The sequence below is a fragment of the Cavia porcellus genome, unplaced genomic scaffold (assembly GCF_034190915.1).
Source record: "Cavia porcellus strain 051 isolate PalLab524CR breed Dunkin Hartley unplaced genomic scaffold, mCavPor4.1 scaffold_20, whole genome shotgun sequence".
Taxonomy (NCBI): Eukaryota; Metazoa; Chordata; class Mammalia; order Rodentia; family Caviidae; genus Cavia; species Cavia porcellus.
Genome location: NW_026947503.1, coordinates 24,706,988 through 24,828,076, shown reverse-complemented (window position 1 = coordinate 24,828,076; position 121,089 = coordinate 24,706,988). Strand labels below are relative to the sequence as shown.

The 121,089-nt window shown below is 37.8% G+C and overlaps 1 protein-coding gene, 1 long non-coding RNA gene and 1 other non-coding gene across 5 annotated transcripts; all 3 read left to right on the top strand.

The window, feature by feature from the left end:
• The first annotated feature begins 35,371 nt into the window (after positions 1–35,371).
• On the top strand, positions 35,372–110,199 carry Malt1 (MALT1 paracaspase). Of its 3 annotated transcripts, XM_005005565.4 has the most exons (17): positions 35,372–35,795; positions 42,111–42,277; positions 50,811–50,932; positions 53,739–53,898; positions 54,435–54,613; positions 55,018–55,114; positions 65,277–65,309; positions 68,112–68,138; positions 71,266–71,298; positions 78,818–79,021; positions 94,266–94,443; positions 95,478–95,552; positions 96,166–96,293; positions 101,341–101,490; positions 103,217–103,374; positions 104,900–105,025; positions 106,327–110,199. In XM_005005565.4, the coding sequence occupies exons 1-17, from the start codon at positions 35,587–35,589 to the stop codon at positions 106,774–106,776; spliced, it is 2,496 nt and encodes an 831-aa protein (XP_005005622.2). In that variant the 5' UTR covers positions 35,372–35,586; the 3' UTR covers positions 106,777–110,199. The 3 variants fall into 3 exon arrangements, with proteins under 3 accessions (XP_005005622.2, XP_063087626.1, XP_063087627.1); XM_063231556.1 differs by lacking the exon at positions 65,277–65,309; XM_063231557.1 differs by lacking the exon at positions 35,372–35,795 and having other exon boundaries at positions 42,142–42,277; positions 50,759–50,932.
• On the top strand, positions 75,284–75,408 carry LOC111758107 (small Cajal body-specific RNA 23). The gene has a single exon (XR_002792340.1). It is a non-coding gene; the product is annotated as a small Cajal body-specific RNA 23 (non-coding RNA).
• An 8,132-nt stretch (positions 110,200–118,331) lies between the features above and the next one.
• LOC134471869 (uncharacterized) lies at positions 118,332–120,604 on the top strand. The gene is made up of 2 exons (XR_010041577.1): positions 118,332–118,540; positions 119,521–120,604. It is a non-coding gene; the product is annotated as an uncharacterized LOC134471869 (long non-coding RNA).
• Positions 120,605–121,089: the final 485 nt, after the last annotated feature.

Genomic DNA, 121,089 nt, shown 5'->3' with positions numbered 1-121,089 from the left:
CGTTATCTTCACAAAAGTTGTCCAGTCAATTAGGTATAGTGAAATCAAACCAAAAACAGAACATTATAAAACCAATTGAGAGTACTGAATAGAACAAAAGAAACATAACAAAACAGTGAAAAAAACCTTTGCCTTCAAACAGAAGATAGAAGGAAATCCCCCATATTTGCTAGATTGCGTATGGTCATCCTTCCAAGAGATGCTGAGACACTGATCCCCAGTAGGTAGGGGGGAAGGAGGGTGTTTCATTCTCAACCCGCGCACAGGTAAGCTCACAGGAGCCGCTGGTTCTCCTCCTGGCCCATGCCGGGGGCACTTACCAAGAGGGCAGAAGAATAAGCTGCTTAAGTCCCACCATGACTGGATCTTGGGAGCACTGGTTCTCCTCCTGGCCCACACCAGGGACACTTCGAGGACTTCAGTTTGAGAATTCTGGAGCATGTCTCTCATGAAAAATGAAACTAAATGAGAATTAAGATCTTTAGCCATGGCTAATTAAGAAGACTAGAATATTCTCTTCCCAAAATGCAACTATAAAATTACCTATTTAGCTATTTTAGTGCTCTGGAAGTCAGCCTTGTACACAATAACTTGAGAAGTGTTTTTTGGTTGACAGACTTCTCAGCTATGAGTAGCAGTGAATCTCCTTGGGGGTCTTGTATGGAGCTGCCCCTGTTGCCCTACTTTACCCTGATATCACAGAGGTTCTACCAGTGCAGGATCTGAGCACAAGCATTGCCATTGCCATAGCTGAAGAAGACTCACTGGATTTGGAGCAGCAGACAATGCCTATGCCCAACAGTGTTACTGAAGCATGAGCTCTTGGCAGCAGATGAGTGGAGGGCCACCAGCTCTAGCCCATGGATGGGACTGGAATTGAGGCAAGTGGCCTGTCATTGGAGGCTATATGCATGTACAATGAGGACGGGGGAGACCCAGCTATTTACATATTCTCAGCATACACAGAGAGCCCAAAAGAAGGTAAATATCAGGGCAGACTTGAAAATTGCTGGAACTTGAATGTACTCCCTAACTACACACTATCTATTGGCATAAGATGAAAACTTTGGTGACTCAAGGTATGTGGACACGATCTCTGCAGTCATTAGCTGGCCACTGATTGTTCAGACACTGGAGCCACAGTGGTAGAGTACCGGCCAAGCATGTGCAAAGACCTGGGTTTGATCCCCAGCATGGCCTCTACAAAAAAGCCAGGCACAGTGGTGTGCACCTATAGTCCCAATATCCTCACAGAGGTTGAAGCAAGAGGACTGCTTGAGTCCAAGAGCTTGAAATCAGCCTGGGCAACAGAGTGAGAAATCATTTTAAACTAAATTAAATTGAATTTTTAAACAATAAAGAGTAAGCAAAAATATCCCAGCCTACACACTTCTAGAAGGACAAATTTTAAATACCTGTGAAACAGCTCTCCAGGCAAGTTATAAACTTGGCAAACAAATAAACCAAACAGTGACAATAACCTTCAGTGGGGAAGGACTAATTCAGAGTTACTACAATACATTATGTAAAACGTCAAGTTTTCAGCAAAGCCCCTGTGAGGTATGCAGAGAAACAGGAAAGGATACTCATAGAGAAAAAAAAAGCAGTCAAAAGAAACTGTTACTGTGCTACTACAGCAGACAGATATTGCAAGAAAGTAAAACTAAAGATGAATGTCTTTCACAGACAGTCATGCAAAACTCCTTAACAAAATACTACCAAATTTAATTCAGAAACACATAAGAAGGATTATGCACCATGGCTGAGTGGGACTAATCAAGATACAGCTACACAGCCACTATGATAAACAAAATAAAAGGCCAGACAATAGCAAGTACTGTGAGGATGCAAAGAAAAGAGGACCTTTAATACACTGCTAGTAGGAAAATATATAGTGACTTTGGAAACAATTTGGTAATTCCTTAAAATATGAAGGATAAACTATAATACAAAAATTCATCCACAAGGAATCTACCTACGAGACATGAAAACGTATCTCCAAACAAAGATGTGTACGCCAAAACAAAACACAATCTGAATGTCAGTCAAATAGTGACAGGATAAAACAAACTATGGGGCAATAGAATACTACTCAACAATAAAATGCAAAGGACAACAGGTGCATACCACAACTTGCTAAAACACCATGCTAATTCAAAGAACCCAGACACAAAACACTGTAGATTGAATTTTTCCATTCATGTAGAAGTCTAAAATGAGAGAAACTTATAGAACAGAAATTTGATCAGTGGTCCTATGGCTGGGGGTGAAAGTGGGGATTAGCTGCATCATTGTAGCTCCATCTTTGTAGGTTGATGGAATAAAATTTGTAGGTTGATGGAACATGAGGCCTGAACATTTAAGAATGATGGAAGTTTTTCCAAACTGGATTGCAGCAGTGGCTACACAGCTTCATATGTACACTGAAAACTGTTAAATCACACACAAACCATAGGATAACTTTATTTTATAAAAATTATACCTCCATAAAGTGGAGTAAAATAATAGATGGATCCCTCAATAAAGCTGGTATGATAGCATATACCTGGGTGTAATCTCAGCACTTGGGAAGCTGAGGCAGGAAGGCTTGCCATGAGTTTGAGGCCAATCTGGGCTACCTAGTGAGTTTAAGTCCAGCTTAAACTACATAGTGAGACACTGTCTCAAAAACAAACAAATAAATAATAGATGGATTTGTTGCTTATCTTGCCAAAGAATAGGGCACTTCTTGAACTATTCTTGAGTCACATTACCATTCCATACAAATGTTAGGACTGTGGAGAATGTCACTGGCATTTTGATAAGGATTGCATTGAAACTTTAGACAGTTTTGGACAGCATGGACATTTTATAGAGTCATGTTTAAAAAACATTAGACCTGCTTGGTAAACCTGTGTCTCTGAATCATTACTTTAGATTTCAAGTTACATGAGCCTGTGAAGCATACACCTAGTGAGTAAATCCCCCTAACATGATACTACTCATGACATATGCCCAAGAGCCAAAAATCTAAGACAGGAATTATCACCAGGTACTTCTTTTTTTTTTTTTTATTTAAGGAGAAAAGAAAAAAAAACAGTGAAGGGGTACAAGTTATACAGATTTACAGAAGAAAAAAATGCGCAGTAGGAAATCACTAGTTAATGGATTACATATTGCCATCTTAGAAATAATTGTTCAAGTCACAAAATTAAAGCTTGTAGAGTGGACATTCCAACAATGATACTGCAAACAGTTCTGTTCAATGATCCAATAAAACTCTGTGATATCATTTTCTATCTTATACACTTAAATATACATGCAGTTATATAGTTTAGAGCACTTTCTTTTCCTCTCTTTTGTACAATGACTATTACACATTTTGGGTTTCATTGCTCCCACGGTTCTTATTGCTTTTTTGGAAGAGAGTAAAACCAAATGTGACATAACAGAACAGAATTGGTCAAGTCAAAAGGGTGGACATAATAGATAATATAAAAACATAATACAAGGTGATCAACAATGGTTACCATAATGCCTCCCGCTATCTCTAATAGAATTGCCTATATCATTAGTTGTAATACAATTGAACAAAACAGTAAAGAGCAAAACCGACAAAACCAAAACATTGGAGACATTGCAGGTCTTCAAAAGTAGATAAAAGTCAATGAGAATGGGCGTTATAATGAATCTCATTATCTTCTCAGCTGATGCCTAAACTTTCGAACCTGATACTATCCAGAAAAACAGAATAGAGGAACCTCAGTCAAAAACAAGATGGTGAGAGTAATACAGGGCCTCAAATCGAGACAATAGAAAGTCAAAGTGAGTTACTATATTATATCCTACTATTTTTTTCCCTTTAATTAAGCGGATAAAAATAAAAAAGTAAATAATGGAGTAGAGATTGAGAAAAAAGAGGGCATAACAGCAAAACAGCGCAGATCAAAACATAACCATTTAAGCAGAATAGTGTTTCACCACCAGATAATTCCGACCCAAAAGTAGTTACCATATTGACTCTTTCCTTGAAGTCCTTGAGTACAACTTCGTATACTGTAGCATTAAGTATATCAAAACAATGTAAAACCATTTAAGAGAATGACAGCATTATAGAGTATTTAGAATCGACTAACAGAAAATGAACAATGGTTTCTGTATAATCTCCTTGTCTTTAAAAGGTTTTTGCTTATACTATCGTACATAATAAAATCCAATAAGATACAACCTGTTTAGCCCATTGGAGACAGAAGAACAAAAGCTAGATGAGACTTCAAAACAAGATGGTACTAAATCAGTATTACCTATTAAGATGTCATTTTCTCCAAAATAGCTGTTCCTATCATCCAATCTTCTCTGTCTCATTTCTGTTGAGCTCTTTTTCTGTCGGTAGCTGTCAGTTTGTCTTCTTCATTTTGTTCTCTGCTCCATTCGTTGTGGCCTCCCCGCCACTATTTCTGGGTTCTTTGTATTTTTCTTTTTTTAGAATATCCTGCAATACTTTCTGTAGGGTTGAATTGGTGGTTGCAAATTCCCCCAGTTCCTCTTTATCCTGGAAGCACCTCGTTTTTCCATCAATTTCCAGGGACAGCTGTGCAGGATATCTCAATCTTGGCTGGAGATTATTATCTTTCAAAGCTTGAATTATTTCCCCCCATGCTCTTCATGATTTGATGGTTTGTGCAGAGAAATCTGCTGTAATTCTGATGGGTGTTCCCTTGTAAGTGGTCTGTTTCTTGTCTCTTACAGCTTTTAATATTCTGTTCTTGTATTGAATTTCTGGAATTTTTATTATTATATGCCTGGGTCTTTCTCTGTTAGGGTTGTAGGTAGCTGGGGTCCTGTATGCCTCATACATCTGAGTATCTTTACCTTTTGCTAAATTAGGAAAATTCTCCTGGATTATTTCTGTGAGTAGCTTTTGTAGTTCACTTGTTTGTGTCCCTACTTCTTCTTTTATGTTCTTAATCCTTAAGTTATGGATCCTCTTATCATCTTCTTGTCTTTGTATTATTGCTGTTTGTTTCTTTGTTATTTTTAAGAAGTTTTCCATTTCATTCTCCCATATTACAAGTCTGCCCTCCAGTTCAGATAGTCTGTCCTTAGTTTCTTTCAAGCTGTTATGCCAGTCTTGGATAGACTTCTTAATTTCTTGATAGTCCCTTTGAACCTGCTTCACATATTCAATGCTTTCTCTGTTTTCTCCATCAAGCAATTCTCCCCTCTTTTTCTGTTCTTCCATTCCACCATCTGTTTTTTCCTGGGTGGTGCTTAGCATTTCTCTAACTATTCTGCATACTTCTAGCTTCAGGTCGTCGATAACTTCATTCCTGAGTTGGTCTATGAGGCTCTCTATATGGCGCTTAATGTCTATTGGTGCAGTGTCCGCTATTGCCTGTTTCTCAGAATTGGGGGCCGAGGAGCCTTTCTTGTTGCTTCCCTTCCCCATATTTTCTGTTCCTTATAAAATGCAAGCTTACATTGGAGGCCCGGCTTCCCTGCCTGTCAGCCACAGCCTGATCAAATTGCGCTGGCTAGGTGTTCCCGCCCACCGCTGCGCACCAGGGAGTTACAGACTAGGCAGCCTACGCGGGAGTCGGTCGCTCCTCCGGGCCACCGTCAGGCTCTGGGATCTGGGTTAGGCCAGTCTACGGAATCCACCAGCAGCGTCACGCAGACCAGGCACTTTTCACCAATCCCATCCGAGAGGGGAATGTGTGGCTGGAGTCACCACCGCGCCCTGCTCTTACAGGACTGCCCGAGCCCAGAAAGTCCTCCGCTGGAGTCAAACTGTGGTAGGGGGTCAGTTTCTCTCACTCACCTCGCCACCAGTCAGTTTTCGTGTACGCCTCCTTGTCCATCTTGTTTTCGATTCCGTTCGTAGACTCCCGTTCCCAGAGCTTCTGCGCGTCTCTCCTTGCCGAGCCGCTTGTGGAGGCAGTCAGCCGCCGGGCGGCGGGAAACCCAAATCGCGGTTTCCAATGGCGCGGGGCCAAGCCTCCAGACCGAGTCTTTTCTGCTCCTATTTTAGCGCCAGGACTGTATTCTAAGCTGGTTTCTCTCAGCCCAGTTCGTTCCTGAGTCAGCAGAGCATATCTCTACCGGTTCATGTCTCCTTAGTCCGCATCATTCCTGGCCTCTGAGCCGAGCCTTTCAGAGAGCCTCCGGTAGTTGCTGTTGTCTGTCCGCCATGTTCTCCCGGAACCCCACCAGGTACTTCTTATCGCTTCTTATTACACTGCTACTTTATGTAAATAAGACAATGTTGGTGACTGTCCTCCAACTGATGTGAAGCTTGGGAGAGAAGAGCATTCTCCAGCAGCTCTGCAAAGGGCAGGGACAGTGCTCCTAACCTCCTCTGCCACCGGCTACCTGCTATCATGTAGCCCTGAAGAATCTAGTGTCAACATTCTGCATTAATAAAATTAAAGTTGAAAAGCAATGTGATATTTACATGGTCGTAAGTCAGAGTTTCTGGAAAAATATGCTTCCCATCCTGAGCATTTATACTCATACTTGCACAATCAGTTAAGAGACCCATCATTCTCACTTGACTGATGTGTCAGTAAGAAACGCCTAATGTCCTTGGAGCAGAATTTCTCAAGTGAAGTTCACCTAAGTCACAGCTTTCTGAGGCACAGTCTACCCATAATTGCCCTCTCTCTCTTTCATGAACTCTGAAGTCCTGTCCAAGCTTTGAATAATTTGGTCAAACTTCTTGGTGTAAACGATTCACAAAGTTGAGTTCTAAGCTAAATCTTGCCTGCCCTATGAACTCCCATCTTTGCCGACCCCCGCAAGGAATCTGTAGCTGTTTTCTTGGGAACATGTCCTTTCTCTTTATATTCCTCAGCCTTTTTTGCTCATAAGCTGTCCAAATCTATCTTCTTGACAGTAAAGAGAGAAATTTATTGCAGATGGATGTATACAAAGATGGTTGTATACAATAATGTCACCACTAATTATCAACTGCAAGTGATACACACATACACTTACTCATGTACCTTATGAGCTTCCAGTTACAATTCTTTTATGCTATCCAGCACTGTGGACCTACTAGAAATTGAGCCACAACATTTCCTCCCAATTTCTTTTCAAGCCCACAACCATCACTACCACCTCCGAGCATCACAGACACAACCAGCCAAGATGGCCCAGTACACAGCCATCAGAGCAGTCTTCTAAAAATACTGTTGTTCTTCATGTCTTTCCCTTGCTTAAAACTTCCATGATGCTTGGTCCTCTATTGTGCTATAATGCAACCACACCAGAAGTGAATGTTGAGCAAAATTCAAGTCCTTGTATTGACTGGGATTCTCCAGAGAAATAGAACAAAAAGCAAGTAGAAGAATCATTATGTGAGATTAACTCATAATTATGGAGGCTGCAAAGGCCTGTGATATTGTTCCTGAAAGCTGGAGACCTGGAAAAACCAGCAATGTAATTCCAGTCCAAGTTTGAAGGCCTAAAAGTTAGGGCAGTTGATGATATAAATCCTAAGCCAAGTGCAAAAGACAGGTGTCTCAGCTCAGGCAGGCAAGTCGAGAAAGAGTTCTTTTGTTCTGTTGGGACCCTCAATGGATTGTGGAATGCACACTCACACTGAGGAGGAGTCATCTGCTTTACTTAGTCCACTGATTCAAATGGAGGTCTCATCTGAAATACCCTCACAGATATATCCAGAAGAACATTCAGTGTGGACATCCCTAGGCCCAGTCAGATCAACACAGAATCAGGTAGTACTGAAGCCCAGTTTCAGGAATAATTTGCTCTTCTGGTGGGAGGTTGCAGGCATATTTTTTTTTGCCTTGTTTCCTTTCTTCCTTTCTTTTCTTTTCATTTTTATAAAGTTAATTTTATAGGATATATATATATATATATATATATATATTGTATTCATCATAGGAAATTTTTATCTGTACATAATATATCTTGATTCTTCTCTTTTTTTTCCCAATCCCCTCTCTTCCCTTCTACCCTTCTTCCCCTCATTTATAAAAGGTTTATTTCCATTGTTTCCTTCTATTCTTTTCTTTTCCTCCCTTTCTCTCACCCCACTCCCTAGTTCCCCTTCCCATTTGAACATTCTCTTCCTATATCCAAATATCTATTGTATATTTTAGGCTTTATTTACCCTCCTAGTTTTGCCCATCAGAAAAATAATGTGATACTTAAACATATACATGCAATATATTTCACTTAAGAGTATGGTATGAGACGCCAGCTCCTAACTGTGAGCTGGCATCCTGTGCAGGCCACAGGGAGAAGAATCCGATGCTAGTCCCTCCCTGTGAGTCAGTATCAGTCACAGGGGACTGGGAGGAGAACCAGATGCTAGTCCTTTGCTGCAAGTCAGCACCATGCATGGACCATGGGGAAGAGAACCAGACACCAGCCCCTTTTTGCGAGTCAGCACCAGATGCAGGCCATGGGGAAGAGAACCAGATGTCAGTGCCTCCCTGTGTGTCAGTGCCATTCACAGGCTGCTGGGACGATTCCCAGATGCCAGCTCTTTGCTGCAAGTTGGTGCCAGTTGCAGGCCATGGGGAGGAGGACCAGACACCAGCCCCTTCTGGCACATGGACAGGATATAAGAAGAGCCAACCTTCTCCCTGTCCTCATAAGTGACCAGCTAATCCAGAGAAAGACGCTGAGATGATAGCTATTGAAGTAAAATACAACTTAATGCTTGTAGTGTTTAACATCTCATTGGTTTTTCAGGCCTAAAACCAGTAGTCTGATTATCTATTTAGAAGATAACAATATGCACTATCGCATCTATAGGAGATGTCCTTCTAACTGTGGCCATTATTAATTCCCTACTATCTCGTTCTAAAGTCCTGTATCATTTCTATTGTTTTGTTTTGTTTGATTTTATTATGTTTTGTCTTGTTTGATTTTATTGTATCTGATGGCATGGGCAGTTATTTCAAAAATAAGGTATTTTATGTTAGTCATTTTGGATTTACTGTTATCTTTTTTTGAAGTCCTATATTGCATTCATTGTTTTGTTTTTATTGGTTCTATTCTGTTCTGTTTTGTTTGATTTTACTATGTCTGATGGTATGAGCAGCTATATTGAAGACAACAAGAGGCATTATGGTAGCCATTGTTCATTTCCTATTATCTTGTTTTGAAATCCTGTATCATATTGTTTCATTTTGATTGGCTTTATTCTGTTTTGTTTTGCTTGGTTTTATTCTCTTCAAAATAAAGAAATTATATATAAAAAATAGTATAGTCTTTTTTAAAATTTTTATTATTTTGAAGGTAGTAAAATACAACAGAACAAATCCAATTAAGACAGTGCAGTGAAATTGGTACAGAATTCCACAGCAGGTTACCAGGATAACAGTAATAGGTACCATAGTATATCTCGTTATCTTTACAATAGTTGTTCATTCAATCAGGTATAGCAAAATCAAATGAAATACAGAACATTATAAAACTTATCAAAATGGAATACTGAATAGAGCAATATCATTAATCAGAACAAAGCAAAACAGTGATAAAACATTTGCCTTCAAAGAGATGGTAGAAGGAAATCCCCCATATTTGCTATGTTGCATATGGTTAATAGATGCTCAGATCTCTGGCTCCCATTTGCTAACAGGCGGGGGTGGGGGGTCCAGGATGGGATGTTTGATTCTCAGCCCACACACTGGTAGCCTCATGGCTGCTTACCGGGGAGGTGTGCTGGTTGCTTGGTTTCCCAGTACCCTAAGTTCCAACATGATGTGGATCTCAGAGATGGTGGTTCTTGCCGTGGAGCAGCCCCAGCTTGCCTGAGCCACAGCTGCTTACCAGGAAAGCAAGCTGGTTGCTTCTAAAAAATACTATAGTTTTAAGTTACATCCACTTTCCTAGCAACATTTCAAGATTATCCTTCTTTATGGCAGAGTAGTATGCCATTGTATTAAAACAATCTCTTCTTTATCCATCTATCAGTTGAAGTACACTTGGGCTGTTTTGAAGATTTAGCTATTACAAATTGTGCTACTATTAAACATGGGTGTTCATACAACACTTTGATATGATGCTTTTATTTATTTCAGAAAGATACCAAGAAAAGGAATAGCTGGGCCAAATGGAAACTCCAGCTTTAGATTTTCAAGAAATCTCCACATCAATTTCCAGTCAATGCATCAGTATATACTACCAACAGTAAAGATCCTTTTCTCCCACAGCCTCTCTAGCAGTTGTTATTGGCTAACTTCTTGATAATAGTCATTCTTTCTGAGAGGAGATGGAATTTCAGTGCTGTTTTAATTTGCACTTCTCAAATGACCAATGATGTTGAGCACTTTTTTTCAGTGTTTTTTAAATATCTATTTGCTATTTGCACTTCTTCATCTGAAAAAGTCTATTCATTTCAAATGTTTATTTTTGAATAGTATCTTTAAATTTGGAGGGTCTGATTTTTTAAAATTATTTATATAGTTGTAGATATTAGTCTTAGATGAAGGACCACTGGCTAAGATTTTTTCCCACTCTTTGGATTGACTCTTCATTCTTCTGCTGGTTTCTTTTGTTGCACAAAAGCTTTTAATAAGAGGAGATCCCAGTTATTGATTCTTTGTGTTATTTCCTGAGCAGCTGGAATTTTATTCATAAAGTCTTTGCCTACACCTATGTTTTCAAGAGTTCTACCTACTCTATCTACCAGGAGATTTGGTTAAACTGTCTTAATATTTACAATTTTCATTCATTCCAATTTTAGTTTAGTGAATAGTGAGCAATATGAACCTAGTTTCAATCTTCAGCATGGGGAAAGCCAGTTTTTCCAGCACCATTTAATAAAAAGGATATCTGTCTTCCAGTGAGGGTGTCTGCTCCTTTATCAAAGATAATGTGACTAAATGTGCTTGGTTTCCTTTATGAATCTTATAATCTATTCCACTGATCTTCTGGTCTGTTTTTTCTTCCAGTACAATGCTGTTTTTATCATGGTAGCTTTGTAGTATAACTTCACATCAGGAATTGTGATGCACCTTGTCTTGCCTTTGTTGTCCAGAAGTACTTTTGCTAGTCAAGGTTTCTTCTGGTTCCAAGTAAATTCTAGGATTTTTTTCTCTAATTCTGTGTGGTGTGCTCTTGGAACTGCATAAATCTATATAACACTTTTGGAAATATGGTCCTTTTCACTATATTGGTTTTTCCTAATCAAAAACAATGGATATTTTTCCATTTGCTGATATTCTTTGATCTCCTTTTTAATAGTACTATAGTATTTGATACAAAGGTTCTTTACTTCCATTGTTAGTGTCATGATTTATGTTGGTGGCCCCCAAGTCCATTGCATTTTCATTGTGCATTTGTGATTGGTTCATTGTCTAATGCTTGGATTGATGATGTCGGTGCTACTTCCACCTAGGGGTGGGGCTAGCCTACAATGTAATGGCAGGAAGAAGGCATGTCTCTCTCTCTCTCTTTTGCTGGTTTCTGCTTGCTGTTTGCAGCCGCCATAAACTTCAGCCCCACCATGCCACCCTGCCTTTGAGCTGAATATGTACTAAAACCTTCAAAATCTGTAAGAAATAAACCTTTTCTTTCCCAATTTAGGACATCAGGTATAAAAGTAACTAAGACAAGAGTGGGGTTGTTGCTGTGACTATCCCTGATCATGTTTTTTGAAAGGCTTTGGACATGGCTTGTGGGCAGAGTTTGGAAAGGTTCAGACATGTCACCTAGATGCATACAGCTAGAGCAGCTTAGGCTGTTCTGTAGAGGAGATTCTGTTCAGAACTCAGGAGACCCAGAAGGCTGATAAAAAGCCTGATGGCCAAGACCAGACTTGGGAGGTTTCTGCTGGAAAGAAGGATTGCATTGGTTGTTGGACTCCCCACAACGTGCGTTATGGCTTGGCACAAAGTTTGTCTGAATTTTGCTCATGGGCAGAGACATTGCCTGAGACTGAGACTAAGGGCAATGGACTGATTAATCTGGCAAAAAATATTTTCAAGGCAGTCAAATGCTGAGGCTGTGGTATGGCTATTGTTGGGGGCTTTTAGCCAGCTTTATGTTGCAAATCAAGAGCAAAGAGCCCAGCAGGATAATTTACAAAGCTGTAGTTTGACCAGTAGAAAAACTCGAGTAAAGCTGTGGATTGTAAAGACAGAGTTGAGGCTTTGATTGCTAAAAAAAACAGAGAGAGAAAAAAATATGGCCATGGGACATCCCAGGAAGCAACAGGTTTCCACCCTCTGCAGCCTCAAAACTGCAAAAGTGAAAGAATTTGCTCAGAGGAGAAAGCTGCAGAGCACCATGCTCCAGAAATGGCAATGGAGGCCACATGGGGCTCCAGAATGGCAGCAGCCATACAAGGTTCCAGAATGGCAACAGAGGCCACATGAGGTTCCAGAATGGCAGCAACATAAAAAAGCTTTTCTTCACAATCAGGTTCACAGAGCCCAACAATCCAGGCAATCAACCCCCACAGCCAAGAGAGAGAAAAGCCTGGTTACTGCTCCAGCTGGCAGCAAACCTTGATGGCATCCACATGGCACTGATTTTAGGTGCAAGAAAAAATGCATTGATTTCCAGTTTTCCACCTGTTAGAAAATGGGATCCAGAGATCTGAGCATCTCTTGGGAGGCTGACCTTACGCAACATAGCAAATAAGGGGGATTTCCTTCTACCATCTCTTTGAAGGGAAATATTTTTATCACTTTTTGCTTTGTTGTGATTAATTTTATTGCTCTATTCAATATTATTTTTATAAGTTCTATAATGTTCTATATTTCATTTGATTTTGCTATACCTGATTGAAAGAACAACTATGGTGAAGATAATGAGATATATTATGGTACCTACTACTGTTATCCTGGTAACCTGCTGTGAAGTTCTGTACCAATTTCACTGCACTGTTTCAATTAGCTTTGTTCTGTCTTGTTCTGTTGTATTTTACTACCTTCAAAATAATTTAAAAAATTTTTTTAAAGTTAGTTCTTTGAGAGATTAAATAAAATGGATAAATTCTCAACCAACCTTATCAAAACAAAACAAGCAAAAGAAATAAAAGACTCAAACCCATCCAATTAGGAATGAAAAGGGTGAAATCACAACAGATCCTGCAGAAATCCAGATCATCAATACCTACTTTAAGAGTCTGTACCTGAATAAACTAGAAAACACAGAAGAAATTGACAGATTGCTAGACACATATGAATTACCTGAACTGAATCAAGGAGATGTCAAAATTCTAAATAAATCTATGTCAGTCAATAAAATTGAAGATGTAATTAAAAATCCTAACAACAAAAGCCCAAGTCCTGACAGATTCACTATTGAATTATAGAAGAAATTTAGAGAAGACTTAATCCCACTACTCCTCAAACTCTGTAATGAAATCAAAAAGAAACAATATTCCAAACTCATCCCTGCAAACAAGTGTTACCCTGATGCCAAGTCAGAGAAGGATCCAGCTGAAGAAAGAAAACTACAGGCCAATCTCTCTAAAGAACAAGACACAAAAATCCTCAAAAAGATACTGGCAAAAATAGTGCAGCAAATCATCAAATGGTTTATACACAATGGCTAAGTAGGATTCATCCCAGGGATGCGGTAATGTTTCAACATATGTGTAGCAATAAATGTGATACACCATACTAACAGAGCAAGGAAAGAAACTACATGATCATCTCAATAGATGAAGATAGAGAATTTGACAAAGTCCAACATCCATTAATGATAAAAATATTATAGAAAGTTGGAATAAATGGTCTTTATATCAATCTGATGAATGCCATCTGTGACAAATCAATGATCAGTATTAAAATGGTCAAAAGCTGAAAATTTTCCCTCTAAATTCAGGAATAAGACAAGGATGTTCGCTATCAAAACTCCTATTCAATATAATTCTGGAAATATTAGCCAAAACAATCATACAAGAAAAAGAAATAAAAAGAATATAGATAGCAAAAGAAGTTAAATTATCTTTATTTGCTGATGACATGACTACATAGAAGATCCCCAAAACACCAGCAAAAGACTTCTAGATTAATAACCGAATTTAGTAGCACATCTGGATACATAATCATCACTCAAAAATCAACAGTATTCTTCTAAACAAATAATAAGCTCACTGAGAGAGAAATTAGGAAAAGCACACCTTTCATAATAGCTTCTAAAAATGAAATAATTAGTAATCAATCTAACTGTCTTAGTTACTTTTTACTTGTTGCTGAGACAAAATACCTGACAGAGTTGAGACTTTGATTGCTGAGGAGAAACAAAGATTAAAAAAAAAAAAAAAAAAAAAAAAAGATGGCCATGGGGCATCTCAGGAAGCAGCGGATCTCCACCGTCTGAGCCTCAAAACTGAAAAAGTGAAAGAATTTGCTCAGAGAAAAAAAGCTACACCATGCTCCAGAATGGCGATGGAGGCCACATGAGGTTCCAAAATGGTGACAACATAGAAAAGCTTTTCCTCACAATCAGGTAAACAGAGCCCAGTGATCCAAGCACTGGACCCGTACAGCCAAAACAAAAAAAAGCCTGGCTACTGCTCCAGCTCACAGCAAACCTTGGTGGCATTCACATGGTGCTGGTTTTAGGTGCAAAAGAAATGCACAAATTCTGAGGGTAAGATGGTTTCCATTGCAAAGGCTGGGAGGCCAAGCAGTGTGCCCCTGAGAGGGAAATTTGTAAAGGTATAATGGTAAAGCCAAAGGTGCAGTAGAAATCCCAAAAGTTTAAAAAAGCCAAAAACAGATCATCCAAGAAAAGCTACAAAAACGAGCAGAGAGGGTTTAAGAAAAAAGCTGCAAGAGGTGAAATCCCTAAAAGTGCCATGGAGGTGAAATCACCCAAGCCTTTTGGAGCTTGCAACTAGATTGCTTCCAATACTGAGCATAAAACTCTAGGACTTAATGTTTGCCCTGCTGGATGTTGGACTTGCTTTGTTTCCAATGCTTTATATTCCCCTGTTTATAACTTTTAAAATGGTAATGTTTATCTTGTGCCTTTCCATTTCAGAAATGTTTAACCTTGTTTCATTTGTATAGGGGGTTACAGTTAAGAGTTTGCCATAAATCTTGGAGGAAACTTGGGACTTAGACTTTTCAGCAACGCTGAAACTGTTGGGACATTGGCAAATCTTAGAGATGGACTAAAGGTCTTTTATATAAAAGATGTACATGTGTCCTGGGGGCCAAGGGTGGAATTTCGTGGTTTATGTTGGTGGCCCCCAGGCCTCATGTGCTTGCATTATGCATTTATGATTGGTTCAGAGCTTGAATTGATGATGTCAGTGCTACACCCACATAGAGGTGGAGCCAGCATGCACTGTAGTGGCAGGAAGAAAGTGGGTCTCTCTCTCTCTTGTCGGTTTTTGCCTTGCTGTTTGCAGCCACCATGAACTGCAGCCCTGCCATGCCACCCTGCCACTCCAACTGAGTATGGAGTGAAACCTCCAAAAACTGTAAGAAATAAACCTTTCCTTTCCCAATTTTGGGCATCAGGTATTTTGTCTCAGTGACCAGTAAAACATAACTAAGACACAAGGATAAAAATATGATACCCCATAAGTTTTCTTTCTTCATTCCTCAAAGAGTTAAACAGATTTACCACATAATCCAAAAATTCCAGGGCTGGGTATACCCAAAGTGTTGGCATATACTCAAATGAATTGAAAGCAGGGGCTCAAACAGATTCTTATATATGAGGTGCAGTATTACTTACAGAAGTTCAAAAGGTGGAAATTATTCACATGTTCATTAACAGATGAATGGATAAATGAATTTGGAGTATTATTCAGCCTTAAAAAGAAAAACACATTCTGACACATGATACAATATGGATAAACTTAGAAAGCACTATGCTAACTGAATAAGCCAGACACAAAAGGACAAATATTGTATGATTTTATTTACATGAGATACCTAAAGTAGTCAAATTCACAGAGACATAACGATCAGTGGTTCCAGGGACTAAACTGAGGGATGACAAGCAGTTATTATTTAATGTATATACATTTCTCTCTATGATGATAAAAAATGTCTAAGAGTGGATAGAGACAATAGTTATGCAGTAATTTGTATACACTTTAAAATGGCGATACAGTAAATTTCATGTTATGCATATTTTATCACAATAAAAAAGAACAAGTCCTGGTAAAAGCATCCTCCTTACCACTATGATAAATTATGATCATGTGACTATGTTTACAAATCATATTAGCTCTCTAAGATCTAGATGTCACAGGACAGGCAACGTACTTTCTTACTCAAAACAATGCAAAATATTTTGGGAAACAAACTATAGAGCCTACATCTCCGGAAATCCCCTCCCAAGTGGCTAACCACAAAGGGAGGAAACATGACAGGTTGAAACCAAAAGTTTAAAGCCAAAGTTTAGAGCCCGTTATTGCATTTTGAATAAATTAACATCCAAGAAAGGTAACGTTTAAGCATGCTTTGCTTTAATCTGTTCTCCCCATTCTAGGAATAATCTATTGCCAAATGTCTTTGGAAGCAAGCAAACAGCTTTGAAGCTTTTAATTAAATAGAAGCCATTTAAAACTCATTATTAACTTACCAGAACTAGGTAGTGTCCATTGAAGGGCTCAGAAAATATCTAATCATGATTTTTTTTTTAATCGGTACCAGGGATTGAACTCATGACCATCCACTAGCAAGGCAGGCACTTAAGCCACTGAGCTAAATCCCCAGCAGCTAAATCCCCAGCTCAGAAAACATCGGAACAAAACTGAGTTATTCCTTGTCAAATTAATGTTATAAATGACCACTGAGCTAGAAATCTGTCATGCAACCAATACTAATTCTATGAAAAAAATATTTACTTTATCTCTTTCATGGGATCCGTCTTTAAGTGCAGGAAAATTTAAATGTATAAATAAACCACTCACAAAGTGGATAATAATATGGCATTCAGAAAAACAAAGGCATAATTAATACTGTGCAAATTGGGGGTTGTAAATTACTTATTATTTAGAAAAATATTTAGAAAAGTCACACAAAAAAAGCAAACTTGGCCATTGTTGATTTCCTATTATCTTGTTTTGAAGTTCTGTATCACTCTCATTGTTTTGTTTTGATTGGCTTTATTCTGTTTCCTTTTGTTTGGTTTTACTCTTTTTAAAATAAAAAAATTTTTAAAAAGCAACTTATGGACTGAGATATGTTGCTCGGTGATAAGAGTGCTTGTCTCGCATGAATGAAGCCTCAACGCCATTTGAAAAAGCACATTTTACTAAACACATAGTCATCATAGGATAAAACCATGCGCAAAGATTCAGGTGTTGGCTTGACGATAGCCAACCCCTGGAACAAAGGGGCATGCTTTTCATGGAAAGAAGGTAATGGTGTTCCAAGAGTCATTACTGTATATCATAAAGATATATTAACTTTAAAATTTACAGTTTGTACATTTCAGTAAACTCAGGGAAATGTCAAGTTAAGGAAGATAAAAGTAACAGGTGCTAAAATCAAACTTTCAGCTGAGTTCCCTGAAATCAACATCACACTCTAATCAGAACGAATCATCTGGTGCTATTTTTTCCCTTCTCAGTACTCAGTTCCCAGAAGGCTGCATCCTTCTCAATTTCTGAAGTAATGGTGGCCAAGTCTAGATTATCATTCCCACTATGTAGCATCTGACTTTCTCCCTGACTCTGTACTCCTTTGTTACAAATCTTAAAAACTAAGGTCCCACACACAAACTACACACTGTGCTCCCCTTTGGAGTGGATCTTGGATGATCCAATTGTCAAATAATGGTTACAGAATGAGGGCAAAGACCAATTTTGATTTTCCCATGTCCCCACCCAGCGCCAGCTCTGCCTTCATCTCCTCTTAGGCTGATTCTCCTGCTGAGGCCCTCCCTAGGTTGTTACCACAAAGGAGTAAGAAAAGTATCTTCACTTCTGAAGGCTGTGAGCTTCACCTTTCAAAGCGTTAGGGAGATAAATTTAGACATAAAACAGGAAGTAATCTCTAAGTAGTTGAGTGCACTCTAAAAGAAGTTGTTGCCCCAAGATATTTTGAAGCTGAAGTGTGGAGGAGTAGTTTTCAAACATTAGTGTGGGTCCCCACTATGCAGGGCTTGTGAAGATACATATTTTTGTACCTATCTCCAGATGTTCTGATACAGGTAGACTGGGTCAGGCCTGAGAATCTGCATTTCTAAAAATGATCTGATGATTCTTACACTGTTAAGCATTTTCTACCTGAATGTGCACTCCAGCAAAGATTGTCTCCATTAATGAGAAATTATTATGTTTTTCACATTTTAAAATAATAATAAATTTTATCATACTACACAATAAATCATCATGGAGGCCTTTAACTCTCTGTCTACCACTCCTAATCCTAGAAAGTTATTTTTCTTTGTTACTGGCTCATTTTTATGCCTTTTGGTAAAAGTCTCTGGAAAACTACTGAACTACATATGCTATTAAAATAGAAATCTGGAAGATCAAAACTGTGCTCTGCCACTTTTTATTTGTATAATTAATCTCCATTTGTATAATTAATCTCCATTTGTATAATTAATCTACATGCTCCTGTAAAACTTGAGTTCTGTTCTATACTTTGTGTCTCTTGTTCATTGTACTCAAATGGATAGCCAGGATCCAGATTTCCAAGTCCCTTTGCCAGTGTCCTCTTGGTTCTGATGGACACATATAAAACATGATAGAAACATAAAGTGTTTAAAATTAATAAATTTGTGCAATGAAAGACACATTGCCATTAATTCCCATCAAAATACTTCCTCTTCCTTCATACACAAAGTTCTTACCATTTTCTGAAGCAATTCTGGACGTCCTCTTTCATGAGTATCTTTAGTTGTACTGTTGTGCTAGGCTTAATGTCCTGAATTGAATCAAAACGTTTACCTTGGGTGATAATTTTTACTTTGAGGAAGAGCCTGAAGTCACATGGTGCCAAATCTGGTGGATGAGAAGGCACCCTAATGTTTTCATGAACATGCCTTTCTGTTGCATGGTACTTAGCATCAGCATTTACCATATTTTTTAATCATGCCTACAAAGACACTTCACAAAAGAACACTTCCACACCTGCTTCAGAAAACAGCAAGAAAGATAGGATAAGTGTGTTTGAAGCAAGGGGGAGGATTTGAGAGAGATTCATGGCAAGTGTCTCTCTCTTTTTTTTTTTAATCAGTATCGGGGATCGAACTCATGACCACCTGCTTGCAAGGCAGGTGCTTATGCATGGCAAGTGTCTACTGCAATAAATGGCAATGTATTTACTTCAATGAATTCACTTAAATTTAAACATTCATAGTATCATTCAATCAGCCTTTACATATGGAAGAAGAGCGTATTACACAGGGACAGTGCAGGAAAATGTACCTCTTTACCCGGGGACGGGTCATTAGCTGTGATAGTTAATACATTGTTTCAATTCGAGAAGTTGAGAAGCTTAATTAAGTAACTCAGCAGTTCTACATCCTAGGATGTAGAAGATATGTCCTGGGGAGGCCGTTTATGCTCTAGGATGTTGTAATGGTTGATTCATTGTGTCAACTTAAGAAGTTTAGAAGTTTAACTAATTTAGCAGTCCTCACTTTATAACTTCCCAAACTTGTGCAAGAGGAGGGCATCAAGATGGGGTGGGCTGGTAGCTTGCAAAAAATATAAGGGAGGAAAGAGGCTTTCTCTTCTCCCCTTTTTGCTCTTGTTGCTTTTCTTATCTTCTGCCACCTTGAACTGTTGCCCCTGTGCCATGCCACCCTGTTTGGAGCCAGCTGATTATGGACTGAAATCTCAACAAAGCGTGAGCTTTCAAATAAACCTTTTCTTCCTTAACTGGGTGTTGGGTATTTTGTCCCATCAAAAAAAAAGAAAAGCAACCAAGACATTAACCAAAAGCCTTATTGATAGATACTATGGTTTGAATATAGTTTGTCTTCTTCAAAATTCTTACTGAAATCTGATTGCCATTATAGAAGTGTGGGGGGTGAGGCCTTTAAAATGTGATGGAGTTTTTAAGAGGGATTGATGCTTTCTCATAGGAGTTAAGTTTTTATAAAGCCAGACAGTCCCTTGTGTCTTTTTCCTTTTACACATACATGCTTGCCTTTAGGTTTCCCATTATGAGTTTAAGCAACACCAGACCCTTTTCCAGAAGCTGTTCCTACATACTTAACTTCCAAACCCCAGAACCATAATCTTCTTTTCTCTATAAATTACTTGGTCTCAGTGTTATGGCTTGTGTCTTGATGTCCTCCCACAGCTTCATGCAGGGGATTTTCAGAGGGGCTGAATCTAGAGTGTGTGGTATTGGGATCAAAGGGTGCAATTACTAAATCATTGATTAGTTTGGCATAGTGCTGGCTAGAATTAAGAGTGTGAATGCTATGTCCACCTAAGGCAGATCATCTGCATAATATACAAAGGCAAAAAGAAGGCCTCTGCTTCCCATAGATTATTTCTGTTCTGCAATGCCGCTTTGACATGCCACCCTGCTTTGGAGGCAGCTAACAATGAACTGAAACCTCTACAAACTGTGAGCCAAATAAATACTTCCTCCTTTAATTGTTAGATGTTGGATATTTTCTTACAGCAATGAGAAAAGTGACTAAGACTCTCAGATACTCTGTCTCAGCAACACAACAGAACAAAGACAATGGTCTTTTTCTACCTTGATAAAATAGGATAGATCATGGGAACCCCTACTTCTCAAGACCCAGAGCGGGGGAGGAGGGTGGCTCATTTTCTCTCTCCATTTTTCCTCTCTTTTAGGGCCACAGTGACCCCACATCGCCTTTCAGTGCATTTAAATCCCCATTCTATCCCTTGTCTAGTTGGCCTCAGCTCCAGGGATCTAGAGCTAGAGTCTTCCTAAACAAGATAGCAGAAATAAAATTCAACCTAGTAAGTAGACTAAGCAGGTATCCATGCATAACAGAAATACAAATACCTGGAAGATAAGGAGGCAGTGTGTGTCTACCACCTCATTGATCTTGTAAGGGCAAACTGGCTCATTTTTCACACACATGCTCTGTGGTCCTTATTTTAGTCCATTTGGTTCTTGACAATTACAAACAATAGAAATGTATTTGGCTTACAGTTCTGGAGGTTAGAATGTTTATTTGGTGAGAGCCCTCTTGTTACACCACAAAATGGCAGAAAGTCTCCCTCCGTAAGAGAGTACATACAAGAGAAAAAGGAAGGGATGCAAATGTATCTTTCATCAGTAATCCACTCCAGAGATAACTAAGCCAGTCTCATAGTAAGCAACCTTATTCCATTCATGAGAGCAGAACCCTGATGATCCAGTCAGTTCTTAAAGTTGCATCTTGGGCCCATGCTTGTAATCCCAGACTTCTGGGATGCTGAGGCAGGAGAATCACAAATTTCATCCCAGTCTGGGCAGATTAGTGAGACCTTATCTCAAAACTTCAGGGTGAAGGCAGGCCCAGGGTTCAATCCTTAGTAATTCAAATTTTTCCACATAAAAAATTTTAAGAAATTCACATTTCTCAACACTGGTAAATTGAGGATTAAATTTCCAACGTATGAACTGTGTGCTAGAATCCATAGCAATTCCCTGTTGGGATACTCTCAACAGCTTTGGCTCTGAGACCCTGGCTTAACTCTGTCCTTCCTGGGTGAAGAGAGAAATTCAAATGAGAATTAAGGATGGGGTTGGAAACACAGGAGCATTCCCACTCTGGATGCTGAAAGGATCTGAATTCCTAGAAGAATATAAAGTCCTTCCCTCTTAAGAGTAATCCTAACACAATATTTATTCTTTTTCTCCTGGGCCCTCTCCTTCACTCTCCCATTTTTAACAATCTGAACCTATGAAGGAAAAAAACGAAGAATACTATGCACTTAGGCAAGTTTTCCCCTTTGACGTTCACCAGAAGCCCATCCCAGACTTTGCCCCTGATCTCATATTACTCACACATGTCAGTAGTTGTTTTCCAAAGGTGCCATGAAAGGCAGAGATTCTGGGGGCAGAGATCCCGGGGTCAGAGATCTTGGGGCTCTCCAGAACAATGTATTTCAACTTAGACTGCCTGTTACAATCATCCAAGAATTGAGAAAAAACTCAATTACCAGGCAGTGCTCTCAGGCCACTGAAGGATTTGGTGTATAAAGTCCAGACATAAGTGTATTTGAAATTCCCAAGGCTGAACAATGCTGCCCTGATAAACAGTACCTTTTCTTAGGCCTGGTAATACATTGGACTAACTTGTACAACTTTAAAAACCACCCCAACCCAGATCAATTAAAATCAGTCATTAACACAGATATAACTCAGCAGCAAAGTGCCTACCTGATAAGTGCAAGGTCTTGAGTTCAATTCTCAGTACCAAAAATAAATAAATAAAAATATAAATAAATAAAATCAGTCTGGGGTTTGTGACCCAGGTATCACTATTTTTTATGGTATTATACATAATTTTGTATGTGTATGCAGTATGTATCATGAAAGTTACAATTTTAAATATTTGTACATGTATAAATCAGTGCTAAGGATATTCATGATGATGTGTAGCCATCACCACTATCCATTGTCAGAATTTTTTCATCATCCCAAACAGAAATTCTGTACCCATTAAACAGTAACTCCCTTCTTCCCGGGCCCTGAGAATCATCATTCTTTCTTGTCTCTATGAATGTAACTATTCTAGGTACCTCACCTAAGCAAGCTCATAGAATACTTACTTGTTTTTGTGTGTGGCTTATTTCACATAGCACAAGCATTCTAGGATCATTCCTGCTATAGCATGCATCAAAATGTCCCTCCTCGTTAACGCTGAATACTACTCTAAATGTGTATACAAACACATTTTGTTTAATCATTCGTGGATTCACATTTGTAAATATGCTGCTATAAAAATGGGTCTGCACAGATCTCTATGAATCCTTGTTTTCAATTCTTTCAGATATATACTTAGCCATAGAATTTTTGGATTTTATGCATGTTTACCTTCTTTTTTTACAGTAGTGGGGAGTGAATGTAGGTCCTCATACATGCTAAGGAAGAGTTTTACCACTGTGCGACTACTTGAGGCATTTTTTGAGACAAAGTCTTGCTAAGTTGCCTAGACTGGCCATGAACACGTGATCCACCTGCTTTAAAACTTCCAGAGCAGCTGGGTTTTCAGATGTTCAATGAACACCTGGCCATGTTTAACTTCATGAAGAATTGCTGTACCCTCATGTTACCTTTATATGAAGCCAAGTGTGAGAAACACTAATATAGCCAACATTCCTCCTAAAACCAAAGAGAGTATCACTTAGTAACTGGTCCCCTTTAATGAATTCATTATTGAATTAATTTCTTCATAAATTTCATTGTAGTCCAATGTATGTTATTGTGACAAATTCAAAAACATGTTACATGGCTAATGTAGTTATTATCCCATCAAAAACCACAATAAGGTATCTCATTTCCTGTAGAAATAACACTTCAATTATATTTTCTACCTGCAGTTGTAATGTGTCTGTCTTGGTTGCTTTTCTCTCATTGCTGAGACAAAATAACTGATGCCCAAAATTAAGGAAAGAAAGGAATATTTAGCTCACAGTTTGTGAAAGTTTCAGTCCATACTTGGCTGGCTCCAAGCTAGTGTGGCACATGGCAGAGGGCAACAGTTCATGGCAGCCAGAAGACAGCAAAAGCAACAAAGGAGGAGCACAAGACCAAGCTTCTTTCTCTCCCTTATATTGTATGCGGGCTACCTGCCCCAGGGTGGGTGCAGTAATCACACCCATAATCCCAGCACTGGATCATGCATTAATCACAAACTCTAGAAGCCCACCTCCATGAGTGAATGAGGCTTTGGGACAACACTTATATACACACTGTAACATTCCACCCATGGCCTCCCAAAGACTCATGTACATCCTTTATGCAAAAGACATTTAGTCCATTTCTACAAATTGCCAAAATTCTAAGTTTCCCCATTGTTGAAAATTCCAAGTTCAAAGTCTCCTCTGAGATTTAGGCAAACTCTTAGCTGTGAACCCCCATTCAAATGAAAAGAAAGTTAAATACTTCCGACATTGAATGGCACAAGATAAACATTAGCATTCCAAAAGGTACAAACAGGGAGATACAAAGGATTGGAACCAAAGCAAGTCAAACATCCAGCAAGGAAAACATTAAGTCCTGTAGTTCCATATAGAATATCCAAAGCAAACTGGTTAAGTTTTGAGCTCCAAAAGGCTCATGTAACATGACCCATATGGCTCTTCCAGTGGTTGTAGCTCCTATGGCTTCTTTCTTAGGCCTGTACTGCTCAATCCTTTCAACTTCCCTTAGATGATCTGTGTTCCTGGCTTTTCCATACTTCTGGGGTCTCCACTGCACCTTTGGCTTCACTCTCACAACTGCACATGCTGCCTTCTCAGGAACACACTGTCTCAGCTCCCAGACCTTGTAAAATCAGAGTGAAAGCTTTTTAATCTCAGAACTCTTGCATTTTGCATGTACCTAAACCCAGCACCATGTGGATGACACCAAGATCTGCTGCCAGGTGCAGCAGTAGGAGGACTTACTTCTCTCTTGGCTGTAGAATCGAATGCCTCGATCACTGAGCACTCTTAACCTGATTCTGAGAAACAAATTCTCTATACTGTGTCCATTCTGGAAACTGGTGTGGTCACTGCCACCATTCTAGAACATAGTGTAGATGCCGCCATTCTGGAATATGGTACCAGTGGCTTCCTCCTCAAAGCAAAGTCTTTCACTTTTGCAGTTTTGAGGCTGAAAAGGGTGGAGAATTGTGATGCCCCCAGGCCGTCTTTTCTAGTCTCCTGTTCCTTCTCAGCAATCAAGATCTTCTCAGCTCTATCTTTGCAGTCCATAGCTTTATTGGACTTTCTGGCCAAACTCATAACCTTTTAAGTCATCCTGCTGGGCTCTTTGCCATTGAGTCACAACATAAATCTGGCTAAAAGCCCCAACAATAGCCATGCCACAGCCTCAACATTGGACAACCTTGAAATTTCTCCTGTCAGATTAATTAGTTTATCACCCTTAATCTCAGTCTCAGACAAAGTCTCTGCAAAATGCAGAGCAAAATGCAGAGAAACTTTTTGCCAAGACATCGTCTGGAGTCCAACAACTAATGTGGTCCTTCTTCCTAGCAGAAACCTCTGGAGCCTGGTCTTTACCAGCAGGATTTGTATCAGCCTTCTGGTCTTTTGAGCTCTGAACAAAATCTCCCATACAGAACTACTGAATTTGGTTATTAACTCTAGGAATTTTTCGTGGAGTTTTTGCCAACTTCTATATAGAGGATCATGTCATTGGCAAACAATGATAATTTAAATTTTTCATTTCTTATCAATATTCCTTTTATTTATTTATCTTGTCTAATTGCTGTGGCTAATGTTTTGAAAACATTATTGAACATGAGTGATTATATGGACATCTTTGTCTTATTCCTTTTTTTTACGTGAAATAGTCTGGTTTTTATTTATTTTTATAATAAGTTTATTGGTACAATTTCGATATATATATATAATGATAATATTCATCACAAAGAATATGTACCTGTATATATCTTGATTCCTTTTTGTTTTCTCATTCCTCTCCCATCTTGTTCCTGATTTTAGAGTGAAAGCTTTCACCTTTCTTCATTTAGTATAGTACTGGCCATTGGTTTATCATAAATGGCACTTGTCAGATAAAGATTTTTTTCAGGGTTTTTATCATGAATGGGTGCTGGATTCTATCAAATGCTTCTTCTGCATCTATTAAGATGACCATGTGATTTTTTTGTCCTCATTTCTGTTAATGTAGTGTGTTACATTTGTCAGTTTGCATATGTTGAACCATCCCTGCAATCCTGGGGTGAATCCTACTTTATCATAACGTGTAATTTTTTCAATGATCTGCTGTATTCTGCTTGCCAGTGTCTTTATGAGAATTTTTGTTTCTCTGTTCACTAAAGGGATTGGTCTGCAGTTCCTTTTTTTCATTGGGTTCTTTTCTGGTTTTGGAATCAGGGTAATACTCACTTGTTTGGGGAGTATTGTTTCCTTTTTCAATTTCATTAAAGAGTTTAAGAAATATTGGCATTTTCTCTTAAGTTCTTGCAGAATTTGGCAGTGAATCTGGGTTTTTCTTAGCTGGTAGGTTTTTTATTGCGTTTTCAATTTCAGCAACTGATATTGGATTATTCAGGACTTTTATATCTTCTTGATTCAGCTTTGATAGTTTATATGTGCCTTAATCTAGCCACATTTTTCTGAATTTTCATTTTATTAGAGTTCAGGTTCTCAAAGTAGTTACCAATGATCTTCAGGATTTTGGCAAAATTCACTGTGATTTTGGCTTTTTCATTTCTAATTGCACAGATTTGGGTCTTTCTATTCAATAAGATTAGCCATGGGTTTGTCTATTTTGTTTATTCTTTCAAAGACACAACTTATCAATTCATCGATTATAACTTTTTTAGCCCAAATTTCTGGTTTGATCTTTATAATTTTCTTCCTTATTCGGATTGGGTTGGTTTTCTAGGACCCTGAGGTGCATCCTGAGGTAATTTAGTTCAGCTCACTCTGTTTTTCTGATGTGGGAATTCACTACTATAAACTTCTCTCTTAGGACTGCTTTCATTTTTTCCCTTAAATTTTAGTATGTCATCCTGGTGTTATCATTTGACTGTCTAATGTCCTTAATTTCATCTATGACCCAGTGATTATTTAAGAAGGTACTATTTAATTTCCATGTGTAGGCATAATTTCTGTGATGTCTTTTGCCATTGACTTCTACTTTCATGGCACTATGATCTCATAATATATATGAGGTAATTTATATTCTTTTGCATTCACTTAAGAATGCTTTATGGTTATGTGGTCTATTTTGGAGATGTACCACTTGCTGCTAAGAATGTACATTCTGTTTTTGAGTGGGGGACTCTAGATATTTATTAAGTCCTTCTGTTTGAACATTTGGTTCAACTGATATTTCTATGTTGGTTTTTTGTCTAGTGTATCTGTCCATTTGTGATAGTTATTGAAGGTTCTGTTACAATTGTATTGTTTGTCTGGTTTATGTCCATTAATATTTATGAAGTTGAGTGCACCAGTATTTGTTGTCTGTATTTACAGTTGCTATCTCTTCCAGTTGAATTGTTCCCTTAACCAATATATAGTGATCTTCTAATCAATTCTGGCTTGAAAATCATTTTGTCTGAAATTAGGTTAGTAACTCCTGTTTTTACTGTCTTTCATCCTGTGATTTTTAATCCATAAATTTAATCCATAAATTTATCCATGAATTAAATGTTTCTTATAAATTGTATGTCATTGGGATTTCTTGATCCATCCTGATAACCTGTGTCTTTTGACTGGGGAATTGAGACCATTCACACTGACAGTTATTACTGAGAGATACTGATTCCTATTGTTGCATTATTTTTGTTGCCAATTTCCTTTTCGTTAGCTGCTCATGTTGCCATATTTGTTCATTCTTTTTGAGCTACCATCATTGTTGACTTCATTGTCTCTAAGATAGTAACTTCAAGAGTTTTGTTTTGAAGCAGGGTCTTGCTATGTAATTTGGGCTAAACTTGAGCTCAGAGTATAGCTTAAACTAGCAATCCTCCTGCCTCTGCCTCCTAAGTGCTGAGATTACAGGTGTGTGCCACCACACCTAGGTAAGAGATTTTTCTAATGTTGGTTTGGTGGTCATAAATTTATTGAGGTGCTCCTTGTCATGGAAATACCTTATTTCTCTATCAGTTTTGAAGAAACATTTTGCAGGATACTTAAATTGGGGTTGGAAATTATCTTTTAGGGATTGATACACTTTTAAGTACTCTGGTCTTTAAAGTTTGTATTGAGAAATCTGCTCTAATCCTAAAGGACTGACTTTTATTTGTGACTCATTGCCCTTCTCTAACAGCTTTTATGTCCCTGTAATAAACTTTTGGTACTTTTAACATACATGGCATTGAGAGGTTATCTTCTGGTCATGGCTATATTAGGGTTTTATATGCCTCAATTATCTGTATATTTACTTCTCCCACTACATTTGGAGAGTCTTCTGCCATTATTTCTGTGAATAGGCTTTTTATGCCTTTTGTATTGTCTTCTGATTTTTCACTTATGCCAATTAGTCTTCTTTCCATCATCTAACAGCTGTTGGACACATTTTTCATTTTCTTGTTCCTTTTGTCTTTGAGAAATTGGTCTTAGGCATATTGTCTTCTAGTTCTGAAATGCTGTCCTCATACTGGTCAATTCTGCTGCCTATGCTTTCAAGATAATTTTTAATCTCCTAGATTTCTGATTGAAACTTTTTTTTGAGGCAGGGTTTCACTATGTAGCCCAGCCTAGTCTTAAACTCATGGTAATCTTCCTGCCTCAGCCTCCCAACAGCTGAGATTACAGGGATGCACTACCAAGGCCCGTTGACTGAAATCTTTTTATGGACTTTTAAATTCTATACTAAACTGTTCACTCAAGTATCATTTTATTTAGCTCATCCAGCTTTTTATCAGTCTTCTGAAAGGTACTGGATCATTTTGATTATTTCCAGTAAGATCTATCAGTTATATCTTCTGTGGTGGCGCCAAGTATCTCTTTGATCTGTTTATTAACTTTGCTATCCTTTGGAGTAATTAGGTGTGTGGCTTATGCTATTCTCCCCTTTGTGATCCCTGAATTGGCTTCAGGGAAGTTGGGAGTTTTGGTAGACATTTTGTTGCCTTGTCTTCTCATGTTTCTAATGCTTTGACTGTTTGTTGTTTTGTTTTGTACTGAGGTTCATGGATGCTCATCTTGTAATGACTTTGTTGGTCATACAGAAACCTCTGTAGTTGCTTGTCAATGAAGTACTTTCAGTGTGGCTTACTATAGTCCTTTACCTCAGCCCTAAGATCCACCTTGGTTAATCTGGGAGGGTAAGATGGAGAGTAATGAGGCCAACACCAAATTCTCTTGGAATGTATTATAGTATTGTTAATGTTTCAAAGGTAATTTTACAGAGAAATAGCAACACTTACAGAAACACAGAAAACTTACAGAACACTTACAGAAAAATAGCAACAATTATAGATAATATCAGGCAAATCAGCTATATTAGTATCATCCAGGACATTAATATACCAATTTGTACCACTTTTAACCCTAGAGAAGAAATTCACAAGTATGGTGTAAACATGAAGACAACCCAGGTATTGACTTACGGTTACTATGTCTCCACTAATGGTAGAAAAGAATTCAACAGTTGCTTTATAATTAACTGTCAAAAGCCTCATAAAGGTTTATGGTTACACCATTAAAGATACAGGGTTTGGGAATGCGAACCCAAGAAGAAAAACTTAAAACCTTAAACTATATGATATGAGGAGAAGAAAGAAGTGGTGCAAAGGATCCTATTAAGGATTTTTATAGAATTAGGTAAAGGTAAGAGAAAAAAGTTTATAAAAAATAGAACATTTTAAAAGAGGGAGAAAAAAATTATATGAGGAGTAAACATCAGAGCAGAAAAATTTAAAAAGAGAGTGAAAAAATAAAGAAGGGAAATAAAAAGTGAGAAAGAAACATAAAGGAAAATTTCCCAAACTCTTTACAAACTGGTGAAGAAGAAGAAAAATGGAAAAAAAAACCCTAAAAACAACCCACACAACACAACTAAACAAATAAAATAAATTTCACCATGATTTCGATCTAACATACTGGGGCCATATCCAAATTAAGACGTGTCCCTGCTCACACTAGTAGATAAAGAAGTCAAGCTCCAGAAAGCAGTAGAATTAGGATGAGGGCACCAAGATCATGATTTTCAAATCCAGAACAACTCAGGCTGAGCCTGGTCTCTAGCCATGAGGTGAGGGCCTGAGTCCTTTAGCTTCAAATGTCTCTGGGGGTCTCTTTCCAGGCGGACCTTAGCTCCCTCACCATGGCTGTCCCCTATGACCTTCTCTCACCCAGTCATTGTCGGACTGTAACACTGGGAGCGCTCTGAAGTGATGCTGTCTCACGGCTGTTCTAAGTCCTGGGTTCAATCAACCCTTTTCCAGGATGACATCTGACTCTAACGAAGCTCTCTCAAGGAATATGGTGAGCCCTTGTACAGAAGTCACTCACCAGTTGTTTCCTGTTGAAGAATACATGTTGGAGCAGAAGCCTCACTCTCCCTGAAAATCACAGCAACTGCTGTTCTGCACTACCACCGTATTTGTCCCTGAAGCTCTCAAATCCTCGCTTGTACTTTTTCTCTTTAGATTTAGTCTGCCTTTCCTAAGAACCTCGAGTGAGGATCCAGGGAGAAAGTACAGATTGCTCCTTTCATTCTTTGTGTTGTCTTTTCAATTTCTCTGTAAGTTGTAATTTTCCTGTCAGATCCTTCTTGGTTCCCAAGGACCTATTTCTCTCTTTTATTTTCCAGATTTTACATTCTGAATGTTGGAAAGGCTGAGTTGCTGTTGCTTACTACTCTGTCATTTTCCTTTTTTCTAAAAACAATTTGAGGCAAAAACTAACCACAAATGGCATAATAATTACATGTCACATGGAACATAAAAAATGAAAACTTTCAAATTAAACAGTAAAAAATATGTACAGCAATACCTTGGTTCATAGACACCTCTGTTTACAAACAATTCAGTTCACAAACAAAAGCATTCAGCAAAATTTTGCTTCCATTTGCAAATTCCATATCGGGTGACAAGCCTAACCGCTGCTATCTTCTCTGCACAAACACAGATGCAGCCATCCTCCCCCAAAATCGTAAAACAAATTGTTTGTATACCAAGATACCACGTATCTGTATTATCATTTCATCAGCTTCCATATGCCAAAGGTGAAAGACCCAAGGATTCTTCATTAAATGATAAGATACACTTCTTCCCCACAGGGTGTCTAAGAAATCAAATTCCCAATGCTCATCTGGCTTTAGCCCCGAGTGTGCTGGGATTACAGGAGTGCATGAGCATGCCCACTGTCTTAGTTACTTTTTATTCATCGCTGAAACAAAATACCTGATGCCCAAAGTTGGAAAAGTTTATGTCTTACAGTTTTTGGAAGTTTTAGTCCATACTTGGTTGGCTCCAAGGCAGGATGGCATGGTGGGGCCACCGTTCATGGGTGGCTGCAAACAGCAAGGTAAAAACCAGCAAGAGGGCGAGACACCTTCTTCCTGCCATCACATCACATTCTGGTTCCACTCTGGGAGTATAGCACTCACACCCCCAATCCAAGCACTAGACAATAAACCAATCACAAATGCATAATGCAAAGGCATAAGGCTTGGGGGCCACCAACATAAACCATGACACTCACCAAGTAAACACAGTTTTTGCCATGGTCAATGTTATGGATTGAGAACTAGCGGTCAACTTAACGCCAGCTGGATTACATCAGCATGCATTGAGCGAAGATGCTCCACCTGAGGAGGGTTGCCAGGATAAATAGGTGGAGAAGGGAGGTGTTGAGGGTTAAGGCATTAAGGCATTGTGGGTTCGACAAGTTGCTGTCTGAGCTGTTGATTCTCCTGGAGAAGCCTTGGTCCTCACATCGAGCATTGCTTCCTGGCTCCGGGGGGGAAGACATGTGCTGCTTGGTCTCCAGGATGAACTTGTCATGCTGCTTCCTGGCAGGTACCCAACTGTGCTTGCCAGAGGAGCTCGGGGGCCTCTGTGTCGCTGAGGACAGCTGTGGTGCCTTTCGGGATAGCCCTGGTCTTTGTTGTGTGACTTCTCGGCTCCAGCATAGAACCCTCATCCCACTAGCACAGCTCCTTCATCCTGCTGGCATAGACTTTCTGGCTTCCACCGCTGATTCTTGGTTCTTCCCGGCACAGATCCGTAAAAGATACTGGTGTGAGTCCTTCTTATGGGCTCTGGACCTCCAGTTGGACTCGTGGGAGGCATCATCCTGAGCTCTGGATTTTTATCTGGACTCATATGGGACATTGCTGTGGGGTTTAGGCTCTTGACTAAATAATCTATGTCTTTGGTGTTGTGGATAGATTTCCTGCATTTTCCTGTGTTAACTCCCAGTGACCATTTTAAAAATATTATAAACTCCATGTCCTGAACCTAATTGTTCTCTGTGTACAACCCCTGACTACAACAGTCAATATCAAGTATTTAGATCTCAATGATTCATCCTTAAAGTAGGGTGTGGAATGTTAGTGTGATTTAGCGCCAGAAGTGAAAAAAGAAATTCCCCCTTTTCTTTAGATGTCAGCAAGAATGAACTATAGGGAATGTGGCAAGTCCTATATCTGAGTGTGGCCACCACAGGCGCTGAGTCACAAAGGTCACTAAGGGTTCCAGGCATGAAATAAGGGATGGGATACAGTGAATGCCTCTTTAAGTTACATCATCCCTACTTCCTTTCCCTCTGTTGTACATAGATACAAGGACTTGCAGGTACTCTGCACTGGACCTTTTAAAACCTTTCCAGCTCTGAAATATTATACACCATTCTGGCATCTTTAGTCATCATGTAAAAGAAAAAAAAACAACTATGAGTCAGTTTCCACATCAGTGAGTGTTTTGAAGATTGTATCAATAAGAGTTCCATACAATGAAGCCATGAGCTTCCTGCAAGTTTCTGAATTCATAAAGATCTATATCACTTCCAACTAATTAAGAAAAGCTCCCAAAGATATTATTTATAGATGTGCATGAACTTTTAAGGGATGTTTAAAAGACAGACCTCCATTCTGTTTTTCTCCTAGCTTTATATAAACATAATTATCGACACAGAAAAGGAAGTTGAATTACTACTTGGTTCTCAAAATTAATGTACCAATTTTGAGAGTACTAACATAGTCATATGCTGCATTAGAAAGTCTAGATCAAGGGCAGGTCATATATATGACCATGATCCCATAAAACTGCATTGCTGGACTGGGGGTTTAGCTCAGTGGCATAAGTGCCTGCGTGGCAAGCGTGAGGTCATGAGTTTGATCCCTGGTACAAAAAAAAAAAAAAAACCTACATTGCCTAGGAATCTGGTACCAGCTCAGTTTAATATTCTCTGAAGCTCACTTAAGAATACATTTCTCAGAATATACCCCTATTTTTAAGCAATGCATTACTATACTTGCTACCCTTGCTTCTCCAGAAATTATACTAGTGTACTGTACTCTTACCTTCCACTTGTTAGTGATATAGAAATTGAAGTTCAGAGAGTTTATGTAATTCACTTCATATTATATCAAGTGATAGTACCAAGACTCAAATTCATGGCTAAATTTAAAGGTCACATTCTTTCATTCTTTTAAACTTTGGGCCTGCGTTACCCAGGCTTTACTAGCCACACTGAAATTGCACGCAAATTTATTATTTTTTTCGTGAAGCTATAGCCCCAGCTCAGGTCATGTTCTTTCTAATACATCATTATACCCCAGAAGAGAACTAAAAATTTTATAGTAAAAATTCTAACGTTTCATTGAGAGAAAAAAGTCATAAAATGTAATGTCAGTCCAAGACACAGGATACAGGAGGATGGTGGGTAGCATGTCTAGACAGGTTATAAAATGGCTTAAGACTATAAAGTGAAGTGAAATAAATCAGTTACACAAGTTTAAACACTGAATGGTTTCTCCTACGAGAAAACCAAAATATAAAGAACAAAATAAAAGACAATAGGAAGTAAAGCAATAAGTCTTTCTCAAATGGGAAGGGGATCAAGAGATGGAAAGAGAGAGAAGGAAGAAAAGGGAATATGATTTAAAATGTGCTATGTAATGTACCAACTCCTCACAAAAAAGGTAGTCATGTACTGCAAACAGATGTATTAATAAAAATTTTTGGCAGAAAACAAGGCTGGGAGCAGGATGAAATGGGAAGCAGGGGTGCAGGATGTGGACGGGCAACACAGGACCTAGCTTAACTGTACAGAGTGAGGAAGCACAGAACCAAATTGGGAGAGATATTTAAAATAGGTATCACTTAACCCATCCTCTCATGTAAGAAGCTGCATAAGCAACACTTTATAAAGGTGGGTTTAGGAAAAAAGATGTCTGCTGAATTTAAAAGGTAGGATTCAAATAAAAATTTGACTTCCCTCACAGGCACATATAGGTAAGACATTGAGAAAATCTTTATCCAGTCACTGAGGCTAAAACAGGAAAGCACCAGAAGTGATTGGGAAAGGTTTGCCAAGTTAAATACACTGTGAAACAAGCACTTGCACTGGCAAAGGTAAGAACTCCTAGCACTTACTAGCACTCTGTCCCACAGGGTGAGTTAGGTGTTTTACGTGCACCAAATCTTTTAATCTGGCAAGAACTGATTATAGTTCAGTCCCATTTATCAGATGAGGCCCAGAAATTAACTTAAGGGCATAAAACTTGAATCCAACAGGTCTTTCTGAATCCAAAGATTATCTGCTTAGCCATTCATTAAACTGCATTCTCAACTCTGAGGTTACACTGAGTGCAAGTTTAGTTGATTGTGGGTTGTGCTAGAATGTGGTGGAGTCCATACAGAGCTCCCAGTTTTCCTATGGATATGAGAATCCAGGGATCCAAAGTAGTATTACCACAGAAAGTTTGGTCACACCTAGTGTGAACAAAAAGCTAATGGCACCAGAAACTGGACTAGGAAGGCTTGAATTACCTTACCTGATGTCTACTCATCCAGTCACAGCTGTCTTTTGTCAACTAAACCATAGTTTTCAATGGGAGAATGACCATGGCTAAGATCAAGAGAAAGCTTTCACTTCAGTTATTCTGAAGCATTCTAGAGAAATGCATCCTTAATGGGAGTTACCTTTTATTATGAAGATTGTGGGTGGCAGGCTGATCCGGAGGAAAGCAGGTAATTCCTTCTAAAATAAGCTTTTCCAAGATCTGATTATTTAAAATACACAACTCAATTTTGGATTTTTGGATTTTGCTTTGTTCTGGGTGCTGGACATTGAACTCAGCACATGCTAGGCTGGCGCTCTACTACTGAGCTACACCTTGACACCTTCAGCCTGACAGATCAGTTTTTAAAATAATACAGCAACTGTTTTAAAGTCTAGGCAAGAATTTGGGCCCATTCCTATGCTGAATGTCCAGGGCCACTACCTCCTTCCGCAACACCACGCACATCTAACCCTGAAAACGAGGAAGCGTCCACCGAGGTTGCCCAATGCAGGGGGCTGTCGGTGTCGCCCAGCACACGCAAGTGAAGTCCCGGGCTTCTGACAGCGGCCCCAAGAGCACGCGCCAGGGGGCCCCGTGACGGGGAGCTACGTTCCCCAGTACCGCGCGAGGCAAGCCTCCTCCCACGGCCCTGGGAAGCCCTGACGCCGCAGGCAGGCTTGCTCGCCCTGGAAGAGCCACCGGGGCGTAGTTCCTCCACCGCTTCCTCCAGCCGCAACACCCACCAGTCTCTTCCTGCTACAGCGCCCACACGCTGCGGCCCGACCGAGGCGGCGGGGGCGGTGCGCACGCACGCACGCGCACAGCGCAGGCCCCGCCCCCGCCCCGCCCCTCGCGCGGCCCTCGGGTCCCGATGTAGACCTGTCTCTTGGGGCGGGCGCAGAGCTTCCTCCCTTGAGGTTCTCTCATTGCCACCCTACTTCTCCTTCCGCTCCTGCTTCTGCGGCTCCGAGGCGGACTGGGGACGAGCGGAAGGTTCGCGGCAGCCGAGGACTGACGTGGCCAGGGGGAGCTGCGGCGGGGGTCGCCGGTGCGGGCCATGTCGCTGTGGGGGGAGCCGCTGCAGGCCCCACCGCCCCCGGCCGCGCCCTCGGGGCCGCCGCTCGCCGCTCAGGCCTGGACGACCGTCAACCACCTGCGGGAGCCGCTGCTGCGGAGGCTCAGCGAGTGCTTGGACCGCGCACCCGAGGGCCGGGGCTGGAGGCGACTGGCAGAGCTGGCGGGCAGCCGGGGGCGCCTCCGGCTCAGGTGAGTGAGTCCCGGAGGGGGCGCGGGGCGGAGAATGGGGCGAGGCGGAGACGGGGACGCCGCGGGGCTGCGGAGAGGGACCGAGACTGGGAGAGATGTGGTCTCATTTAAAGAGGTTGCACCTCGCAAAGTCCTGGGAATGCGAGAGGACTTGGGAAGGAAGAGGCCGACACACCGTTTTTCCTACCATCGCAGTCCCTGGGCTGAAGCAAGAAGTACGATGAGAGGACGAAAGTTTTCTGTAGGGCAGTACTTCCAAAGTGTTCAAGATGCAAAAGAAAAAGACGGGCACCCAACCCTCGGGGCCCTAAGGAGGGTCTGGTGGGAGCCGTGCTGGTGAAGAGGGAGAGAAAGGGAAAGACTGGGTGCGGGAATTCGTGAAGCTTTTTATGTAGAGAGAATGGAAGGACTAGAGCGAAACAGCATCTTTCCCACCAAGCCACATTGCCATGTTCTCTTGACTTCACCATGAACGTTAAACTCTTAAGTAAAACTATTTTCGGGATAAGGAGAGGAACCTGACAGGGGAAGGGCTGGCCATTCTTGACGTTTTCTGGTCTCGGGACTTTTACCATCTTAAGAGTTATTGACAATCACAGCTTTTGGTGGCCAGATTCATATTATATCCTGATATTTGCCACACTTGAAATTAAAACCGAGAAGCTTCTAAAATATTAACTCGTTTTAAAATAATGATTCCTTACATAATAATTGACATAACATTTTTGCAGAAAAAAACCTGTCCAAAACAAATAAAGAACTTAAAGAGTAACGTTGGTTTACAATTTGAAAAATCTCTAATATTATAGTCAGTGGAGAGCTGCTGGATTGTTCTATGTGCTTCTGTGCGTTTAACCTGTTGCAGTATTGCAGATCATAGAGCTTTGGAAACTTCAGAGTACAATGCTGAAGAACGAAAGATTTAAAAAAAAAAAAAAACAAAATCTTAGTATTACAGTAAAAAAATGTTTTAACATTGTGGACACCCTTCTCAAAGGGTCTCAGGAACTGCACTAAATGTTCCAAGACCAGAGTTAAAAAGCATCACTCTACACCATTGTCATGATTTTGGTCTACATTTGAACCGCTTAGCATTTTTCTAAACTTCTCAAATGATTAAACTTTATCTTGTACTATAATTATTTGTGCAAATGTTGATAAACTCCTTAAGAACAAGGTGCAGCTCTTAATATCTGTTATGCCTAGAATTTATATTAGACAGTAAGTACTTGTTGAATTAAGTCATTCACGCTTGTATTTATTGAGTACCTATACTAGCTAGAAGTTACAGAAGATAAAGTTAAATGTTTCACTCCTATTCATAAGGGATTGTCTGATAATCAGCTGGTATTTTGGGATGTTGACAGTAACAAAGTGCTATTTGGGGTGTGACTAATAATGGGTTTTTATCGTTTATTAAGTACACTATATATGCCAGATAATTTATTTATTATCTACTTTAGCTCTCCATCAACCCTGAATTTCAGAGTTTGGTGCTGAAACAAAGATTAATGATGATTTGGGATTATTGCCCAAGCATAATGAGGAAAGGAGGATAAACTCGAGACTCAAGCAGAGGGCCTAAGTTTTTTTCTGTTCTAGGAAAAACATTTGACTGTGTAAAGAATATCCAGTGTACTATCATTCTAGGTCAGTAAACTTCTGAGTGTCTAGAATTACCGTAATTAAAATACTGTCTTTAGGGACAAATCTCTATAGTAATGTGGTTGGCAGTGATATAGTTAGAAAAAACTCTGGGCCTTCTGGAGAGGGCCTCATAGTGGGGACTCCTATGTGATGTTTGAAAAAAAAAAAAAGTCTGTAAAGCTGTACCAAAAAGAAGCATAGTGGCTGGGATATAAAAGGAATAGATTCCTGAGGCTGGCTATTAAGTTTTCCTCTCCAATTCATCAGTCAAGTTTTGCTAAAAGCTGTAGAATGGCATTAGCTTTGTTTGGATGGATTCAGGAAATTTTTTGAGGGCACTTTTCTGTATAGTAGTACAGAGAGGATGATTGGTGTCTAGCCAAAAACGATAAGCATGAAAGGGCATGCCATTGTGGATTCTGAGAATTTAGGGTGATTCGTCTGACCTGAAATGGGTGTGTTGCACCAGTCTTCCTAGATGATGAAAGTTAGTTCTGAAGAGGTTAGTGGAAGGCACAAAGATTAGAAAATTGAGGACAGTTAAGCTCGTATCTATTAAAAGTAGAATTAAGCTGCCACGAAAAGAATTAATATTGTAAACTTGGGGACTAAAGAATTAACAGCAAAATGTCAAGGTCATTCTTACTCTGTTTTAAAGACAAAAGAATTATTTTAAATGATTAAAAACTAATGAAATAAGAGCACCTTGTTGTAGAAGATCATAAATAGATGTTTTTTCCTAGTGTCAGATGTAGGAACGGTAGAACGAGAATGGTCCAAGTGGATTATAAATCTGAGGAGGATGTAAAGTGCTTCCTGAGAGTCACTGATTCATGGCCCTAAAAACTCAAAAAATGTTGCTGCCTCTGGTTTCTTTCCCCTTCTTCCCACTTTTGTTCTGAGCTCATTATATCTTTCCTCAAACTAGATGAGAATTGACTTAAGACTATAAATAAATAAATCACAGAAGAGTCCACCTGGGGCCAGGTATGGTGGTACACACCTGTAATCCCAGCACTCAGAGGCTGAGGCAGGAGAATGACTGTGAGTTCGAGGCCAGCCTGAGCTGTATAGTGAGATCCTGTCTCAGAAAATAAAAACAGACAGACAAAACTATACACCAAGGAATAATTGTTTTCAAATGGTTACCATTGACTCAGTGATTGCTTGGAGATAGTTTCTGACAACTGTGTACATATGGAAATGCCCTACTTACAAACCCAGTTTGATTCCATTCCATTCATACAACATCAGTCAGACTTTGCCATCATTGGAGATAGGCACGTGTTCTGAATGTGTTGCCTAAGCTAAAGTCAGTTGTGGTTGGGACATCTGAACTTCAAGGATGACAGAGCCCTCGGGGGGCTCCAAAATGCCTAAATTCTCATAAATAGAAAGGTAAGAAATTGGGCCATGGAATATGGACCCTGAAAAAGTAATCAGTGATTGGATACCTGCTGCAGAGAAGGGGACTCTTTTAGCTACATTAATCTACCTTCAGACAGCTAATAATGAAAACGTGTGCCAAAGTGCCCACAGCAATTTCCCTCATCTTCTTGTCCTCTGTCCCTGAATTTTGGAGTGCTCTAAAGAACAGCCTTCATATCTCTTTATTTATGCTTTTTTGCATAGTCTCCCAATGTTAATTTTTTAGTCTCTTGGCTTTACATATTTACGTTGATGTTATAGTTTATATCTGAATATCCCCCAGAGCATCATGCATTTATAAATTGGGTCTTTAGGAGGTATGTGAAACTGGATGAGTCCACTGATGGGTTTGTAGCTAAATTGACGTTGGGAGGTGAAGCCTGATAGGAAGAGGTGTAGCCTCTGTGGGTGTAGCCTGGAAGACTGGAGATATATACTTCGTCTTCCCTTGATGGCTTACTGTTTCCTGCTGCCATCCAGCCAGCAGTCGTCGGCCCTGCCCCTCTACTATGCTGCATTAGAGCCAGCCGACTATGGCCGGACAACTCTACAGACTAAGCTAAAATACAGTAAACCTTCCCTCCTTTAAAATGTTCCCACCAGCTTGAACCACTGGTGCTATAGGTATGACTGCCCCACTGGGCAACTTGTACTACTGGTGGTACAAATGGATCTAATCATTTTTGCCCATCTTTTTACTAAAAATTAATAAACAGCCACCCAATGGGACAGTCACACATGTACCACTGGTCATTCCAGCCATCAGATAGCAAGACATGAATTACCACCTTGGTTATGAGCCTGTTAACTTGTGGGTGTTAGGTATTTTATCCCATCAAAGAGAAGGTAACTAAGAAATTGACAGCTCCCATAAATGACTTTTTGCCATCTCCTCAGTGCCTAGTAGACATGCTAAACATAAATGTCCAAATTCAATCTAACTCTTCCCACAAATGTTTTTCTTACAGTTTTTTTGTATCTTGGCAAATGGCTGCAACATTCTTCTACATAGGCCAGAATCTTCAATCATTCTTCATACTATATTTACATAATTTTGTGTCATCAAATCCTAACTACTATACTCTCACTGTATATCTAGGATTAGGATTGTGTTTAACTGGGCCAAGCCACCATTGTCTCTTACCTGTGTCACTGCAATATCTGCTGCTTCCTCCTCCTAGCTTGCCTCTACCCCCAGTCTGTTCTCAGTATAGCAATGAGTGATTTTTTGAAAACATTAAATTAGAACTTGACCTTCCTATATTAAATTCCTCTCATTGCCTTTTCGTTTCAGTAAAAAACTGTATTTGGCTACCAGTTCACCCTTGGGCCTGATATCCTGCTGTTACCTCCTTTCCTCTCTAGTCTCATTTACTCTGTTGCTCTCCCCTGAACACCACAGGATAGCTGTACTTGCTGCTTGCTGAGGCTGAGGTGCTCTCCATAGATAGCCACATGATTTATTCTTCTCTCTTTTCAAGTGTTTCCTTAAGGAACATCCTGCCAATGAGGACCTCACTGATTGCCATGTTTAAGTTACTTCCTACCTCTGCTTGAGCATTCCCTGTCTGCTGGCTTTTCTTTAGTTTTTTTTCCAAAGCAGTTAGGTCCACTAAGTGGATGGATACATAACACAGGAATGTGTGTGTGACAGATCTGTCCCTCAAATGAAAAATTCAGCTGGTTAGGGAATTTTGTTTGCTGCCGTCTCTTCAATACCTGGAAAAAGTAGCATATTTTAAGTTATATTAGTGAAATTCTAGAGAGTATATGTCCCAAGAAGAAAAGCAGGAGAACCTAAAAGTAGTTCTAAATGATTTATACCCAAAAGCCTGTATAATATGTTCCATTTGATTATTTCTAAAAGTAAAAATAAAAAATTTAAAAACAAAGACCATTTGTCTCAGTAATAAGGCAATTTTTAAACATAAATTAAAAGTTCCAAATTAGGGCTTGTAAAAACCACTTCAAAGCATACCCTTACAGGAATATAACTAAGGCAGGAAAGATAAAAGCTGGGTACATAGACGTATCGCTGCACCTGAAAGACAGTGCCCATGCAGAAAATAAGTCAAATGAAAGAGCATAAGTCATGTTTTTCTCTATCCTCTTGTATTGGAAAAGAAATAATCTTCAATTTGATCTTTGTTCTTTGTAGGAAAGAAAATTCAAATTGTTTTTAATGTTCTCTATCAGTGTAAACATCAATTAAAAAGTATCACTTGGCTGCATTTGATGAGATGGCTTCTTAATTTCACTTATTGTGTACTGATAAACTTTATGATAAAAATCATAAAGTATATTTAGCATAGAGCATCCTTATCTTTATAAATTGCATATTCTATATTTGAAAACAGTAATTCTTATATTATGTCTAGTATATGTTCTTTGACTTGGACATTTTAAATCTTTTTCAGTTGCTAGCTTTGTAATATTGATTATTCTATACAGTGTCATTTTTGAGCCATTGACTTCTCTTTCTCTGTATTTATGTAGTACTTGCTCAGTTTATATATGTGCATTTGCCATAATTTGGGCACTAATGGATAATGGCATATTCCTTTCAGACAGCAGTAGAATCTAGCCCCGTAATGCCTTCATTTTGATTTATCTTGTACTTTTATCTTCTTCAAAGAGAGAAAAAAGAAAACACTTTCCTCTTCTTATTCATCACTTTCAAATTAAAGACAAAAATTTTGATGACTGTTAAGGTTAAATTTTCTCTTACAGTCTTCTGATTTAATAATAATGGGAACTGATTGGGGGAAGCGAATAAAGAGAAGGAAGAGGAAATGATGAAGAAAAAGGGAAAGGCATTAATATAATGTAAATAATTTCTCATTACTCACCAACTTGTGCTTTACTCCTTATGGTACCTCCAGTGTTCCAGATCTATAATAAGCATGTCATTCTGAGGAAAATTACTGACTTGAAACTTGGCATGATGGCACATGTCTGAAATCTCAGCTACCCAGGAGACTAAAGCAGGAAAATCACAGATTTGAGGCCAGCCTTGGTAATTTAGAACCTATCGAGATATCCGTGTACAGATGTGCCAAGATTAAACTCATTAGTTTATTAACCAATATAAACTGATATAAAAAAGCAAAAATGGCTGGAGATAAAGCTGATGGTAGAGAACCCCTAGATTTGATCCCTACTACCGCACGCACACGCACACGCATGCATGCACGCATATACACAAAAGTTGTTGACCAAAATTAAATCTGTTTTTTTCAGTTGCTTGGACCTGGAGCAGTGTTCTCTTAAGGTTTTGGAGCCTGAAGGAAGCCCAAGCCTGTGTTTACTGAAACTAATGGGTGAAAAAGGTTGTACAGTCACAGAATTGAGCGACTTCTTGCAGGCTATGGAACACACTGAAGTTCTTCAGCTTCTCAGCCCCCCAGGTAGGTTTTCCCCATAGGAATATTATCTTGAAGTTCATGGAGTAAGTCTTAGAGAAAAGTACTTCGTTTGGCTAGATAAATTGAGTTAAATGTTTTTGAAAAATATAAATGAATAGAACCTTATTTTTTCCTGTCTTGAAACCAAACAAGTCATAAGAAAATAAAAATGCATAAATGCTGATTGGATTATAGTTTAAAAGCCAGCTATAGGTCCAAGGATATAGCTCAGCAGCATAGCACCTGTCTGGCAAACAAAAGGTTGTGAATTCAATTCCCTCTCGCCCTCCCGGCAAAACAGCCAGCTATATACTGAAGTACTTAGAGGTAAGATTGCTACAACGCTTATTGAAGTAGTCCCATCAATAAAATGAACACATTTGTTTATATGTGTGTGTGTGTGTGTGTGTGTGTGTGTGTGTGTGTGTGAATGAGATGACATAGAACAAAAATCTATTAAGTTTTTGTCAACATGATGCTGTTGAAATGTTAATTCAGCCATATGAATTTTTTCCTACTATAACAGTTTTGACAAAGGAATCAAAATTATCCTATGTGTATTTTCAGTTCACAATGCAATTAAACTAGAAATCAGTGATAAAGGTACCACAGAAACTGTGCAAACACAGGAGAACTAAATAATATCCTCTTGAATAATCAGGGAGTCACAGAGGAAATTAAAGAAGAAATTAGACAGTTCCTATAATCAAATGATAGTCACATTTTGACATACCAGAACGTATGGGACTCAATGAAAGCACCTAAGAGGGAAGTTTATGGCAATGAATTCCCGCATTAAAAAAAAAAAAACAGAACATGCACAAATTAATTATGCACCTCAGGGTTCTAGAGAAACAAGACCAATCTAAACCCCAGGCTAGTACAAGAAAGCAAATTATAAATATCAGAGAAATATCAAATTAATGCAACTGAAACAACAATAAAAAAAAAACAGTATACAAAGAATCAGTGAACGCAAGACTTGGTTCTTTGAAAGTTTAAACCTAACAGACTACTAACCTTATCAAAGCAAGGAAAGAAAAGACCCAAATTTGTGCAACTAGAAATGAAAAAACCAAAAACACAATGGATTCTACTGAAATTCTACAGATTATCAGTAAATACTTTAGAACCTATACTCTAATAAAATGGGAAATTCAAGAAGGGAATTTTAGCAGTCTTGCTAGGTACATACAGATTACCAAGACTGCATAAAGAAGATATAAAAATCCTGAATAATCCACTATCAGTCAATGAAACTGAAAAAGTAATTTTAAAGAACTATCACCTAAGAAAAGTCTAGGTCCCAAAGGATTCACTGCCAAATTCTGCAAGAACTTTAGAGAAGATCTAACCCTAGTAATCCTGAAACTCTTTAAAAATCAAAGAGCAAGCAAGCATTACTCCCTAACGTCATTTCTGAAAGGCAGCATTGCCCTCATATCAAAACAGAAAACAACCAACCAAGTGAAAGGAGAACTAAAGATCAGTCTCTTTAATGAATATCGCTTTAATGAATGAATATTGATGCAAAAATCATCAATAAAATACTAGCAAGTAAAATGCAACAAATCACCTAGTAAATTATACATCATGACCAAGTGTGATTCATTCCAAGGATACAGAGATGTTTCAACATATGCAAATCAATAAATGTAAAACACCACATTAATAGAACCAAGGGCAAAAATCACATGAGCATCTTAATAGATGCAGAAAAAATATTTGACAAAATTTAACATCCATCCATAATTAAAAACCCTGAAAAAAATATGTATAGAAGGTCTTTATTTCAACCCAATAAAAGCCATCAATGACAAAGCTTTCCCTCTGAAATCAGGAACAAGACAAGAATGTCCATGTTACCTCTCCTGCTCAATACTGTTCTTGAAACATTAGCCAGAGACTATTAAACGAGAAATAAAGGGATAGGAAAGAAAGAAGTTAAATTACTTGCTAATGACATGATTCTCTAGGTAGAAGACCCCCAAAACTCCAAGACTCCTAGAATTAATAATTAAATCCAATAAATAGCCGGATACAAAGTCAGTACTCAAAAATCAGTAGCATTCCTGTAAACTAATAACATCCTCATCCACAGAGAAATTAGGGAAATAACACCTTTAAAATAGCATCAAAAAATGAGATATTTAGGAATTAACCTAACCAAGGAAGTTATAACACCCTGCAAAACGAAATTGAAAAAAAAAGTAGAAATATATCCCCTGTTCCTAAATAGGCAGAGCCAGTATAATAAAAAATAACCATACTTCCAAAACTGTTATACAGATTTAATGCAGTCCCAACTAAAATGCTAACAGTATACCCCACAGAACTGGAGAAAGCAATTCTAAAATTCATGTGGAACAAGAAGAGACCTAGAATAGCAAAAGTAATTCTGGGCAACAGGGACAAGGCAGTGGGCATCACAATACTGGAACTCAAGTTATAAAGCTATAGTGATAAATATCAAGGTATGCAATGTGCATGTATAAATCCCCCATGGTGAATCTAGTCATTGTATACTACAGACGTACTAATACAAAGAATAAAATAAAATACCTATTCAGTGAGGCTTCTCATTTCCAAATTTAGATGAGAAACAGGAAGCAGTTCTTCCCCTCTTATACCTGCTGGTAAAGTTAGCTGTAGTGGACTCAGGTGGGAAGGACATGCCTTCAAGACTGCCCAATGGCATAGCCTTCCAAGTCCAGCGGTTCATTTGGACTGAAAGAGAAGAGGCCAGTGAAGCCTGGAAGGGCCGTAGACTAAGAGTTATTTTATATGATTTCAACATATGCCATTTCATTATATATCAAATTAGGATATATTTTTAAGATGACATGGAAATTAGGTAGGCACAGACGGTGAATTGATGAGCTGTCAATTATGTACATGTACCAGAAATCCCAATTCAAATTAATGTAATAAAGAATATAAAATTTCTTACTGAAAAGTCTGGAAGCACATTGGGCTTCATAAGGGGCAGAGAGCAACCCTGTTTCTAGGAAGTTGGTTGGTTTTTCGTCTTCGCTGTTCCTTTGTAGACACTGGCTTCCTTCCAAGACTGATGTTTCACACTGCCCAAGATGCTTTACTAACTTTTATGAACTCATTCATCTTTGTCCCAGCATTTCCAGCAAAAATCAGAGGGTTCACTCTAGTTAACTAGCTTTATTCACATGTCTGTCTGTAAACCAGTCAACGTAGCCAAGAACATAGAATGTGCTGATTTGTCTGGCAGATGGCCAGAATTAAAATTAGTTGAGTCAGCTTCCCAAGAACCACATTGCTTACCTCACAGAATTAGATTTGTCAGATCAAAGAAAGATATAACAGGTGCTCAGAGTGTACCCAAACATACATACTCCAGACGGAAAGTGCCTTGAATTGTCAAGGAGGAATGTTGGGCATCCCATGCTTTACCAGGTCTAATGTAGGTGGTAAAATAGACCTCCCGTACTCTGTAGTGAATACTTAGCTTTTCTTTGTCATTGCCTCTCTATACCAAGGGTATGGTCTAGGAGTAGCTAGCTCCTAATGAAGGTGTATCCCTGTGCAATTGTAGTATGTACCGAAACAGTAGATTTAAGGTGGTATTTATTAATTTTTTTCCTAGTGCCTCTCATAGTAAGTACCCAGTAATTGTGAGGATGAAAATTCACCAGCCCTGGGCACTAACTTCACTACTAAATTCTCATACTTTATGGAACACCAAAATCTCTGAAACTCAAGTCTCTCTGAGAAGTAAATATAATTTTTGTATCTCATTCTCTTTTTCAGGAAGTATACTTAATTACTCTGATCACTGGTTGCCAGCTCTAAAATGAATGGAGTATTCTGTACTTCAGAGTTGTAGAAGTTACATAAAGTAGTGGAGTGTTTAATTGTTTTGAGACAATCTGTCTTAAAATTTGTAGTGTGATCACTGTAGTGCCTGAGAACTAAGGTTCCCAATTTTTAGTTTCCCATATAGGAAACTATGCTTTACTGAAACTGAATCATATATTCATTTTTATATAAAAATTTACCTTAGATTTTTAAACAACATTTTATATTTTGTTTTTTGACAAGCCAGAAATTAAGAAAATCACCCTAATAAACATCACTAATCTTCTTTTGAAAACTCTGTTTTTCTCTCTAAATAATAGGATTACCACTTTCCTGTCAGTGTTTACCTGTACAGATCATTCTGATATGTGGCCCCAGGCTTTGTCAAGATCATACTATAGGACGTTTTTGTACTTTTGAAGGGAGGAGAGCAAAATGAAAACAGCTTCTATATCACCAGTTCAGCATAGTTTCTGTAAAGTTTTGTGTCATATTAGCCATCTAGTATCCATGAGACTTGATTGTTACTTCATTTAAAAGTATTTTGAGATTAATAAAGATCCTTACTTAGAAATAATTGTTAGCTTAACAATTACTTGAATGAGGATAATCTAAAACAGTCTACTTCTGAGTATTACAATAAGGAAATACAAAAATTTTAGATAAATTTAATGTTTTAATAATGAGATTAAAAATAAAAACTGTTGCAATTAGGAATGAAAGCTCTGACAGAATCAACTTAATTTGTGATTTTGGTTGGTCATTCAGGAAACATGCTATATTCTAATACTTTTGTTACCCCAGGCATTAAGTATTGTAAATTCAAAGATAAATGAAACAATCATTTGTGACTATTGAAATGCCATAGTTTAGCAGGGGATGCAAACATATCACATCCAGGACAATTGTAGAAACAAATATATATAAAGTAAATTTATTTGCTCTCCAGTTTTTCCTTTTTAGTATATGGTATTCTTGCATCTTAGTGAAAACACAAAATAGAGATATTCTATTAATACCATTTCACAGAAGGACATGTGTTCTTATTCCACAGAAAATCTGACATGTTTGTTGTGATTGTCTTTATGGAGGGGGCGCAGATAGGATTATTAAGATGAATTCTGTCAGAGAATTTGGAACAGGCTTTTCAGTTTCAAATACAAGAAAAGGGAAACTATAACCTCACTCTAAGAGCTTTTTTATTTTGCCATTATAATCCATTCCACTTGTTTTGATAGCGCTAAAAGATAACAGTCCTGTGGAGCTCACTGTCTTTTAAAAAGCTAAGTCCCACTGCCCTGGATCCTAGAGATTGAATGCAGGGCCTTTACATTGAGCTGTATCCTCAGCCCTTTTTTCTTTTTTCTTTTCTTTTTTTTTTACTGGAAATCAAACTTACTGTCTCACGCTTGCCAGGCAGACACTTAGGTTGCTGAGCTAAATCAATGGCCCTGTTTTCTATTTTTTATTTTGAGATAAAACTCTAACTTGTGATCCTTTACCTCAGTCTCCCAGAGTGCTGGGACTGCAGAGCGCACCACCATGCCCAGCCCAAGTTTCCTTTATACACAGTATTTATTTTGGTAGCTCAGAAGTAGTTAGGACCATAAATGTTCTCATCTCTAATTAAACAGTTCCTGTCATTAGGAGTCAGCTTCATTGGTCACTGAACATGAAGCCTTAGATGAGTATGAATTAGACTCTGGGATCTAATATGATACATATTCTAAAGAAACGTGTAAGCTTGAGGTTTCCCTTTTCTGCATTCTTTTTCTTTGGACTTTGCCATTAGCACATGGGTAGGCAAATCTGTGCTCAGTCTGATCCCTTTTTTTTTTTTTTTTTGGTGGGGGGAGTACTAGGAATCGAATTCAGGACTTTGCATTTGATGGGCAAGCATTGTGCCACTGAGCTATTTCCCCTCCCAGTCTGATCTCTCTTGGATTGTATGTTAAAGAAATTTTTTCTTGGGCGTGGTGGTTTATGCCTGTAATCCCAGCACTCAGGAGGCTGAGGCAGGAGGCTTGTTGTGAGTTTGAGACCAGCCTGGGCTACAAAGTGAGCTCAAGGCCAGCCTGAACTGCAAAGGGAGACACTGTCTCAAAAAGACCAAAAAAGAAAAAAGAAATTTTGTTTAGTTTTTATGTGTGACTGATACCCAACTCCATTTTCTAGCATTGATAAATTGTTTCCCTATTTTTGTCCTCCTTGGTTATCTCAATGAGAACTGAAAAAGGAATTAAAGTGAATCTGCTAAAATTAAAATTGTCTTGAGCCACAAGTCTATGATGATTCTCTTAGATTTTTATTACTTTATTTAAGCTTCAAAGACTCTGATCCTTAGCCAGGCTTGATGGTACATGCCTATTATCCTAACATTTGGGAGTCTGAAGCAGGAAGATCACTGTAAATTCCAAGGCAGCCTGGACTACATAATGAGTTCAAAGCCAGCCTACCCTACATAGTATGATCTTGTCTCAAAAAAAAGACCCTGATCCCAAGGCCACCAATATTGGGATTTTATTCTTGGCAAATGTATGTAAACTTAGAGGTACAATTTGATATTTTTGTGTCTTTGTTTAAAAGTGAAAACATTTTAAGTGCAGACTTAAGCCCAATTTTATATAGATGATGAAATGGGTGCCTCAAAAAGTAATGCTCTTACTTGGAATTGGCCAACCAGAAGCTAGAAAATGGATAGTACTTAAAAGTATTTAAATCCATGTGGATTTCATTAGGTTGCATCCTAAATTTCTTCCCAGCCTTGATTTTGTAATAGTGCCATGTTATTTCATTCTTCATACAAAAATTGCTTTGTTGAGGATCCTCATCAGATGACTGAGATAAGGTTATGTGGTTTCAGTGGCATCTTTCCCATTTGCCCCACCTCTTTATGTCACATTTGTTTGAATCCTGGGTAGCATACTAATTGTTACCTTTCTAATGCAAACTTTCATTACTTTTACTATCTCTAAGGTAAGTGAAAAGACTATTAAATGTTATTTTTTTATTTCCAGAATACCTTTTCTTCATATTTTATCTCCACTCTTTGTGCGTTGTAAATATCTACATTTTACTAGCAAAATTTATGTGGAAAATCAACTTTTCCAAAAATTATTTGGCCAAAATCACAGTTAATCACCAAGTTGGGATTAAAAGCCAGGTCTGGTCAAGGATGTTGATGCACTCCTATAGTTCCAACTACTCAAAAGGCTGAGCAGGAAGATGGAAAATTTGAAGTAGCCTATACAAATTAACCAGGCCTTACCTCAAAATGGTGATAGTGATGATGATGGTGGTGGTAATAATGGGTTAGGATGTAGCTCAGTGGTAGAGGCCTTGCTTAGTATGCACAAGATCCTGGGTTCTATCCTCAGTACTGCAAGACAAAAAATGATAGAAAATTTCTAGGTTGTTAAAATTATGAATTACTAAGTCAGCTGCCTTTTTGACCCATATATTTCAATGTTTTCCTTCTTTTTTTTTTTTTTTTTTTTTTTTTGGTACCAGAGATCGAACTCATGCCCTTGCGCTTGCCAGGCAGGTCCTTGTGCCACTGAGCTAAATCTCCAGGCTCAATGTTTTCCTTCTTGACAAGCTAAAACGTACTCAAATACAGTGTTGCTCATAAAGGACTTTTCTTGTTTTGTGGACATCAGAAAATTGACAGTTTAGCCTCTCCACAGCTACATACCCTTCCAAGATGTCAGTATGCTTCCTCAGGGTGAGACTGAGGGAGAGGAAGAATGGGTTGGGTGGTTCTGTTGTTGATACAGGATTGTCTTCCAAGCTCTTCTCAAAAATTTTCGGTTTGAATGCTGGTATTCATTCCTTAAATGAGAAGTGTTTGTGTCACAAATAACAAGTTAATATCCAAACTTTATCTGTCTTTTCTACTTCGAAAATGGGTTTCATTTCAGTACTAAATTTTAATACAGTCATTTGATGACATTTCAATGACACTGTCTTTGTTTTCTGTTGCTGTAACAGAATGCCCAACAGTGGGTAATTTATAAAGAACAGACATTTATTTCTCACAGTTCTCACAGCTCTTGGGGAGCCCAATCTCAGGACATTAATATGTGAAAAAAGGCCTTGTGCTATAACCTCACGTGGTGCAAGGTGAAAGGGCAAACAAGGATGAACATTCTCACATTCCACAAGAGAAAAGCAGAGGAGAGTAATCCTGCTCCCCTGAGCGCTTCTTATAATGGCATTAGTGTACGTATGAGTGCAGAACCTCCATGACTTACATACTTCCCAGTACTACTGTATAGGGGATTGAATTTCTAACACATGAATTTTGGACAACAGATTCAGACTATAATAGGCATTTAAATTTAATGCTTATATTACAAATAGTGCACTTAAATGAAGCACTAACCAAATGAATATTTATGGCCAGGTCTTTATATGAGCTTCCTAGAGCCATCTGTTATGAAGTGCACCCTAATTTCAGAAGCATTAGAATGCAGAAGCAAAGTATCTTAAGAATTGAAGAAACATGGCAAGTAATTCCACCCGCAGTCACATAGAAATAGATTAGATCAAAACCTTACAAACTCATAAACTGATACAGAAGGAACTGTAAGGAGATGATTTGTGACAAAGATAATTATGTAAGTTATTTCCAAAATATTTATTTTGTTTCAGATTTATAAATAAAAAAACCTCACTCTTACGACTTTACAACTTTTTTTAAAAGGAATAAAGATCACTAAAAACCCAGAATCAAAGGCAGTGTTGGCTGGACAGTTTGTGAAACTATGTTGCCGGGCAACTGGACATCCTTTTGTACAATATCAGTGGTTCAAAATGAATAAAGAGGTAATTTTCAATGTCTTTTAATTCCTCTGATACAAAAAGAGAGAAAGCTAGCAAATTAATGAAGGTTATTTTCCTAAGTGTGATTTTAGAAATTGGGTTAAAGGGTGTTAACATTGTTGGGTTATTAATTATTATGGTAACATAAGTCCAAAATTGTGTTACAAAAAAAATAAGCAATATGAAATCAATTTTCCACTCTAGACCGGGCATAGCAGCACACACCTGCAATCCCAGCACTCAGGAGGCTGAGGCCAGAGGATTGCCTTGAGTTCGAGGCCAACCTGGGCTGCGTAGTGAGACTCTGTATCAAAAAGAAAAACTTTTTCCACTCTAAAACTTGTGGAAAATAGGAGTCACCAGGGCAATCATGTTGGCAGATAGAACCATCACTGGTATAGTATAATATTCCTGTAAAATTCTTTATAGCAGATTATGTTCCTACTAAAATTTTTAGCTAAAACATTTTTAGGACTACATGTAATGCAGTGTTGTTATTTTAAGAGTTCCACATAACTGTATTATATTAAAAAATTTAACCATTCTTTTTTTTGCTGGGAGTCAAATCCAGAGCCTCACTCACACTAAGCAAAGCACTGGAAGAGCTATAACAAGTTGAGACCACGCTTATGTTTGGAGGTCTCTTTGGGGAGGTACAGTATTTGTCAAGCACCTGTTTTGTGCCAGGTCCTGTTCTAAGATGTAATGATGCAGCAGGGACTTGCAGGGTCCCTGCCCTCTGTACCCTGGTAAGGGGAGAGAGAAAATAAGAACATGAAATCACTTGTGGGAATTTAGAGTTAGGAAGAAAGTGAGCATGTTAATAATAGAAAGGGAGAGGCCACTAAAGTTTCTAAGTGAAGGAGATAACATAATAGGATTACATTTTTAACAATACTGGTACTTAAAGGAAGTGGAGAACAGCAAGAAGACCAGGTGTCTATTCTTACGAATACTGGAGCGACATCAAGTTAGGAGAAAATCAGGAGTTTGGTTTTTGACAACACTGAGAGTAACATAATGAAGAAAAGTATGGGAATAACAAAGAGATCAAGAAAAATAAAACTGTATTTAAAGAAGAGAGGAGTAGCCAGCTTCCTCAGTACAAGTGAGAGCAGGTGTGGGGTCAAAAGTGGATCATTTGGTTTATTTAAGATAAAAGTAGTAGAGTATAATTTTGACAGTGATAAAATAAGAGGGAAAAAAGTAGATGCTGAAACAGGAAGAAACTTGAAGGAGCAAGGTCAGAGAGGATGGCATTTCCTTCACTCTCTTATGTTCAGTGCTGGTGGCTGTGAATTAACTGAAGTGAGGTGGATTAACAGAAGAGAAGTATGTTCATATGACTGCACTACAAAAAAACTGACTTGCTGGATTATTACAGTTAGAGGCTAATGTGTCTCATAGTAGAAAAAAGAGGGAAGAGCTTCTGTGGGAATATCAGGTTGATCAGGATAGACAAATGGCTTTATAGAAGAACTAGGAGAGGATAGGGACAGTTCATGATAATCTTTGTTTATGTGGGTGCTAGGTTTTTTCCTCTTTTTTTATGACCATAAACTCTGTAGAAACTAGGTTTATGGTAAGTTTATTGTGATATCCTTTCTGGGAATAAGAGCCACTGCAATTGGGAATTTATGGTGGCTTTGTTCTCAGAAGTCCCTTTTAGTCAGGTGAGAGAAGTCTTAAGTCTCTGCATCTGCTGAATTCCAGATACCTTCGGTCTGGGCTTTCAGCAGATCCCCACAGCTCTTCAGCCCAAGTAGCCTTTGTTAGGAGATACATCTTCCATGTTAGCTAGAGGGGAAAAGGCAGTTATAAATAGATGTAGACACAGCTAGATTTGTGATTTGCTGACAGGAACAAGAGAAATTCTTATCTACAGCAAGTATCTGGCAGAAGCAGGATTGCAGGAGGTTTGAGGAGAAACTGGTTAAATATAAGGAAAGAAGACTTACCAGGATGACATAGTCTGACTGTCAAGCACTTCTGAGGGTACCCTTTTGTCCCACGTGTCTCATCTTCAGTGGAATACCCTTTTTATGCCCCTACTGAGAGGAGAGTTGAGTTTAGTTGCTCGGTGTTTGGAGATGGAGAGCTGCAAGCTTGCTGAAGTGTAGTACTTTGCAAGAGGCCATAATAATGAGACACTCGAGGAAGCCCCTTGGCAGGGAGCATTAAGTGAGTGGAGCCGATACATTGCCAGGAGTAGCAAACTGGAGAGAAGTCTTAACTGTGGTGACAGAAGCCCAGTGCGTAAATCTTGGGAGGTGTTAGATGGCTGTTCCCTCCCATCTCTTGCATGTTTTCACTATCCCATCTCCGGTCAGACCTTGAAAGAAGCTGGGTATGGTTTGGTTAAGGAGTCTATCCTTTTATAGAAACTTTATGATGAGAAAATGGAGTTTCTGGGTAAAATATATATTCATAGTTAATTTGGTTAGAATTCAAAGTAACACCAAAGGCCACTTCTGTGTGTTCTTTCCGCACTATAAAGGTGGCAGGCATAGATCCTTTCAACACCAAATGATCCAACTGTTTTAGTGGCAGAACTAATTTCTATTGTGAACTTCTAGAAAGTATATGAGGAATGGCTTACCTTTCTGGTTAAGAGTTTACAAAAGAACTAGATTTCTAATATTTCTAAGCAACTGAACTATTATTGTCTGTTTCTTTACTGATAATATTTTAGAACATGAAGAGAAGATACAAGGGAAGCTTTCAAAGCTCCACACTGATTTCATACACTTTTTGCAGCAAATTTTTTGATGGATCATTCATTTATATTCTTTTGTTGATTCTTTCACAGATTCCATATGGAAATGCATCAGAACTTATTTTTAACTCAGTGAGTGTAAAGGATGCAGGCTTTTACGTCTGTCGTGTTAATAATAATTCCACGTTTGAATTTAGCCAGTGGTCACAGCTAGATGTTTGTGAAGTTACAGAAGTAACAGAAACCTTCCAAAGTAAGTGACAAAAGAAATTTAATGTTGACTAGTACATTGCCTTATTTTAAGTGTTTACTTTAAAATAACTTCAAAGTATCAAATAAGTAAAAAATTTCATGTATGTATTTTACCCAGTACAGTATCACTAGTTATTAAGATTTGATCTTGTGCTTTGTCTTTCTCTGTGTGAGTGTTCAGGCAAATCCCTTAGATGACCCCAAACCTTCTCAGTCTGCTGCTGAGCTCCTCAAGCCTGCCAGCTTTCGTGGTCGGTTACCCTTTCTTAATGCACAAGCATTAAGATATTTTCCTCATTATTTCAGTTTTCTTGAATGGTCCTGTATGCTAACTTTGTTTATCTCAGAATTTTGTTAACTTGTCCACAGCATTCTTTTATCCACGAAACATCCCTTAATGTTTCTGGGAATGCTACAGTTTGCTGCAAGGTTGTAAAAATTGAGGGGTAAATTTGGACGCATCAATTTTTTTAATTATATGATAATTTGGTTTTTTTTTTTATTTTTAACCTAGAAATTTTACTCTTTTAATTTAAGAAAATGGGGATGGCATCCCTGAATCCAAATTACAAATCTGTGTTGAACCAAAGTCCCAGAAGCTAATGCCAGGAACCACATTGATTTTACAATGTGTTGCTATTGGAAGCCCTATTCCTCACTACCAGTGGTTTAAAAATGAATCTCCACTAACACATGAGACAAAAAAGATATACATGGTAAGTAGTTAGTTGGGGAATGGGGTATATTTTTGGATTAATATGTAAAATAAATGGTGTGATTAAAATGTAAAATGAACATTAAACAATGTTTTGGGGGTAGTTAATATTTTCAACATTTTTATTTCAATCCTCTTGTGATTTAAAATTGATTCTGGTATTTGCAAATATGCTAGAATTCAACATTGAAAATGTTGAACAATATTGCATCAGATAGACTCATACTAAAAATGTATCATTTGCTCGCTAATATTTAGTTTAATGAAAGGAGGTTATCTAAGACTGTGTAACCTCTTTTAAAATGTTATGTGTTGAAAAATTTTTAAACACAAGATGGTTTTTCTCTAGCCCAATTTAATTTAAAATTGAAGAGGAAATATGTATGTGTTCTGATTCTGTTATAGGTGCCTTATGTGGATTTGGAACATCAAGGAACCTATTGGTGTCATGTGTATAATGATCGAGATAGTCAAGACAGTGTGAAGGTAGAAATCATCATAGGTAAGCATTTTTACTTGGTATTCTTTAAAATGCTATTTATATAAACTGACATATATAAGCAAAAAAATTCTACTTTGTTGCCTAATATTGTTTGTGTGTTCAAGAGTTACATAGTTTACTTAGAAATTTGAGAGAGCATATTGTAAATTTATATCCTACCAGAAAGGGGGTGGGGAGCTGTTTTCAGATTCCTTCAGTTATTTTTGAATGTTTTTATTTTAAATATTTATGACAGAAACACAGTCTTTAAAGCTTTGGTTCCAAGACATTTAAAGTCTTAAGACATCACTTTTAGCCCTGAGATGGTGGTGCTGGTGAGTGGAATGTAAGTCCATGCTCTACACTTCCTACATTGTCCCCAGGATAGTGGCTGGGCCAGTGAGAGGAGTGTAAGCCTGTCCTCTGCTCTCCCTATTTCCCCAGGATAGTGGGGCCAGCTCGGGGAGACATCCTGAGGAATAGATGCCTCCCAAGAAAGCCTTGTCATCAATGATAACACTGTCTAACATCAAAAATCTAAAAGCATCAGCATAGACAGCATAGGCCTGGAGAAGCAGCAACCAGCTCCACCTCTGCATGTACATGAGCTACATTGGTACCCTCCCACAGGTAGCTAGCTGAGAGCAGGAGAATAAGCAGTCTTCCTTGGCCTTGTGAGCACGATGGCCACCATCAGGGACCTGTAGCTAGCATGGGCCAGGAGACCTAGTGTGTAGCTAGTGTGGGCCAAGAGAACCAGCCAGCCACACCTTAGAGAAGCCACATGTGTCTAGAGAAGCCTACCACACACCCCACCACTTCCCAGTGAACCTAAGTTAGGAGAAACTCAGTTGTATGAGCCATCCCCCTACACTGCAGACAGATAGCCAATGCCAGAAATACCTGGGACCCCACAACTAGCTTATCCAGAGGAAGCCAAGAAAATTTCAAGACAAAAGAACAAAAGGCAATCACTGGCCTCCAGCCACACAGAACAAGCCCAGGAGACATAGACATAGAATAAATTGGAAGCCACACACCTGAAATTTCTGGGATGATGGCAGCTGAAGTAAAGAAACTACTTCATGAGGCTGTAAAACAAATCAGATTAAAAATAACATCTTGGCTAAAAGAAGAAATGACAAACATAAGAAAGAGTTGCTGAGCATATTTAAAGAGGATATAGGGGCTGGGGATTTAGCTCAGCGGCATAAGCGCCTGCCTTGCAAGCAGGCAGTCGTGAGTTCGATCCCTGGTACCGATAAAAAGGAAAAAGACAAAAAAATAAATAAATAAATAAAGAGGATATAGATTTTAAAAAGAGCGTCGTGAGTTCGATCCCCGGTACCAATAAAAAGGAAAAAGACAAAAAACAAAACAAAACAAAAAAAAAAAAAAAAAGAGCATGGGAAATGGGGGGAAACTTTGAATGAGCAGTATAAGAGAGAATTGGAATACATGAAACAGATTCAAAGAGATATGCAGGAAATTAAAAACTCCATTAAAAGCTGGTAAAACTGCTTGAAAGAAACTGAAGATAGATTTTCAGATCTTGAAGACAGGATTGCAGCTAGCTATCACAAAAGGAAAGCTCTTAAAAATAACAAGGCACCAAGAAATAATAATTCAGCTGCAAGATGATGCCAAGAAAAAATAAGATGGATAGCTGTCAGCAAAAAAGCAGAAGTCAATCCAAATGACATAGAAAGACTATTACAGAAGTGATAGCAGAAAACGTCCCAAACAAGGGAAAAGGACCTGAGATACACAAATAAGTGAGGCATATAGAACCCCAGCTAGCCATAACCAAAATAAATCTGCATGCAGATACGTAATAATCAAGATCCCAGAAATTCAGCCCAAGAACCAAATATTAAAAACTATTAGAGAAAAGAAGCATCACCTCTAAAGGAAAATCCATCAGAATCATGACAGACTTATGAACACAAACTGTCAAGCCAGGAATAACTTGGAGTGAAGTATTTCAAATCCTGAAAGAAAAGAACTTCCAATACACATTGATATACTCTCAAAACTCTCAAAATTAGTAGAGAAACAAGATACTTCCATCACAAAGAACAACTGAAGGAATTCACAACCACCAAACCAACACTACAAAGGATGTTGAAGGACATTCTAGAGATAGAGAAAAATGACCACAGCTCCAGGAATAGCAGTAGAGGGAGACTGGCAAGCAGGGTAGGCAGTTGAATGCAGGGGGAAAGTAGGGAGCCAGTGGCAGGAAAATAGCAAGGCAGAGAAGAGCCAGTACATTTTGACCATAACCAATAAAAAGAAACACAGAGTGGATCAAAAAATAAGATCCATCTAATACTGTATACTAGAAACACATTTAACTCGACAGGAAATTCATAGACCAAAAGTCAAAGGAGAGAACAATCTTCCATATGACTAGGAACCAGAAAAAGCAGGGGTAGCTTGCCCATCAATTGCAGAATGGATAAGAAAGATAAGGCGTTTTTGTACAATAGAAAGCTATTCAGCTATAAAGTGGGATAATCTTAAGCCTTCTGTAGATAAGTGGATAGAATTTGAGATCATGCTCATGGGTGAAATGGTTGGGACTCACATAAGTAAACTTAGTATTGTCTCTCCTCAGTATAAAAAACTGAGTCAGTAGGATCCAAAATGTTTAACAGACACTGTGAAAGTGAATGGGAGGAAATGTCTAAAAAGGGAAGGCAGTGGCCATTGTTAATGTTCTATTATCTTGTTTTGAAACCCTGGATTGTTTTAATTGTTCTGTTTTGTTTGATTTTATTCTGTTTCATTTTGTTTGACTTTATTATATCTGATGGTATGGGCAGATTACGAGATATATTATGGTAGCCATTGTTGGTTTCCTATTAGCTTGTTTTGAAGCCCTATATTGCTTTTTGTTGCTTTGTTTTGATTGATTTTGTGCTGTTTTGTTTTGTTTGATTCTATTACATCTAGTGGTATAGGTAGCTACTTTGAAGCTAACCAGAGACATTATGGTAGCCATTGTTGATTTCCTATTATCTTGTTTTGAAGTCCTGTTTTGTGTTCACTGTTTTGTTTTAATTGGCTCTATTCAGCTTTATTTTGTTTGGTTTTATTCCCTTTAAAATAAAAAAAAACTTAAAGCTTCAACACAGAAAACAAAATAAAATAGAAAATAGAAAAGGACAAGATGAAAAAGCAAAATACAGTCCCAAACATCCAGCCCACCTAAAACAAATCCTGATCACAAATAGAGGAAATTAGAAGCCAACAAACAGAACTCTCTGAAATGATAGCAGAAGTGAAAAAACAAGTGGAAATGGCCGAAAAAAAAAATCTCTAAGATCCAAAAAATAAATGTCTGTCAAAATAAAAGATGTTAAAGCTAACACAGATAAATAAATAGAGGAGCTCAGAAAAACAATGGAGACCATGAAAGCCAAACATAGACAAGAAATGGAATCAGTGAAACAGACCCAAACAAATGCAGGAGATTAGAAATGCCATTGAAAGTGTATGCAGCAGACGGAATGAAGGCCAGGATAACATCAGATCTGAAAGACACAAATGCAGCTAGCAACCATGAAAGGAAAGTATCTTGAAAATCTCAAGAAACCACAAAAAAAAGTCAATCCAACAGCTACAAGATGAAGCAAAAAAAAACAAGTTGATTGGACTCAGTGAGAAAGCAGGAGATAGCACAAAAGCCATTAAAAACCTTTTCACAGAAATAATGGCAGAAAACTTCCCAAGCATAGATAAAGAATTTGACATACAAATAAATGAAGCATATAGAACTCCAAATAGCCATGACCAAGATAAATCTACACCAAGGCATATAATAATCAAGACTCTAGAAATTGAGCACAAGAACAAAATAGTAAAAGCACATAGAGAAAAGAAACATATCACCTATAAAGGAAATCCATCAGAATCACAGTAGATTTCTCAATGCAAACTGTAAAATCATGACCTTATATCCAACACTAAAGGAGAATAATCTTCAACCCAGATTCATGTACCCCACAAAACTGTCTTTCTTTTTTTTTTTTTCTTTGTCTTTTTCCTTTTTTTTATTGGTACCAGGGATCGAACTCACGACTGCCTGCTTTCAAGGCAGGCACTTATGCCACTGAGCTAAATCCCCAGCCCCAAAACTGTCTTTCAAAATTGAAGAAATAAGATACTTCATTGACAAAGAACAACTCTACAGAATGCTCTGAAAGACATATTAGCAAGAGATAATGAAGACCACAAACACATGAACACCAACAGAAAGAAGCTGCCAGGCAGGGCAAGCATTTAAACAGAGCCAAAAGACAGGGAACAAACAACAGGGAAGCAACATGAAAAAGAAAAGACAGTACATACAAGTTGTAACCATCAATGTAAATGGACTCAACTCACCAAACAAAAGAAACCAACTGGCAGAATGGATCAAGAAGCGAGATCTAACAATATACTTCATTCAAGAAACATATTTAAACCAAAAAGAAATTCATAAACTAAAAGTCAAAGGATGGAAAACAATTTTATATACCACAGGAACCCTGAAAAAAGCTCAAGTAGCTATTTTGTTTGCAAACGATGCAAACTTTAAGCCACAACTGATCAAAGGAGACAAAAAAAGTCACTACATACTTGTTAAAGGAAAACTCCAAGAAGAGATAACAGTCATAAATATGAATGCACCAAACACAAGTTCACCCAACTACATAAAGCAAATATGACATGAAAAACCAAATAAGCACTAACACAGTTGTATTCAGGGACCTTAATACCCCACTCCCTCAATGGATAGATCAGGGGCCGGGGATGTAACTCAACAGTACAGAGCCTGCCTGGCAAGCATGAGGTCCTGAGTTAGATTCCCCATTCACCCCTTCCCCCAAAATCCAAATGAAACAAATAGGTAGATTAGCTAGACAAAAAAGTCAACAAAGAAATAGTAGAATGAAACCAAGCCTTTGAGCGTATGGACTTGGTAAATGTCTACAGAGTATCCACCTCAAAACATCTGAGTACACATTTTTCTCAGCTGCACATGGGACGTTCTCCAAAACAGAATATATATTAGCTGACAAAACGTGCTCAAGTAAATGTAAAAGAGTCAAAATCATCCCATGCATACTGTCTGACCATGGCACAATGAAATTGGAAATCAGTGGCAAACCACAAAAACTATGTTAACACATGGAAATTAAACAACACCCTTCTAAACAATCAGTGGGTCACAGTGGAAATTAAAGATGAAATTAAGCAGTATATATGTTGATACAACATGAAAGCAGTCCTATGAGGAGAATTTATAGCAGTACATGCATACATTAGAAAAATAGAATAAGCTCAAATAACCTAATGCTGAACATCACACTTTTAGAAAAATAAAAACAAATCAAACCCAACTCATATGAGGGAGGGAATTATAGGAATAGAAATTAATGCAGTAGAGACTAAGCAAATAATACAAAGAATCAGTAAACCAAAAAGTTGCTTCTTTGAAAGAATAATAAAATTGAAAAGCCATCAGCTGCCCTCATCAAAAAGAGGAAAGAAAAAAATACAAATTCAAGCAATTAGAAGTGAAAAGGGGGAAATCACAACAGATCACACAGAAATCCAGGAGGTCATCAGGACGTACTATGAGAACTTACTATATTCTAGTAAGCTGGGAAACAGAAGAAATGGACAGATTCCTAGATAAAATCAAATTACCAAAACTAACTCAAGAAGATAAAAATTCTAACTATACCAGTATCAGCAAATGTATTTAAAAATTTGCCAACAAAAGCCCAAGCCTGACAGAGTCACTGTGGAATTCTATAAGAAATATAGAGAACAATTAATGCCACTAATGCTGAAATTCTTTAAAAGAAAATGAAAGAGAAACAGGATTCCCAAAGTCATTACTTTTAAGCAAGTAAAGTTACTCTGATTCCAAAACCAGAGAAGAACCCAACCAAGAAAGAAAACTACAGGCCATTCTCCCTAATGAACATTGCTGCAAAAATCCTTATAAGATTCAGGGAAACAGAATGCAACAGACCATCAAGATTATACATCATGACCAAGTAGGATTCATCCTAGGGATACAGGAATGGTTCAGCATACACAAATCATTAAATGTAATGCACTCTATTAACAGAACCAAAGACAAAAATCATATCATGTCATGTCACAGCCATATATGTGCACCCATGTTTATAGCAGCAAAATTTGTAAGAGATAAATCTTGGAGACAACCAAAATGTCCCATCAGCTGCAGAATTGGTTTAAAAAGATGTATTTTTATACAATGGAATATTATTCAGCAATAAAAAAGGATAATCTTGAGGTTTGTATAGGTAAATGGAGACTTGAGACTATATTCATAAGTGAAATAAATCATATTCACATGTGTAAATATTGTATTGTCTCCCTAGTGTAAAAAAAATAATAATAATATACTGAAAGAGTAATAAGATCCAAAATGTACAATAGATATTGTAATAATGAAAGGGAAAGAAAGAGCTCAAAAGGAAAGAGCAACTGTGATAGGAAAAAGGAGAAATAGAAGAAAGGAAAAAATTATATGTATATAGGTATACACATATAAGTGTATGTATGTTTAAGTATGCAAGATAACTATATGACTAATTTTCTATTAGCTCATCAAAAAGAACAGTTTGTACTGTCATTGTTTGTTTGATTGATTATTTTTAATGCCTAGATCTTGTAATCTGAACAACTACTTCTAAGATAACAATATCCAATATATTAACTAGTGTTGATTTCTTACTGTTTTTTGTTTTGTTTCAATCCTTTTTTCTGTTTGCTTTTTTAAAATCAAAAAAATCATATGATCATCTCAACAAATGTAGAAAAAGTATTGTGACAGAGTCCAACACCGATTCATGATTAAAAAAAACCCCACAGAAAATTGGAAAGATGGCCTTTACCTCAATCTTATAAAAACCATCTAAGACAAACCAACAACTAATATCATATTAAATGGTCAAAAGCTGAAAGCTTTCACTCTAAAATTAGGTACAAAATGAGAATGTCCATTCAATATAGTTCTGGAAAGATCAGCTGAAACAATTAGACAACAGAAAAAATAAAAGGAATAAAAATAGGAAAAGGAAAAGTTAAATTATTTTTATTTGCAGATGACATGATACTCTCCATAGTAGACCCCAAAAACTCCATCAAAAAATTTGTAGATTAACATCCAAATTCAGTGGTGTAGTGGGATACAAAGTCAATACTCAAAAGTCAGTAGCATTCCTGTACTCAAGCAACAAACTCACAAGACAGAAATTAGGGAAAACACACCCTTCACAGTAACATCTAAAAACGTGAAATACTTAAGAATTGATCCAACAGAGGATGTAAAAGATCTGTAAGTGAAAATTACAGTATCCTAAAGAAAAGGAACTTGAAGAGGATATCAGAAGATAGAAAGATATCCTTGCTCTTAGGAAGAACCAACATAGTGAAAATGGCCATACTCCCTAAACTACTGTACAGATTTGATGCAATCCCAATCAGAATACCATTAACATACCTCATAGATCTAGAGAAAATATTCCTAAAATTCATTCGCAACCAGAAAAGGGCTAGGATAGCAAAAGCAATTCTGGGCAACAAAGGCAAGTCAAAGGCATCAGAATCTCAGACTTGAAATTTTACTACAAAGCTAACTGTGATAAAATCAGCATGGTATTGGGGAAAAAAAAAAACAGCACTGAGGATCAGCGGAAAAGAACAGAAGATGCAGACACATTCTCAAATACACTCAGCCACCTTATCTTTGACAAAGGACTGAACATGTTCACTGGAAGAAAGATAGTTTCTTTAATAAATGGTGTAGAAAAACTGGCTTTCCACATGCCAAAGTCTAATGCTAGAACCATTTCAATTACCATGTACTAAATGAAAGTCAAAGTGGGTCAAAGTTCTAAATATTAAAATAGAAACTCTAAATTTACTGGAAGAGAAAATAGGCAGAAATCTTGAAGACAATAGGTATAAGTAGAGACTCTATGAACAAAACCCAGACTGCAAGGTTTTGAAATAGTACAAAGAATCAATGAATAGAATCTCACTTTAGTGAAAAGCTTTTGCACAGCAAAAGAGATCACCAGTAGAATAAAAAGACAACCCCCAGAGTGGGAAAAAATTATAGCCAATTGTGCCACAAACGACTTATATCTAGAACATACGCAAAATTGAAAAAAAATCAGACCTTCCAAATTCAAAGACCCAATCCAAAAACGGGCATCTCAGATGAATACACACTTCTCAGATGAAGAAATACAAATGGCAAGTAAATATATGAAAAAATGGTCAGCATCATTGGTCATTTGAGAGATAAAAATTAAAGCAACACTGAGATTCCATCTCACCCCAGAAAGAACAGCTATCATCAAGAAGTTAACCAATAACAAATGCTAGAGGGGCTGTGGGGAAAAAGGAACCCTTTTCCACTGTTGGTAGGAATGTAGACTGGTGCAGCCACTGTGGAAATCAGTGTGGAGGTTCCTTTAAAAACTAGGATTAGACATCTTGTTCAACTCAGCTATTTCCCTCCTGGATATCTTCCCAGAAGAATTAAAAACATCATACTATGGCAATACATGTGCACCCATGTTTTTAGGAGCATAATTTGTAATAACTAAATCCTGGAGACAACCCAAAGGTCCATCAACTGAGGCACAGTTTTTTTTTTATAATGGAGTACTAAGCCATAAAGAAGGATAAACTTGAGACTTTTGATAGGTAAAATGGATACAACTCAAGACCATACTCATAAGTGAAATAAATCAGACCCATATGTGTAAACATGGTATTGTCTCACTGGTGTGAAAAAGTGAACAAGTAAATAGAATCTAAAATGTACAATAGATATTTTGAAATGGGAAAAAACTATTTAAAAGAAAAGAGAAATTAATAGGGGGAAGGGGAAAAAAAGGGAAAAAGAAAAAATATATGCACATACAAGATAGTTAAAACAGTTATATAGTTAGCTTCTCTGCCTTGAAAAGAAAGTTTTATACTAGTACTGTTTGGACAAGATATCATGCCTATATCTTGTATCTGAATAACTACTAGGAAAACAGCAATACACAATGTTTCAACGTTGTAACTGTCTTGTTAGCCTGTTTTGAAACTCAGTTTTATTGTTATATTTATCATTCTTTCTTTAAAATAAAATTTTTAAAACTTTGATTTGGTTAATAAAGTTTTTCATAAAACTTTTTATTTTAAAGAGAATAAAATCTAACAAAATAAAACAATAAAGCCAATCAAATCAAAACAGTGAAAGTGGTACAGAACTTCAAGACAGGATAATAGGAAATCAACAATAGCTACCATAAGATATCTTGTTATCTTCAAGATAGTTGTCCCTACCATCAGACATAGTAAAATGAAATAAAACAGAAGAAAACCAATGAAAACAAAACATTGAATAAAACAAAACAATATTGGAGCAAAACAAAACAGAACAATATTGGATTTCAAAAACAAGACAGAAGGAAATTACCCATATTTGCTATATTGCATACTGTTATCCTCCTAATAGATGCTCAGACATTATCATCCTAATAGACCCAAGATGGCTTCTACCAACTCACAGGAAGGGCAAACTGGCTTCTTGTTGTACTTCTCCCAGACCCAAGATGGCTTCTGCCAACCCACAGGAAGAATGACTGGCTTGTCTCTCTTCCTGGGCCCCACATGGCTTGCATGGCTCATGGGAAGGGTGAATTGGCTTGTCTCTCTTCCTGGCCTCTGCACAGATTGTACAACTCACAAGAAGGGTGAATTGACTTCTTGTTGTACTCCTTCTAGACCCAGCATGGCTTCTGCCAACTCACAGGAAGGGCGAACTGTCTGATCTCTCTTCATGGGCCCACATAGTTTGTCTAATAAAACATTTCAAAAGCCAGCCATAGACATAAAGGGAAGAATAATTGCAGACATAAAGGAAAAGTAATTATTAACCAATAATCTCCTTTATTAACTGCATGATTTAATTTAGGAGTTTGTTCTACTTAAACTTAATGTTTATCATTATGTTGTTAATTGTAGGAGATTTTGATGCATGTGTTTGGTTAGCCAGCATATTTCTATATTTATCTCGCTGTTCACTTACTGGTGCTCTTCCTAAGGTCATGAATTATAATATTATCCAATTTGTTTTCTCTGAAACAAGGAAGAACAGATGAGGCAGTGGAGTGCACTGAAGGTAGTAAAATTCTTTGGTTCAAGACCAAGCCTCCTGCATGCTGGTTACTCTGGGAACTGGTGGAGTGCTCTAGCTCACCGAGTGCAGTGATGGAAAAAATACTAGCTCTAACAAATGATTTCAATTGGAGGATGTTTAATGTTAGTCTTTGCAGTTTTATAAATTGCCCCAGACATTGTTAAACTGGCACACAACTCAAGTAATGTTCAGTTTTTAGTGCACATAAAAGCAAAGCTTATGTACAATATATTTTGAATAATGAATGCTAATGATTAATTCTTAAAGTTAATTTTTATCTTCATAAATGCATAAAATACATAGCTATGGATATTTTTTAGATTATTCTTTACCTCATACAATGCCCCTCAAATGTAAATATGGTTTCTGTAAAAGTTTCAGGACAGCTTTAGCATTTAGCATGTTTTATCAAATATTAAGTATTCTGAAAATAATATTGAAAGGCTGTTTTGAAGCTGATAGGCTTGTCTACCTTGTCATCCTTACCACAATTTGTAAACAAAACCAAAGATGTATTTCAGTATAAACCTCTGACTTGCTTTTAAACAACCCAAGCATTGTACTTAAATTATGATATAATGATAAATATTAAACATAAATGACTTTCTCTTAGTGTGATGTCACATTGGTTTGCAAAATGAGGTTTGTAAATAGCAAAGTATTTTTTCAATTGCTGCCTCTTCAAACTCTTATATAACCTTACTTGGACTGAGTAAGAAAATATTGCTACATCCTATATTTCCTGATTTTATTTTCCTACATATTTCTATACTATCACTTGGAAATACTATAATTCCTGATACATAGTTGTAAACAGAAATTGCCATTTAAAGAGAGCTCTAATCCCACAAGCTACTAACTCTACATGAGGAAAGCCATGTGAAGAAAGCTTGATCAACCATCTCTTCTTCTCTTACTCCTTTTTTTGTTGTTGTTGCTGTTTGGTTTTTGGTTTTTTGAGGGAGATCTATGGCTTTGAACTCACTATGAGCCCAAGATGTTTTTGAACTTGCGGTGATCCTCTTGGCTCAGCCTCCCGAGTACTGGGATTACAGGTGTGCACCACCACGCCTGGCTGTCTTACTCTTTTTTGCCTAATTGCATGGGTTTTAAAACTTCCTAACATTAGAGACCTCTAAAAACAAATTAAGCGAGCACTCCTGTTTGGCTTCAGGTTGACACATATGATATTGCTTCTATGCTTACATAATTCACTGATTTTTTTTAAAGTGGCAATACCTTAAACAATAATTTTCAAATAACTCTGTTGAGAAACAGAGAGAGAAAGTCTAGGACTGAAATTAATCCAAAAGTTTTAAATGGAAAAGCCAGATAGATGCAGCTTTTTTTTTTTTCAAAAAACCTACTTAAATTGAGGTTTTTTAAAATTTAAGGTAGATTGACATGTTTTATGACCTAAATCAGCATATCATTTCTTTCTTTAACCTACAAAACACAGTGCCCTCTATTTACTATTTTGTATTTTGTTAGTTTCTTGACTTAGGACAGAGTGAGCTTGGATAGGTGAAGCCTGTCTGATAACTGTAATGGCAAATACACGTGTACAAAGTTTAAAAATCATTAGTAGGCAAGAAGAAGGGGTTGAGCAGAGAGCTGAGTGGTGCAGCGCCTGCATGGCAAGCACAAAGTCCTGAGTTCGATTCCAGGACGAGAAGGGGAAAAAAAAAAGAAGGGAGGAGGACAAAGATGGAGTGTACAGTGTGACAGAAGCCTTAAAAGTGTTACAGAAATACAGACAGCCTTGCTGAAGAGTGCTAGAAGAAAGTGCTGACCTAAGCAACTGCTAGTGAGTGTAGTTAGCAATACCAGAGGCAGGAGAAAGTCTGCCTGACCTTTGCGTTGGTTGATGTCGTTAGACACTTGTGCATAGATGAGAATGTAGAGTTTCTCTATAATACTTTTATATGTAGTATAACTTCTGCAGTATACTGCTAATGTTGATTATCTTCACGAGATTTGTAAAGAAAAAGTAGAAGCTATAATGTCATTGATATTTACTTAGATAACTATCCTTTATCTATGATGATAAAACTCCCAAGGAGTACAGGTTAAATCTGAAACCACTGTCGCTCTCTAAAGCACATACTTCTTGAGAAACTATGAATAACCGTGAGGAAAACATCAGACAGATTCTAATTGTGGGACATTCTACAAAATACTTGAGCAGTTACTATAAACTGTCGTGGTCATGAAAAACAAAGAGTATCTAAGCAACTGTTATAATCAAGATGAACCTAAGAAATCATAGTAAGTCATGTGGTATCCTAAATGGAGTCCCACAATGAAAAATGAATGTGAACAGCTTATTAGTCATGATAAATATATGATACAAACATAATACACTGGGGAAAAATAGGTTTGGGATATACAGATACCCTCTGCTCTATCTTGAAATAGTTTTATTAATCTATGTTCTAAAATACAAGGTTTTTTTAAAAAAAAAGATTGAGAGATTGAGGTTAATAGTTGAGGCTATAAACAGACTTATATGTTGACCGTTTTTGTCCCATAGTTGGCTAGAATATGTAAAATTTTAAGGATGTAATGAGTGAGTTTATCTTTTCATAATTTAATGAAAGCAGCAATAACGTGGAAGTCCTAAATGGTGTTTACAGTAGTGTTCTTTTCAGTATTTGCATGGCTTCTTAATTTAAACAGTTCTAAATTAGTAAAAACAATGCATGATTTAATATCAGTTCTATTAGTCTTATTTGTGCTAAGTTGAGAGATTTATATAATGTATTTTCTCTTGTTTTATTTTAGAGGAATTAAGTGCTTTTGGCCATCCTGGTAAGTAATACAAACATAAGCTGTTTTGGTCTTTGATTTGTAACTTATTGAATATGATAAAGATCCCATAAATACTCTTTTGCTATACTAATCCTAGTAACATTTTCTTCTTTATAATTTAAGGCTGAAGTTGCTACTTCTATGAATATCGGTTTCATGCAAGTGAAACAAAAATATTCTTAATTATAAAACCATAATGGTGGAAAGTAATAGGAGGCAGTATAAAATGCCAGTGTGTTTTTTATCATTGTGTGTTCTCCTTGTATCATACAAAGGAAGTTAAAGAGGAGAATGCATGTTCTTTAATGTGGAAGATGGGACATATGTATGAAAGAATGACAAGTCATCTTTCTGAACTGGTCAGGTTTCAGCCCTTGTTGCTCAGACAGAATACATCTGAAGTAGTTGGGTAGGTTCCTTCACCAGAGGCAACGTGAGAATAGTTAGCCCTGTACACATTGGTTGGTCAGTGACCATTAACAGACTGACTGTTGGCAGGAGTAGGCAGAACTTCCAGGCCAGTTTTAATTAGAACATTTATTATGAGCTAGGTTAAAGGGAAAGCCTTTAACCGAGATAAGAGGAATATCAGTGGTGAGGAATATGTACAGACAGAAGACCTTGGTATATGTTATGGACATTCTGAAGCACTACGATAGAACCTGCGGACAAATTTGAAGACAAAATTTTATAAGAATCTAGTAGCAAAGCAGGTGCTGCACCACTGGATATCTTTCCAGAAGAATTAAAAACATCATACCATGGTGATATATGTACACCTATGTTTGTAGCAGCACAATTTGTAATAAGTAAATCTTGGAAACAGCCCAAATGCCCATCAGCAACTGGGCAATAAATAAAAAAGATGTGACCATATATGTATATTCAGCCATAAAGAAAAATAAACTCGAGACTTTTATCAGTAAATGGATATAACTCAAGACCATACTCATAAGTCAAGTAAATCAGACCCACAAATGTAAACATCATGTACAGAAGGTACAGTGGATATTGCAAATTGAGAAAAACCCATTCAAAAGAAAAGAGAAACTGTTGGGAGAAAGGAACAAGGAAAGAAAAGGGAAGAAAAAAATATATGTAAGATAGTTAATTAGGTATACAGCTAGTTTCTCTTAGTTCATTGAAAAGAAAAATCTATTCTAATATTGTCTGGACATTATTTCATGCCTTTATCTTATATTCTGAGTAACTAATATGAGAATAAACAAAGTACAATATATCAATTATTGCTACTCTCCTACAGCCTGATTTGAAACTTTTTATTTCTATTTTTCTTCTCTTTAAAATAAAAAAATTAAATATATTAGCTAGGCATTTATTTTATATTTGTAGAAAGCCTTGCTATATCTCAGTATTAGCACCATAATTAGTTTGCTTAGACTCTTTTTCTTTCTCTGTGCCTCCCATCTTTCTTTTCTTCCTTCCGTCTTTCTCCCCACCCCCAAATCCTGCCCCAGTTCTAGGATTGACCCCAGGGCTTCGTATATACTAGGATGTATCATGAAGTACACCTCCAGCCCCAGTTTAACTAGATTCGTGTTTGGCAATAAACTGCTATTGTAAATGCTGTTTGGACTGTACTGATTACAGATAAGTAAATTAAAACACAAAACCACCATCACCAATTTGTCCATCTCTTTGCTTTAGTATTCTGGAATTCAAAAAAGCCTCAGTGAAACTTGATTCAAGCATCCAGCACTACATACTGTTGAACAGTGCTAGTAATTGTATCTTGATCGGGATAGAATCCCTTTTCTTAAATTAGTTATTTCTTGCCCTTTAGCAAATATTTTAGTTATTTCACAAGAACTTTTGTGTATATCTGCCACTAAGTTTCTAAAATTTTTCTGGTCCCTTTTTCCTTACTCCCTAAAATTCAGGGATTGTACTAGGATTGTAAAAAGTGAGTTTACAAACAAAAAAAAAATTGAGTTTACAAAAAAGTGGTATGTGGGGAGGCTACGTAGTCGGCTCCCGTAACCTATTTATGTTACTGAACATGCATACAGAATTACTCTCCCCATAACACTGCGCACACCACAGACTGATCTTTCCCTGCAGCTCTCTTTCCAGTGGTGCTTGAGGGTAAGAGAGATTTTGTATGCTGTAGAGTGATAGTGAATGCATGAACAAGAGGATTCCAAGTTCAAGCTCAGAATTTATTGACTTAGGGAGACCCTTCTCAGAAAAGGGCTGCAGAGGTAGCTCACTGTGAAGGTCCTGGATTCAACCCCAAATACTGCAAAGTGAAAAGAAGAGAAATTTGGAATGAGTACTTCTTAAGTTAGACTCCAGATTTGCTAGTACTACCTTAACAATTATGGAGAAATGATTTAACCTCTGTCTGGCTTAGTTTCTTTATCTGTATAATGGAGCTAATAACATATACCTGGTAGGGTAGAGTAAGGTTTAATTGAATCTGTTAGAAAGGATATAGAGTAGTGCCACCTAAGGTGTCCATTTCAGCAGTGCTGCTGCTTATTATTTGAGTATCATTACTGTTTTTAGATTGTACTTGCTACTAAAATGTTAAAAGATTATTTCCCAACTTCCCATGTTAGTTAGTTACCAAAATTAGTGCCTCACCTTGATTCCAATCCTGTCTGTCCTTGCATGTTTTTCTTTTTAAAAATCTGAAAATCTTAAAATTGTAAGGTGACTGTCAGCCTCTGTATTATGTATTTTTCATTTTAAATTTTTCATCAGCATGTATTTTTACATATTCAAAGAGTACAGTGTTGTTATCTGATACCTGTATACAATGTGTAATGATCATTTTGGGATAATTATCATAGCCATCTCCTCATATAGTATCACTTCTGTGTTTGGAGCACCTTCAAGTACTTCTCATTATTGTGAATTTTAGTGGTTGGAGCCTGTAGTTGCCCTGTTGTGCTAAGTGACATTAGACCTTCTTCCTGTCTCTGTTTTGTGGCCCATTGTCTGCCTTTTCACTCTCACTTCCCTTTCCAGTCTTTAGTAACTGCTGTTCTACTATATTTTATTGAGACTTAAGATGTTCTTATTCATTGCTTTTCTTGTATCATTAGCTTTCAAAATACTTTTACAGTGATTAATAACATGTTTTGTTTTTATCTTGATATAGACAATAAAGACCAAACTACTGACCAGTCTTTGGGTAAGTAGAATTTGAAGTGTATAATCGCATACAACTATGGTATTTAATTCTATTTTATGATGACCAGGAAACTATTTAAGCTATTTTATCTTGATTGCTTTTATAAATATTTGAATAACATTGGGCCAAATTTTTATATTTGATACTTGTAAAAGAAATTATAGAAGAAAAGGCTTAGAAATGATTACAAATCAGGGCTGGGGATTTAGCTCAGCGGCATAAGTGCCTGCCTGGCAAGCACGTGGTCGTGAGTTCAATCCCCAGTACCGATTAAAAAAAAAAAATGATTACAAATCAACTGGGCATGGTGGCACATCCATGTAACCCCTGCTACTGTGGAGGCTGAGGCAGGAAAATCTCAAGTTAAAGACTAACCTGGGCAACTTAGCAAGACCTGTTTCAAACATTTAGAAAGGGCTGGCATGTGCTGTGTTGTAGAGCACTTGCCTGGAATGCATCAAGGCCCTGCATCCTATCCCCAGTACCACTTTAAAAAAATACAAATTCTGTTTCTGAGGCCAAGTCAACTTCTGTGGAATGATTTCAATATTGTGGAAACATGTAAATAAACATATAAACAAAAAGATATGTATGTTGTATAGGTGAAAGAGAAGAAAATGTGATTTACACTATCTGCTGGTGAAGTAGAAATTAGGGAAGCACCACAAAGGTTGCAGTAAGCTTTGAAATTTGCATTCCCATCTTCCTTAGTAGGAAGATTCAGGGCAAGAAGTAAATAAAATAGTTGCACTTAAAGAATACCCTGGAGAAAAAATATGAGAGAAAACCAAGAAAAGGAAGATATAAGAGATTCATACCATAAAACTTTACCAGATTAACATTTAAAGATAGTAGAAATTGTTGACACCTTGATCCTGGCAGAAGTTGGTAAAATAATTTCTCAAACTTGCCCACTGGGTTCAGCTACTGAAGAAGTGATATAATGACTTTGGTGAAATGTTGGTTACTAAGTTATGCTGGGATTCAAACATGGATACAATGTATAAGTTAATGGGTTAAGAATGATTCAAAAGTAAGCAAATAAAAACATCCTTCAAATTAATCTGTTGAGAAAAAAATGGTGATCCGTGATTAAGTGCATGAGACATATATTTGAAGTTCTTTGAAACGTGGGGAGGATATGAAGCTATTTCCACTTGGAAGGAAGGCTCTCCTGGGATTGTTAGAGGTTAGCATGTTCCAGCAAAAAGAGGACAATTTATGGAGCAAGTTTCTAGTGAAGACATTAGGAATTTGGACTAAGAGGAAAGGGGAGGGATTGGCTTAATCAGAATGTTAGTAGCTGTTTTCCCTCTGAGATTAGAACGAAGAAGAAATTGGGCAAGATTTAGAATAATGTGTTAGGAAGTTGACATTTTCAAGTGCAGTAATGGTTTTTCTTTCTAGGCTTTTCTGCTTGAAGGATTCAGAAAAAGTATAGGATTAATATCAAACTTGGTCTGTGGTACGGGTTTTATGACTAAAGAAAATGAACACAACCATCTATGAATGAAAGAATATTGACAGTCAAACTAAAACTTTTAAAAATTAAGAATTTGTAATGATACAGCTATTATGAAGTATGATTGTTCTGTATGATTGTTCAGCAGTAGAACTCAGCTTTAAAACAGGGAGAGCAGGCTGAGAACTGATCCTTCTGTTCCTGGCTTAGTGCCAGACACTGTGCTAGCCATTCAGACTGGGAAAAGCAGTTCGAATTTGGAGAAATTAATCAAGGCATAAAGACTGCATAGGCAAAAAAGAGCCTTTAAAAGGTTGATAAATGGGAGAAAATAAGGAATCAATAAATTAAAAGAGTTCGCTGAATTGAAAGAAAAAATATAATGGCAAAACTGTTACAGAATAGGAGGTTGTTATGGTTACTTAGAGAAAATACTTTTCAGAGGTACAGCAGCTTAGGTGACAGCCAGGTCCAGAAAATGATCATAGAATTGAGCAACAATGAAGGGAAAGGCCCTTGATGTTGAAGAAAGCATGAGACTGTGAATTATTGCCCATTTTTTTAAAACATGATACATTTCATTCATACAAATTTTCATGTATTCCACCTCCAGTACCTTTCCTCTATATCTTAGTCATCTTCTCATTGCTGAGACACAGTGTGCAGCACCCATAACTTAAAGGAGGAGTTTTATTTGGCCCACATTTATAGACCAGGGTCAGCTGACTTCAAGGCAGAATGGCATGACAGAAGGGCATAGCAGAGGAAAGCTACTCCCGTCATGGTGACCAGCCACCAGAAAGAGAGTGAAGGAGCAAGCTGGGGAGGAGGCCTGCCCTCCAGGTCACAGCCCAGGGACCTCCTCTTCTTACCACACCCCGCATCTGAACCGCAAGGCATCTGTATTGCCCCTTATTCAGGCTCCTTCCCAAAGGCCCGCTTATGGTGCATGAGGCTCTTGGGGGACAGACATCTGGATATAAACCTTACCACTCGAGATCCCCGAATCTCATCTGTTAAGAAACATCTATTAAAATAGTGAACTGAACAAAGCTACAGCTATGAGATTGTCTACTGTGTAGTAAGCATATGTATGTTTGTAAGTACACAAAATGACAAAGTCCAAATATAACTGAGTTCATTGTTGAAGATGGTTTTGTAGAATACTAATTATATTAATGTTAGTGCAGTTAATTGTAAGACTAATAAATAGTTTCACTTGATGAATTGTGTAATTCAAACCTGAGATGTAGATATTTTTCTCATTTTTTGTAGATGATAATTTTTTTTAATTTTATTTAAAAAGAAAAAGAAAAAACAAAACAGTGTAAGGGTACAAGTAATACAGAACTACAAAAAAAAAAAAAACAGTAAGAAATCACCAGTTAATAGATTACACATTATCACCTTAGAGATAGTTGTTCAAGTCACAGGATCAAAGCATACAAAGTGGACATTCAAACAGTGAGACTGCGAACAGTTGTGTTCAATGATCCAATCAAAAACATTAATATGGTCAGCTATTTAACCCACCTAAACACACTTGCAGTTGTATCCTTTAGAGCACTTTTTTTTCCCTCTCTTTATTACAACAAAATTTACACATTTTGGGTTTTATTACTCCCATAGTTCTTATTACTTTTTTTTTTTTGGAAGAGAATAAAATCAAAAATGACAAAACAAAGCTGTCAGTCAAAACCAAGGGTAGACATAGCACATGATGTAAAAACAGAGTACAACATTATCAATAATGGTTACCATATTGCCTCTTGCTTCCTTAAGAAGAATTAATTATAAAGTTGAACAAAACAGTAGAGAACAAGACCAATAAAATCTAAACATTGTGAACATTACAGGACTTCAAAAGAGGTTAATAGTCATATCAGAATGGGCATCATAGTGAATCTTATTGCCTTCAAAGTAGTTGCCTATTCCCTCAAACTTGATACTATCTTACGGAACGGAACAGAGCCTAATCAGTCAAAACAAAGTAGTGGGAGTATTACAGGACTTCAAATCAAGTTAATAGGAAATTTAAAAAGTTAGTATAATGTATCCTAATTTTTTTTATTTTTCCCCTAGTAATAAAAAATAATTAAATAATTTTTTTAATGAATAAGGGAGAGATTGAGATAAAAGAGGACATAACAGCATAACAATACAAGTCAAAGCATGACAGTTTCAGCAACCTAGTGCTTCACCGCCAAATAACCCAACTTAATAGTAGTTACCATAGTGTCTCTTTCCTTGAAATATTTGAATATAACTTCGTATACTATAGCATCAAACATATCAAGACAGTGTAAAACCATTCAAGTGGATGAAAGCATTGTAAGGTACTTAGAACCAGCTAACAGAAAACGAACAATGGTTTCTGTATTATCTCTTTGCCTATAATAATTTTTGTTTATACTATCACATATAAAAAAATCCAGCAAGATGCAACATGATAAAACCAATGGAGACAGAATAGTCATAGTTTGGTGGGGCTTCAAAACAAGATGGTATTAAATCAGCACTAGCGTGCTCACTGGGCTTGGTCTTCTCCATGTGGTCCTGACCTGCCCACTTGTGAGCAAGAGAATTGGAACTGGTTTGGGGGTGTCCTGTCTGAGTGAACATTGGACACCACAGTTTTCAGTACAACAAATGAGAAAAAATAAAATAAAAAATAAATCAGCACTAGCTATTATGATGTCTTGTTTTCTTCAAAATAGCTGTTCATTTCATCATAGGCAATAATATCAAGCAGCCCAGAATAAAGCCATTCCAGTTAATGAGTGAAAACTTTATAAGGCTTCAAGGCCACATAATGGGAAATCATGATTACCACATACTTTCATATATTTGAATCATTTCCTACACTAGGGAAACTATTCGGTATTCACACATTTGAGTTTGATTTGTTTCACTTATGAGTATGGTTTCAAGCTGCGCCCGTTTATTGATAAATATCTCAATGTGATCCTTCTTTATAGCTGAGTAGTACTCCATTGTGTAGAAATACCACAACTTTTTTATCCATTCCTCAGTTGATGGACACTTGGGTTGTTTCCCAGATTTGGCGATTACAAATTGTGCTGCTATAAACATAGGTGCGCATATATTACTGTGGTATGATGCTTTCAGTTCTTCTGAGAATATGCCTAGAAGTGGAATAGCTGGAACAAATGGGACTTCCAATCCCAGCTTTTTGAGAAATCTCCAGACTCACCTCCACAAAGGTTGTACCAGTCTACACTCCCACCAACAGTGAAGGAGAGTTCCTTTTTCCCCACAGCCTCTCCAGCATTATTTGTTGTTGGTTTTCTTAATCCTGGCCATTCTTTCAGGAGTGAGATGGAATCTCAGTATGGCTTTAATTTGCATTTCCCTAATGACCAATGATGATGAACATTTTTTCATGTATTTATTTGCCATTTGTATTTCTTCATCTGAGAAGTGTGTTTCATCTCAGATGCCCATTTTTGGATTGGATCTTTGAATTTTCGGGGTCTGAGTATTTTTAATTCTTTATATGTTGTGGATTTTTTGTTTGTTTGTTTGTTTGTTTGTTTTGTCATTTTTCCTTTTTGTCAGTACCCGAGATCGAACTCACCACTGCCTGCTTGCAACGGAGGCGCATATGCCGCTGAGCTAAATCCCCAGCCCCAATTCTTTATATGTTTTAGACAAAAGTCCCTTGTCTGAGGGAGAGTTCACTAAGATTGTTTCCCAGTTTGTGGGTTTTCTTTTCACTATGCTGGAGATTTTTTTTGACATGCAGAAACTTTTTAATAAGAGGTGGTCCCAGTTATTGATTCTGGGAAGGTAGATGATAATTTAAAACTTTAAAACAACTTGCTTGGAATTATATAATTTAGTGCTTGAACTAGAGTTGATTATTGCGATATCTCTGATTCCATAGCTTTATTAATTCAGTTACATCAGATAACTTTTCTCAAACATGTCCTGATTGAAAGAATAACAGGATAAATTGTATATCTGGCCAACTTTTATCATGAAGTTCTCCAGACATTTATCATATGCTTCATGTAGTTAAAATACCTTTCTAAGGAATTTATTTTTCTTTTGTGTCATCAGCTGGCTTTTTCTTTGTGTGTGTATGTGTACACACATGCGTGCTAGGGATTGAACTCGCATGTGCTAACACTTGCTGCACTGCTCAGCTGCACGCCTAGCTCCATGGTTCCTTTTTCCACTGAATGGTTTATGGTCAAGAAACTGTGGGTGGCTTTTACAGTAAATGTTTTTATAAAAAATTTCTTGCATTTATTACCTGAAATTGCTGAATTAGGTGCTGTTTTGAAGTTCTGTTTCTCTCTTACCTCGTCAAATTCAGATTTTACTATTTCTTTCTGTGTCCTGTCTCTAAAGTCTGACTCTTCTTTTCCATTTCTGTACCAATTTCCTGGAATGAGTAGCAGCTCTTATTTCAACTGCAGCTTCTGCTTTTGTGTTCTAAATCCACCCCAGTATTCCTGGCATCCAGGAACTGCTTCGCAAACTAGTTTGGGCAAGGTAAGATTTACTTACCCACCATCCTTCTTAACATTAAGTTTAAAAAAAAAAAAATTTAACATTTTAGGTGCTAGCTATTAAAAATTATCATTGGAAAGAGTTAGAAAAGTTGTTAATTACCACTATATTTCATAATACATTTTAAGATAGTCTCATATTTTTCAGCTCTTTCAATCTATAAACTGTATTGTTCTTTTCTAAATACAGTCAATATCACTTAACAATGAGGATATTTTCTGAAAAATGTGTCATTATGTTGGTTATTCAGTGTGGACCCCAATGCAATCAAGAGATACAGTAACAAAAATAAGATGTATGAGCCTGCTGATAATTTTTAAAATAGCAGTAGAAACAGTAAGGTAATTTATAAGCCAGTAGCATAGCTGTTTAATCAACATTGTCAAGTGTTTATGTAATTAGATGTGCTTTCATATGACTTTACACCCTTTGCCCCACCCGAGACCTTCAGAGAAAGGGATAGTATTTTACCTCTTCAATACAAAACTGTGTTCTGCTGTAAGCTGCTTAGGGCGGGCTTAAACTCACTGATACTTTTTTTTTTTTTTTTTTTTTTTTTTTGGTATGGGGATCAAGCTCACAACCTTGCACTTGCCATGCAAACACTTAAATCCCTGGCCCCCACACTGATACTTTTTAAGGCATGTGTCCAAATGGTTTGCCCCTTTCACCACTATTTCTGTCAGAACAACTATTTTAGATGGGCATGGTGGTCCAGCCTATAATTCCAACTAGTCAGGAGGCTGAGACAGGAAATCACAAGTTTTAAACCAGCCTGGCCAACTTAGGAAGACTCTGATTGAAAATGTAAAAAGGAGTGAGGTTATAGCTCAATATAAAGGCCCTGGATCTGGATACAATCCCTACTACTGAAGGGTGGAAAAAGGCTTATCTTTAGCAACCTCACAGCGCGAAGTTCAGAAAATGAACTGTCAAAGGACGTTCATTGAGGAAGTTTCCCTGTGCACCTCGAGCAGCCTCGAGGATAGTCCATCTAAACAGCAGCTGCAAAACAATGTTTCTTGTGGAGTTCTGGCTTTTCTCAGGCCCTTCCCCTTGCTGGCTTTGATGTATCCTCTTCCTGTCCCTCTTGTAGGTAGGTATTTTTGTTCTGTTTTGTTTTTTTCCCCTCTTCTGTTCTTTGCAAAATAGGACTTAATTTGATGGGAACCCGTTTATAAATATTTCTTGTTGAAATGGCCTCTAAAAGTTTTATTGAATATTGGGGTTTTTTTTTTGTAATTCAGTGAAAGATTATGTTTCATATACAATTAACAAATATCTTCCTGGTTCTGAAGCATTTATAAGTTTAATTTCAGCTATTTGGTATGATGTTAGCTTCATGTGTTTTTCAGTGTATTGATCTGCTATATAAAGTAACAGTACTAAAGCAAAAGTACTAATTAAACCTTATTAAAATTAGTGTAATCTTAAAGCAAACTTTGTCTTTATAATGATGCCATTGCCATAGGTTTTAATCCCTATATTCTCCTTTAACATCCTTCCCCTGTTTTACAGCAAAAGACAAAGTTGCTCTTTTGATAGGAAATATGAATTACTGGGAACACCCCAAGCTTAAAGCTCCCTTGGTGGATGTGTATGAACTGACCAACTTGCTGAGACAACTGGATTTCAAAGTTGTTTCATTGCTGGATCTAACTGAATATGAGATGCGTAATGCTGTGGATGAATTTTTACTACTTTTAGACAAAGGAGTGTATGGTAAGATACTTGTAATCTGTCTTTTACATTTATCTTCTGTTTTTCTCATACAAGTTAAATTAAGAGTTGAAAATCAGATAAAGGTAAGATGAACATTTTGAATTGATGAGTTTTTATTTTTCTGTTAAAAGGATAAATTTGATATTCATTCCCCTAGGTTAATGTTTTGATATTACATTTTTTATGTTACCAAAACAATTTTGTTTTTATTAGAATTATTATCTGTCTTTCATGATTTTATTTTTTATTGACTACAGGATCAACTATAAAGTTTGATTATGAAACAGCAAAGCATGCATTCATATATGAAAACTGTGTGGTGGTTTTAGTTTTAATACAAAAATTGCAACAGAGGGCACATTCATTGTGCTTGTTTCTTTTTTTATTTTATGTAATGTCTAGTTTTTTAGTCAGAACTAGAATTTAACAAGGAAATGTTGGTGAAGGAGGTATATGAAAACTTTTTTTTTTTTTTTGCAATGCTAGAGATTTAACTTTGTGCCATGAGGTTGCTTGGCAAGCATTCTATCACTGAACTACATGCCAGGTCTGTTCATTTTTAAATTAAAATTCTGTACAGATACGATTCAAGATGCACCACTACAGAAGTTACAGTAGGAAACTTTTAGTGGTTTTTTAATTCTCTCTCTTAAGTATGTTAAGAACAATGTATATCTAGTAAAGAACTTGAAAAGAGAAAACGGTGTCCGTAGTAAGGAATTTCCTCACTAATTTATTTTAATATATATAACATCAAATTTAGGATGGCAATTTGTTGAGCTCATTTGAATTGTTATCTTACAGGATTGTGCTTACCATGACATTGTGAAGTAACACCTGATTGCCATGAAAGTGACATTTCTAGACATGTCATTAGGCATGCAAGTGGTAAAAAGTATCAGTTTGGCTTTTACATGTTTCAAATTATTGTACTTTAATAATTTGTTAAATTTTTAATTTATAACTAAATTGATATGCGCTTAGCAGAATTGCTAGTGGTTCTCAAAGCAAAATTTTTAATTAAACAAAACTTTTTTTTCCCCTCAAGATTTAACACTGTTGTATTTGTTGAGGCAGGATCCTGCTTTGTAGTTCAGGCTAGCTTTGAACTCACAATGCAGCCCAGACTGGCCTCAAACTCACTGCAGTCTCCTGTCTCAGCCTCCCAAGTGCTGGGATTACAGACATGTACCACCACACACAACTTTAGTTTTATATGATTTTTCACCTCTCAATGAAATTACTGTTGCAACACGATTGGAATTAACAAGGTAACCACCTTATGTTCGTAATTTCAATTATTATACCAGTGTAATAGCATCATACCTAGGTGCATTATGAGCCATGACTAATCGGAGCATCTATCCATTTTTCTTTTTTGAAAAGATACTACACAAATATGCCCTCTTGATAACTGGTTTTGTATTTTTATCCTGGAACCAGGTGGATTTTTTTTTAGTATATTTACATTCTATAATTTATCTCAATTTTTAAGATGCCTCCATGGTTTGAACAGTAAAAGACTTTCAAGATGTCACTGGAGTCCATTTAAAAAAAAAAAACTTCACTGGAAGCAACGATGTGTAAGACAAAAATGTTGATGAATTTAGGTTTCTGGATTGGTAACATCTTTAAAGAATAAAAGAATCAGGCTAGGGATTTAGCTCAGCAGGCATAAGCGCCTGCCTTGCAAGCAGGCAGTCGTGAGTTCGATCCCTGGTACCGATAAAAAACAAAAAAGACAAAAAAAAAAAAAAAAAGAATGAAAGAATCACATGAACAATTATGTACTTGGTTATTCATATTTTTTACTGATTTTGTCACCTTGGGTTTTTTATTAAGTTTATTGGTACAATTTAGAAATACGTAATGATGTATTCATCATAGAGAATTTTACCTGTGTATGCTGTATCTTGAGTCTTTTTTTCCCAATCCCTCCCCTCCATCCAACCCTCTTCCCTCCCTTATTTACACAGCTTTGTTTTCATTTTACCCTTTTATCATTTGTTTCCCTTCCTTTCCTTTCCTTCCCCGCATGCCCCCTCCCCCCCAGTTCCTCTTTCTTTTTAAACCGTTTGTTCCAATTTCACAATATCTATTTTACATTTTGGTCTTTATTTACTCTTTCAGTTTTTCACAGCAAGTAGAAGATACACTATTGACACATGTCCAGTTTATTACACATAAGAGTAATAAGTGTGTATCCATTTAAGGTACATCCATTTACTTAGAAATGTCTGAAGTTTATCCTTCCTATGGCTGAGTAGTACTCCTATATATAAAAAAAAGGCACATCTTTTTCATCCATTCCTCAGTTGATGGCCATTTGGGTAAGCATTTTCAAGATTTAGGTATTTCACACTGTGTTATAAACACAGGTGCCCATATATTGCTGTGGTTTGGTGTTTTTCATTCTTCCAGGAAGTCATCCAATAGGGGAATAGCTGGGTCAAATGGGCCTCTAATCCTAGATTTTTGAAGAATAATCACACTGATTTCCACAATGGTTGTACCAGTTTATATTCCCAACGACAGTGAAAAGGGCTTCTTTTGGGGCTGGGGATTTAGCTCAGCGGCATAAGCGCCTGCCTTGCAAGCAGGCAGTCGTGAGTTCGATTCCTGGTACCGATAAAAATGAAAAAGACAAAAAAAAAAAAGAATAAAAAAAAAAAAAAAAAGAAAAGAAAAGGGCTTCTTTTTCCCCACAACCCTTCCAGCATTTGTTATTGGTTAACTTTTTGATGTTAGCCTTTCTTTCTCAAGTGAGGTGGAAGAATCGCGTAGTTGTTTTAATTTGCATCTTTTGAATGACCAGTGATGTTGAATTTTTCGTATGATTATTTGCCATTTGTATTTCTTCCTTTGGGAAGCATGTATTCATCTCAGATGCCTGGGTTGGGTCTTTAAATTTAGAGGGTCTAATTTTTTTCAGTTCTTTGTATGTTCCAGATATTAGTCCTTTTGAATCTTTCTCCACTGTTGGTGGGAATGCAGGCTGGTGCAACCACTGTGGAAGTCAGTGTGGCAATTCCTCAAAAAACCAGGATTGGAGGTCCCATTCAATCCAGCTATTCCCCTTTTGGCTATCTTCTCCCAAAAATTAAAAACATCATACTACAGTGATGTATGTGCACCCATGTTTTTAGCAGCACAATTTGTAATAGCCAAATCTTGGAAACAACCTAAATGCCTGGCAACCGAGGATGGATAAAAAAGATGTGGTATTTTAATATAGTGGAGTGCTACTTGGCCATAAAGAAGGATAAACTGGAGATTTTTATAAGTAAATGGATGCAACTTGAGAACATACTCATTAGTGAGATAAATAAGACACATGTAAACATCATATTGTTTCATTAATGTGAAAAACTGAAGGAAAAGATATGTATATGTATATACACGTATACAGGTATATGTAAATAAAAAGATAATTAAGATAGTTTCACTACTGATTTCTCTGAGTTCGCAGGAAGAGAAAGCTATGTACTGGTATTGTTCAACAATTGAATGCAGATATCTTATTCTCTGGTTGAACGATTTGGGGATGCATTAAATTTGTATAACAATTTAGAAAATACGGTCATTTTCACTAGGTTGGTTTTTCCTATCCATGAGCAAGGAATATTTTTGTTCTCTGATGTCCTGTTCTATCTCCTTTTTCAGAGTAGTGTAATTTTCAATGTATAGATCTTTTACTTCCTTTACTAGGTTGATTTCTAGGTATTTGGAGGGAGTGCTATTATGAAAGGTGTGGTTTCCCTAATTCCTCTCAGTCAGTTTGCTGTTTGTGTAAAGGAATGCTATTGGTTTTTGAGTGTCATCTTTGTATCCAGCTACAGTACTGAATTCAATTATTAAATCTACAAATCATCTGGGGAAGTTTTTGGGATCATCTGTGTGGGGTATCGTCATTTGCAAATAATAATTTAACTTCCTCTTTTCCTATCCTTTTTTTATTTCTCTCATCTAATTACTCTGGCTGATGTTTCCAGAACTATATTGAGTAGGAGTGGCTATAATGTCTTGTCACTGGTTTTAAAATGAAGCTTTCAGCTTTTACTATTTGGTAAGTTGACTATTACAAAGATGGCTTTTATCAGACTGAGATAAACACCATCTATTCCATTTTCCATAGTGTTTTTATCCTGAGTGGGTATTGTCAGATGCTCTTTCTGCATCTATTCATATGATCAAGATTTTTGTCTTTGGTTCTGTTGATAATGGTGTATTATATTTATTGCTTTGCATGTATTGAACCATTCGTGCATCCCTGGGATGAATTCTGCTTGGTCATGGTATATAGTCTTTTTGATGATTTGCAGCATTCTGTTTGCCAGTATCTTAATGAGTATTTTTGCATTTATGTTCATTAAGGAGATTGACCTGTAGTTCTCAAGTTTCAGTTTAGTGGCATTAGTTCTCTAAATTTCTTGTAGAATTCATCAGTGAATCTGTCAGGGCCTGGGCTTTTCTTTGTTGTTTTAATTACATTTTCTATTTCATTGACTGGTATTGGGTTATTTAGAATTTTTCTATCTTCTTGATTCAGTTTTGGCAATTCATATATATCTAGGAATCTGTTCATTTCTTCTATGTTTTGCATTTTATTAGACTACAGGTTCTCAAAGTAGAAGTGGTGATCTGGATTGCCACAGGATTGATTATGATTTCACCCTTTTTATCCCTAACACCACGAATTTGAGACTTTTCTTTCCTCTTTTTGATAAGCTTGGCTAAGAGTTTATCAGTTATATTCAATCTTTCAAAGAACCAACTATTTGATTCATTGATTCTTTTGTATTATATTGTATTGTTTTCTTAGTCCCAGATGCACAATTTCTATTCTTTATAGTTTCCTCCCTCATAGGCTCTTTGGGATTAATTTGTTCTTCTTTTTTACAAGTTCAGTGTTCAACATGGTTGATTTGAACTTGTTCAGATTTCCTTATATGAGAATTTACTGCTATAAATTTCCCTCATAGAACTATTGCATCCCATAAGTTTCAATATGTTGTTTTGGCATTATCATTAAATTGCAGATACTGTTTAATATCTTCTTTAATTTCTCTGTGACCCATTTGTTGTTCAGGAGGGCGTTATTTGATTTCCATGTGTTTATGTAGTTTTTGTGATTTCTTTTGCGATTGATTTCCTTTTCCATTGCACTATAATCAGATAATATACATGAGATAATTTCAGGTCCTCTGCATTTATGTAATCATGTTTTGTGGGCTAGTATGTGGTCTATTTTGGAGAATATCCCATGGTCAGCTGAGAACAATGTGTATTCTAATGTTGTAGAGTAGAAAACTCAGTAGATATCTATGAACATTTGATTTAGTTCCAATATTTCTTTTCTTTCTTTTTTTTTTTTTTTGTCTAGTTGATCTTTTTGTGACTGTGGTGTAAAGCTCCCTCATTACAACTGTCTTAGTGCTTATTTGATTTTTCATGCCTGTTAATATTTCTTTTTTTTTAATTTTATTTAAAGAAAGACTAAACAAGACAGAAAATGGATAGAAATAAATACATATGTTCAGATAAAAAATAAACAGTAAGAAATCACTAGTTAATGTTTACATACTGTCCTTTTACAAATAGTTGTTCAAGATACAAAAGTGGAACATGTAAAGTGGGAATTCAAACAGTGAGACTGCAAACAGTTCTGTTCAGCTATCCAACAAAAACTTAATAATATGGTTGTCAATTCTATACACTTAAACATACATGCAGTTTTCTATATCTTCATTTATGTTGGGATGAAACAAACTAAAGCAGGCTAAAGTCATTCTGCCCCCTTTTTTTTTTTTTTTTTTTTTTTTTTTTTTTTTTTGTCTTTTTCTTTTTTTATCGGTACCAGGGATCGAACTCACAACCGCCTGCTTGCAAGCCAGGTGCTTATGCCGCTGAGCTAAATCCCCAGCCCCGCTAAAGTCATTCTGAACAAAGAATAATAGTATTGCTGGATTTCACATCATGACACTCCAGGATCTGCACTGGGTACTATAGTGTCTTTTTTTTTTTTTTAAACTAAACAAAACAGAAAATGGGTAAAAATAATACATACTTGCAAAGAAATAAATAATAAGAAATCACTAGTTGATGATTATAGATTATCCTCTTACAAATAGTTGTTCAAGATACTAAAGTGGAGCATATAAAGTGGGGATTCAAACAGTGAGACTGCAACCAGTTCTGTTCAGCTATCCAACAAAAACTTAGAAATATGGTTATCAATCCTATACACTTAAACATACATGCAGTTACCCATATCTTCAATTATGTTGAGATTGAACAAACCCAAGCGGTCTAATATCACTCTGAACGAAGAATAGTTCTATTGCTGGGTTTCACATTATGACCCTCCAGGATCAGCACTGGGTACTTTAGTGTCTCTTTTTCTTCAGAGTATCTGTTCATCTCATCATGTGTCATAAGATCAGTTCTCATAAACTGTTTATAGATTCACACATGCATGAGTCTTAACATATATTTCTATCCTTTCTATATTAAAGGGAGAAATAAAACAAAGCAAGACAAAACAAAACATATTCCTATAAACCCATGAAGTGAAAAGACATATAAGACCATTGTACAAGGAGTTCTACCATAGTTCCTGTGTTGTCTCTTGTTCAATAGAATTGGCTATATCATCAGGCATAGTATAATTGAATATACAAGTACATAACAGTATTAATAAAAACAGAACTTTGTATATAGTATAAAACTTCAAAAGCAGGCAGTTATCAAACCAGAATGTGTATCGTAGTGAGTCTTGTCATCTTCAGTGTAGTTGCCTATACTCTCAGACTTGATACTGTCAATTATATCAGTTTTGAATAAAATCTGTCGATACCAAACAGCAGTCAAACCAGATTTAACTGCAATCAGTCATGATAAAACAGTATAAGTTATACAGGGCTCCAGGTTAAGATAATAGGAAATTAAAGATGATTACTGTGCTATATACTGATGTTTTGGAGATAGTCGTCTGTGCTCTCAGACCTAGTACAAGTAGACAACTGGGACACAATAAAATCTATCAAAAAAAGAATAAAATCTAAGCAGAGTGGTGCAAGTAATGTGGGTTTTAAATCCTGATACACTATTAACAATATCTTCTGCCATCTTTTTTAAGATTCTCCCTCCCCTTTAACTTACCCTAGGTACACTGTGCATTTTTGGGTCTGACCAAGACCCTTGGTTTTAAATTGGGGTGGGGGGGCAACCTGCTATTTACCTAAGTGGTTCCGAACCTTCTCTCTCTTGGACTTGATCTCTAATTGTATTCCTTTACCTATTAAAGCCTGTCTTTCCAACCTATCCACAAATATTGGTCCAGTTGCCCCTAATACTCTGGTTCTATTTAATTGCTTGCCCTGCCTGGAGGGCTTCTTTTGATTGTTGTTCTTAAAATTGTGACCTTCATTGTCTCTTTCTAAAATACCCTTCAGAGCATTTTGGAGAACTGGTTTGTGATCATGAATTTCTGCAGTTGTTATCATAGTATCTTACTTCTCTATTGATTTTGAAAGAGTGTTGTTTTCTGAATTGGAGTTTGTTTTCTTTTAGGGCTTGAAATACCTCACTCTATGTTCTCCTTGATTTGCGGGTTTGTGATGAAAAATTTTGTTTCTTTTCTCTAACTGCTTTTAACATTTTGTTCTTGTGCTGAATTTCTGGAATCTTAATTATAATATGCCTTGATGTAGATTTATTTCGGTCATGGCTATTTGGAGTTCTGTATGCCTCCCTTATTTATATATCAAATTCTTTATTTATGTTTAGGAAGTTTTCTGCTAATATTTCTGTAAAGAGACTTACTGTGGGTTTTGTGCTATCTCCAGCTTTCTCATTGACTACAATCAATCTTCTGTTGTTCTTTTGTGCTTTATCTTGCACCTGTTGGATTGATTTTTCATAGTCCCTTACTGTTCTTAAGATATCTTTCTTTTTGACCAACTCCTGTCTTCTAAATCTTGTATTTTTTTCCTCACCTTCATTTAATCTGTTGCAAGTTACTTTCAGTGGAATTTTTAATTGCCTGCATTTCTGTTTGGGTCTGTTTCATGGATTCTGTTTCTTTCATATGCTGGGCATTCATTTTCCTAAGCTTATCCAATTTTTCAATCTGTCTATTCTGATGTTTTTCATTTTATCATTTCTTTTTTACCTAAGAGATTATTTTTTCTATAGCCTCATCCATTTTTTTCCCACTTCTGCTGCTATCATGTCAGAAAGATCCAGTGAGTGGTTCTTTGTGCTGTGGACTTGTTCTGGGTGAGCTGAGGTCTGGGGTTGTATTTTGCACCTGTGTCTTGTCATTTTCTATTTTCTTTTCTTTGCTGTGTTAATGGTTGTAGAATCTTTTTTTTTTTTTTTTTACATTTTATATGGTAAATAGCTTTATCGGTAGTTTTGAGGCTTCCCTAGGAAATGTATAGTCCTCAGAGATATCTTCTAGGTGTAGATGGTTCTTGGTCTTTGTATGTATTCCAAGAACCTACCTTTCCAACTTTTAAGGATTAGAAGTTGTTATCTATTTCACTTAGCACTCAGTCTTTTGATACTGGACCTTAGTAATGGTTGTGACCCCAGACAATCACAATGCTGTCATACAAAGCAAAAAAACTGATTACAATAGGTATGACCTCTTGGCTAGAACAATACAGTTAAGCACAAGGTTGTGAGTTCAATCCCCAGTAGCAAAACAAAAGAGAACAGCAACAAAAACCAAAAAAAAAAAAAAAAAACAACCAAACCAAACAATACAATTAGCAGTAACTATAGCATCAGGCACAGCCTAGCTCCTGACAAACTGTGCTAACTAATAACTTGACACCTTCAACCATAGGAGCAAGTTCTATAGTTAGATAACAAAACCCAACATGTACCAGGAATTTGTATGCAATGAGTTGAGTGATTTTCCCCTAGGGGTAGGGGGATATAAGAGGGATAAGGGACAAAACAGAAGAATGAGGATGGATACAGTAGAAGCAAGGCTGGAGAACAAGGGATGATCACCCAAGTTTTAGCAAACTAGAGTAGAACATAGGAGAAAAGGGATGAAAGAGAAAGCAAAGGAGTATTGAAGCAGAGTACAAAGAGAAGAAACAATGTTCACTTGTATGAAAATATCATAAAATCAAGAGACGTAGTCAAGGAAAGGAGAAGACAAGCCTAAGAAAACAAAAGGAAAGGTAAGAAATATAAATAAAAAGAAAACCAATCAGACAGAAAAAAAAATCCAATCAAACAAAGCAAAAGAATGAAATTCCTCTGGTGTCCACAGGTCTGAGGTAGTGTCCAAGTCAGATCCCAGAAATGTACTGTGTAATCCTGCCAAATTTGCAGTAGGAGCTGGGCATGGAGGTGCATGCCTGTAATCCCAGCACTCAGGAGGCTAAGGCAGGAGGATCACTGCAAGTCTGAGCCATTTTGGGCTACATAGTGAGTCCAGGCCAGCCTGAGCTAAAATGGTAAGACCCTGTATCAAAATAAGTAAATAAATAAAAGTTTCCAGTATAATTCCTGCTGGGTGAGGGGCTGGTCTTAGCTCTGGATGTAGGGGCCAGTACTAGTCTTACACTAACAGCATTCTCGATGTCCACTTCTCCTTACCATGATTGTCTCTAGGAAGCTGTCCCAATTGCTGCCGCACCTTTGGGAAGGGAAAGTCCCAGCTTTCTCCCAGACCCATATACACTTGGCTCCTTCCAGGCCTCGCACAGCTTTCTCTGTTCCACACCACTGACTCCTCTGATACACTGGTGATTAGATGGGGTAGTGCCCTTGCTGCAAGCTAAGCTGCTTGCCTGCTTATGCTTCTGGGCCAAGGCCACTCTGATGGTCACACACGGGGGACACTTCCAATCCTTTGTATTTGGGGCTAAGAGTGGCTCTCAGTGGCCATCAGAGGGGAGACTAGGTGGTCCCAGCTCCTACATCCCAGCAGAGTTTCCCCTGAGCTCCTTCCCAGCAGTCTATTGTAACTGGATGGTTTCTTTCCCTCTTGGGATATTGGCAGTGAACCCACCCAGGACTGTTCTGCTCCTGGAGTTCACCCCAAGTCCTCTGATATAAAATGGGGGCCCCGCCCACCTGCTTCTGTTCCATACGTCTGTATGCCAGAGCACAGCACTGGCTCACCTCACTTGCCCACCACTGGCTCTCAGTGGTCCCTCAGGAAACTTGTATTCTTGCTGCTGCTTCAGACTTTTCCCTGCGGCCAGGCTAGTGTCCCACGTGTGCCCTCATCTTGTCTTTCTAGGGCCTTTATGTGCCTGTTTAAATCAAAGTATTTAATTTCTTCTGGAAGGTAGAGAATCAGAAATACAAAAAAATTGGGGCAAGATTTCAGTTTAGGCCAAAATTTTGCCCACTTTAAAAGCATCTTGGGCTGCTGAATAAAAGATAGATTGGGACAAAATGGCAGCTTAATTTTAGATCTGACTGATTCATTTCTTAATGGATGGTTGCATTGTATTTTGAAGTATTATGACTGTTCAGAATATCAGACACATCTGTATTAAATGCAAATGTGGTAAAGGCTGGATGGTTTGGGGCATGTCTTAAAGAAACCTTTCGTGTTTCATTTGGACCATGCCTTTATCTCCAGTCAGTATCTTCAAGTGACTAATCACACTTGACAAGTGAACAAGAGGTAAACAATATTAGGGAAAACATGTAGACTCAAGCTTATGCATATTTGTGAAAGAAATAAAAATTTAGAATAAAACAAGTAAGTAATTCACTTTGAAATATTTGTAAGCATAAAAATCAAGAATCAAACCCAGAAATAACTGGCTTGCTTTACATACCCTTGAAGATGAATAAAAATTTCTAGTTATATAGATAGCTAAAATCAAGAGAATACAATGTTATTATTTTAGAAAAAGTAAAATGAAACAATTATACCTGGCACAAAGTGCTTAGAATATTGTAACCATTATCATTATTCCTATATTTCCTAAAACTGTACTAAAGGAATTAATTTAGGTTATCCTTTGTAATTAGATTGGGATATGGGCCAGTGAACCAGTTTTTATCAGCTATTTGCATATTAAGGATCTGCCTAAGTTTTCTTTCAAAAAAGAAGGGACAGTGAAACTTCCAGGCAGATCACTGCATCATGAGACTCCTCCCCTAACTGTGAGCCTTTGCCCTGTAACGGGAGGCGAGGCTGCCCACCTAAGCAGAACAACCACCTTGCCTCATAAAGCAGTGGAGACTCGCCTCCGCCCCCCAGGCTGCAGAATCTCAGAACTGACAGGCCTGCGATCGTGATCGGACAGACCATGGTTTGACCAAAACTTCTGCGTACTTACTGCACCTACTGCACACAACGTGTGTTCCCCTATTGTAATCTTAAAGCTTTCATTGATATCCCCCAAAGACTGAGAATACACTGACATCCTATATTTTCTGAGAGTAAGACTTAAGAAGAGAACAAAAAATAGTAACAAGGTATAATTACCACAGTAGTTAAGTTGGCCTGCATCAGAATTCTAATCTGTCATTTATTAGTCATTTGAATCTGAGCCTTTAAATCTCTCAGTGTCTCAGTTTTTACATCTGTAAAAGGGGAAAAATATTACCCACCTTATTCTGAAGATTATATAAGTTCACATAACTAAAGCACTTTATTTCCACGTATGAAGTGCTTTGCAGGTCTCCCTGCAGTGGTGGTTGATGTGCTCTCAGAACTCTGTGCTAGTTGAAGAAGAACATCACTCAAGTAGGAGAGTTTTTCATTTGAGCATTTATTTTCTCTGTGGTCAGAAATAAATAACTGTGTTTTTTGGGTTTTGGTTTTTGGTTTTTTGGTACCGGGGGTCAAACTCATAACCTAGCACTTGCCAGGCAGGCACTTATGCTGCTGAGCTAAATGCCCAGGCCCAAATAACTGTGTTCTTAAACATCAGAAATAAAATTATGTTCTCCAGAAATAAAATTCCCTGAAAATCTAATTTGCAGAATTATATCAACTACATTAAGTTCTTCAACATTTAGAAAGATATTTGTATTTTCTTCTCTACTTGATTAAATAGATGAGTAAATAGTACAAGACATGCCATTTCAAAATACAGTGATTTCCATTAGTTTATTTTATATAAAAGTACTTAATCTCCTTCAATACAGTTTGGTTTCAAACTTTGATACAAAATGCTTGCACTTTTCATAAGTGATTTTGAGGAAAATATAGTTCATGTGCCTTAATTTTGGCAGTTATGGTGCCAAACATATAGTTTTAATGTAATGGAACCATACTTAATCTTTTCTCTGGGTGAATAGAATCTTTGGAGATTGCTTCTTCTCCAAGTCAAATCTCCATAGAAGCGATGTGTTAAATGACATGATGGGGTCAGCACCTAGGCTTTCTGATTGGCTAGCTGTCATTATAGTGGCACTATTTCTGTGAAAAGTGAGACTGTTTACAAAAGAAACCCTAATATGACTGTCTTGATTGGCTTGTATTGTTAATGTAATGCAGTTCAATATTTATTGAGTCACTCTCTCCTCTGGTACTGAGGAATGAAGCCAGGGCCTTTGCACTGAGCTCCAAATCCTTAGCCCTTTTTATTTGTCATTTTGAAGCAGGTTTTACTGAGTCACTAAGGTACTCATACTGGGCTCAGACTTGTGTTCCTCCTGTCTTGGCCTCCCATAGTGCTAGGATCACAGCTATGGTCCCCCATGCTGGCTCCTGCTCAGTTCCTGTTGTATCCCCTAGACCAGGAAAGGAGTAATACACAAGGAGAGAGAATAAAAAGTATGATCTGTCCTATGAAAATTATATTCCCTTAATCAAAGAAAACACTGTGTCGAACATCCATACACCTATCAGCTATGAAACTTTGAGCAGGTCATTTACAATTTTTTAACTTTCTCATTTATAAAATAAGGATAGAAATTACTTTATAAATTGTTAGATTAAAATTAGGATATATAGCTGGGCGTGGTGGCTCATGCCTATAATCGCAGCACTCAGGAGGCTGAGGCAAGAGGATCATTGTGAGTTCGAGACCAGCCTGGGCTACAAAGTGAGCTCAAGGCCAGCCTGAACTGCATAGCAAGACTGTCTCAAAAAGACAAAAAAAAAAAAAAAATAGGATATATATATGAAAGTACTTTGAAAACTGAAAAATGTTATATAAATATAAAAGATTGGGCTGGGGATTTAGCTCAGCAGCATAAGCGCCTACCTTCTAAGCACACAGTTGTTGAGTTCAATCCCTGGTACCAATAAAAATAAATTTAAAAGATTAATGTTGCCAGGGATTTAGCTTAGCAGTATAAGCACCTGCCTCACAAACGCATGGTCATGAGTTCGATCTCCGGTACCAAAAAAAGATTAATGTCAGCGTAATAATTTGCTATCACAAAAACTAAATATATTTAGAACTGTATAGTGTCAGAGCCAGTCTGTAAGTGTCAAAAAATGCTGCTGAACAGGAGGCAGGGAGAGAGTTCAATGCGTTGACACAAAGTGGTGACTTACACAGAAGTCTGACCACAGGCTAACCCTTGAAGGGAGATAGGAGGATAACTTGAGCAAAGAAATGGAGTTTACAAAATAAGTTTATATTGCTCTAGAAGCAATAAAATGACTGGTGGGAAATAGAGTAAAATTTTGAACATGTTAAGAATGTAAATTTTACTTTTTAAAGTAAATAATTCAGTGGATCACTCCCAAAGTTGTGCATTTGTCACCTCTAACTTCATTTTCTTTCCACCCAAAAGAAACCCCAAACCCACTGGCCATCACTCATTCCTCCTAATCCTCCATCACTCATGCCTCCTAATCCTAGCCATTGGCAACCATAAGTGCACTTACTGTCTTAAAAAAGTAGGCTATTCTGGCCATTTCGTATTTAAAAAAATCAGTCTGCACCTTTTTTGTGCCTGGCTTCTTTCACTTGGAATAATGTTTGAGAGGTTCATTCATGTTGTAGCCTATATCAGAACTTTATTATTAGGGCCAGGGATACAGATCAGTGGCACAAGTGCCTGCCTGCCTGGCAAGTGCAAGGTCCTGAGTTCAGTTCCCAGCGGGGGGGGGGGGGGGGCATGGACCTTGATTGTTTTAGGACTGGTTAGTTTTCCATTATATATCATTTTTACTTATCCATTCATCAACAGGTGAACATTTAGGTTGTTCTCACATTGATATTACAAGTAATTTTGTTCTAAGCATTTATATACACATTTTTGTTTTGTTTTTCTTTGGTGGGGGGATTGCTTTTTGTTTTGGTACTGGGGACCAAAGCTCACGGTCTCATACTTGCCAAGCAGGCATTTACGCCACTGAGCTAAAACCCCAACATTTTTATGTGGACGTAAATTTCCATTTGGTTAGGTTGCATATACCTGGTAGTGAAATTGCTGATGATATGCTAATTCTATGATTAACTTTTTGAGAAACTACTAAATTCTTTGCAAAGTTCCTGTAGCATTTATATTTCCTCCTGAAATGAGTGAGTCACAATCTCTATCTTTACCAATGCTTGTCTCTTTTATTTTAGCTCTCCTATTAAGTATGAAGTGGGATCTTATTGTAGTTTTGATATGCATTTCCCTAGCGGCTAATGAAATTAAGAATCTTGAATTGTGTTTGCTTGTTCACCCATTAAATATTCACAAAGCCCCTTCCTTGCTTTCTATTTCTTCATAATATTGGTTATAAATGTATTACTTTTATGCACTAGAATATACTTCAGAGAGCATCTTAATGTTTTAAAGTACAGAATTCAAATGCAGACTTGCCAAAATAATTTAAAGTGCAAATTAACATTCACTATGCACTATGTAACTGAATATTTCTTTGGGGGGAGTGTTTGTTTTGTGTTTTGAGAGAGGATCTCACTATGTGGTCTGGGCTGGCTGTGAACTTACTGTGTAGCCCAGACTGGCCTTAAACTTGCAGCGATATTTTTGACTCAGCCTCTCAAGTGCTGGGATTACAGGCGTATACCACTATACCTGGCCATATTTCTTTTCTTTCTTTTTTTTTTTTTTTTTTGTGGGGGTGGGCGGGGGACTAGGAATCGAACTCATGACCTCACACTTGCCAGGAAGGCACTGTGCCGCTGAGCTATATCCCAGGCACCTGGCTGTATTTCTTAAATATGCTTTGCATCAACTTGAAGAAAATAAAAGTCATTTTTTAAAGTTTTCTATTATATGTTCAAATAACATTTAGAGTTAATATATCCCTGTTGTTTTTGTTTGTTTTGCTTTTCAGGTTTACTATATTATGCAGGACATGGTTATGAAAATTTTGGGAACAGCTTTATGGTTCCTGTTGATGCTCCAAATCCATATAGATCTGAAAATTGTCTGTGTGTACAAAATATACTGAAGTTGATGCAAGAAAAAGAAACTGGACTCAATGTATTCTTGCTGGATATGTGTCGGAAAAGGTAAAACATCTTATCTTCATTGATCAGTTGTTGGAGTTAAATAGCAGCTTAGCTAAGCTTGAGGCAAACCTTGAGATGCTAAGAACTATTTGAATTTCTGAATTGCTGATTATACATTGAAACTTAAATCTAGAGGAATATGCTTTTCATGTATATTTTTAACTCCATTCCTGTTTTCAGTAAAACAAAAATGAACTACCTTGTGATCTCAGTGGCACAGGCACCTGCCTGGCAAGTGCAAAGTCCTGGTATTAATAAGAAGAAGAAATAAAAGGCATGGATGTGTACTCATACTTTAAGGAACCAATTCTCCAGAATGCCTATGCATGTCTCTAACCGTCACTGCATTTTCCTTCAGGAATTAATAAAACTACACCTATAAAACATGGTTGAGGGAGCTGGGGATTTAGCTCAGCGGCATAAGCGCCTGCCTTGCAAGCAGGCAGTCGTGAGTTTGATCCCTGGTACCGATAAAAAGGAAAAAGGCAAAAAAAAAAAAAAAAAAAAAAAAAGTAAATTTAAAACATGGGTGAGGGGCTGGGAGTTTAGCTCAGTGGCACAAGTGCCTGCCTGGCAATTACGAGGTCATAAGTTTGCTCCTTGGTACCAAAAAAAATTTTTAAAAAGGCATGATTGATCACTAGTCAGCTCTGGTCTTGTAAATATATAGCTGAAGCAGATTTTCAAGGGTTTGGGTTCCATGTGTTTATCACAGAATCACTAAAGTACAATGATTATTCCTTCAGGATTTACTGTTTTTTTGTATGTTCAATATTTACAATCAAAATGCAGTGCTAGCATTCAAATGCAACTCCTTTTACAAAAGGAAGGATGTGACTGCTTTCTTAATAGTGTAGGAACTCCAAGTTATTTTTGATAAATATGTAGCTGACTAGACAAAAGATTTTAAATCTGTCATTTTAAATTATATATACAAAAATGGTATTTTTATTGTATTACTTACGTTCTTAGCAAATGCTCTTTAACTTTACACGTTTGCCCTGCCTCTCTCTCCTTACCCCTCTCTTAAATAGAAATGACTATGATGATACCATTCCAATCTTGGATGCACTGAAGGTCACCGCCAACATCGTATTTGGATATGCCACGTAAGGACACTTTACGTTTGTGCTGAGACTCCTTATTCTTTAATGCCTTCTGTTTGATGGTATGTTAGAAACCTAGAAGCATCCATGGACATCTAGGCATAAATTTCCCTTCTCAGTATTTTGCGCAAAGCTTTGTATAACTGACTTTAATACTTCATGACTTGGCATCTTGTCACTAAGCACCAAGGCATTTAGTTCCCATTGAGAGATTAACTCTTAGAAGAGAGAGTGAGGCTCAGGCTTATTAGTATATATGTACATGCCATGTGGCGAGTGTTTGCTTCTTCACAGTTTTCTTTCTTTTTAAATTTATTTTCTATTGCAGGTTGACTAATTAAATCGTATATATTAATGGATGCTATATGTGTACAGTGTGGAATGATTGAATCAAGCTAATCACCCCAGATATTTACCATTTATTTTTCCTGTCTGTCTAAAGCATTTTGCCTTTTGAATTGCCTTTCCATATTCCTCCCACTTTCCAGCCTCTAGTAACCACCATTTTGCCTTCTGCTTCTGTGTGTTTGGTTTTTTTAGTGTCAACATATAAGAACATGTAGTATTTGTCTTTCTGTGCCTGGCTTGTTTACTTATTTCTTTTGCTGTTCTTAAGGTGTCAAGGAGCAGAAGCTTTTGAAATCCAGCATTCTGGATTGGCAAATGGAATCTTCATGAAATTTTTAAAAGATAGATTACTAGAAGACAAGAAAATTACTGTGTTACTAGATGAAGTTGCAGAAGGTAAAGTTAAAAAGTAAAAAAAAATAGACCACTCAAGAAAAAGAACAGGAGAAAACCCTATTTGTGGCTTCCTGCATGTTGATTATTGTATTCCGACTGTTGTGTTTGGAATTGGTGTTTATTTTATAAAACAATTTGCAACATAGTATCTGATAACATTGTTCTTCTGCTGTTGAATTCCTTCCTTCCCTGTTGACTTAGCTGCATATCATATATGCATATCACTTGGACAACCCGGCTGACAACTAGTATAGTAAGGTTTAATCCTCAGAGCTTTACCTTATTTCTATGCCTAGCGCCTAGCTCAGTCTGCTTGTTTGAAAAAGAAGAAAAAGTGTCCAATGAGATACCTCCCCCACCTTTAGAGAAAAAAACTGCAGAAATATCACCAACTGAATATAACCCAGTTCTTTTCTTAATGAGCTTAGTGGTTTTTAAAGTCCTTCTTTAAGAATGAGCTCTAGACTATTAATGCCATGTCTTTATGCACGGCCTTCTGTCCCTTTCTCTCCCTACTGGTGAAATACCAAAGCTCATGTCAGGTGTTGAATATATATGCCTGTTAACATCAGTAGATTGCAGTGTGTTTATGAAACACCCTTGTATAAGTCATACTAAAAGAGAATGTAACACTTTTACAAACTAGCACCACTAAAAAATAGTTTCATGAAATGTTCCAGAGATGGAAGCTTGAAAATAGTGTTTCACTAACGGCTCTCAGTCACATTTTTCATGTTTTTGTCAGTGTATATATTTTAGTGAGACTACATGATTCTACTTCTCAGCACAGCCTGCCAAGGCTTAGAACTTCCTTCCACCCTCCAGCTTCAACCAAAAAAGTTCTGCTTTTATCTGTCTTGCATACTGAGCTTCTCTTTAATCTGTCACTTGATAGATCAGACTCTTTTGTTTTTGCCAAATCATTGTGAATGGTATCTCATACGATCTTGATTTGGTTTTCCTGTACATTAGTGATATTGAACACCAGCTCATATTTTCAGTACACCAGCTATATGTGTATATCTTCCTAGGAGAAAAATCTATCCATATGTCTTGTCCATATTTTTATTATGCTGTTTTTGCTTTTCTTATTGGTTAAAGGAATGTTGCATATATCCTTGATATAGTATTAGCCAAGACTTCTAAGATACTGAATACAAATTGTAATGATGGACATCCTTGTCCCATTTCTGATTTTAAAGGAATTACTGCTAGTGTATTCACACTTAGTATAATGGAAGTTTTTAATAGACAGATCTTTGGAGAATTTTTAAGTGGATGTTGAACATAGTAAATGGTTTTTCTGCAACTATAAAGAAAATATTATTTTCTTTTAATCTCTATGATTAAATTTATAGAATGTCTAATGTTATTTTAACTTGAGATAAGTTCATTGGGGTATATTTTTAAAGCTAGTAAACTTACTTTGCTAACATTTTGCTTAGAACTTTTGCATCTACATAATATGAGAAATAGGCCTGTAACTTTATACTTTCTCATACTTGGCTTCATTATATTTGGCTTGATTTTGTAATCAGCATTATGCTGGCTTTTTAGAATGAGTTGGATGTTAGATTGTTAATTTTATACCAACCTGACTGGGACTGACTGGACCTCAGTGCCAAGATACTTAGTCCAACATTACTCAGGATATTTCTAGATGTTTGTTTATTCTGGATGACATTAGAATATAAATCGGTGAATATTCAGTAAAGAAGATAACTCTTATAAGGTGGTAGGCCTTCTCCAGTTAATGGAAGATCTACTAACAAATCTGACCTGAGCAAAGCAGGAAAGAATCAACTGGCAGATTGCCTTTGGGGCTCAGACTCCAGGCTTCACAGTATCATCCCCAGCCTGTCTACCTACCCTGCAGATTTCTTTTCTCTTTTGTTTTCTTTTCTTTTCTTCTCTGGTCTTCTCTTCTCTTTTTTCTTTTCTTTAGTTTGAGACAGAGTCTCACTATGTAGTTCAAGCTGGCCTTCAACTCACTGTGTAGGCCAGCCTGGCCCTGAATTTATGACAGTCCTCTTGCCTCAGCCTCCCAAGTGCTGGAATAATAGGCATGGGCCACCGTGCATACCCTGCAGATTTTAGACTTGTGCAACACAGCTGCATGAGCCATTTCCTTAAAATAAATTAACTTCTACTTCCACCTCGCTGTCCATGGACAGACACACTCACACGCACACACTCACAGATGCACAGACACAAATAAATACATATCCACAACACATCTTATTACTAACCATTTCTCCAGAAAATCTTAATTCAGTGGTATTCCTTCTTGGGAAAGAAGTGTTCTGGGAAATTTTGTATAAAATCTCCTGAACATTTTGATAGTACTCTTCTGGTATTTTCTTGATACTAAGATTTTCTAACTACTACTTTTTCAAGATTATGGATATTGAGCTAGGGATATAGCCCAGCAGAAGTGACTGCCTATTAAATACAAGGTCCTGAATTCTGTTTCTGATACAAAAAAAAAAAAAAATGGACATTTCTTACACTATGTAAGCTTTTTATATGTTTGTTGAGACAACTTTGGTAACATTTTTTGGGTAGTCTTCAAAATTGTTGGAGTTTAGTTGCTCATAGTTTTCTCTCACAGGATAATTTACGGATTATCAGTAGTAACAAACCCTTTTCATTAGTATTACTTATTTGGGTCAGTGATTTTATTTTCCTAGTTAATAATCTTGCCAGAGTTTGTCACATGCTGTTTCTTTTCAGAGAACCTACTTTTAGGGCTGGGCATGGTGGTATACACCTGTAATACTAGCACTCAGGGAGGCTAAGGCAGGAGGACTGCTGCAAGTTTGAAGCCAGCCTGGGCTACGTAATCTTTCCAGGTCTAGCCTGAACTACAAAGCAAGACCTTGTCTCAAATAAAAGAAAACACCAACCTTTGGCTCTGCTTTCCTCTATTTTTCATTGTCTTTTGTAACATTTATGTCTATTCTTTATGTCTTTCTTGGTTTCTTTGATTCTATTTTGATGTTATTCTTAACAACAAATAGTTGTAATAGTGATGTCTCCAAATTTTATATTATAGTAGTAGAACTCCATCTCAGCTTTTTGTTAATGAGATGTTACTTTATTCATTTACTTCCAGGCATTTTTATGTCATTCTGCTTTGGTTGTAGGTTTTGGAGGTAGCAAATCGTAGGTTTTTGTTTTGCTTTGGCTTTTTTTATTTGTTTGGTTGGTTGGTTTGGTTTAGAAAATGGATCGAACTCACAATCTTGTGCTTACCAGGCAAGCACTTGAGCCACTTGCATCATTTTTTGAGACAGGGTCTTGCCGTGTAGTTCAGGCTGGTCTTGAGCTAATGTACATCTCAGGCTAGTCTCAAACTTGAGGCAGTCCTCCTGCTTCAGCCTCCTGAGTACTGGGATTTAGGTGTGTACCACCACACCTGGCAATAATAGATTTTTAATTCAGTTTTTTTTTTTTTTAAGGGTACTGGGAATTGAGTTCCACCTTGTACTTGCCAGGCAGGCACTTCACTGCTGAGCTAAATCCCTGGCCCTAATTATACAATTTTTTAAGAATCCAATTTGATAATCTCTTTAAACTAGAAAATTTAGTTCACTTTATATTTGTTATTTTGTGTATGGATTTTAACCATCTAATTTTTTCATTTGGCTCATTTTTCTTTTTCATCTTTTAAGAAGTTATTTCTATATTTTCTATGTTCTAACAGCTAATAATAATTTCAGCATGTACTTGGAATCTTTGGTTTCTCCACCCTACCCTTAACAAGTTGGTCTAACTTAGACTTAGTTCTGAATTATTTTGGGAGGATGTGTATGTGTGTGTGTGCCCTTGTCTGTTCATATGTATGTGTGTATATATGTATGTGTGTGTGTGTGTGTGTGTGTGTGTGTGTGTAAGTGTACATTTAAAGAAAAACCATGGAAAAACGTTAACACAGATTTGGAATCTTATATGTGTGTATATGTATATATATGTATATAAAACGGATGAAATCTTAAGTTTTATACATTTTTCGTACCCTCTCAAGGCTAGCTATTATTGACTTTATTTGTCCATTTATTTATTTATTTACTGTGTTTCCCTGCCTCACCCTCCCAAGTAGCTGGGATTACAGGCACTTACCACTACTCTGAGCTCAACTTCATTATTAATAATTAATAGCAAGTATATAGGACTAAGGTAAACTGTAACTTATACAGATATCTGATAGTTTTAAATCTAAATTGATGTTTATCAGTTAATGAAAATGTATATCTAAAACATTTTAGATGAAAACAGCATATTACACATCATGTTTATTATGTAACATTTCTGTTAAATTCAAAACCAAAAATGGCAAATGGCACATACTGCTTACAGACACCTACATATGAGTAAAAATTAAGATACTCATGGAGTGTGCACCCTGCCCTGGGTAATGGTAATTACTTCAAGTAGGTGGAAGGAAATAGTGATAATCTGGCCAAATGGATAGTTTTAACACATCATATCCTGTTTTAACAATAAAGAGATCTTGGACTGGGGATATAGCTTACTGGCACAGCACCTACCTAGCAAGCAGGAGGTCCCAAGTTCAATTCTCAAAACTCGCCAAAAAAAAAAGAAAAACAAAAAGAACTCTTAGTTAAGCTGAAGCACAACGCTAAATACCCGGAATCCCAGATAGTCAGGAGACTGAGCCAGGAGGATCATAAGTTGAAAGCCAGCCTAGACAACATGGAAAGGTCTTTCTCAAAAACAAAAATTTCTTTAAATGCTGGTAAAACAGCTCAGTGTAGAGTGCTTGCCTACACTGCAGAAGGTCCCACCAGTCCCACACCAAAACAAACAAAAACAGTACCAAGTAAATTTGACTGGGGTTGTTCGCTCACTGTTATATCCTCAATACCTTGAACTGTGCCTGCACATTTAGGTGCTCAGTAAATATTTGTTGAGTGACTGGTTGATATGAAAATAAACCCTGATTTCTGAGAAAGTTTTTGACCTGAATATTTAAAATATAACACAAGGATTAATGATCTTAACAATAACATTTACTTATTTTTAGATATGGGCAAATGTCACCTTACCAAAGGTAAACAGGCTCTGGAGATTCGAAGCAGTTTGTCTGAGAAGAGAGCACTCACTGATCCGATTCAAGGGGCGGCTGCCTCCGCGGAGTCTCTGGTGCGCAACCTGCAGTGGGCCAAGGCTCATGGTATGGTGGAGTCTGTCTCCTGTGAGATCTTCCTGTCATACCGTGTTTGAAATCATAAAGTTTATCTTCTGACTAAATACTTTCTTCTAAATTTTTTATTGAACAATTTTTGGCCCAGTAAGCAAATCTAAAGCTAAACAAATGTTTTAATTACAGACATTGTACACTTAATTATAGACATTGCACTGACTTATTTGATGTTAGAGATTTCAAATTATGTAGCCCATTGTTTTTACCATGGATAAAATTTAATCATGTTCAGTTCTTTTGTCTTTAAAATGAGTTAATTTTTTTATTTGCCTTGTATGCAGTCTTTAACTTCTGTGTTCTCAGTGTTAAAATGTTGTTCAGAATCAAACAGGCCTAGATTTTCACCCAGTCTCCACAATCAGAGAAATATATTGTCTATAAACTCTAGATAAGCCACAGTCCCCACTGCATTGAGTTGGTGAGATTGCGTGCAGTCCACCTGAGAGAAACCATGACTCATAAATACCAGCTGGACCCTCTCTGTGACACTAGATCAGTGGACAGGGTGAGGTGAAAATCATATCTGTAGCTTAATTACTTTTCCGTAATTCTGTGTGACTTAGTCAAAAATAAGTTTATTGACTGAAATATTTAGAATTTTCTTTGAGTTCTAAGTATTCTATGACTCTTACTAGAGATAATTAGAAAATAATTGTATATATTAAACCACTATAAGATATCTTTCTTTTCATAATAGTTTTTGCTATCCAAGCTATGCTTTGGTTTAATTAATAGAGCTCAAAATATATTATCTTGGCTTTCTGGAGAATTGCATAAATAACTCAGATTGAATTTCTTATCCACCAAAAAACTGACAGTAACAAAGTTACAATGGTAAAAATCAACAGTAATCAAAACCTTTCATAAAATGAAAATAAAAGCTCATGTGGAAAGTATTTGTAACAAATCTAATAAATAGATTTTTTTAATATAATTCATATAAAATGAAAAAGTATTAAGGTCTCTACCTCAATGAGTAAACAATCATCATAGTTAGATTAATAATTAAGAAAAAGGAATATAAATAATTAATGTATTTTTAGCCCATCAAATAAATATTTAAGATGTAATAAAACCTCATTTACATCTAAATTGAAAACAATCTGTTTTTTTATGGATTTCTTCAACAATGCCAAAGCATTAAATATATGACATATTCGCTATGCAAGGAATGATAGACCCAGAAATATTACAGATATTCAGGAGTAAATAATGATCAAAATTAGCAGACTATAGCAGTAATATGTTGGTTAAAAATTCTTGTCTGATGCTAGAGTGTAGCTCCGTGGTAGCACATTTATTTACTCAGCATGCAGTAACCCCTGGGTTCCTGTCCAGCACTGAAAAAAAATTCTTGCCATGAAAACATAAGACATCAGTGAAAATGTATCAGTGGTTGTATGTATACTTTTAATTACCACTATGAAAATTATATATGCAGATGGACAACAACTATAGGAAATGAAAATTTAATTTGTTTGGCCAGCAGTGAGCTGCTTTGTTCTATTGTGAAAGTATGTTTTAAAAATAATGATTACAGAGTATTTTTAAGTAGAAGAAAAGACTGTAACTGTATTCTGCCCTATTTAGGATATTTGATATTTTTCAGAAGACTTAGCACTCTTAAAATAATATTTTCTAAATTTTTCTTACTGGTTTCTTCTTTCTGTTTTTCTTTTCTTTTTTTTTTTTTTAGAACTTCCAGAAAGCATGTGTCTTCAATTTCAGTGTGGTGTTCGGATTCAATTAGGATTTGCGGCTGAATTTTCCAATGTCATGATAATATATACAAGTATAGTCCACAAACCACCTGAGATTGTAATGTGTGATGCCTATGTAACTGATTTCCCACTTGTAAGTCCTCTCTTTTCTCTTTTATTTAAATTACAGTGAAACTTCCTTGCTATTAAAGACTAAATTTTTGAACTGAGGAGGTAGTTCAGTGGTAGCATGAGTGAGGCCTTGGGTTCAATCCCCACCACTACTCAAAAAAAAAATCACCTCAAGACTAAACTTTTAAAGACTTAAATCTGATAATAAATATGAAGAAAATACATTAATATAAGTTTACATGTATGTTTGTGTTTTGGTAACACTATCATAGTGTTTAATAATTACAAAAATAGTTTGTCAAATTTGAAAATAGCTATCACTCAGGAAGGGTGCCTTTGACTTATCCAATCCTAAAAAGGATACCAAATGTGAAAGAATTCAACACACTATACATACATGAAGAGTAAGTTTCCAGTATGTTATTGGAACAGCATAAGACTTACTCGTCAAGGTAGGATACTATTAGTGTATTGAAAGAATAGAATTCTAATTCTGTTCTTTCCAAGCAATTAATTACAAAATTTATTTTTGTGTTATTCTAAAAGCGAATAAATAGTGCCCAGTTTCCTACATAGATATAAGAGGTTGAGGAGTAAGCAAGGAGAAACAGAAATGTCTGTTACTTACGGAAGCTTTGTGGAGGACACTGCTTCATGTGTGAGCAGAGGATGTTGCTCAGAACCTGAGAACTAGACAGTGCCCACATCGCAGCAGCGCTGTGCAGGGCAGCCTCCTTGCTGAGGTGCCCAGGCAGAGCCGTGGGCATCCTGTGGAACAGCACAGCACTCCTGTCCTTCGCCCGTTAATTGGCTCTAAAAGGGAAGGACTGACCTTAGCCTGATGGTTTATTCTTCCTACTTACTTTAAGCATATGAATCCCCCTGCACCTTCCCAAAGTGATGATAAAGAGGGAAAGAATCCAAGATTCAAGCACTAGGGTGTTCTTCCTACTACAAAGGAAACCGGAGTATGGAAAAATGTGTTTAGAGAAATAATTTGAAAAAAATTAGTACTACCTTTTTTGTTTTGTGGGGGGGTTGTTTGTTTGTTTGTTTGTTTGTTTGAGACAAGGACTCAATATTTGGTTCAGGCTGGCCTTGGGCTCACTTTGTAGTCCAGGTTGGTCTTGAACTTGCAGTTATCCGCCAGCCTTAGGCCTCCCAAGTGCTGGGATTATAGGAGTGCACCACCATGCCAGCCCCTTTTTTTGTTTTGTTTTGTTTTGTTTTGATTTGTTTTGTTTTGAAACAGTCTTGCCCTAGCCGACCTCAAATTTGGGATCTCCCTGCCTCAGCCTCCTAAGTGGGATTACAAGTGCATGCCATTGTACCTGACTAAATTTACTTTTTAAATATATTTGCACAGGATCTTGAATTCTAATTATAACCATAGAACATCATTTTCATTGTTTCTTTTATCTTGGATAAGGGTCTACCTGCTCTAGCCAAATTGCTGAGAGTTATACCTGTCCATATGTTTTATGTGATAAACTATACTGTAAGTTTCAGTGATTTCATTATAACACTCACTGATTTTTTTTCCCCAGGACCTAGATATTGATCCAAAAGATGCAAACAAAGGGTCTCCTGAAGAAACCGGCAGCTACTTGGTATCAAAGGAGCTGCCCAAGCACTGCCTCTACACCAGACTCAGTTCCCTGCAGAAATTAAAGGTGATTATTTTTCCTGTTAATAGTAACTAGTAAAAAAACTACCTGACACTGAAAATTCTCTAGCATAGACTTTGGATGATGAAGTAGGGAAAACCAGCCTACAGTGGGTCTTCTCAGGGGCCATTTTCGTTTTACACAGCGGTGCCTCAGCTCACAAATGCTCTTGTTTATAAACTGTGTTGGGTGGCAAACACAATCACAGCCATCTTTGCTGCACAAACATGAACCCAAACGTAGCCATCTTTCCCAGAATTGTGGAACAAATGAAGCTCATAAACTGAGGTACCACAGGTTCTGTCCCTGATAGTGGCCTGAGGATGTTTTTGTGAAAAGTCCCTGTGCTTACTCTCCATACAGTTCAGAAGTTAGTAACACAGAGCATACTCTACTTCTGAATACCTTAGCATTTTGAAATAATCACTTTCTTGTTCTGTAAGTTTCTATAAAACATACAAATTAGGATTGAGATATCTTTTTAATCTCTTTCATTTGTACTTGACTTGAAAATGAGAAGCTAGCTTTACATGGTTAGGTTTCCTAATAAAAGCACATCCTTGCAAAAATTGAGTTTTTAATTTATTCATAGCTGAATATCCTAGAATGTCTCAGGCAAAATTTGGGGACTGGAATGGACACTTGACAGTTACATGAAGACAGCAAGCACGTACCTGCTGTCACCTGTCCATACCCAGTCTATTTAGAATCATGTCGTCAAGATTTAGCCTGTTACCTGATTCGGTTATATGTTTCTCTTATGATTCTGGATTATTCATAATATTTTTAAACAGCTTATATTTTTGACATAGGTGTAAAGCCAGATTGCTTTTTATCTATTTGTTTGTAAGATGTAATAATTACACTTGTCTTGGGGAATTGGTACACGTGCATCATCTTTACCTTAAATGATAACTCCCATTTCCAATAATAGGAAAAGGTAAAGTACCAGAAATATGATGTAAGATCTGTACAATCGTGACTGGTTACCAGGGTAAGAACTGGAATTTTACTAAACTCGTTAAGTACTGAATGAAAGAAAAGGAAGCTGATCGTAGCTGGTCTTCCCCCATGTTGGGAGATGGAGAAAGATGCCTTGAGAATTTTAACCCTAATAAAAGGGGCTGAGATTTCTGTTATTGGGTGTGGGAGTGAAATCTCAAGACTGATACATTTTCACAGTTGGTAAAAATGGTGAACCAGCCAGGAACATCTCAGCAACACAAGCCCCTGCCTGGCAAGTCCGGAGTTCCATTACCAGTACCAAAGAAAAAACAGTACTGAGCCTGCTTTCTTTTACTTTTCAGGAACATCTGATCTTCACAGTGTGTTTATCATATCAGTACTCAGGATTGGAGGACACTGTGGAGGAGAAACAGGAAGTGAATGTCGGGAAGCCTCTCATCGCTAAGTTAGACATGCACCGAGGCCTGGGCAGGAAGACTTGCTATCAGACGTGCCTGATGTCCGACGGGCCTTTCCACAGCTCCACGCCGACCTCCGGGGCAGCGGGCCGTTACCCTTCCTCTCAGGGCTCCTTCCATGGCGTCTACCATTCACACCTTGCTAATTCAGAGAGCATTGTGCCGTCAGAGCGATGCCACTGCAGCCGGACTCCTAACGCTTCTAACGCTTTTATTTCAAGTTACCACCCCCACCACTACTCCTGCGGGCTTGGCAGGAGTAACGTGCCGGTGGAGACAACTGATGAAATGCCCTTCAGTGTCTCTGATGGGCTCAGGATTTCTGAAAAGTGACCTTGTTTGTGAAAGTCCGCATAATTACTAGATGCCTCACGTGAAAGAGTACTGATATAAAATGCGGTGTTGTGGCAAGGCAGTGCACATACACGGAGAGAACACTGGGAGCAACTCCTGAATGAGCTCAAGACTTGAGATGATGGAATTACAGTTTTTAACCACAAATGACTTTTTGCTTCTTTTTCTCTTCTTAACTTGTAAATTGAGTTGTTCTCTGAGAACGAAATATGTATGTATGTATATATGTGTACATAACAAAAATATTTTTATTCTGACTATTCTGAAGTGAGAGGAGTGGAAGTGGCCTTATGTGTAGTTAAGTCATTGAACCTGTAACACCAGAAGGACTCCTGCTAGCCTTCAGACCTAACCTGGTGTAGCTGAGAAAAACAGATTGAGTCCTCTTGTCTAAATTACAGCTGGCACAGAACTGAGACCTCTCAAGTTCTATTCCAGCAATTTTTCCACTACATACTGCCTTCCTTATGGCTCTGAGACATTATTTTTTAAAGGAAGGAAGAAAAGGAAGAAGAGAAGGAGGAGGGAGAGAAATGTAAATCTGTATATTATCTAAGTGATGTACAGGCTTTGATTTATGATTATGAGACTTTGGTGCAAGTATCAGTTCCAAGGTTTGTATATAAATCTTACCCAGACCAGGCTTAAATTTTTTGTTTGTGAGGTCATGGAACTACATGAGAGGTGGTTAAAGCTAGAGAGCAGAACTTAAGAATAGAGGCGTAACTGGGCAGTTTTTACACAATTTTTTTTTTTTTTTGGTTTGGTCTTTTTCATTTTTATCGGTACCAGGGATCGAACTCACGACTGCCTGCTTGCAGGGCAGGCGCTTATGCCGCTGAGCTAAACCCCCAGCCCCTATAACTGGGCAGTTTTAATAGCTGCTTATTTGAATCTTCCAGACACTGAAAGTGTCTTCCTTGATAAAATGTATTTCCTTCTTGAATTTTACAGTCTAAAGAGAGAACATTCACTTAGCAGATTTAAAAGACAAATGGCAATAAAAAAAGGAAATGACTGAATTAGTAAATTGAAATGGGCTTATCATTTCTGGTCCTTCCTAAAAACAGGTTTGAAAGACAGCTGGCAGGGCTGGGGATATAGCTCAGCGGCATAAGCGCCTGCCTTGCAAGTGTGTGGTCGTGAGTTCAATCCCTGGTACCAATAAAAACGAAAAAGAAAAAAAAAAGAATGAAAGACAGCTGTCAATCTGGGTTTGGTGGTACATGGCCAAATCCTAGGACTCTTAGTCTGAGGCAGGAGGATTGCAAGTTTGAGCCCAGTATGGACAAGTTAGTGAGACCCTGTCTCAAAATGAAAAGGGGCTCAGTATGAAGTCCCTGGGTTCACTCCCAGGCAAGTAGGAATAGAAAGGCAATTAGCCAGAGAAAGGAAAGAGATTGTAATGTCTAGAGCCTCAAAAGAAAATCCCAGGCCATATGGCCCTACCACTGAATTCTATCAAACATTAGAATTAGTACCAACTCATAGCAAATTCTCCCCAAAAGATGTGAGTGTTTCCCTAATGTGAATCAGATAAGTAGAGGAAAAAAATGCCATAACCACTTCTGCTCAGCTTTGTACTTGAGGTTTTAGCAGGGCTCAAAAAATAAATAAAGGTCATCTGTATTTGAAAAGAAATAAAACTACAAGTTGAACAAATTTCTTGGATACAACATTAAAAGCACAAGCAACAAGGAAGACATTGAATGGGACTTTATCAGATTAAACTTGTAATTTAAAGGCGTCATGAAGAAAATGAATGCTGGATGTGGTGGTACACACTCTAATGCCAGCATCAGGAGCTGAAGCAGCAGAGTCACTGAGAGTTTGAGGCCAGCCTGGGCTACAAAGTGAGTTCAAGTCTAGCCTGAACAGCATAGCAAAACCTTGTCTCAGAAAGAGCCCCCCAAAAAGGAAGCGCCTAGAATAAGAAAAACGTTTGTGAGAAATTGTGTATCTGATAAGACTTGTGAAGAACTCAGTCATAAAAAGATAAATATTTGTGTGTACTTCATGGTGGCTCTCATAGAGCAGCTCTGCCCAGTGACCTCTGTGATGCCGGAAATGCTGTGATCTGTGTTCCTAGTGTGACACCAAACAGCCCCCTGTGGTGGTCATGCAGTTGCAGCGTAGTTCGTGAACTCTGGGATTTTATTTTTGATGTAAGCAGCCACATATGGTCAGTGTCTTCCCTAATGGGCTGTGTGGCCGTGGAGAACTGGAAGGCAAGGAAAAGGAACTTGTTACCTTTCATAGTTTACCCTCTTTGCATTTTTTAAAAATCCAAGTGTGTATTGTACTTACCATTTTAAAACTAAAAGAATGGTACACTTTTTATCAGTCATGTTTTTTATTTTATTTAACTCACAGTTTGCTGTATAATACTGAGATAGGGTTACAAGTTAGAATTAACTTGTCAATACCATTTAGAATGTGACAGAGGAAAAAAGAATGTGAGAGAGAGTAAAATAGAAGTTTGAGCAATTAAAGCTTCACCTAAATCCAAAATGATTATTCGATGCTGGGGAAAAGGATATTTTCTGGAAGTAGTTGAAAATATTTATAAAGTAGCAATTATAAATTACATGTCTAAAAAAAGGAGCACTCATCTCAATACATGGGATTGTTTGGCTATCAAATGAACTGTTACTGATTCAGAGATGAACAAAGGAAATCATCCTTGAGGATGAGCCTTAGAAAACATCTTTAAAGAATACTGACGCAGGCTGAGGCAGGAGGATAGCCATGAGTTTGAGGCCAGTGAGCAACCATATCTCAAAGGAACAACAACAACAAAAAAAAAAAAAAACTGACACTAATGGTGCATTTGGCTCTTGCCTCCTTCCTGTGGCTCCATGTTCAATGCTTTCACAGCCATGACTGGCATAGAAATCTATCAGGCATTCTTAGCAGTCACAGTTTTTTTTACATCAGATTCAAGAAATGCAATCAGGCAGCCAAAGTTTATGTAATTGAGACACGTATGGATGCATGATTAATATGAGAATGAAATCCGATTTTTACCAAGTACTCAGCATTTATCCATTCTTTTGTGCAGTGTATCTGCTTTTTGAGATTGACACTGATGTTCAAATTCAGCCTGAGTCCCTGGCGGTGGAGCTCAGTGTGGTATGTGTACATAGTATCATCACAGCCCTGGGTTCAATCTTCAGTATGAAAAAAAAAATCATAGTTGGATATTGTGAATTTTATCCCAGTTGAACTCAGGGCCTCATGCATGCTGAGAACCTGCTTTAGTTTTGCAGCTCTGGTGTTTTGGTTTTTGGGGGGTTTTTTGTTCTGTTTTGTTTTGGTTGTGACGGTTGTGTTTTGTTTTGTCTTTTACTCCTCTGCCCCTTTATGTGGCATATCATATTAAATAAAATGTTAAAAAAAAAATACCCCCAAACATGAGAATGTTACATAGACACGCTAATCTTTTTTCATTATTTCATGATAAAGATAAATTAAGCGTCAGACACAAGTTTGGCTATGCTGAGAACTGAGGTAATTCAGGGCTTCAGTAGTTACTAATCTTGTGACCTGAAATGTTTTGCTTAATCTATCCCTGTGTTACTTGATGTGTAACATGAGGATTTATGATACTTTATAGAACTGGTAATACTAAAATCATCCCTATAAAGCAGGTTTGGTGATGCATTAATATAATCCCAGCACTGGGAAGCAGAGGCAAGAAGATTGCCACAAATTCAAAGCCAGCCTGGCCTGCATAGCAGGCCAAACAAGAAAAACCAAACAAGAAAAAAAAATCATCTCTATAAACCACCAACTTTCTGCAAAGGAGCTACATTGTTCTTCAAATCAGGCATCCTCAAAACTATCCCTATACAATATAGATTGTGTTTGTTATTAGCATTCATCCCATTATTACCATCATGGCATTGGTGATGCAGAGCTCCTAAAATAAATCAGAGTTGAAGCAAGGCATAGTGGCACACGCCTGCAATTCCAACACTCAGGAGGCTGAGGCATGAGGATTTCTGGGTCTGAGGCCAGCCTGCACAAAGCAAAAACTACCTCGAAAAGACCAGTCAATCAATAGAATGGAGTTGAAGTATGATGGTACAGGCCTGTAATCCCAGCACTCCAAGAGGCTGAAACAGGAGGAACCAAATGTAAGCACCAACCTAAACTCGGCAGGGTGGCTCACGTCTATAATCCAAACACTCGGGAGGTTGGGGCAAGAGGATTGCCATGGGTTTGAAACCAGCCTAGACTACACATCTAGCTCAAGGCCGCCTGAACTACGTAGTGAGACCCTGTCTCAAAAAACAAGCACCAACCTAGGCAATTTAATGATTTAGTAAGACCCTGTCTAAAATGTTTTTAAAGTGGACTGGGACTATAGCTCGGTGTAAAAGATCAGACTTCACTCTCTAGTACTACAAAATAATTAGGGTTGAATTTTATTCACTCTAAAGTCATTTTTCAAAAACTGTAGATTTTTTTTTTTAATTTTATTTAAGAGGAAAAAGAGAAAAACACAAAACAAAACAAAGTGGTGTAAGGGTACACGTAATACAGAACTACAAAGAAAAACATAATAGTAAGAAATCACCTGCTAATAGATTACATATTATCATCTTGGAAATAGTTGCTCAAATCACAGTATCAAAGAATACAAAGTGAACATTCAAACAGAGAGACTGCAAACAGCTGTGTTCAATGATCCAAAAACATTAATATAGTCAGCTATTTAACACCCCTAAACACAATTGCTGTTATATCCATAGAGCTCTTTTTTTTTTTCCTTCTCTTTTTTACAACAAAATTTACACATTTTGGATTTTATTACTCCTAGTCCTTATTACTTTTTTGGGGGGAAGAGAATATAGTCAAATATGGAAAACAAAGCTGCCACTCAAAACCAAGGGTAGACATAGCACATGATGTAGAACAGAGTACAAGGTTATCAACAATGGTTATCAAAATTGTCTCTTGTTTCCTTAAAAAGAATAGTCTATCTCTTTAGATATTATAAAGTTGGACAAAAGAGTAGAGAACAAGACCAATAAAACTTAGGCATTGTAAACATTACAGGACTTCCAAAGGAGACAACAGTCAAACCAGAATGGGCATCTTAGTGAATCTTATTGCCTTCAAAGTAGGTGCTTAGACCCTCAAACTTGATACTATCATATAGAATGGAACAGAGTCTAATCAGTCAAAACAAGATCGTGGGAGTATTACAGGACTTCAAAACAAGTTAACAGTAAATCAAAAAGAGTTACTATAATATATGCTAATTAAAAAAATTTTTCCCCTTAATTAAAAAACATAAGAAATAACTAAATAATTTTTTTAAAGAATAAGGGAGAGGGGCTGGGGATTTAGCTCAGCGGCATAAGCTCCTGCCTTGCAAGCAGGCGGTCGTGAGTTCGATCCCTGGTACCGATAAAAAACCGAAAAAGCAAAAAAAAAAAAAAAAAAAAAAAAAAAGAATAAGGGAGAGATTGAGATAAGCTCCAACATGGCGTGGATCTCAAGAGACACTGCTAGATCTCCCCCTGGAAGGGCTGCAGGCTGCCACCCTGCCTCCACTCACAGGGAGGGGAGATGCTGGCTTGGCTTCCCAGAGACCTAAGCTCCATAAGGGCTAGGATCTCAGGAGACACTGCTAAAAAACTGTAGATTTAATGTTACCAGTTTTTTTTAAATTTTCTTGAAAGAAAGACTAAATAAAACAGAAAATGGGTAGAAATAATACATACGTTCAAAGAAAAACAGTAAGAAATCACTAGTTGATGATTACATGTTGTCCTCTTACAAATAGTTGTTCAAGATACAAAAGTGAAACATACAAAGTGGGGATTCAAACAGCGAGACTGCAAATGGTTCTGTTCAACTATCCAACAAAACTTAGTAATATGTTTATCAGTCCTCTACACTCAAACATACATGCAGTTACCCATATCTTCATTTATGTTGAGATTAAACAGACCAAAGCAGGCTAAAATCACTCTGAACAAAGAATAATAGTATTGCTGGATTTCACATCATGACACTACAGGATCAGCACTGGGTACTATAGTGTCTCTTTTTCTTCAAAGTATTTGTTCATTTCATCATACATTATAAGATCAGTTCCCATAAACTGTTTATGCATTAGTCTTAACATGCATTTCTATCCTTTCTATATTAGAGGGAGAAATAGAACAAAGCAAGACAAAATAAAACATATTCCTATAAACACATGAAATGAAAAAAAGACATTGCACATATTGTACAATTGTATATATTGTACAAGACATATTGTACAAGGAGGTCTACCATGGTTACCGTGTTTTCTCATTATCTTCAATAGAATTGTCTATATCATAGCATAATTTAATATAGCAGTACATAACAATATTAATAAAAGCACAATTTGTAAAGTCTGTCTCAGGGAGGCTCTGTATTCTGCTCTTATCTATCCATCATCTTTACTGGAAGCCCCATGTCACCAGTTCTTTATATAACAAAATACTTTTATTATAGCTATCAACAAAACAAGTCTGAATAGTAATATTTTGCTTGCTTGTATTTCCCAAATTTTATGCAGCAAACAGCTTTTATACACTTTTAAAATTACATGTATATAATTATAGCGTGCGTTCAACATCAGCAAATTTTTTAAAACATTTACTTTTCCTTAAAATCTTCAGTTTAAAAGTGCACAGTACTTTGTGCTTCTGATATCATGAACAATTACAGAGGTGCTTATTACTAATTCTGCCTGTTATAAAACTATGAAAGATGATCCTGGTAAGTCTGCAGTAATTCCACTTTTTCTTATCATGTTTGAGTTTAGTCAAAAACCAGAATTTTTAGTAAAAACACAATAGGTGAGTATTCCTATCTTAGTAAGTTACTGGGCCCAAAGGCCCTAGATGGTACCATTTTCGGTATGCTCCACGTAAACATTGTCTAAGTCTCGGTGCAATTATGAATGAAGAAACTGATTGTGGCTAACCTGAGCTGCACATTCATTCACCCAGGACAACCTAAGTGGTAAGTGCAGAGGCAGGATGACTCAGACCTAACCTGCAGGCCACCGTGACCCCCCCTGCTCCTTAAGGGTTCCACAGTGCTGCTGCTGCTTATGTAACAGCCCAGAAGACAGGCAATCATTGTGGAATCAGTGCAGAAATGCTGTGACATAAAATGGTCTCATTTGATGGAGTAGAAATAAAGATTGTGTATAAGAGATACTTCTCTGAAGCTTGCAACCAACAGTCCTCCTTTGATAACAAGTGAGGCAGTGAATTGCATAAATTCAGTCCTTGTTTTCTAATTGCAGTGGAAAAAGAGCCAAGGTGGTTGCTGATAATATTTCATTATTCCATGAGAAATTTTTTTTTTTTTTTTGGTCTTTTTCCTTTTTATCGGTACCAGGGATCGAACTCACAACTGGCTGCTCGCAAGGCAGGCTCTTATGCTGCTGAGCTAAATCCCCAGCCCCTGAGAAATATTTTTTAAATATTGAAATATTATAGAAGAGATTATTTTTCATCCCTAAAAATAAAAGCCATGGGTCACATTCCAAAAATTTCCAAAATATTTGTTCGAAATTTAATCTGCGTGGTGGAGACATCTGTCTTCATAGGAAAATGTGCTTTGCTTTGCCTTCTTTTTTCTTTCCTTTTTTTTTTTTTTTTTTTGTTTAGTTTGTTTTTATTTTGTTTTGTTTTACGAGAGAAGTTCTTGCTATGTAATTCTGACTGGTCTTGAACTCACTATGTAGCCCAGGCTGCCCTCAGACTTGTGGCAGTCCTCCTGTCTCAGTCTCCTGAGTGCTGGGGTTATTTTTTATTATGATTGTGATTATTATGCAACAATATAGTAATATAATTATTATTACAAGCATGTGCCAACATGCCTAGCCATAAGCTACAGTTTTACCACTTCCAATTTTATATAGAATAGTGATTCCTATATTATGAAGGCTTAGTGTCTCCCTAAAAGAGGTGCAAGAGGTGACAGAGAAAAGAGATGAGAGAAAGAGACAGAGAGGGAGAGAGATGCTGCAGGCTCACACGGGTTGCTACACTGTTACCCCGGCTTGCTCTCAGTTTCTCTGTCCTCATCCCCACCTTGGGTCGGCAGTTTTGTTTCCCTTCCCTCTGTGTGTTGATAAAGTTGACCTCACTGGCTGGAGTCCAGGGGTTTCAAGCTAGCCAGAGCTGCTCACTGAGAGTGGAGTTGGGGCTCCCCCTCCTTTCGTCTGAGAGGACTATGCTCTTACCTGTTTTACTCACTGCCTTTCCCCAGCGCGCTGTGGTTTGCATGGTCTCTCCTGTGGAAGGTTCTAGTCTCTCACTAGCCCCCTAGCCTCTGCTGGAGGTTTTCCTCACACAGCTGTCCCGTACATCTGTCTGCATGACAGCTGAGAAGGCAGGGGAAGGGAGGATCCCAGTTGAGCAGTGAGGCTGGAGCCTTGTAGTCCCTCGTATGGAAAGGTGCTGGCTGGCCAGCCGCTCGGGTCTTGACCAGCAATTTTGGCCCTTGGAGTGGATGGCACCAAATCTGACCCATTTAAATCAGGTGTTATTGCTAACTTGGTATTATGTTTCTTAAAACCTGATTTTACAGCTTGATGCCACACTGTTGGCTTCAGAGGTGCACAGAGACATGCTCACCTCCCTCCCAAGGTAAACCAGTGCGATGTGGTAGACCAGGGAGACAGCACCCAGGGCAGAGCGCTGGGCTCGGCTCTCCCCTGAGGCACGTGTGTGTGGACAACCAGCAAGGCATTTCTATCCGAGAGGTCTTCAGAAGAACCTGATGGCTAATGTTGGCTTGGCCAGCCTCATCTCTAGGCCCGGAATGCTTCCCGGCTGAAAGGTCCTGCCTTAGGCAGCCCGACAGAGCACTGCCGACACCTCTTCCCCATAAACTTCCTGTGCCCGTACATTCCAGAGCTACCTGCAGACTCGCTTGGAGCCCTTTCGGTCATGCAGCTTCCACCCCTTCAGCCTGGCCCTGCCACTCGTCAGGGTGAGTGAGCCACACTGGTCACCAAGGCCCAAGCTGGGGGCTGCAGAGAGCACAAGGCTATTTCGTAGCATTGATTCTGTTCGTAGACTGAAAACAGTGCCACTCATAAGGAATTGTCAGCCCTCTATATCCCCGGGTCAGGATTTGTAGATTTAACCAACTGTACAGCAAAAATGCTCAAGGGTACAAATTCCAGAGAATTCCAAAAAGCAAATCTTGGAGCTGCCGCACACCGAAAGCCTGAGTGCTGACTTCCGGGAGGCATGGGCTCCGGATCCAGGGCCGCCCTCCGCGGTCACTGGGCTTGCCCTCCTCACCCTGCTGAGTGCTGTGTGCTTAGGCCTGCAGAGGCGCATCTGCCCTTCCCAATGCAGAGCAGTGCACCAGCTGTAAACACAGAATTTACATTGCATTAGGTGTCAGAGAAGACTTGAAGGATAAGGGGAGATGGTGCCTAGGCTATCAGCAAATTCCTTAAAATACAGTGCAAGCCTGGAGTAGTGCCTTAATCCCAGCACACTGGGAAACCAAGGCAGGAGGGTAGTAAAATCAAGTCCAATGTAGGCAACTTAAAGACGGAGCAAAGACCTGTCTCAAAAACAGAAATAAAAGACTAGATGTGTTGCTCAGTACAAAGATCTAGGTCAGTCCTCACTACTGCAAAAGAAAGAAGGAAAGAAGGAAGGAAGGAAGGAAGGAAGGAAGGAAGGAAGGAAGGAAAGAAAGAAAGAAAGAAAGAAAGAAAGAAAGAAAGAAAGAAAAGAAAAGAAAGAAAGAAAGAAAGAAAGAAAGAGAGAGAGAGAGAGAAAGAAAGAAAGAAAGCAAAAGTACAGCTTGCTCGCTCACCGGGCTCATGCCTGAGCTCAGTGGCCTGCAGAGGCCTCACCTGCTGCTGTGGGAGAGAATGTGCGGGTTACAGAAAGGGTGCAAGGAGGGCTGCTGCCCACAACCACTCTGTGCGACTGTCACTCTCCTCTCCTTCCTCCCTGGCGCCCCCTTCTATGGTCGCTGAGGAGGAGGAGGAGGAGGAGGAGGAGGAGGAGGAGGAGGAGGAGGAGGAGGAGGGAGAATCATGCAATCCTGTTCTCAAGCCTCAGAACTACACTCAGTTAAAAGTCTTCAAGCATTTCAGTCTACTGCGCTGACAGCTAAACTGAAAAGCATGAGACTGTTTGAATAGCGCTGGAGTCAAAAGAAGAGCCCTGAGCCTCTGCCCTTCACAGAGAAAGTAGACTGCAGAGCTGACGGCTGCTGTTTGTGTGAAAAGCCAGAAGAGGCTGCTCTGTAGAGATGGAAGGTGGGTTAGTGGGTGCCAGGGACCATCGGGGAGCCTGGAGAGCACCAGCTACTGGGTTGGAATCTATTCGGGGCGTGATGGCTGCATGACCTGTAAATCTGCTAAGTACGCTTTTTAATGAGTGAGTACGGCTGGGGATACAGCTCAGCGTGCACAGCGCCTGTCTGGCAAACACAAGGTCCTGAGTTCCATTCCCAGTACCGTAAATAGAGGAGTATACAGCGTGGAAATTACTTACAGTAAACTTTAAAAAAAAGGAGTGTAATTCAGTTTTCTGAGGCTCTTTGATTTGTGGATTTTTCTTTTTAAAAGTAAATCATGCCAGGCATGGTGGCATGTGGCTGTAATCTCATCTCTTGGGAGGCTGAGGCAAGAGGATTTGAACTCTTAGATCAGTGTGGGCTGCATAGTGAGTTCAAGGCCAGGTAAGACCTACACAGTATGACCCTGTCTCAAAACAAAATGACACACAGCAAAAAATCATATCCCAAATGTACCACTAACTCTCTTTCTGTCCTCTTTCCTCTTCTCCAATTTCAAAGACAGCACAGGAAAAGTTAAGTGCAGACACGCTGCAAAGAGTAGGTAAATTTAGAGAGGTTTTAATCTGTTTTTTATTATTTAATTTCAACACACTTGAAGATATGGACAGCTATTTTGAAGAGAACAAGAGATGTTATAATAGCCATTGTTGATTTTCCTGTTGTCTAGTTTTGATGCCTTTATTACTCTGTTTTGATCAGTTTTATACTATTTTGTTTTGTATGAATTCATTGTGTGTGAAGATATAGATCACCATTTAAAATAAAACAAGAGACATTATGGTAGCCACTGTAGATCTCTTGTTGTCTTGCTTTGAAATCTGTGTCACATTGTTTTCTTCTCATCTGCTTTGTTCTGTTTTGTTATGGTTTGTTTTTACCCTCTTTAAAATAAGAAAAGAAGGTGGAGGATGGCACCAAAGGGGCTCCATGATCCACGGCTGCCACCTCTGTGTGGGCAGCAGCCCCTCCTCATTCACTGAAGATCAAGGTGGCCAGGGGAGGAACAGAGAGGGAGATCCTCACAGGTCCCTGTGGGGTTGGCTGTCCAGCTTGTGGAAGGCACAGGAACTGGCTGAAGCGGGCAGTTCTGGATGCCAGGTAACAGAACCCCATACAAATGAACTTAACCAAAACTGAACTTGTGCTACAGTGCTTTAGAACATTCTAGAATGCAGGGACATAAGACACAGGTAAGATCAGGAAGGATCAGAAAGCCACCAGGAGCCAAGGCACTGTCTTCCCAGAGTGATTTTCTCCCTGTCCTCAAGGGCAGCTCAGAAAAGGGCCATCCAAGCCCTGTGTTTCCTCTGGTTCCAGAGCCACACCTACAGAGAAGCTGAGCCTCAATTCCAAATTCTTCATTGGTTTAGTCCAGCTAGATACATCTGAATTTAAATTGACTGTAAGTATGCAGCTGGTATTTCCTTCTTTTTTAAAATTTTTTATTATTTTGAAGGTAGTAAAATACAACAGAACAAGACAGAACAAAGCCAATTAAGACAGTGCAGTGAAATTGGTACAGAACTTCACAGCAGGTTACCAGGATAACAGTAATAGGTACCATACTATATCTTGGTATCTTCACAATAGTTGTCCTTTCAATCAGGTATAGCAAAATCAAACCAAATACAGAACATTATAGAACTTATCAAAACAGAATATTGAATAGAGCAATACCATTAATCAGAAGAAAGCAAAACAGTGATAAGAATATTTGCCTTCTTAGAGATAGTAGAAGGAAACTCCCCTTATTTGCTGTATTGCATATGGTCAGCCTCCCAAGAGATGCTCAGACCTCTGGCTCCCATTTGCTAATGGGGGGGTTGGGGGTGGGATGTTTCATTCTCAGTCTGCGCATCAGTGGGCTCACAGCTGTTTGCCAGGGGGGCGAGCAGGTTGCTTGGTGTCCCACTGCCCTAAGTTCCAACATGACATGGATGTTGGGAAACACTGGGTGGTTCTCTCCTGGGGCAGCCGCAGCTTGCCCAAACCATCGCTCCTTACCGGGGAGGGGAGCTGGTTGCTTCACCTTCTTATCATACATATGAAATGACTACTTCCAAATTTAACCCATTTAAAAGAAAACACAGTCAGAAAACACAGGGGTGCACACCTATAATCCATGCTACTTGGGAGGCTGGGGCAGGAGAATCAAAACTTTGAAAGCAATGTAAGCAACTTAGTGACTTAGTGACACCCTACGTCAAGATCCAAATGACCAGGGCATCAGCAGATCAGTGGTAGGGCATTTGCCTAACATGCATGAGGTGCTGGGTTCCATCTCCAGGAAGGCAGGAACCAGGCCGGGGGGGGGGGGGAGCAATCAATGGGGAAAGCCCTTTGACACACAGGCTTCAAGAACCTACACACTCTGATCTACAGGAGACACCAGGCACCAGGCCGGGGACTAAGAGAGTTGAAGCCCCACTGTGGAGCCTCATTCCTGCTTCCTCTCATCTGCAGTGCTGTCTGCTGTAGGGTCATCGCTGACATTAAACACCTCAGTGCTACACAGCTTACTAAAGAGCTTACCATCCAGTAAAAACCCAGCAGCTCTTACTCTTATTATCACCAAAATAAAATTTGGGCCTCCCACTGGGTTATTGCCCTGGAAAAAGAAGGAAGATGTGGTGAGCTGAACGGTGGTCCTGGAAGGCTGTGGTCATCCACACAGCCATGAATGTGACCTTTCTCGGACTTAGGGTCTCCGGCTCTGACCTGGAGGTGTGACTGACTATTGGTGAATGCTGCTGCCAGGCGCTGTCCAACAGAAAGGCAGGCATCTTCCATACAAGAAGCCCTGCGACCTCAGCAACAGTGTGGGACAAGCTTTGACTCGTTCAGTGCTGTTGTGATCGAGAAAAGGTGTGTTTTGACGTATGCCGTACATCGTGAACAAGGCATGTTCAGTATGAAAATGACATGACAATATGAAACCTTGTCTCAAGCTACCAAAAAGTGCTAAAGAGTCACACAAAACACTGAAATTAGTTTATGGTGATCCTGCCATGACCATGAAGATGGTTTGCTAGTGGTTTATAGTGGTTGTGAACGTGTTAAACCAAGAGAGACAGTGATATCCTTCAACATCCAAGCCCCAAGAGCATGTTAACAGAGAAAACAAAAGGATTCAATCAGATGGGCGATCAACTAGGAGGGTAATCTCTGAGGCACTGAGTATCTTGTGGTTCCATTCAAAGCATCTTAACAGATTTCAACATGAGGCAAAGGAGTATGAAATTTATTCCACTCAATTTGACTGTCAACCACAGCACAGTGTCAAGTTCATTGAGTTGCAGTTGGTGCCACAACAGAGCCCAGCCCTGTGGGAAATGTCAGTCTGGGAGATGGACTTTGGTTTCCATGATTATGATCATGAGATACTGTTCAGGGTTCTCCATAGAAATCACCTCCTCGTTATGCAAAAATGTGCATGGTTCAGTGTTCAACATTAGAGTAATACAGACTGTGTGTGTGTGTTTTTTTTACCTTGATAGAATTGTGTGAGCTTAATTTGTATCCAGCAGCACTACAGTGAATTCAGAATATTTTGAGAGCTTATTGGAGCACTAAAGAAACAACGTGCAGAAAAACACCTGAGAAATTGGCAGATTCATCATCCTCCATCATGACAATGCTCTGTGTCACACATTGCTTTTGATGTGGCGATTTCTGTCAGAAAACAAAACAAAACACTACCTGTGCCATCTTCTGTCTTATTCACTGAGTCTGATACCATTTAACTTCTGGCTCTTCCCCAAAGTCAAAATGACCAGGAAAGCTACATGTTTTGAGTCAGTTCAGGATCACTCACACATACAAAAGCATGACTTCTAGAACTGCTTCAGAAAGTGGCAGAAACACTGGGTGTGGTGATGCACACTTAATCATCCCAGCACTTGGGAGGCTGCCGCAGGATGATTGCCCTGCGTTTGAGGCCAGCCTGTGCTA

Coding starts and splice junctions, on each gene's coding strand:
- Malt1 (XM_005005565.4), top strand. CDS start 35,587: ATGTCGCTGTGGGGGGAGCCGCTGCAGGCCCCACCGCCCCCGGCCGCG. Junction 50,933..53,738: donor GGTTCAAAATGAATAAAGAG/GTAATTTTCAAT, acceptor ATTCTTTCACAG/ATTCCATATGGAAATGCATC. Junction 53,899..54,434: donor AGTAACAGAAACCTTCCAAA/GTAAGTGACAAA, acceptor TTTTAATTTAAG/AAAATGGGGATGGCATCCCT.